This window comes from Bubalus bubalis, chromosome 3 (assembly GCF_019923935.1).
Source record: "Bubalus bubalis isolate 160015118507 breed Murrah chromosome 3, NDDB_SH_1, whole genome shotgun sequence".
Classification (NCBI taxonomy): Eukaryota; Metazoa; Chordata; class Mammalia; order Artiodactyla; family Bovidae; genus Bubalus; species Bubalus bubalis.
Window position 1 is genome coordinate 33,588,612 of NC_059159.1, and position 121,896 is coordinate 33,710,507.

At 40.5% G+C, this 121,896-nt stretch overlaps 3 protein-coding genes and 1 long non-coding RNA gene across 6 annotated transcripts in view; 3 read left to right on the top strand and 1 right to left on the bottom strand.

Moving 5' to 3' along the window:
* LOC102405376 (myosin-1) overlaps positions 1-20,882 on the top strand; it is a 24,276-nt gene extending 3,394 nt beyond the window's left edge. Inside the window, exons 6-40 of the mRNA XM_025280549.3 lie at positions 560-587; positions 1,356-1,470; positions 1,557-1,649; positions 1,775-1,838; positions 2,489-2,587; positions 2,681-2,784; positions 2,937-3,075; positions 3,267-3,385; positions 3,476-3,625; positions 4,710-4,880; positions 5,661-5,970; positions 6,063-6,130; positions 7,203-7,290; positions 7,370-7,487; positions 7,786-7,909; positions 7,998-8,134; positions 8,230-8,485; positions 10,298-10,540; positions 10,633-10,809; positions 10,888-11,033; positions 11,278-11,368; positions 11,463-11,852; positions 12,449-12,575; positions 14,347-14,465; positions 14,628-14,824; positions 15,536-15,719; positions 15,997-16,162; positions 16,250-16,374; positions 16,774-17,082; positions 17,169-17,372; positions 17,694-17,819; positions 17,907-18,077; positions 18,349-18,453; positions 18,572-18,667; positions 20,624-20,882. Of these exons, the coding sequence (XP_025136334.1) occupies positions 560-587; positions 1,356-1,470; positions 1,557-1,649; positions 1,775-1,838; positions 2,489-2,587; positions 2,681-2,784; positions 2,937-3,075; positions 3,267-3,385; positions 3,476-3,625; positions 4,710-4,880; positions 5,661-5,970; positions 6,063-6,130; positions 7,203-7,290; positions 7,370-7,487; positions 7,786-7,909; positions 7,998-8,134; positions 8,230-8,485; positions 10,298-10,540; positions 10,633-10,809; positions 10,888-11,033; positions 11,278-11,368; positions 11,463-11,852; positions 12,449-12,575; positions 14,347-14,465; positions 14,628-14,824; positions 15,536-15,719; positions 15,997-16,162; positions 16,250-16,374; positions 16,774-17,082; positions 17,169-17,372; positions 17,694-17,819; positions 17,907-18,077; positions 18,349-18,453; positions 18,572-18,667; positions 20,624-20,776 (5,312 nt within the window). The 3' untranslated portion in view covers positions 20,777-20,882. The remainder of the gene's footprint in view (positions 1-559; positions 588-1,355; positions 1,471-1,556; positions 1,650-1,774; positions 1,839-2,488; positions 2,588-2,680; positions 2,785-2,936; positions 3,076-3,266; positions 3,386-3,475; positions 3,626-4,709; positions 4,881-5,660; positions 5,971-6,062; positions 6,131-7,202; positions 7,291-7,369; positions 7,488-7,785; positions 7,910-7,997; positions 8,135-8,229; positions 8,486-10,297; positions 10,541-10,632; positions 10,810-10,887; positions 11,034-11,277; positions 11,369-11,462; positions 11,853-12,448; positions 12,576-14,346; positions 14,466-14,627; positions 14,825-15,535; positions 15,720-15,996; positions 16,163-16,249; positions 16,375-16,773; positions 17,083-17,168; positions 17,373-17,693; positions 17,820-17,906; positions 18,078-18,348; positions 18,454-18,571; positions 18,668-20,623) is intronic.
* Positions 20,883-29,862: 8,980 nt separating this feature from the next.
* On the top strand, positions 29,863-52,808 carry LOC102405716 (myosin-4). 2 transcript variants are annotated; one of them, XM_044939276.1, is made up of 38 exons: positions 29,863-30,081; positions 30,181-30,324; positions 30,432-30,588; positions 31,347-31,374; positions 34,347-34,461; positions 34,548-34,640; positions 34,771-34,834; positions 35,464-35,562; positions 35,656-35,759; positions 35,912-36,050; positions 36,251-36,373; positions 36,435-36,610; positions 37,874-38,044; positions 38,825-39,131; positions 39,977-40,047; positions 40,644-40,731; positions 40,812-40,929; positions 41,242-41,365; positions 41,455-41,591; positions 41,712-41,967; positions 42,669-42,911; positions 43,226-43,402; positions 43,614-43,759; positions 44,009-44,099; positions 44,194-44,583; positions 45,086-45,212; positions 45,627-45,745; positions 45,872-46,068; positions 47,259-47,442; positions 47,529-47,694; positions 47,796-47,920; positions 48,184-48,492; positions 49,130-49,333; positions 50,591-50,716; positions 50,806-50,976; positions 51,052-51,156; positions 51,261-51,356; positions 52,641-52,808. In XM_044939276.1, exons 1-38 carry the CDS (start codon positions 29,878-29,880, stop codon positions 52,791-52,793), a joined length of 5,847 nt encoding a protein of 1,948 aa, XP_044795211.1. In that variant the 5' UTR covers positions 29,863-29,877; the 3' UTR covers positions 52,794-52,808. The 2 variants fall into 2 exon arrangements, with proteins under 2 accessions (XP_044795211.1, XP_025136337.2); XM_025280552.2 differs by having other exon boundaries at positions 36,251-36,369; positions 36,461-36,610.
* Positions 36,549-116,576, bottom strand: LOC123332641. The gene is made up of 3 exons (XR_006640803.1): positions 116,383-116,576; positions 94,103-94,208; positions 36,549-36,680 (listed from the first exon to the last, which is right to left on the bottom strand). It is a non-coding gene; the product is annotated as an uncharacterized LOC123332641 (long non-coding RNA).
* On the top strand, positions 80,183-109,396 carry LOC102406036 (myosin-8). Of its 2 annotated transcripts, none has more exons than XM_025280551.3 (40): positions 80,183-80,280; positions 80,536-80,578; positions 82,093-82,327; positions 82,999-83,142; positions 83,228-83,384; positions 85,512-85,539; positions 85,639-85,747; positions 85,840-85,932; positions 86,063-86,126; positions 87,038-87,136; positions 87,228-87,331; positions 87,487-87,625; positions 88,706-88,824; positions 88,902-89,051; positions 90,207-90,377; positions 91,244-91,553; positions 91,660-91,727; positions 93,316-93,403; positions 93,490-93,607; positions 93,958-94,081; positions 94,179-94,315; positions 96,078-96,333; positions 97,986-98,228; positions 98,319-98,495; positions 98,573-98,718; positions 98,802-98,892; positions 99,260-99,649; positions 100,306-100,432; positions 100,763-100,881; positions 101,006-101,202; positions 102,346-102,529; positions 102,616-102,781; positions 102,868-102,992; positions 104,214-104,522; positions 105,155-105,358; positions 106,515-106,640; positions 106,722-106,892; positions 107,074-107,178; positions 107,698-107,793; positions 109,117-109,396. In XM_025280551.3, the coding sequence occupies exons 3-40, from the start codon at positions 82,118-82,120 to the stop codon at positions 109,264-109,266; spliced, it is 5,814 nt and encodes a 1,937-aa protein (XP_025136336.3). In that variant the 5' UTR covers positions 80,183-80,280; positions 80,536-80,578; positions 82,093-82,117; the 3' UTR covers positions 109,267-109,396. The 2 variants fall into 2 exon arrangements, with proteins under 2 accessions (XP_025136336.3, XP_044795208.2); XM_044939273.2 differs by having other exon boundaries at positions 80,209-80,280; positions 82,089-82,327.
* Positions 116,577-121,896: the final 5,320 nt, after the last annotated feature.

A 121,896-nucleotide genomic window follows, 5' to 3' on the forward strand; every position in this document is an offset into this window, starting at 1 on the left:
TTATTCCGATTAAGGCATCCTCTCTGATCCGTCTTGGACCCAATGGCCTGCTCTGGGAAGCCTGATCAGAGTTAGGGTTGCAGTCTGGGATCTTGAGACAGATAGATGTGTGTATGTGTGTGTGTGTGTCTGTGTGAGATTGATCCATAGAAACTAAATCTCAGTCTCTTGGCCTAATTAACACTATTTGGAACTATGAAATACAGTCCACATCCTTAGTGTACTGTGCATTTCTCAGTTATATGCATTTGTCCATGAAGAGCAGGCCATTGGAGCCTAGAGATAACAACGAACAGCTGTGCCTCTGCAAAGACCTGCTCTTTCCTTCAAACCAGGACACACTTTCTGTGGAGTTCAAGGAGTTTAAAACGTGACAACATTTTAATGTTTCTCTTCCCCAACTTGAGAGATATAACAACATCGCATGTACCTTTATAATAATATACTGAAAAATTCTCCTGAATATGACATTTACACTCAATGCCCTCAGTGTTTCCCTGTAGGAAGTTCTGTGTAAGTAGCTGGTAGATAATCTGATTGTCCACTGTTTTTCTTCTAGATCGGGAGAATCAGTCTATCTTGATCACGTATGTATTATTATTCTGACACTCCAATTTTATTTTCACTGGGAAAATGACTAATCAAAGGAATAAATTAGTTCATGCTCCCGTATTAAAGCAATGGCAAATCAGCCAGGAACTAAATACCGTTATTGTTTATTATAGGGTTCGGATTGCATCCGAATGTAAAATAGCAATGTCCCAAATTACATCATTTGCTAGACCAACCTTAAAAGTCCCAGAGCTTTCCAGGGATTAGATGTAAAACACTATGTCCACACGTGGCCAGAACCCAGTACTGGACAGCAAGCATACATACCTTCTAAAGGCTGGACACTTTGTGAATAGTACCAGTGGTTCATTTTCAAGGCTTACTGGAGGAATGTCTAGTCCTTCAAAGACCTAACTTGGGAGTATCTTTAGTCTAAGGAAGCAAAAGAATGCATGCATTGCTTCAGAGAGTTTTTACTAATCGTTTCATTTACTACATAATGGTTGAGTTAGTTGCTTCTCAGACTCCTCAAGCCCTGGCCTCAGCACATAGAAGAGAGTCTGACACATTTTAAGCACTCAAGAAACAAGTGCTGCGTGATTAATGATTGAATGTCTCAGCTTTTCATCAATGCAAAGCAACAGAAATAATACGAGCTAAACACGGGCTGAAGAGAAAAACCTAGGGGGCTCTGACAAAGACATATAAAGACGGGCACATTGGCTAGTCAAGGGTAATAAAGGAAGCAGTTTCACTTGTCATAGAGCTTAAATTCTCACATATATTTGATAACTGTCTGACAGCGGAGAATCCGGGGCAGGAAAGACTGTGAACACGAAGCGTGTCATCCAGTACTTTGCAACAATTGCAGTCACTGGGGAGAAGAAGAAGGAGGAACCAACTTCAGGCAAAATGCAGGTGGGTCTGGTTGCCAGGTCAGCGTGTGGGCTGTCAGGTGAGAAACTCCTAAGCCCCAGATGTGAGCACTGCTCTTGCCTTGGCAGGGGACTCTGGAGGATCAGATCATCAGTGCCAACCCCCTGCTGGAGGCTTTTGGCAACGCCAAGACCGTGAGGAATGACAACTCCTCTCGCTTTGTGAGTCTCTGGTCACGGAAGGGTGTTCTTTTAGATGCCAGAGAGGGCTGTCTGTGTTATTATTTCAATCTCTTTTACTGTGTGCTTCCAGTTTTATATATACCATCATCTTTTTCACTTGCAAGGGTAAATTCATCAGGATCCACTTCGGTACCACAGGGAAACTGGCTTCTGCTGACATTGAAACATGTGAGTAACAGGACCTCCTAAACAGCATCCAGAGTGACAGTGATGGATTGGAGGAACATCTTACAGCTCATACTGGGCCTGGAGCCTGTGCAACACCACTCACTGCCAAACACACCCCTCGGAAATGCCAGTCTAACTAGATCCAACGGTGTGCTTCACCCACTTCAGTCAGGGGCTGCAGAAACTGCCAGGAGTTGCTGGGCTTGTCAGAAGAATTCCAGCCTCACAAGACATTTCAAACTTTTCCAAGAAAAGACTAAGATTAGGGGTGCATTAGTTGGGTTTAGTGTATGAGATTTCTTCCTTAGTGTGAGCTTGATAAATGTTGCTCTTAGTAATAACCCCTCTGTTATAAAGTGAGCAGAGATGCTGAGGAGGAACAGGTTATCAAGAATCAATTATACCCAAAATGTCAAGGATCCTCTGCATGAGAGGTGAATATGTCTTGAGCCCAGAGAACATGAGTTTCCTTCAAGAGGTGGTAAGAGTAACCACAGTGGTAGAGACAAAATTACGTGGTACCTCATGGGACCATTCAGCTGAAATCACAAGGGGCCAATGAAATTTTTAGTTCATGACCCCAAGAACCAAAGTCACTCCCAGAACTTTATCAGTTTTCCCTCTAATCCCGTATCCACTTGCCATTGCAGATCTTCTGGAGAAGTCTAGAGTCACTTTCCAGCTGAAGGCAGAAAGAAGCTACCATATTTTTTATCAGATCATGTCTAACAAGAAGCCAGAGCTAATTGGTATGCAAGACCTTAAATGTATTAAGTTAAAAGCTAACATCTTTATTAGTCCCTTCTAATGCAAAACATACACCCTAAATTCTATGTACCCAGAAATGCTCCTAATCACCACCAACCCATATGACTACGCCTACGTGAGTCAAGGGGAGATCACAGTCCCTAGCATCGATGACCAAGAAGAGTTGATGGCCACAGATGTAAGTTTCACATGCAGTTTTTAAAACGAATCAGTATATATGGGAATGACAGTGAGAACCCTGCTGTAGGTGTGGTTCAGGACACAGTATAAAGTCTCCTAAATAAGTTAGTGTCTTATGTCCTAATTCTGTCCTCTCATCTCTCGTGGCAGAGTGCCATTGAAATCCTGGGCTTCACTTCTGATGAAAGAGTGTCCATCTACAAGCTCACGGGGGCAGTAATGCATTATGGGAACCTAAAATTCAAGCAAAAGCAGCGTGAGGAGCAAGCAGAACCAGATGGCACTGAAGGTACCAATGAACCCCCAACTGGGTTGAATGAGAGAATATAGGCAACTCCAAGCTCATGTCTCCTTTACACGTGAGCAACTGATAAACACACAAATCAAACTCCACATAGCAGTGATTCCCTCCTTACTCTGCCCCTAGGTGTTGTGGGGCCACAGTAAGTCATGATGGATGTCTGAATTGTGTCTCTGCAGTTGCTGACAAGGCTGCCTACCTCCAGGGTCTGAACTCTGCTGATCTGCTCAAAGCCCTCTGCTACCCCAGGGTCAAGGTTGGCAATGAGTTTGTCACCAAAGGCCAGACTGTAGAGCAGGTAAGTGCACAACCTCTGTGAATCACATCCTTCCCAGGCCTTCACATCATGCCTTTATTAATGGCAATGATCATTACTTTGTCCATGAAGGTATATAATGCAGTGGGTGCTCTTGCCAAAGCCGTCTATGATAAGATGTTCCTGTGGATGGTCGCCCGCATCAACCAGCAGCTGGACACCAAGCAGCCCAGGCAATACTTCATCGGGGTCTTGGACATTGCTGGCTTTGAGATCTTTGATGTGAGTAAGCAGAAACTTAGCAGGAGGAAAACTTACAAATCTTGCTGCCACAGTAAATGTTTAAAAAGATCCATGAAAATAACTACACTACAAACTGAACCGACACATGAAAGGAGATCAAAAGTCCATGAACGGACATCAGCTTTGGTATGAGACAGATCTGGGCTCAAACTGCACCTCTGTGAACTTAGATAATGAAAATGGTATTGACCCCAAACAGGGTAAATTCACCTAGGACCTGTATAGAAAGCTCCAGATAACACACTTATTTCTGTAAATCTTTTGCCATTGTAAGATTTCTGGATTTAAAGACCTAAGCACTGTCCCCCAGCACATAGTTTAGCATTTAGTAAATGATAAAGAACGTGATAAGGGTGACAATGGCAGAAAAGATGGCCATGGGGAAGATAATGACAAATTCAAAGCAGATTCTCACCTGCCCTCCATGGCCAGTAGAGGGGATGGAAATGGCATGGTAAAGAAGCTCAAATTCATTTGCCTGAGACAGAATACCTCCCATACAGTTTACCCAAGTATTCTCCCCAACAACAGTGTCTCAGTGTCTGATCCAGAGGTCTGATTTCCACACCTTTCTCTATGAGTGCATTCATGGACACTGGATGAGATTTTCTGGGTTTAGGAACAAAAGTATTTCCAGAAATCCTCAACCCAACATGGGAAGAAAGGAATAATCTGGTACCAAGCAATAATATGAAGAGTAATCCACAAGCTTTCAAATAAGAGTGCTAAGGACAGTGCAAACCTGCAACCTCTTTCCCATTTCCCTCTTACTTCACCCCCTAGAAATCTGTTTCCTGTCTGTAAGGATATGCTTAATCTGGACATTTCATGTAAATGACATCATACATTACGTAGAGCTTTGAACCCGGCTTCCTTCACTCAGCCTAGTGTTTGCAAGGTTCACCCGTGTCTTAGAACCTCTTTGGCTTCTGTGTATGGGGACATCGCTCTGAGTCAGGTTGTGTTTTCATGCAGGGAGCAGTTAGGCTATGTCAGAAGAGTCCTTTCAAAGAGAAGCTGTTATCACAAGAAGAATGTTCACTTGTATTTTCTACTTATTTAGTTCAACAGCCTGGAGCAGCTGTGCATCAACTTCACCAATGAGAAACTACAACAGTTTTTCAACCACCACATGTTCGTGCTGGAGCAGGAGGAGTACAAGAGAGAAGGCATCGAGTGGACGTTCATCGACTTCGGGATGGACCTGGCCGCCTGCATCGAGCTCATCGAGAAGGTTCGCCTCCCTTTCTCAGACCACAGGTCACACTGCTGACCCGTATTTAGAGGAAAATCACAAATCTCACTGCACACTCTGGTAAAAGGTTTCTATTGGTAACTAAGATCAGGGAAGGTCCTTTGGCCAACTCTGAGGTAGATGATCTGATGAAAGGAGACTGAGTCTTTTCTAGAGTCCAGAACTCTACCCTTCCTCATAGTCTGATGACAAGTCTGATTCTTAAACCATCTTTCCTTATTAAAGAGCTCTGAGGAGAGCATGATTCACTTATTTCTCTGTCAGTTTTGGAGCCATTCCTGCTGGCATTTGAAGGTGGAGTTCCTAGTACTTGAAAGCAGGGGCTCTCAGTTGTGCCAAAGACCCCACAGGTACTGAGTAAACCTGCACATTCCCCTAGGCTCGCTCCCAGAAACATTTTGGGGGAACGGTGGCGTAGAGCCTCGGGATCTGCATTTTTACCAGGTGTTTCTGACACAACCCATTTGCAAGTCACACTTGGAGAAACATTGCTCCAAGGCTTTGGGGCAAAGACACAAACTCCACCGGAGGTCCTTCCTTGTTCATCTTACTCTCCATCATATCCCAGAGCCCAACACATGCCTGGGTGTTGATAGACACCCAAGTAATCCTTGCCATTTAACAACTTCTGACCAAAGAAATGAGTTTTCACTAACTGTAAAGAATGATACGATGTATTTACTCAAGTAGGATCAGAATGCTACCCATTATTTCTGCAGGCAGACAATTCAAGTGGCATGTTGCTTTTCATTCTCTCAGCCTATGGGCATCTTCTCCATCCTGGAAGAGGAGTGCATGTTCCCCAAGGCCACAGACACCTCCTTCAAGAACAAGCTTTATGAACAGCATCTTGGAAAGTCCAACAACTTCCAGAAACCCAAACCTACCAAGGGCAAGGCTGAGGCCCACTTCTCCCTCATTCACTATGCGGGCACCGTGGACTACAACATTACAGGCTGGCTGGACAAGAACAAGGACCCCCTGAATGAGACGGTGGTTGGGCTGTACCAGAAGTCTTCAGTGAAGACTCTGGCTTTACTGTTCTCTGGCCCAACATCTGGTGAAGCAGGTAATTACCAACAGAATTCATGTCTACTTAAGGTATAAAATGAGACAAAGCAAGCCTGTACTATGAGTGCCTGTGGTTTATCTTCCCCTCAGAGGGCGGTGGTGGAAAGAAAGGCAAGAAGAAGGGTTCTTCTTTCCAGACCGTGTCTGCTCTTTTCAGGGTATGGACCTCATTTTCTCTCTCTCATTAGATTCAGGAAATTCCATCTGAATTTACTGTGTGGGGAAGGGGAAGTAGTCTTGCAAGTATTCTAGAACTGAATGTAACTTAAGGAACCAGGGCAGCAGAGGTAGTGGTGCTGAGTCTCTCAGGAAGGTTTGGGGCAACTTGGAAGAGACAGTCAGCAGGTAGGAAATACAGGTGCCAGAAGGTCGGACTCAGTATAAGATGGTAACACTCAATATTGGGGCTGGGAAATATAGTCATTTGACACATAAAAGGTTCTTCTTGGAAAAGCAAATCAGGAGATTTTCTTGAGTTTCTGGGGGCATCTAACTGAGGTAGAGGCTTAGGTGCATCTTGGCACAGAACTAAAATGAGTGGATTTTGAAAGGTGAGGGTAGAAAAATAGTGGCAGGACTTGGAGGCTGTTCTAAAAGAAGAGAATAAGAAATCAGAGAAGGTGTGCTAAGAAACACCTCTTAAGGAAAATTTATTTATCTTTTAAGAATTCTATCTATAATAACTGAAGTTCCAGTTATTCTGAAAACTCAGGATTTCCATAGGGTGAATGATTTCTCACACTTGGTAATATGGCTGTCCATTTTCTGCCAATTCCCAGAAGCAGGCATTATAAGAGCCCTTTCTATGAAACCAGCAGGAGGGCACAGCTATGTAATTATAAAGAATAAACTTGTGCTAGAGAAGCAGATACAATTGAAAAGTTGGGAAAAGAAAGAAAGGGGTGAGTTGGAGGAAGACTCTGAATTTGTAAATCAGACTCCGAACCTCGGTAAACCATAATGGGTTGAGTATTTCCATATGTTAATATGCCATAAATTTACACAATAAACTAGGAAATTCAACAGGAATGAACAACCACTTCAACAGCAAGTTTCTAATGCACAAAGATAGGGAAAATAGAGCTATTTTCAGAGACAACCCTTGGCAAATTCAATCTAGATACTATTCACTGGAATTAAACAAATGTCATGGATGGTGACAATTATGTCTATAAATATGAATGTATAAAAATGCTGCATTTTTAACCAGATATGCATATGGGTCCACAGGAGAACCTGAATAAGCTGATGACCAACCTGAGGAGCACTCACCCCCACTTTGTACGCTGCATCATCCCCAATGAAACCAAAACTCCTGGTAAGGCACATCTGATACCCAGACAAGCTCCAGCATGACTTCTCAGGAGATTATTCTATGGAAAACATCTTTTTTTTAGGGGCCATGGAGCACGAGCTGGTCCTGCACCAGCTGAGGTGTAACGGCGTGCTGGAGGGCATCCGCATCTGCAGGAAGGGCTTCCCCAGCAGAATCCTGTACGCAGACTTCAAACAAAGGTCAGACTTTCTCACTGTGAATTATTTTACAAGGTTCTTGTTATTGAATTTTTCAATGAAATAAGCCTATCCTTTATACCTTCTATTAAAACTGGAAAAAGCAACAAATTTAACAAATTCCATATTGATATACCAAAAGTTTGACACCCTTTGAATATACAAAGAATAGATAGAGAGGTAGATATGATTACTTGGTTATGTGTTAGACTACTCAACCTTTCAACTGTTTCTGTAGTAAGGCAGGAAGAGTTCTTGTTGGTGACAATAGCTATATCACTTATTTGTTTGGCTCAAACAGATACAAGGTATTAAATGCAAGTGCGATCCCTGAAGGACAATTCATTGACAGCAAGAAGGCTTCTGAGAAGCTCCTTGCATCCATTGACGTTGATCACACCCAGTATAAATTTGGTCACACCAAGGTAATGGTCTCTAAGGCCCACCTGGCACTATGTCTGTCCCTTTGGAGTCTGTGTCAAGTTTTTGATCTGCAACTCTGGCCATACACAGGTCTTTTTCAAAGCTGGTCTTCTGGGGCTCCTAGAGGAGATGCGAGATGAAAAGCTAGCCCAGCTGATTACCCGAACCCAGGCCAGGTGCAGAGGGTTCTTGGCAAGAGTGGAGTACCAGAAGATGGTGGAGAGGAGGTACTATATGGGAAACTTTCTAACCCCATCAGCCTATGCCCTGTAATTCCGTTTCCTGTTATACCTGACTTTGAACATTTCTGCTTCTATCACAGAGAGTCCATCTTCTGCATCCAGTACAATATCCGTGCTTTCATGAACGTCAAGCACTGGCCTTGGATGAAGCTGTATTTCAAGATCAAGCCCCTCCTCAAGAGTGCAGAGACAGAGAAGGAGATGGCCAACATGAAGGAAGAATTTGAGAAGACCAAAGAAGAGCTGGCTAAGTCAGAGGCGAAAAGGAAAGAACTTGAAGAGAAAATGGTGACTCTGACGCAAGAGAAAAACGACCTGCAGCTCCAGGTTCAGTCTGTGAGTGTCAGAAGCCATTGTCTACTATCTGATGCTAAAATTCCAATTCAGCAGCTACTAGGGGAGAGTCTAGATGGCACCTTATTGAGGGACTGATCACCAGTCTTTCCTAATTCCCATCCTCAAAGTGTTCCATAAAATTTCATATGCACTATTATGAACAGCTCTGTTGGAGGATTCTGTGCTGTTGAGAAGAGAATAATAAAAGTGATTTTCCTTTGCCCCTGGTGTTTTTCCTAGCAGAATACGGGCAGGAAATAAAGTGATCTTTGTTCCCTAAGATTCTCCCCACTGAAAAATGCAAATAAGAACAGTGAAGAAAGAACAATATAGACAGTAAAGAGGGTGGAGACTTTATGATGAAAATGTACCAACTGGAAACCAATATTGTGAATTTTTAAATCTATGGCCTCCTGGCAACTTCCCTCTCAACTATCTCTTTAGGAATCCTCCAGTACCTGAAAATATAAGATCATTGCCAGACAATGGCAGCACTTTCTATAAATAGTGTCAATTAGGCAAAGCATGAGTTGATGCTCTTGTTCTGATGTCCTAAGAAATCTCCAGAGGCTTGGGAAGAGATATTTGATGAACATCGCTGTCTATCCCATTTCTGTGACTCAAATGACAAGAAAATTTCAGCTGCTACCAATAAAATCAACAACAGAAATATTAAAAGTTACTCTCTAGTTCTCTGAATTCAGAAGGGAATCTACATTGCTTCTAGGGAGTGCACACATTTTAGACACATAACTAGAAAAAATAAAAATGAATTACAAATACTTGGGTTGGCACTGTGACTTCCCTTGTGGTTTATGGAGTTCAAGATTTTTCAAACTGAGGACGGATTTATCATACCTTCAAAAATCAAGGGATAACTACATGGGAATTAATTCCTCTCAGTATAATATGCTCCAACCTTTTCCTTTTTTTTCATTTACTAAACCTTTCTGGAAAACAATACTAAATAAAGACAGCTAACTGAAATTATGGGAATCAGGTTTGGGCTTCCCTGGTGGCTCAGATGGTAAAGAATCTGACTGCAAACACGGGGAGTTATCATGTAGGGGAGTAAAAAAATTTCATTGACCCTTTTAGGGTTCCTTGGCTCGGTCTGAAAATTAAACTCACAAAGATAGATTGATAGGAGAAAAACATACAAACTTTATTTAATTTTTATGTATATATGTAAGCCTTCATAAGAGAATGAAGACTCAAAGAAGTGACCAGAGCACGAAGCTTTAATACCTTGAGACAAAGAAATGATAAATACGTGAAGAACTGACAAGACAAGGGGGCCTGGACTGGGGTAGTAAGTGATGAAGAAACAGAAAGATAAGAGTTAGTTTAACAAGATTTGTTTATACAGCCTTCTCAGCTCTTGTAATAAGAATGCCTTCTTTCCTCCCAGTACAGAGAGGGAACCTTCCACGTAGAAGGTTAATGGCTTGTTTCAGGGAAAAGGGGCAAGAGGAATAGTTCAGAGTGGTCTTCCTGTTTCTGCTTTTTTCTCAAACTCCTTTAGCTTAAGATATTCATTGTGCCAAGGTACCATATTTTGGGACAGTGTATCCTGAAACTCATCATTAATAAGTTTATTTTATTATAATTTCACCAAGAATTGTAACTTAAATTCCTTTTAAAAAATCTCCAGTGCCTTAAATACCCAATAAATATTTCCTAAATGATGGAAAACTAATAAAAATTAACCTAAAGCTTTAAAGTACAATTTATTTATTTGGTTTCAATTCTTAATAAAATCTGAAAAGGTCCACAGAACAAGACCTAAAAGTGTCTACCATCCCTTCTCAGGAAGCTGATGCCTTGGCTGATGCAGAGGAAAGATGTGACCAGCTGATTAAAACCAAAATCCATCTGGAGGCTAAGATCAAGGAGGTGACTGAGAGAGCCGAGGATGAGGAAGAGATCAATGCTGAGCTGACGGCCAAGAAGAGGAAACTGGAGGACGAATGTTCAGAACTAAAGAAAGATATAGATGACCTTGAGCTGACACTGGCCAAGGTTGAGAAGGAGAAACACGCCACAGAGAATAAGGTATGAAATATACTTCTATACTGCATATAGAGACTCTGCCATCTAATTAGGCTGCTTTACAGCAGAGATCATCTCTTTCTTAATCTTTCTAGGTGAAAAACCTCACAGAAGAGATGGCAGGTCTGGATGAAACCATTGCCAAGCTGACCAAGGAAAAGAAGGCCCTCCAGGAGGCCCACCAGCAGACCCTGGATGACCTGCAGGCAGAAGAGGACAAAGTCAACACTCTGACCAAAGCTAAGACCAAGCTAGAGCAGCAAGTGGATGACGTAAGTCTAGGACTGTCAAGGAAATTTTCTTTGAAAGTAAGCTAAGCAATTCTTTGACTCAACATTATTTACATTCAGCTTGAGGGGTCCTTGGAGCAAGAAAAGAAACTTCGCATGGACCTAGAGAGAGCCAAGAGGAAACTGGAGGGTGATCTAAAACTGGCCCAAGAATCCACAATGGATATAGAAAATGATAAGCAGCAACTGGATGAGAAACTCAAAAAGTAAGTATGAGAGAATACAATTGTAACCCACTCATTGTCTGGATCTCAAAAATATTACTTCACAGCACACAGAAAAAAAAATAACACTTTGACTTTTGATTTAAAGAAAATGGTACATTTCTGATTTGTAAAACACCCACTTAGCACTTCCTCAACACCAGCCATACAAAAATGTTCAGTTACACAAAGAAAAGAAGACTGGCAAGAGGACACGGCGTGCGCTAACATGCTGCTCTCCTAACAGGAAGGAGTTTGAAATGAGCAATCTGCAAAGCAAGATTGAAGATGAACAGGCCCTCGCGATGCAGCTGCAGAAGAAGATCAAGGAGTTACAGGTAAGTCCGTGGTTTCTGTCAGTCTCATCCATCATGACAAAATTACCAATTAGCTTAAAAAAGGAGCTCACAATGAGCTTCTCCCCACCTCCAGGCCCGCATCGAGGAGCTGGAGGAGGAGATCGAGGCTGAGCGGGCCTCCCGCGCCAAAGCAGAGAAGCAGCGCTCAGACCTCTCCCGGGAACTGGAGGAGATCAGCGAGCGGCTGGAAGAAGCCGGCGGGGCCACTTCCGCCCAGATTGAGATGAACAAGAAGCGGGAGGCCGAGTTCCAGAAGATGCGCAGGGACCTGGAGGAGGCCACCCTGCAGCACGAGGCCACGGCTGCTGCTCTTCGCAAGAAGCACGCGGACAGTGTGGCTGAGCTAGGGGAGCAGATTGACAACCTGCAGAGGGTCAAGCAGAAGCTGGAGAAGGAGAAGAGCGAGATGAAGATGGAGATCGACGACCTGGCCAGCAACATGGAGACTGTCTCCAAAGCCAAGGTACAATCATGATTTAAGTCTTAAAAGAAATTTCTGTGGGACAGGTGAGAGCAAGCCTTTCAGAAATTATCAACTGGCAGGATGAGACTATGACAGGAGGCTAGTGGCAGGAGGGGCTAACCCCAGTGTGATGGGGCCGAGTGTTCCCTCTTACACGAGATTAGCTGTACCCCAAGACTGTGCATCCTGAAAACTCAAGTTCTTTCCAATAAAAAAATACAATTCAATGGTATATTTTGAAAATTTAAAAACACCTCACTTTGAATAGGCTCTTTGTTTTCCCCTTAAGCACAAATACATAATTTGTTTCTCAAAAAAATTTCATGAGCTGAATCATTGACTATCACTATTCTCATATCACAGATAAGCCAACTGAGTAAAGGTTTTGAGTCACAAGGCAATTTCATGGCAGTAGGTTTAGACTGTTACATTTTGACTCTTTCCATCACAGTCTAAGGCCTCAGTTGGTTTTGTTTGTAAAGATAGCTTATTCTCGAAGGAAATGAGTAGAGCAGCTCCTATGGAATCCTGGGATTCCTGCAGATTTCCATGATCCAAATACTTGAGATGATGCCATCTACCACTTTTGAATGCAGGGAAACCTCGAAAAGATGTGCCGCGCTCTAGAGGATCAACTGAGTGAACTTAAGGCAAAAGAGGATGAGCAGCAGCGGCTTATCAACGACCTAACGACGCAGAGAGCGCGTCTGCAGACAGAATCAGGTGGGCATCTACCAGTCCTGACTTTGAATGACCAGTTTACCTGGGATTCTCAACTGGCTAATAAACCCTGCACTGAGTTACTTGAGCTCATGGGAGGTGCTGCTAATATGAACACCTTAGCTACCACCGGCTTGGACATGTATTCACCAATGCAATGGACATGAACTTGGACAAACTTTGGGAGATTGTGAGGGACAGGGAGGCCTGGCACGCTGCAATCCACGGGGTCACAAAGAGTCAGACATAACTGAACAACAACAGTATTTACTTTCACTTTTTAAAATGCTTCCACACGTTAATTACTTTTTTACCCTCATTAGTCTGTGTAATGTTATCCCCATTTTAATGATGTCAGATTACGGTTGCAGAGAAATGACCTGTCCAAGAATGCTTACTCCAGTCTTTTCCCTGAAGTCTTGACAATTTCTGCTAACACCACATTTAAGTAGGGAACTATTCAGGACCATGATCTAACCAGGAGCTTGCAAGTGAGATTCAAAGAGTTCTGATTATCCAAACTGGAGAGTCTCTGCATTTACTCCTCCCTGTACGTACCAACTTGTCCAACTTTCTTCCAAAGTTCTGCCTCCCCAAATGAGAGGTAACAGGTGGAAATTGCTTTATGGGTCATTTGAACCAGTAAAGCAATGGGTAGATCAAATTGTTGGAGAACCAGTTTTACTCTTTCATATTCATTCAAATAGTGTTCTTTGTAGAACAAAACTCAAGTAAGGCTTGTTATTACTGTTATATAGGTGGTAAGTACATTTCATGAAAAGAAAAAATTGTCTTCTCAAAGAATCAAAATGCCCCTTGTAGTTTCTTTTCCTCATTACATGTTTGTTCCTAGTAATCCAGTGGTATGAAAAAAATTGGAAGTTGTGATTCTTATTAAATGTTAAACAGATAAGGCTTCCAGGTTATCTGTTCAAAAATGGTGCTGAAAGGGTTTTCCCTCTTTTTAACATAATACATTTGACCCTTGAACAACATGGGTTTGAAGAGTGTGGGTCCACTTATACGTGAATCATTTCCAATAAAAATGCACTATAATACTAGATTATCCACAGTTGGTTGAGTCCATGGGTGTGGACAGAGAGGGCTGACTGTAAAGTTATATCTGGATTTCTAACTGCTGAAAGGGTTGAAATCCCTTGGTTGTTCAAGGGTCAACTGTATAGTATATTTTCAAATTATGGTGCTTAAAGAATGGAAGACAAACTTAAATGACACTTAGTTTAGGAACTGATTTGTTATCCACAAACCAACTCATTCTTGGGGTGGAAGGACACTTGACTGTCTTGATATAAAAATTCTTCCAGGATTTCTCTTTGAACATCAGTTCAAAGGGTGCTGCTCAAAGTCTCCTATTTTCCACAGAATAAATTCTGTTTCAGTCAAGTTTCAGTGGAAGGTAAACTAGTACAACACCGTTGGCGTAGACAAAAAACATTGGAATGCTTTTTGTTAGTCTGATTTATATTTCTTTTCACATATTTCTTCATCTATTTCTACTGTGATCAAACAATTTTAAATATCTCCTGAAATCTTTTCTGTTGTTCAGAAGAGTGTAATCTGCCTTAAGGTCTTCCCTACTTCTCATTTTCACATGGATGTGCTCACCAGGGTTGAAGTAGAAATTCGTGGTTTGCTGTAATCCACACTCTGCATCATGTTTCAACCCCAGCTCCCTTTCCCCTGCTCCAGTTTGTAACTTGGGAGTTTTAATTTCCACAGTAAGGTTGAGTTTTCTGTTTCTTGGTCTTTACAGGTGAATTCTCACGCCAGCTAGATGAAAAGGACGCACTCGTTTCTCAGCTCTCAAGGGGCAAACAAGCATTCACACAACAGATTGAAGAACTGAAAAGGCAGCTGGAAGAGGAGATAAAGGTTAGCCCTACTTATTACTGTTGTTGTTTCTGTCATTGTACTTGCTTTTAAGGTTGTTTTCTGCTTACTTCTACAGATTTTCTTCTTGTGGCCTACAGGAGCTTAGGGACTAAACATCACTTTAAAGATGATAGATTAAGTCACCAATTGCTATGTTCTCAGGCCAAGAGTGCCCTGGCCCATGCCCTGCAGTCAGCCCGTCATGACTGTGACCTGCTGCGGGAACAGTATGAGGAGGAGCAGGAGGGCAAGGCCGAGCTGCAGAGGGCAATGTCCAAGGCCAACAGCGAGGTGGCCCAGTGGAGGACCAAGTACGAAACAGATGCCATCCAGCGCACGGAGGAGCTGGAGGAGGCCAAGTATGTTCTAGACTTACTTAAAATGGAAATAGAGATAACAATCAAAGTGCCCTTATATTAAGTTCCATATGAACAAATGTCCATTGCTCCCCAAACAAAAACTTAGGAATAGATCATACATGATATAAACTTAAGCAAGTAAAACAAATACTCTAGGTTATCTGGGGAAAGAAATTAAGTTAGAGGGTAGAAGGAAGAAGGACATGAGCAACAGGAAGCTGAAAGATTATTTTTTAAAAAGGAAACTTTTGATGTCATCTTATATAGAGTAAGAGTCAATTATACTGTCCTGAGCTTCTCCTCCTTCTTAGCCACTAATGAAAAAATTGATCCAAAGTGATAGGTATGTAAGAGAAAAAAACATCTGGCTTTAAACCACAGGTCCTCCTTTTGAGATGTAAAAGTACAGCTACTTGTAGAAGGAAAAAGAAATCTATTATTAAAGACTAAAAAGTAGACATTAAATTCTGCAATAAGAAAGAAAACATTCTTATATAAAGATTTAAATGCAATCAAAAGTTCAAGACTGAACTTAACAGGGAGAATCTTATTCTACAGAAAGTTTAAGGAAGGGACCTGCTTATTCAAGAGAAAACTTAAGCAGAGATCTAGTCATTTATCCTGTGAATAATGTACAGCCAGACAGGAATGATAATGTTTTAGTGGATGCCTTAGAAGAGTATCTGTGTGAGCCTTTATTTCACATTTTAGGAAGAAGCTTGCCCAGCGTCTGCAGGATGCTGAGGAACATGTAGAAGCTGCGAACGCCAAATGTGCCTCCCTTGAGAAGACCAAGCAGCGGCTCCAGAATGAGGTTGAGGACCTCATGATTGACGTGGAGAGGACAAATGCTGCCTGTGCAGCCCTGGACAAAAAGCAAAGGAACTTTGACAAGGTAACTTCTGCACCAATTTCTGCCTCAGCATTCACGTGTGGCTGAGGACAGCTAGTCACCTTCCGTGTGCCTATTCAAACCGTCCACGGGCTGTGCTCAGCAGCTCCTGCCATAAGTAGGTGGGGAGGAGGGGGCACTCCTGTGGTTTCTACTTTTCTCATTCATAAGTATTTTTCAGTCCCCAACCATCTCAACTCTGTTTGAAAGCTGCCAGAAAAAATGGTTTCATCCCATCCAACTTTCTCCACCAATTTCCTGACCATTCCTTGCCCCTCAGATCCTATCAGAATGGAAACAGAAGTATGAAGAGACTCATGCTGAACTTGAAGCCTCCCAGAAGGAGTCTCGCTCCCTTAGCACAGAGCTGTTCAAGATCAAGAATGCCTATGAGGAGTCCTTAGACCAACTGGAAACCTTGAAGCGGGAAAATAAGAACTTGCAACGTGAGTACACTTTACCTTTTCTCCAACAAGGAATTTGAAAGAATGTTTTCCTCAGTGAATGAATTTTTTAATTTTTTTCACCAACAGAGGAGATCTCTGACCTCACGGAGCAGATCGCAGAAGGAGGGAAACGTATCCATGAACTGGAGAAAGTAAAGAAGCAAGTGGAACAAGAGAAGTCTGAAATTCAGGCTGCTTTAGAGGAGGCAGAGGTACACATTTTACTGTAGACTCTAAAACCATTTTGAAAGCAACTGAGATCGAATACATGCAATAACAGGTGAATCAAGATAAAAGAAAAATAATTTTCACTCTGTAATAATAAATATGAGGATGGAAAATTGACCATGCATACAACAAACATAACTGGAAATCAGTAAGTATGTGGTAGACACTGAGAAGACAAAGATGAGGTCAGGGCCCTGAACTCAAGGGCATGAGCTAGCTGGGAAGATAGAATTATACAAAACCAACAACTCCACATCGCAGAAATTTCTGTAACAGTGGAATAAAGATGCATTATGGTAGCACAAAGGTAGGAGCTAATTCCTATCTCCAGAATACTAAACACTTCCACTCCCTGCTAATGTCACCCCCTTGCTGTTGTTAAGGCATCTCTTGAACACGAAGAGGGAAAGATCCTGCGTATCCAGCTGGAGCTGAACCAGGTCAAGTCTGAAATTGACAGGAAAATTGCTGAAAAGGATGAGGAAATTGACCAGCTGAAGAGGAACCATGTTAGAGTCGTGGAGTCCATGCAGAGCATGTTGGATGCTGAGATCAGGAGCAGGAATGATGCCATCAGGCTCAAGAAGAAGATGGAAGGAGACCTCAATGAAATGGAGATCCAGCTGAACCATGCCAACCGCATGGCTGCTGAGGCCCTGAAGAACTACAGGAACACCCAAGCCATCCTCAAGGTAAATGGGTTCAGGAGATGGTCCCAGTACAGGTGGGTGACTGCAGCCCTGAGAACAAGGTGTCTCAATGATCGTTCATTCCACAGGATACCCAGATCCACCTGGATGATGCTCTGCGGAGCCAGGAGGACCTGAAGGAGCAGCTGGCCATGGTGGAGCGCAGAGCCAACCTGCTGCAGGCTGAGATTGAGGAGCTGAGGGCCACCCTGGAGCAGACGGAGAGGAGCAGGAAGATCGCAGAGCAGGAGCTCCTGGATGCCAGTGAGCGCGTCCAGCTCCTGCACACCCAGGTGGGCATAACAGAACAGCAAAAGATACTGGAAATGAAAATCTTGCTCAAATCTTCATATTATTTAAAAATTTATTCACAGTGTTATATGGGGGCTTAAAGTTTAAAATATGTAATATTTTTTAATTAACATTTTTATTAATATGAACTATGACATTCAGAGTTGACTGTCTTGTAAAAATATATTGTCAACTCAGATAATTTATGGAACAAGAAGGGATACTAATTAGTTATCTTAATTAATTAGCTTGTGGGTTCATTAGAACATTGGACTGATTTTGCTCTCATGTATTAATATTTCTAAATTTGGTATTTTAACCAGAACACCAGCCTGATCAACACCAAGAAGAAGCTAGAGACAGACATCACGCAAATCCAGGGAGAGATGGAGGACATTATCCAGGAAGCTCGCAACGCTGAAGAGAAAGCCAAGAAGGCCATCACTGATGTGAGCAGAGGGCCACCCTGGGTGCTCAAGCTAGAATCTTGATGGGCTGTCAGCTCTCTCAACTGGTTTTGTTTTACTGTTAATCAGGCAGCCATGATGGCTGAGGAGCTGAAGAAGGAGCAGGACACCAGTGCCCACCTGGAGCGGATGAAGAAGAACCTGGAGCAGACGGTGAAGGACCTGCAGCACCGTCTGGATGAGGCTGAGCAGCTGGCCCTGAAGGGCGGGAAGAAGCAGATCCAGAAGCTGGAGGCCAGGGTGGGTCTTCTGATCAGCCTATTCCCATCTCATTCTAATCTAATGCGCGATTTTTTTTTTTAGAACCTCCCACTGTTAGATGATGTGGGGCATACAAAGATTCAGAAGAGATATTCTTTGTAAGAGCTTATAAAGGGGGTGACTAGACTAGGACATCGTATACTACATATAAAGCAGAGTAAAAGCAGCATTATGGTTCATCTGAAGAAGGAGAAATCCACTGAGTGAATGGACCAGAGTAAACATCTCTAAAATACTCATCTTCTTGCAGGTACGTGAACTGGAAGGAGAAGTTGAGAGTGAACAGAAACGCAATGTTGAAACTGTCAAGGGTTTACGCAAACACGAGAGAAGAGTGAAGGAGCTCACTTACCAGGTAAGGAAAATATCCTGTCTTTGTTTTCCCCTCGGCTACAAGGGATCAAAAACCAAATAAACAACAAAATGGGATGGTATCTGTGCTTTCAAGAAACTCACTCTTGGAAATATTTCAGACTGAGGAGGACCGCAAGAACATTCTCAGGCTCCAGGATTTGGTGGATAAACTACAAGCAAAGGTGAAATCTTACAAGAGACAAGCTGAGGAAGCGGTGAGTTCAGACCCCCTCGGGGTGATGGGGCTGCCTCCTGTTCTCAGATACATCCAAGCCAATTTAGTTCAAGGGGTGAAAGAAATAAGGGTAAAATAAGGAAGGATCAATGAAAGATGATTCAATGAAGATGTGAAGAATGAACAGAAACCAACCACTTGACAAGATAGTGGAGAGTGTTCTAGGAAGGAGGAACAGAAATGCAAATCTGTTGAGTGGGAAAGAGCCTGGTCTGAGAGGTGGAAAGAATAGGGGAACAGCAATAGAGACCCCACCCCCCCCCTCCGCAGGGGGTGGGTCATGGGGTCTTCTAGGCAATGATAAGAAGTCTGGTTTTTATTTGAGGTACAGTGGAACACTGGGGAAGCCACAGCAGGGTTTAAGCTGGTTTGGTCATGCCTTGATTTATATTTTTTAAAAAAGAATTCTGACTACTATTGGAGAATGGATAGTGAGACAACACTATTAGGTATAAGAAGACGTTTTAGGAGGATTTTCAAGTGGTCCAGTGGTTTGTGGAGAAAACAGAAGTAGAGAGATTCAAGATATATTTTGGAGGTCAAAACTAGAAGATATACTAATAGGTTTTGCTTGGAAAGACAGAGAAAGGAAAACAAAGATAATTAATCAGATTTATGATTTGAGTAACTAGGTACATGACATAAATTTACTAAAATGAGAAACTAAGGAAGGAACATATGTAGGCCAAGAAGGAAACAGGAATTCTGTTTTGGAAACATTGTTTGAGATACCATTATATATACACAGTGAAGGTGTCAAGTAAGCCTTTAAATATCAAGTCTCAGAAGGTCTTGGTTATATTCCAACCACTAGATCCTCAGCACTCCACCTCATCTCATTTCTTCAGCCTGTGAATTATCTGAAATAATAATAAAAATATGAATTTCCAAGGTATAGAAGTATAAATAGATACATACCTAAATATCTCAAATTGGTTCCTCTGACCATCTCTGGTTTTGTTTTTCCCCTGATCTAAGGTCTGAGAGAGACAGAACATTTCTCTGGCTCCTACTCTTTCATTTATAAGAGGACCATCTGGGGTTTTTCTCAAGTTCTATTTTTTAATGACTCCAAGTTTTCTAAACGTTCTAAATTGGAAAGCCTTACTTTGGACAGTTCTTAATGAGCCTTTAAAAAAAGAATGACTACTAGAGACTAAACTAGAACTGGCCTTCTCAGATTTACTGCTATGTGTTCAAATATTCATATAATCAGGGAACACGTAGACTGTTTTGGCAAACAACTTCCTGTTTAATTTTTAAACTGCATTAAGTGGCAATAATTTATACTCAAGTGACAATAATAATTTATGGGGCTTCCCTGGTGGCTCAGTGGTAAAGAATCCACCTGCAATGCAGGAGTCACAGGAGATGAAGGTTTGATCCCTGGGTCAGGAAGATCTCTTGGAGAAGGGCATGGCAACCCACTCTAGTATTCTTGTCTGGAGAATCCCATGGACAGAGGAGCCTGGCAGGCTACAGTCCATAGGGTCGCAGAGTTGGACATGACTGAAGTGACTTAGCATGACAATAATTTATAGTCAAGAGTACTAGCTTGGTATAGTACAAATTGTATACATGTATTTTTAAAAGGTCTGGTTCCATTCTCAGAATTCTGGGAGGTAAGTGGAAAGAATAAGAGTCTGGAAAGCTGGCATATTTAGCAGTAGTTCTAAGATGTTTAGATGTTATAAAAAGAGAACTTTTAGTTAGAACAACTTGGAGACAAATGTCACCTGTCCTTCCTTGCTACCCATGACTTCAGAAGCATGAGAGAAGTTAATTTTTTTTTTAATGCAAGAGCATTTCTCTAAGCTAAAAAAAGGTGTACTAGAGTGAACTGTTTTTAAGTAATAAGAAATTCAAGACCCACTGATCTAAGAAACTAGAAATTTTGAACTTTCCCCCTCTTAAATGCATTTCCATTTATTCTCAGGAGGAACAATCCAATGTCAACCTCTCCAAATTCCGCAAGCTCCAGCACGAGCTGGAAGAGGCTGAGGAACGGGCTGACATTGCCGAGTCCCAGGTCAACAAGCTGCGGGTGAAGAGCCGGGAGGTTCACACAAAAATCATCAGTGAAGAGTAACTCACCCAAATGCTAAAAAGTGACCAAAGAAATGCACAAAATGTGAAAATCTTTGTCACTCTGTTTTGTACTTATGATTTTTGCAGATAAAAAATTTATCTGCAAAGAACTTGTGAGTCTCTTTTTTACACTGTGTCAGTTTATCTTTTGGTGCCACAAGAAACAAAACATATTACTTATAACTTATGGAGAAGTATTTAGTCACCAAAAATAAAACATGGAACGAGCAGCCAAGCCAGTCCCTGTTAGGAAGAGCCCTAAACACCCCATGGCCCTGTGGGAAGAGCAGGTGAAGCCTAGAGGCAGATCTCAGACATACAAAACAAGAGTATGCAGAGCTGAGTGTAAATCGCAGCCGGCAAAGCATCAGCTAGTTATCAGGAGAAAAGGATTTCTCTTCGTGAATTTACTGACCTTCTTCATAAAATGGTAGGAAATCCTTGATCCTAAGACTGAGAACAAATAAAACAGCAATTACCTACATACAAGAAAAAAGTTGAAAAAAAATTGGAATAGACACGCAAAAGTATTTAAAATGCAAACTTTATATCCACTAAGTTGGGACTAGGACCCCTTGAGAGGGAAATACGTTTTATAGATTTTCTGAAATTGTTAGTTTTTTTGCTACCTACAGATGTTCTGTTGTTTGTTTTACTGAGTCTTCTCACTTGTTAAGAATGAATATATTTTCAGTAGTTCTGTCTCTTTGGAAATTTCTGTGCTTTTTATAAGGCTTTCTCCTAGTACTTCTACTAGCAACAGAAGGTCAATTGATATTTCCAAAAAGTCAGTTCCCTACCGTCATTATTTGATCTTTCGTTCCCACACTGTGCCTCTCTACAGTGCACGGCAATTACTATCACTACTCTAACTGGTATTACTGCTACAGATTTACATGTGCAGAGGCCAGCATGGGCCTTCCCCTTATTTTTCACAGGCAGGGAGCAGGTTAAACAGCATTATCTTGTCTATTAGGAATATATACAACAAAGGTCTTACAAGAACATTACACACCTATTTAAAAGGAACAATACAAAATTAAATGTTTTTAATTACATTATCTAGTAGGTTAAGTTATCCAACTGCACCCTCTGGATCTCAGCTCCTGGGGACGATTCCCGCTGGGGTATTACACACCTCCATCTGCTTTCTACCAATCATTAGAGACAACTGTTTAATGCTACACCTCGAGTTGTACTTTAAAATACTTAATAAAGCAGTTTTTAACAGTCCTTAATATATTATTCAATTCTCTGCTAGTGGTTACAACCTAATATTCCAATCTCACATTGCCATTTCATTTGGCTACTGACTTAATGAGAAAACTGAATAGGAAAATGGACAAATGTTAAGCAGAGACACTGGAAAGAGAGGCAGGCTCTGACAATGGCAGCCAGTCTTAGTGGGACCTCACTGAATACTGACTCTCCTGGAAAACATGAGATTCCTCATGCCTCTTGGAACATGCTCCACCTCTCGGCTTGAACTAAGATCTGCTACCCACCAAGATCAGTGCTTCTCCGGAAGCTCTTGTAAGAGCTGACCATTATTCCCTAATGCCTTAAGAATGCCTTAGTCCTAAGCTAGAAATGATAACCCCCTTGACCCCCACTGCTGTTTATCCTCTTACAGAAAGCTCTTCCTTGAGAATCATGCTATCCCTTTATTCAGCATACCTATTGATGACACCTAATGACTTCTCATTCATTGAAGATTTTGGCACCTCTCCTCTCTCCATGCAATTTGCACTACATTCCTGGTAGATGTCAGTGCCCACATGGATGGTTCGTCCAATACACTGACTCCTGCCTCCATTCCATCTCTTCCACAGCCTTACTCTAGAAAATGCCTAACCTTCTAAGTCACCAAATCAAGCATCTCTCTCCTGATTTTCTAGCTTGCTTGTTGGACTATTCTCAACATAACAATTCTTCAACTCCATTGACATCTCCAATATTTTGACTTTTTGTTTCTTCCATATCCATCAGCCCCTATTTCATCTTTATTTCTCCCCCAACTAAGCAAATATTCATAATTTGGCTTTTTGTCTATTCTACTGACAGAGTCCTAAACGTCCTTGCCATCTCCTATCCCCTGTCACACTTGAGAGCCAAGACACTAATGAATCAAACAACTCATTACTCCACACTTCAGAGAAACTCCCAATCACTTACCCCAGTGAGCCTTCAGTGCGGGAGTTACGTAGTCAGCTTGATCACTCTTATTTCTCTCTACTTCAAATCTTCCCACTCTCCTCAAATTTCCATTTCCCTCTTTGCCTGACAAAATGATCTCACATCCTGATTAAAAGAAAAAAGAAACTGGATGTCAGCAGATGTAAAAGGCCACCCATTTTTACTGCAAAACTGCTTCTAATGTGGAGGTCTCTCCACCAATTCAGGGCCCTCTCCTCTGCCTGGCTCTGAGTCTCATCCCTTCCCCCTACTTAGAATATTTCTACGATGGACTATCCTTTTCTTTCAGTTTTATTTCCAATCTCTCCCACTCTACTATATCCTTCCTTAAACTCTCCCTTGACTCTATTTTTTTCTCCAGCTATTGAGTCATTTCTCTGCTTTTCTTGACACAGATTCTCAAAAGTGTTATATATACAAACGGACTCTACTTCCTCACCTTCCACCTACTCCTTGCTTTAGACTTTTTAAGAACTGCATGATCAATCTATCTACAACTGGGCAAAGCTGTGACTTTTAGGTAGAGAATCCCCAATAGCTCTACCTGTATCAGATCAGATCAGTTGCTCAGTCGTGTCCTACTCTTTGCGACCCCATGAATCGCAGCACGCCAGGCCTCCCTGTCCATCACCAACTCCCGGAGTTCACTCAGACTCACGTCCATCGAGTCAGTGATGCCATCCAGCCATCTCATCCTCTGTCGTCCCCTTCTCCTCCTGCCCCCAATCCCTCCCAGCATCAGAGTCTTTTCCAATGAGTCAACTCTTCACATGAGGTGGCCAAAGTACTGGAGTTTCAGCTTTAGCATCATTCCTTCCAAAGAAATCCCAGGGCTGATCTCCTTCAGAATGGACTGGTTGGATCTCCTTGCAGTCCAAGGGACTCTCAAGAGTCTTCTCCAATACCACAGTTCAAAAGCATCAATTCTTCGGTGCTCAGCCTTCTTCACAGTCCAACTCTCACATCCATACATGACTACTGGAAAAACCACAGCCTTGACTAGACGAACCTTTGTTGGCAAAGTAATGTCTCTGCTTTTGAATATGCTATCTATGCTGGTCATAACTTTCCTTCCAAGGACTAAGCGTCTTTTAATTTCATGGCTGCAGTCACCATCTGTAGTGATTTTGGAGCCCAGAAAAATAAAGTCTGCCACTGTTTCCACTGTTTCCCCATCTATTTCCCATGAAGTAGTGGGACCAGATGCCATGATCTTCGTTTTCTGAATGTTGAGCTTTAAGCCAACTTTTTCACTCTCCACTTTCACTTTCATCAAGAGGCTTTTGAGTTCCTCTTCACTTTCTGCCATAAGGGTGGTGTCATCTGCATATCTGAGGTTATTGATATTTCTCCCGGCAATCTGGATTCCAGCTTGTGTTTCTTCCAGTCCAGCGTTTCTCATGATGTACTCTGCATATAAGTTAAATAAGCAGGGTGACAATATACAGCCTTGACGAACTCCTTTTCCTATTTGGAACCAGTCTGTTGTTCCATGTCCAGTTCTAACTGTTGCTTCCTGACCTGCATACAGATTTCTCAAGAGGCAGATCAGGTGGTCTGGTATTCCCATCTCTTTCAGAATTTTCCACAGTTGATTGTGATCCACACAGTCAAAGGCTTTGGCATAGTCAATAAAGCAGAAATAGATGTTTTTCTGGAACTCTCTTGCTTTTTCCATGATCCAGCGGATGTTGGCAATTTGATCTCTGGTTCCTCTGCCTTTTCTAAAACCAGCTTGAACATCAGGAAGTTCACAGTTCACATATTGCTGAAGCCTGGCTTGGAGAATTTTGAGCATTACTTTACTAGCGTGTGAGATGAGTGCAACTGTGCAGTAGTTTGAGCATTCTTTGGCATTGCCTTTCTTTGGGATTGGAATGAAAACTGACCTTTTCCAGTCCTGTGGCCACTGCTGAGTTTTCCAAATCTGCTGGCATATTGAGTGCAGCACTTTCACAGCATCATCTTTCAGGATTTGGAATAGCTCAACTGGAATTCCATCACCTCCACTAGCTTTGTTCGTAGTGATGCTTTCTAAGGCCCACTTGACTTCACATTCCAGGATGTCTGGCTCTAGGTCAGTGATCACACCATCGTGATTATCTGGGTCATGAAGATCTTTTTTGTACAGTTCTTCTGTGTATTCTTGCCACCTCTTCTTAATATCTTCTGTTTCTGTTAGGTCCATACCATTTCTGTCCTTTATCAAGCTCATCTTTGCATGAAATGTTCCTGTATAACTCAGCCTATATGTCTTGGTCTCATCCATAGTTTCTTCTTTCATCTTTGAGTTCCAAAACTAGTGCACGTGTTTGATAACATTTATGTCTATCATTTAGATATTAAGGTCAAGAAAAAGTAAAAATAAATAAGTTGTGAAAATCTTAAATTTGAGAAAAAAATCAAAAGATGTCTCTTCTTTCTGGCTTCAAGACTAACATTTTGGGTAAGTCACTAGACTTCTGTGAATCATTTCCATGGAGACTGGGGGAGGGGAGGCGGGGAACAGACTGACCAACTCTTCCACAGTAGTGTATCAAGGAAATAAAACCTGTAAAATATTCAATCTGCAAATGTATGAAAAAGAAATTCTAAGTTAATAGGACATTTGAAAACAGTAATCACACATGGGTCATTTAAGCTAGCAGATGATAGCCAAAAATATCAAATCAGATCTCAGTCACACCGAGTAGATAGGTTTCCTGTCATGTTCAGCAGCAGCTGTCTATGGCAAAACCACCAAAACCCAATTTACATGTACTATGGGCATATGTGACAGCCCACTCATGTTCTCAATTCAGAGAGAGACAGTCTTATGGATACCATAGCTTTCCTCCCACCTTCAATAAAAATGTGTACTACCCACCTCATTTGAGCAACAAATAGTCATGAGGATTTTCCTGTTAACTAGGAATGTGTATTAGGTCTCCTTCCATTATTCAGTGGAAACATACATGGAGTATCACATGGCATCTTGTTGTTTCCTCAGTGAAAACATGTGAAGTGAAGACAGCTATGTCCTCCAGAAAAGGAACAAAAGTGTTTATATCCACTCTAAATTCTATATGACTCCCCCACTGGTCTGTCACTACTGTCTACTCTGAGAATCTGCCTAAACTTTCTCCCTCATGTTTAGGTGCTCAGACTTGAAAAGAATCCATCACTAGTGTTTCCAAGATCTGGACCTGGGCTGGAAATTTTCTGCTTCAATATCCATCACTCACTGCTTCCAATCATACTGTCAGATATAAAATTCATCCCAGCTCCTTAATGGCTCTAAAGGCTAACAAATCCATTAGTTCTAAACTCCTCATGTCAAGCTCATTCTGTTGGACCAGTTTTATAGGAGAATAGTGGGAACCTGGCTTTGAATGCTGTGATGAGTGATGCAACAGCAAAGCTGGAGAAATAGCCTTAGAAGCACTGAATCCCCATCCCTATCAAATGCCTATAAAGAACCCTAGATCATCCTCTGTCAAATTTTTTATAGGTGTCAAGAAATATTTCTAATTATATCCATTCACAGCCACAGTCAGTGAATATTGTGCAAAGAGATTGCCAAAAAAGGTTTTGCCAAGTAGGTTCCCAGATGGGACAGCTGAGGTGGCTGCTGTGTTTGCGAAACGGTCTCTATAAAAGTGGAGCTGGGATGCCTCCATCCTGTCCTTCCTCAAAAGCCTTTAAGGTATGTATACGTGGAAGAGCACTTGGCTAGTCTTACACTCCTGATAAAAATGATTATTCACTTAAGGGAGATGGCTAATATTTCCCAAATTTTAATTTCTCTCTCCGACACTCCTAAGTTGACATCGTACACAATATAGTTACTAATGTTTTGTGATTAAGTGGAAAAAAATGAAAGAATCTGCATTCTCTTGTTTGTCTTTCAACAGTAGTTTCTGCTTTGAGCCTGCTACCTTCTGCATCTGGTAACACAAGAGGTAAGAGTAATTTATTATTACACTCTAAAGAATAAAGAGATTTCTATATTGCTATGTCTTAAGGAGCTACCAGTTAATTTCCTAGTTTAGTATTGGGAATAGGATACAAGAAGTAGTTCTTCTTTAAAACTGGTTTCTCATAAAATTCTGGTTTTTCAGGCCACTTACCCACACAAAATCTAGTAATTCTTCTCTTTGACATGTGAGAACTTCAGAAAGAATGCAAGGATCACATCTAATATTTAATATGAACTATTACTGCAACTTAACCTCTGAGGATATTATCAGGAGGGATAAAATCAACAACGTGCAACTATAGAAGTCAAAATTCCCAGGTGCCAATCCAGGCTTTGCACCAACTCTAGTTGCCTGGGTCAAGCCAGTTGGCTTTGTGTATCTTAAAATACAGCATGTTGCAGTGGAATTAGCACTGAACCTGGACTTAAGACAACAGGGCTCACATCCTAACACCACCAGTCACACCTTTGGAACACTGCATGACTCTTCACCTTTCTGGGCCTCGGTTTCCTCATCAGTAAAATAAGGAAGCTGAATCCTACATGACTACTCAGGGGCCTCCAGCTCTTATAAACTATGATCTAAGTCAGTGGTTCCAAGGACTTCTCCATGGAACTGAAACATTTAACGGATCTCCCTCACTCCATGTATTGGAACGTGTACTTTTACTACTACACTAGAAATATAAAATATACATAATGATAAAAACATACTATATATTTAATAACTATTTTGAATGAGTTTATATTAAATATAGCAGCTATATTAGATATATTCATTAAAAGAAGAGAAAACATAGTTTGGGAATGTTGCTTGTTTGAACTTGAGACCATTATCACTGTGTGGGTGGATTCAAGGACCTTGGGGATCCTTGGGGGTTTCTGACCCTCATGTTGGGAAATGATTTATCTCAGACTGAAATGAGAAGCATTCTTTCTGAGTTCTGTGGATACACTGCATCGTAGTAATCTCTGCAAAGTAGATTGTTGTTAATTCAAAACTGCCTGGTGTGAAAACAAACACAGAAACAAAAAAAGCTTTTCTCCTTGCAAGAGAAAGCCCTAGCATTAAATGTTCCAGTATCTGAAAATACGTCTAAATTTCAGAATTGTCAAGAGACTATTAGAGGTACAAATTAGATAGATTTCAGAGATACAGTACATGGCAAACACCCAAACTTTCTTAGTCGAGGGAAGTTTAATCCTAATGATTAAGGATCAAGACTTCTTCTGGAAAGCCTACAAAATGTTGAGGCTGTTGCTGTCTTTGCTGTTGGCAACCAACACATGGCTTTCCACCTTCTTTAACTCTGGTCACTCATCTGGGCTAAAGGACTTATTTTCTCATAATTAATTTTTGAGTGAGAAAAAAAGTTCACTTTGGCTTGAAACTTTATACTGGCTATCCATTTCAGAAGAGAGATTTAGAGGACTGAAGGAAAGTTATGACCAACATAGATAGCATATTCAAAAGCAGAGACATTACTTTGCCAACAAAGGTCCATCTAGTCGAGGCTATGGTTTTTCCAGTGGTCATGTATGGATGTGAAAGTTGGACTGTGAAGAAATCTGAGCACCAAAGAACTGATGCTTTTGAACTGTGGTATTGGAGAAGACTCTTGAGAGTCCCTTGGACTGCAAGGAGATCTAACCAGCCATTCTAAAGGAGATCAGTCCTGGGTATTCTTTGGAAGGAATGATGCTAAAGCTGAAACTCCAGTACTTTGGCCACCTCATGTGAAGAGTTGACTCATTGGAAAAGACTCTGATGCTGGGAGGGATTGAGGGCAGGAGGAGAAGGTGACAACAGAGGATGAGATGGCTGGATGGCATCCATGTCCATCAAGTCCACCGACTCGATGGACATGAGTTTGGGTGAACTCCAGGAGTTGATGATGGACAGGGAGGCCTGGTGTGCTGCATTTCATGGGGTCGCAAAGAGTTGGACACGACTGAGCGACTGAACTGAACTGATATTTTTTTAAAAGAAAGAGAAATGGGAAGATAAAGATATAGATATATACCTAAAATAATAAGAATCAGATAAAAGCAACTGGTATGCTGAAATCTAGCTTTAAAAAATCATAGACCAAAGATATACAATCACTATGAAATTTTACTAAGAATTCAGATGTTTTAATTCAAGAGTCTTTTAAAGTTATCTTATGTTTAGATAAACCACTGACTTCCACAAATTTTAAAGACAGATTATAGAAAAAGACTTTTATATGACTTAGGACAAAATCATTTGTTGCATTTTCAGCTTTCACTGTACTTATCCTTTTACTTACCTAATACCTTTGAATTAATCAAGAGTATATTTGTGTTTATCAGACGTTTTCAACCTGGAATTTTGTTCAAATAACAGATTTACCTTTTCATACATCCAATTTTAATAATTTTCACATTCAATTAATAAATCTAGTTTTAATAATTTGAGGCAGGAGGAAAATTTCCCTGAGTAGTTGAGTTTTTAAAATAAGTTCATTTAGATGGTAAAGCCATTAGAAATAGTTATTTTCCATTTCTTTTAAAATCACAATGTCAAAAAAAAGGGGAGGGGGCAGGGGGTTTGGAAAAGGAAACAACAACAACAAAAAAAAAAGGAGAAGAAGAAAAATTCTGAACACATTGGAGAGGTTGCTGGTTGAAACGTCAATTACTCCACATTTGTCAAGGATGGATAATAATGCAGAGGATAGAATAGAGGCTTAAATATCACAAATACTAAGCTATCAAGATAAGACTTTCAAATCAGTGATCTGCTCTACCAGCACACTGGCATAATACACAGAAGTCCTCAAGTCAGAGTGAGGAGTAAGCACAGCCACTGAAGCATACTGACCAAAAAGCAATGGGAAGAGACCCACCTGCACCCTGGTTCACCGTCCAGCTCTGTCTCTCCATCTAGGTATCTACTGTTCTGCTGCCACCAGTAACCTGCAGCCATGAGTTCAGACCAGGAAATGGCTATTTTTGGGGAGGCTGCTCCTTACCTCCGAAAGTCTGAAAAGGAGCGCATTGAGGCCCAGAATAAGCCTTTTGATGCCAAGACCTCAGTCTTCGTGGCGGACGCTAAGGAGTCCTTCGTGAAAGCGACCGTGCAGAGCAGGGAAGGGGGGAAGGTGACGGCCAAGACTGAAGCTGGGGCGGTGAGTAGAGCATCTGGAGGGGATGCGATGGGGCCCCACCGCCAGTTAGGAGAGCCGACACTTCTTTACCGACCTGGCTCCTCTTGTTTGACCTGACAGACAGTAACTGTGAAAGAAGACCAAGTCTTCCCCATGAACCCTCCCAAATATGACAAGATCGAGGACATGGCCATGATGACCCACCTGCATGAGCCTGCTGTGCTGTACAACCTCAAAGAGCGTTATGCAGCCTGGATGATCTACGTGAGTTTGTTCTCATGGACTCTGTTCACACAGGTGGTTAATATTTTGAAAAACAGTATTAATGTCCTCATGAAACAATTATATTCCTTTTTTCCTTTGTGGTGCAGACTTACTCAGGCCTCTTCTGTGTCACCGTCAACCCCTACAAGTGGCTGCCCGTGTACAATGCAGAGGTGGTCACGGCCTACCGAGGCAAAAAGCGCCAGGAGGCCCCGCCCCACATCTTCTCCATCTCTGACAACGCCTATCAGTTCATGCTGACTGGTGAGTTGGATGTTTTCCATGTGCATCTTTTTAGGAGATGAGACTCTAGGAGAGAGAGACTAACCATAGGAGAAAGAGACTCTACCCATCTCAACACACTCTTTGAGGTGGTCCCCGAAATGCCATTGCCCTTTGCCCGGAACCAACCAAAACATACTCCAGATTATAAGGTGTATCTGGAATTAGAGCGGTCATACTATGAATCTTCCTGGAATGCTGTCTCAGCTAGACCATTCTAAGGCACAACGGCACCTTGGGGAAAGGACTGAGAGATTTCCTCTTCAGAGAGAGCAGAATATCAAAATGAGCCTTTAGTTTTCCCTGAAAATACGACTAAGGCTATGATTACTTCCAAAGCTACCACCTTTACTATACTGACTCCTTCTCCCACACTAAAAATATCTCTAATGCCTTTTTTTTTTTCATTACTTCTTGTACTTACAATAAACATGCTACTAACTTGTCATCTAAATCCACCTGAAAACCCAAGTCCACTTGGTGTACATTTAGTGTGGTGTATAAAAAGAGAAAGTCTGCTGCTTCCTTGCAGTGTTCTGTTTGAGCGGTGGTCTGTAAGCTGATGTGATGAGGGGAGCCTCAGGGAGCAGGAGAGAGGGGAGCTGGAAAAGGTGCTGGGCCTGGGGACCACCAAGCCCTCAGGATTGCTGAAAAACACTAGCTTCATACCATTTTATTAATTTACCATTTACAAATATATTTAAAAATGGTATTTACTGCCTATAATTTCTCTTTTATAGACCGAGAGAATCAGTCAATCCTGATCACGTAAGTAGACATGATGCCTTGTTTTCATGACTGAAATAGCTGCTGGTTTTAGGAACTCTACTGACTTAGCTTTTTTTTTTTTATCTTTATTTATTTTATACAACTGTAAAAATTATATATTATACATAGCATGCCTGCTCAGTCCGTGGGATTTCCCAGGCAAGAATACTGGAATGAGTTGCCATTTCTTACTTCAGGGCAAATATTTATTTTCATTAAAAAATTTTAATGTACAAATACATCTTTGTGTATTCAAATTAAACTATTTTTTGTAGCTTCTTCCTTTTGTTTCACAGTTATTAAGTCCTTTCTCATTCCAATGGCTCAATAATAGTTAACTTTGTCATTCATATTTGTTTTTCATAATTTTTTTTTATTTTTTATTTTTTTACCATACAATATTGTATTGGTTTTGCCAATCAACATGAATCTGCCACGGGTGTACACATGTTCCCCATCCCGAACCCCCCTCCCACCTCCTTCCCCATACCATCCCTCTGGGTCATCCCAGTGCATCAGCCCCGAGCATCCCATATCATGCATCAAACCTGATCTGGCGATTCATTTCACATATGATATTATATATGTTTCAATGCCATTCTCCCAAATCATCCCACCCTCGCCCTCTCCCACAGAGTCCAAAAGACTGTTCTATACATCTGTGTCTCTTTTGCTGTCTCGCATACAGGGTTATCATTACCATTTTTCTAAATTCCATATATATGTGTTAGTATACTGTATTGGTGTTTTTCTTTCTGGTTTACTTCACTTTGTATACTTCCCTGGTGGCTCAGATGGTAAAGCGTCTGTCTACAATGCGGGAGACCCAGGTTTGATCCCTGGGTTGGGAAGATCCCTTGGAGAAGGAAATGGCAATCCACTCCAGGACTATTGCCAGGAAAATCCCATGGACAGAGGAGCCTGGTGGGCTACAGTCCATGGGGTCACAAAGAGACACGACTGGGCAACTTCTCTTTCACCTTTTACACTTTGTATAATAGGCTCCAGTTTCATCCACCTCATTAGAACTGATTCAAATGTATTCTTTTTAATGGCTGAGTAATACTCCATTGTGTATATGTACCACAGCTTTCTTATCCATTCATCTTCTGATGGACATCTAGGTTGCTTCCATGTCCTGGCTATTATAAACAGTGCTGTGATGAACATTGGGGTACCCGTGTCTCTTTCAATTCTGGTTTCCTTGGTGTGTATGCCCAGCAGTGGGATTGCTGGGTCATAAGGCAGTTCTATTTCCAGTTTTTAAGGAATCTCCACACTGTTCTCCATAGTGGCTGTACTAGTTTGCATTCCCACCAGCAGTGTAAGAGGGTTCCCTTTTCTCCACACCCTCTCCAGCATTTATTGCTTGTAGACTTTTGGATTGCAGCCATTCTGACTGGTGTGAAATGGTACCTCATAGTGGTTTTGATTTGCATTTCTCTGATAATGAGTGATGTTGAGCATCTTTTCATGTGTTTGTTAGCCATCTGTATGTCTTCTTTGGAGAAATGTCTGTTTAGTTCTTTGGCCCATTTTTTGATTGGGTCATTTATTTTTCTGGAATTGAACTGCAGGAGTTGCTTGGATATTTTTGAGATTAATTCTTTGTCAGTTGCTTCATTTGCTATTATTTTCTCCCATTCTGAAGGCTGTCTTTTCAACTTGCTTATAGTTTCCTTTGTTGTACAGAAGCTTTTATTTTAATTAGGTCCCATTTGTTTATTTTTGCTTTTATTTCCAATATTCTGGGAGGTGGGTCATAGAGGATCCTGCTGTGATTTATGTTGGAGAATGTTTTGCCTATGTTCTCCTCTAGAAGTTTTATAGTTTCTGGTCTTACATTTATATCTTTAATGCATTTTGAGTTTATTTTTGTGTGTAGTGTTAGAAAGTGTTCTATTTTCATTCTTTTTTTTTAATTTTATTTTATTTTTAAACTTTACAAATTTGTATTAGTTTTGCCAAGACCCATTTTCCCAGCTGCTGCTGCTAAGTCACTTCAGTCGTGTGTGACCCCATAGACGGCAGCCCACCATGCTTCCCCGCCCCGGGGATTCTCCAGGCAAGAACACTGGAGTGGGTTGCCATTTCCTTCTCCAATGCATGAAAGTGAAAAGTGAAAGGGAAATTGCTCAGTCGTGTCTGACTCTTCACGACTCCATGGACTGTAGCCCACCAGGCTCCTCCATCCACGGGATTTGCCAGGCAAGAGTACTGGAATGGGGTCCCATCACCTTCTCCATTTTCCCAGCACCACTTGTTAAAGAGATTGTCTTTTCTCCATTGTATTTTATTGCCTCCTTTGTCAAAGATAAGGTGTTCATAGGTGTGTGGATTTATCTCTGGGCTTTCTATTTTGTTCCATTGATCTATATTTCTGTCTTTGTGCCAATACCATACTGTCTTGATCCTCTACATAGAAAACCCTAAAGACTCCACCAGAAAATTACTAGAGCTAATCAATGAATATAGTAAAGTTGCAGGATATAAAATCAACACACAGAAATCCCTTGCATTCCTATACACTAGTAATGAGAAAATAGAAAGAGAAATTAAGGAAACAATTCCATTCACCATTGCAATGAAAAGAATAAAATACTTAGGAATATATCTACCTAAAGAAACTAAAGACCTATATATAGAAAACTATAAAACACTGGTGAAGGAAATCAAAGAGGACACTAATAGATGGAGAAATATACCATGTTCATGGATCGGAAGAATCAGTATAGTGAAAATGAGTATACTACCCAAAGCAATCTATAGATTCAATGCAATCCCTATCAAGCTACCAACAGTCATTTTTCACAGAGCTAGAACAAAGTATGGAAATACAAAAACCTCGAATAGCCAAAGCAATGTTGAGAAAGAAGAATGGAACTGGAGGAATCAACCTGCCTGATTCAGGCTCTACTACAAAGCCACAGTCATCAAGAGAGTATGATACTGATTTGGTTTTTATCTGACAGCGGAGAATCCGGGGCAGGAAAGACTGTGAACACGAAACGTGTCATCCAGTACTTTGCAACAATTGCAGTCACTGGGGAGAAGAAGAAGGAGGAACCAACTTCAGGCAAAATGCAGGTGGGTCTGGTTGCCAGGTCAGCATGTGGGCTGTCAGGTGAGAAACTCCCAAGCCCCAGATGTGAGCACTGCTCTTGCCTTGGCAGGGGACTCTGGAGGATCAGATCATCAGTGCCAACCCCCTGCTGGAGGCTTTTGGCAACGCCAAGACCGTGAGGAATGACAATTCCTCTCGCTTTGTGAGTCTCTGGGTCACAGAAGGGTTTTCTCGGGTCTTAAATGCCCTCAAAGGCATCTCTCAGTCATTATTTCAATCTCTTCTTACTCATGTGCTGTTTTGTATGTAACATCATCTTTTTCACTTGCAAGGGTAAATTCATTAGGATCCACTTTGGTACCACGGGGAAACTGGCTTCTGCTGATATTGAAACATGTGAGTAACAGGACCTTCTAAACAGAATCCAGAATGACAGTGATAGACTGGAGGAACATCTTACAGCTCCTGCTGGGCCTAAGAGCCTGTGCAACACCAAACATGCCCTTGGGAAATGCCAGTCTAACCAGAGCCAAAGGTGTACTTCACCCACTTCAGTCAGGAGCTAACTCTGCTATAGAAACTTCGAGGAATTGTTGGGCTTGTCAGAAGAATTTCAGCCTCACAAGACATTTCAAATTTTTCTAAGAAAAAAGTAAGACTAGGGGTACATTAGTTGGGTTTAGTGTATGAATTTTCTTCCTTAGTGTGAGCTTGATAAATGTTGCTCTTAGTAACTATTATTAAGTGAGCAGAGATGCTGAGGAGGAACAGGTTATCAAGAATCAATTATCAAGGATCCTATGCATGAGAAATCAATGTGTCTTCAGACAGACAACTTTAGTTTCCTTCAAGAGGAGTAAGAGTAACCACAGTGGTAGAGACAAAATTACATGGTACCTCATGGGACCATTCAGCTGAAATCACAAGGGGCCAATGAAATTTTTAGTTCATGACCCCAAGAACCAAAGTCACTCCCAGAACTTTATCAGTTTTCCCTCTAATCCCATGTCCACTTGCCATTGCAGATCTTCTGGAGAAGTCTAGAGTCACTTTCCAGCTGAAGGCAGAAAGAAGCTACCATATTTTTTATCAGATCATGTCTAACAAGAAGCCAGAGCTAATTGGTATGAAAAAGCTTAAATATGTTAAGTTAAAAGCTAACATCTTTATTAGTCCCTTCTAACATTAAACATACACCCTAAATTCTACGTACCCAGAAATGCTCCTAATCACCACCAACCCATATGACTACGCCTTCGTGAGTCAAGGGGAGATCACAGTCCCTAGCATCGATGACCAAGAAGAGTTGATGGCCACAGATGTAAGTTTCACATGCAGTTTTTAAAACGAATTGGTATATATGGGAATGACAGTGACAACCCTGCTGTAGGTGTGGTTCAGGACACAGAACAAAGTCTCCTAAGTAAGTTAGTGTCTTATGTCCTAATTCTGTCCTCTCATCTCTCATGGCAGAGTGCCATTGAAATCCTGGGCTTCACTTCTGATGAAAGAGTGTCCATCTACAAGCTCACGGGGGCAGTAATGCATTATGGGAACCTAAAATTCAAGCAAAAGCAGCGTGAGGAGCAAGCAGAACCAGATGGCACTGAAGGTACCAAATGAACCCCCAAGTGGGCTGAATGAGAGGAAATAGGCAAGTAAACCGACTCAAGCTCATGTCTCGTGTACACCTGAGCATCTGATGGACGCACAAATCAAACCCCACATAGCAGTGATTCCCTCCTTACTCTGCCCCTAGGTGTTGTGGGGCCACAGTAGGTCATGATGGATGTCTGAATTGTGTCTCTGCAGTTGCTGACAAGGCTGCCTACCTCCAGAGTCTGAACTCTGCTGATCTGCTCAAAGCCCTCTGCTACCCTAGAGTCAAGGTTGGCAATGAGTTTGTCACCAAAGGCCAGACTGTGCAGCAGGTAAGTGCACAACCTTCGTGCATCACACATTTTTTCAGGCCTTCAATTCATGTCTTTAATAAGAGCAATAATCATTACTCTGTCCATGAAGGTATACAATGCAGTGGGCGCTCTGGCCAAAGCCGTCTATGAGAAGATGTTCCTGTGGATGGTAACCCGCATCAACCAGCAGCTGGACACTAAGCAGCCCAGGCAGTACTTCATCGGGGTCTTGGACATTGCTGGCTTTGAGATCTTTGATGTGAGTTAGCAGAAACTTTGCAGGAGAAAAGCTTACCAATCTTGCTTCAGCAGTCATTACTAGAAAGAGTCTATATAAAAAAAAAAACAACCAGTTAACACCATAACACCTTAAACTGACACATGAAAGACAATCAAAAAGTCCATGAAAGGGCATCAACTTTGGGTTCAAACTCCACCTCTGTCATTTCCTACCTGTGAACTTGGATAATGGAAATGGTATTGACCCCAAACAGGGTAAATTCAACTAAGACCTGTATAGAAAGCTCATAGCACCCCAGATAATGGATCTACTTCTGTGAATCATTTGCCATTACAAGATTTCTGGATTTAAAGACCTAAGCGCCATCCCCCAGCACATAGTTAGCACTTTCATAGTTAGCAGAGATGGCTGTGTGGAAGACAAGGACAAATTCAAAGCACAATTCTGAAATTCCTACCTGCCCTCCATGGCCAGTAGACGGGATGGAAATGGCACGGTAAAGAAACTCAAATTCATCTGCCTGAGACAGAATACCTCCCATACAGTTTACCCAAGTATTCTCCCCAACAACAGTGTCTCAGTGTCTGATCCAGAGGTCTCATTTCCACACCTTTCTCTATGAGTGCACTCATGGACACTGGATGAGATTTTCTGGGTTTAGGAACAAAAGCATTTCCAGAAATCCTCAACCCAATATGGGAAGGGAGGAATAATCTTGTTCCAAGCAACAATATGAAGAGTAATTCACATGTTTTCAAATGAGAGCTAAGGACAGTGTAAGCCGGCAACCTTTTTGAGAGTTTTCAATAACAGTTTTTTACTGAGATATAATTCACATCTCATGCAGTTCATCTCATTCCGTTAAAGTACTGAATTCAGTGGATTCTGATACATTTACAGATGTGTGCAATAGATTCTAGGACATTTTCATCCACCCAGTGGGCAACTGCTCCCCCTAAGCAGTTAGTTCCCATCTCCCTCTTACCCCATCCCCTGGAAATCTGCTTTCTGCCTGTATGGATGTGCCTATTCTGGACATTTCATGTAAATGACATCATACACTACGTAGAACTTTGAACCCGGCTTCCTTCGCTCAGCCTAGTGTTTGCAAGGTTCACCCGTGTCTTAGAACCTCTTTGGCTTCTGTGTATGGGGACATGGCTCTGAGTCAGGTTGTGTTTTCATGCAGGGAGCAGTTAGGCTAACTATGTCAGAAGAGTCCTTTCAAAGAGAAGCTGTTATCACAAGAAGAATGTTCACTTGTATTTTCTACTTATTTAGTTCAACAGCCTGGAGCAGCTGTGCATCAACTTCACCAATGAGAAACTGCAACAGTTTTTCAACCACCACATGTTCGTGCTGGAGCAGGAGGAGTACAAGAGAGAAGGCATCGAGTGGACGTTCATCGACTTCGGGATGGACCTGGCCGCCTGCATCGAGCTCATCGAGAAGGTTCGCCTCCCTTTCTCAGACCACAGGTCACAATGCTGACCCGTATTTAGAGGAAAATCACAAATCTCACTGCACACTCTGGTAAAAGGTTTCTATTGGTAACTAAGATCAGGGAAGGTCCTTTGGCCAACTCTGAGGTAGATGATCTGATGAAAGGAGACTGAGTCTTTTCTAGAGTCCAGAACTCTACCCTTCCTCATAGTCTGATGACAAGTCTGATTCTTAAACCATCTTTCCTTATTAAAGAGCTCTGAGGAGAGCATGATTCACTTATTTCTCTGTCAGTTTTGGAGCCATTCCTGCTGGCATTTGAAGGTGGAGTTCCTAGTACTTGAAAGCAGGGGCTCTCAGTTGTGCCAAAGACCCCACAGGTACTGAGTAAACCTGCACATTCCCCTAGGCTCGCTCCCAGAAACATTTTGGGGGAATGGTGGCGTAGAGCCTCGGGATCTGCATTTTTACCAGGTGTTTCTGACACAACCCATTTGCAAGTCACACTTGGAGAAACATTGCTCCAAGGCTTTGGGGCAAAGACACAAACTCCACCGGAGGTCCTTCCTTGTTCATCTTACTCTCCATCATATCCCAGAGCCCAGCACACACCTGGGTGTTGATAGGCACCCAAGTAATCCTTGCCATTTAACAACTTCTGACCAAAGAAATGAGTTTTCACTAACTGTAAAGAATGATACGATGTATTTACTCAAGTAGGATCAGAATGCTACCCATTATTTCTGCAGGCAGACAATTCAAGTGGCATGTTGCTTTTCATTCTCTCAGCCTATGGGCATCTTCTCCATCCTGGAAGAGGAGTGCATGTTCCCCAAGGCCACAGACACCTCCTTCAAGAACAAGCTTTATGAACAGCATCTTGGAAAGTCCAACAACTTCCAGAAGCCCAAACCTGCCAAAGGCAAGGCTGAGGCCCACTTCTCCCTGGTGCACTATGCGGGCACCGTGGACTACAACATTGCCGGCTGGCTGGACAAGAACAAGGACCCCCTGAATGAGACAGTGGTCGGGCTGTACCAGAAGTCCGCAATGAAGACTCTGGCTTTCCTCTTCACTGGAGGTCCAAGTGCTGAAGGTTATTTTTAAGATCAATTATATATCCTTAAGAGTCTCAAAACAGAAATACATTGCTTATCAGAGACAGATACAACAAAATCTACCATTGAAAATACTGGCCAATGTGGAGCTAATAGAAAGAGGTATATTTAATAAGCATGGTATCATTCTAAGATCACAGACTTTCAAAGCTACAGTTGACACTATGCATCCTTTGTCTATAGCCTCATTTCACCAATGAGGAAACAGAGACTCCAAGAGGTTAAGGGAATTACTCAGGATCATAGAGCTCATTTATACCATTTTAACAATATTGGGTTTTTCAAGGATTCAGCTAAGCTAGAAATGAGGACATCTTTTGCCAGCCCACCAATGCTTAAAAAATTGAAGTTCGATTCTCCTAAATCCCAAATGTGCAAGTAACAGGACAAAGGTACAGGCAAATAGGAAATAGGACTTCCTTGCAGGTTACCAGAGGTTCACCACCTGGGACCAAGCATGCAACTTTGCCTTCCCTCCTGGAATTGTGTGCACTAAAGAGGCATTACTACTCTGTCTCCTGGGCACTTCCTTCAGGGGACAGACTTGGCCGGTTTGGAGTAGCTGTGTCCCATCCCTTCCCCACATATATTCTTTTCACCTACAAGTTTTTTTGTTTGTTTGTTTTTGTTGCTGTTGTTCTAAATGCCTATTACATGAACCAACACATATTTTCTAATTCTAAAGTTGAAAGGGGAGAGACATGGAAAGAATAGGAATGACACAAGTGAATGAGTGCAAATTTAAATTCTCAAGGGAATTTTGGCAGCCATGATGTCTATGGATAATTGCAAATAATTTTAATTTTTCCATTTCATTTTTCAGAGGGTGGCGGTGGAAAGAAAGGTAGCAAGAAGAAGGGTTCTTCTTTCCAGACCGTGTCAGCTCTTTTCAGGGTACAGTATATTCATGAATTCCAAAGGATTACTTTTGTAAAAAATAATATTAACATAACTTAAAAAAATTATTTTAAAGAAATATATGGTGAAACTGAGGTAGTGACATACTAAAAAAAAAAACAAAAAAAAAAAAAAAACAAAAAAAAAACTGGAAAATTCCTTAAGGAAAAATTTAGCAAAAAGACCCATGGTGTGTCTCTTCTTCACGTAAACTTTTAGGATAAATTAATCATTTACCCCTTAAGCCCAATATCTATAAGCCCTGCTAGTAAGTAAATTTCACATGAAATCAAACCCTCTTTAAAGCAGATGTAGTCAGTTACATCTACTTCATATGACTGAAGTCTCAATACAAATTTTCTCTGATTGGCAGTGCTTGAGGAAAATAAACTGAAGTTGGCTGATTTTTTGTAATCCATTATTTCCTCTCTATAATCCATACATATGATTTCTCATGGTCATTATGACTTGTTCTTCATTGAGACAGCTCATTAAAAGGTGAAATGGGGGCAAATTCACTAAGGATCATCGATAGGAACTCGCTTGTTGATGCAACTAGAAATTATTTTGAAACTTTTAACATGGTTCCACAGGAGAATCTGAATAAGCTGATGACCAACCTGAGGAGCACTCACCCCCACTTTGTACGCTGCATCATCCCCAATGAAACTAAAACTCCTGGTAAGGCACTTCTGATACCCAGACAAGCTCCAGTGTGACTTCTCAGGAGACTATTATATGGAGAACATGTCTTTTTTTAGGGGCCATGGAGCACGAGCTGGTCCTGCACCAGCTGAGGTGTAACGGGGTGCTGGAGGGCATCCGCATCTGCAGGAAGGGCTTCCCCAGCAGAATCCTGTATGCAGACTTCAAACAGAGGTTTGTGTCTCTTTATTTTTCCCTTTCAGTGTGTTAGTCTATATAAAAGTTGCCACAAAGCTCATTTGTAAGACTTTTCCTTGAAAAATGAGCTCCAGCCATTTTAAAGGTGATTGTAAAAGAAAGAAGCCTTGGTTTATATAGTCATTAAGTTTTTCATCCTATCTTCTCAAGTTTTACAAAAGGCACTGATGGTTTTAATGGAATTTTTTTCTCCAAAACTCAAATTAATTTTTTCAATGGTAGCTACCAAGACTTTCATTTTTTTTTTCAGTGAAAACCCACATTTTTATATTCTTTTTATTCTGACAGATATAAAGTTCTAAATGCAAGTGCTATCCCAGAGGGTCAGTTCATCGACAGCAAGAAGGCTTCTGAGAAACTTTTAGGGTCTATTGACATTGACCACACCCAGTACAAATTTGGTCACACCAAGGTACCAGCAACCCTAATTTCTATCATAATTCACCCCCTCTGGGCTTTCTTATGAGCAGAAGTAACATATTTAACTTGTTCTTTGGCAAGGTTTTCTTTAAGGCTGGCCTGCTGGGAATTCTAGAGGAAATGCGAGATGAAAAGCTGGCTCAGCTCATCACACGCACTCAGGCCATTTGCAGAGGGTTCTTGATGAGAGTGGAGTTCAGGAAGATGATGGAGAGAAGGTGAGGAAACAAGTACAAGTCTCACTTCTCCACATTTTCATAGCTTAATCCAGTCATTATTTTTGTTGAGAGATGTTAACTTGCCACATTCTTCTTCACTTGCCACTTTTCTTCCAACAGAGAATCTATCTTCTGCATCCAGTACAATGTCCGTGCTTTCATGAACGTCAAGCACTGGCCCTGGATGAAGCTGTATTTCAAGATCAAGCCCCTCCTCAAGAGTGCAGAGACAGAGAAGGAGATGGCCAACATGAAGGAAGAATTTGAGAAGACCAAAGAAGAGCTGGCTAAGTCAGAGGCGAAAAGGAAAGAACTTGAAGAGAAAATGGTGACTCTGATGCAAGAGAAAAACGACTTACAACTCCAAGTTCAATCTGTGAGTATGAGACATTGCACAATTCAGCTACATAGCAACCAATCACTGACTGGATATGAGGCTTTTTTAAACTGAAGATTTATAAATAAATGGTTTCCACTGAAGCATTTGTTGCAATTGTTTACCCTTCAAAAATTCAAAACTCAGACCTAAAAAAGAGTAGATGCCAAGTCACAAATTATGCCCTCTACGTTCAATGCACATTCATGCATAGTTTGGCCATCAGTAAGCAAAGTCACACACAAAAAAAATCCATAAAAATTTTCCTTTCTTTCGAGAACCTTCCCTTGCATTATAATGTTCTCCTCTTAATAAATGTTTTTGTGCATAAAATGAAAGTTATGTTGCTTTTACCAGGACAGAAAAAAGGCTAAATTAATCCCCCCTCAAATGTGAGAAAACTGATCCCTAGAATGAATAAGTAACTTTTCCAAAGTAGCCAAGGAGCAGATTTTGCCAAAAGGCCAATTTTACTGATTTGACCTTCCACACATGGATATTTGGAGGAAATTCACTATTATATTTATTTAATCAGTAGGTTGCAATTACTAACATTTTGTGCATTTGATTAAGTTGACAAGTTAGTTGGCATATGTGTTGACCATTCTGACTGAGTCATTGAAGTTTGCTCCTTTTAACCCATTGTTGTGTATTTGCAGATACAGTTTAAACAAATGAATATGTTTCCTTTCTCCCTCTAGGAAGCAGATGGCTTGGCTGATGCAGAGGAAAGGTGTGACCAGTTGATTAAAACCAAAATCCAACTTGAGGCAAAAATCAAAGAGCTAACTGAGAGAGCAGAGGATGAGGAAGAGATCAATGCTGAGCTGACAGCCAAGAAGAGGAAACTGGAGGATGAATGTTCGGAACTGAAGAAAGACATAGATGACCTTGAGCTGACACTGGCCAAGGTTGAGAAGGAGAAACATGCCACAGAGAACAAGGTACAAATCATGACCCATTTTAAAGTGTTTACAAGTGCAAGCTTGTTACTGATATATTTTAACTGCATATTTAATCCTGAAATTATTGAATATGAAAAGATAATATTGTTATAATTATGTCATCTCTTTAGTCTTCATCATTTTTATCCATTTACCTAGACCTTTATCGCCCATATTTTTCAGCTACATAGGCCTGGGTTAACTTCCAATTTCCATTTTTCATCTCAGGTTGACATTATTCTAAAATATTACTGTGTTTCTCATCAAGACAACAGAATGTCATTAATATTCCTGTAATTTGTTTAACTCTAAAGGTGAAAAACCTCACAGAAGAGATGGCAGGCCTTGATGAAACCATCGCCAAGCTGACCAAGGAGAAGAAGGCCCTTCAGGAGGCCCACCAGCAGACCCTGGATGACTTGCAGGCAGAAGAAGACAAAGTCAACACCCTGACCAAAGCTAAAACCAAGCTAGAACAGCAAGTGGATGATGTAAGTGTGAAAAACACAGTGTTTCCTCTTAAGGTGAGATAAACAATTGTGACAGGCAACCATCAGTGATGCTCATAAGCCTTTAATTGCTTTTTTGGAAATAATTAAAGCTTTCATGCTATTTGCTGTATCTTTTAAAATTCTCCTGTGCCTTTGAAAGCTACGTTCAGTGCTTAAGAACTGAAACAAATAAAATGCATTATAAACTTAGCTTGAAGGATCCCTGGAACAAGAGAAGAAACTGCGCATGGACTTAGAGAGAGCCAAGAGGAAACTGGAGGGTGACCTAAAATTGGCCCAAGAATCCACAATGGATATAGAAAATGATAAGCAGCAACTGGATGAGAAACTTAAAAAGTGAGTATGAGAGAATACATTTGTAAGCTTCTCACTATCTAGATTTTGAAAATATTACTTCACGGCACACAGAAGAAAAAAAAAATAACATCTTTGACTTTTGATTTAATGAAAATGGTACATTTCTGACTTGTAAAACACCCACTTAGCACTTCCTCATCACCAGCCATACAAAAATGTTCAGTTACACAAAGAAAAGAAGACTGGCAAGAAGACAGGGCGTGAGCTAACATGCTGCTCTCCTAACAGGAAGGAGTTTGAAATGAGCAATCTGCAAAGCAAGATTGAAGATGAACAGGCCCTCGCGATGCAGCTGCAGAAGAAGATCAAGGAGTTACAGGTAAGTCCGTGGTTTCTGTCAGTCTCATCCATCATGACAAAATTACCAATTAGCTTTAAAAAGGAGCTCACAATGAGCTTCTCCCCACCTCCAGGCCCGCATCGAGGAGCTGGAGGAGGAGATCGAGGCCGAGCGGGCCTCCCGCGCCAAAGCAGAGAAGCAGCGCTCAGACCTCTCCCGGGAACTGGAGGAGATCAGCGAGCGGCTGGAAGAAGCCGGCGGGGCCACTTCCGCCCAGATTGAGAGGAACAAGAAGCGGGAGGCCGAGTTCCAGAAGATGCGCAGGGACCTGGAGGAGGCCACCCTGCAGCACGAGGCCACGGCTGCTGCTCTTCGCAAGAAGCACGCGGACAGTGTGGCTGAGCTGGGGGAGCAGATTGACAACCTGCAGAGGGTCAAGCAGAAGCTGGAGAAGGAGAAGAGCGAGATGAAGATGGAGATCGACGACCTGGCCAGCAACATGGAGACTGTCTCCAAAGCCAAGGTATGTACTAACCTGTCCCATTTCATCTTATTTTCCATGACTCAAAATGATTGAGTTTCTATATGATCTAATCTAACTGTACAAGCCTTAGATGTTATTTCAAACTTTAAAATTTTTATTAATAGATATTACTATATTGAAGTGAATTATTTTAATCTTCCTATCTCATTCGTAGAAAAATCACTTTAAAATTTGTCATTATTACCACGAAAGGATGAAAATACAGAAAAAAAAAACTTATGTCAAAACCATATTCTCCATGATGCAGAATTTAAATGACATTCTAGTTTTCCAAAAGATAATAATCTAACTTTTACAATAGTTCATTTATTCATTTAGCCAAAATGAGGTGCCTCTGACTTTGCATCCAAGGCACTGTGCAGAGCTTTGCAGTAGATAGGAAGGTAAAAAAAACTCAGCCCCTTTGAGCAAAGAGTTACAGCTCCCCAGACTTAGAAAGAGAAGCATGTTATCTTTCCCTGTTTTCTACTTCCCACCACAGGGAAACCTCGAGAAAATGTGCCGTACACTAGAGGACCAACTGAGTGAAGTGAAAAGTAAGGAAGAGGAGCACCAGCGCCTAATCAATGAACTATCAGCCCAGAAGGCACATCTACACACCGAGTCAGGTCAGTGAACGAGGAGGGCCTGGAGTGCAGGGTACACCTATCAAAAAGGAATCATTTCTTTGGCCATGTACACCCCTTTATCATTGATATGTTATTCCTCCATCTTTTTACTGTGAGACAGGTTGATTACAAGTTATAATCAGAAAAAAATTTAATCTCAATGGGCTGAAGAGTTTTTTTTTTTTTTTTTTTTGCCTCAGCATTACTCAAAACACCCCCCTCAACCTTAAAATACCAAAGAAAACTCCCACACTTTTTGAAGAAAAGAGCAAGAAATAAACTTCTCAATAGCATCCAAGTTCTTGAGTTACTCTCCCTGTCATATGAAATAACAGAGTTCTGGTGTTATTTCATTCATTAAGCTATTCTTCACCTAGACAACAGAACTAAATCACCACATTCTGTCTCTCACAGGTGAATTTTCACGACAGCTAGAAGAGAAAGATGCTCTGGTGTCTCAGCTATCCCGAGGCAAACAAGCATTTACACAACAGATTGAGGAATTAAAGAGACAGCTAGAAGAGGAGACTAAGGTGAGAATTCTCCAGCTGATACCTTCAGTCACTTGAACTCTGCAGCATGTCACCCTATCCAACTCTACACTGAGAATATCAGTGATCAGAACATAAACTTATAGAGCACACTTTCTGTTGGTCCAGGCCAAGAGTGCACTGGCCCACGCCCTGCAGTCAGCCCGCCACGACTGTGACCTGCTGCGGGAACAGTACGAGGAGGAGCAGGAAGCCAAGGCCGAGCTGCAGAGGGCAATGTCCAAGGCCAACAGTGAGGTGGCCCAGTGGAGGACCAAATACGAGACGGACGCCATCCAGCGCACGGAGGAGCTGGAGGAGGCCAAGTATGAGCTCTTAGCAAAGCGGGTGGAAAGAAATAGACATTTTAAAATAGTGAAGCAAAAATAAAAGAAAGAGACTATTCCATGGAGATAGGGGAAGGATTTCAGCCTATTTATGAGTGGTGGACTCCACCATATTCTCCTTCTGTCAGCCCAGAGTATGTCCACTAGAGAACAGGCCAAGACCAGAGCCCTCACCCTATTCTGGTCTGTTACAAAAGCAGCTTAAATTTCTTTCCACCAAAATGAATTAATAACTATCAGCATATCCTTTATGAATTAAGAAGAATTCATTTTCTTTAATATAAGGAAAAACAGAGGCACTGAGACTACCTAGTACATTATTATGAATATTATAATTAACAGCAATCCGTTTATCCTTACCTGGAGTACTATTAGTTCAGAATAAGACGATCATACTTTCCCATCATTTAACTAACAACCAGTACCAATGAACTTACTAATTACACACGCTGTGGAATAAAACTCATGGGAGGTACACATGGAAGGAAAATAACCAATACATTCTAGTGAAGGAAGTTTTCTCAAGTTTGATTTATCTCAGCAGTTGTCAGAATTAAACAGAATGAGAGAGTTTGATGAGCTTTTGCAGAGGAAGCATCCTGGTTATGAGTGTGGGCTGAAAGAGAGCAATAAGACTTTGGAGAAATGTAATAAGGGAATAATATTTATTCTCTCAAGGGACCAAACCTATTAGACTATTGATTAATTGTATGACATTGACAGTGTCGCTCTGGGCCACAGTTTCCTCATTTGTAAAGAAGACAAGACTAGAAAATGGTTGAGGATCCTATTCAAAGTTAAAAGTCTTTAATGCCAGGCTTCCTCTTCATGGCTGTCCCTTCTTCCTCACCCTCACATCCTCACATTGCTTGCTCCACTCAAGTGCTTTCTCAGAATCTCCATACCCCCTCCACCATTACCACCAGCAAACACACCAAAATGACCTCATACATTGTTGACTATCTCCAAGATAAAAAAGAATTCACTAGGGAAAACAGAACTGCAGAAGAGATAAAACAGGTGCTGAGAAGGTATTTTAGAAAACTGTAACAACTCATGGGCAAAGGAGCAAAAAGTCTTGGGGAAAATATGCTAGTCAGCAGCTTGATAACGTTCATGGCGGTAACTCTGACTCTGCTCTTGGTCATTCACACTGACCAACTTCTCAGGAAGAAGCTGGCCCAGCGTCTGCAGGATGCTGAGGAACACGTAGAAGCAGTGAACGCCAAATGCGCCTCCCTTGAGAAGACCAAGCAGAGGCTCCAGAATGAGGTTGAGGACCTCATGCTCGACGTGGAGAGGTCCAATGCTGCCTGCGCAGCTCTTGATAAGAAGCAGAGGAACTTTGACAAGGTGGCTCAGCCTATATAAACTCCACCCATGTTTTATTAATACTTAGTCTCCCTTTCTCCATCAGCTGACAATTTATTGTTTTTCAGGTCCTATCAGAATGGAAACAGAAGTATGAGGAAACTCAGGCTGAGCTTGAGGCCTCCCAGAAGGAGTCCCGCTCTCTCAGCACTGAGCTGTTCAAAGTCAAGAATGCCTATGAGGAGTCCCTGGACCAACTTGAAACCCTAAAGAGAGAAAACAAGAACTTACAGCGTGAGTCTTTGTAACCTTTCACTTTCAAAAATGGTAGACAGGTATCTTTTCAATTTTTCATCTTTCTCAACTGAACTTTGTGTTTTATTATTAAACTACAGAGGAGATTTCTGACCTGACCGAGCAAATTGCAGAGGGAGGAAAGCATATCCATGAACTGGAGAAAGTAAAGAAACAAATAGAACAAGAGAAGGGTGAACTACAGGCTGCTCTAGAGGAAGCAGAGGTACATGTTTTGTTTGCTCACCTATCCATTATACATAAATTGAAAAATTAATAGCCACTGAGATCTATCACGCTGCAAACTTTCAGGGGATAACTCATGTTATTCAGTAAGAAATATTGAATTGTACTTTAGGAATATAGAACTAAAAGGTTAACTAAGCTGTATTGGAGTTTGTGAGTTTTTCTAATGCCTTCTTGAAGAAATCATCATAAGGTACACCCCAAAACACTCCTTAGATAATTTAAATGTTTCTTTTTCTAAAGGCATCTCTTGAGCATGAAGAAGGCAAAATCCTTCGCATCCAACTTGAGTTAAATCAGGTGAAATCAGAGATCGACCGGAAAATTGCTGAAAAAGATGAAGAAATTGATCAGCTAAAGAGGAACCATCTCAGAGTTGTGGAGTCAATGCAGAGCACCCTAGATGCTGAGATCAGGAGCAGGAATGATGCCCTGAGGATCAAGAAGAAGATGGAGGGAGACCTCAATGAAATGGAAATCCAGCTGAACCATGCCAACCGCCAAGCTACTGAGGCAATAAAGAATCTTAGAAACACACAAGGAGTACTGAAGGTACATTGGGATAAACAAACATGGTGTTATACAGTCTGGGAGCAATTGTGTGACTCAAATTTTAATATTTCAGGAGGACTATATGCCATAAGTCATCGAATAGTACAGTAATTCATTGAAGTTTTGCTGCACACAGTTGAAAAACAGCTTAATTCTTAAAAGCCCAGGGCAGAATTTACTTTGTCATCTGAAAAGAAGACAAAGTGATGAGGGGTGACAAGACAGAGGTAGTGATGAATGATTTTAGCTACATACCACTGCACAAATCACTTCACTTATGTGGACTGCATGTGTTTAATGTATAAATAGAAACATAATATGTATATCTCTATTTATTTAACTTTCATAAAATAAGGCCATTTTATTAGCTCATCTCTAAGGATACTTTCCTAATGCAAAATTGTATAGCTTTATTCATGGCATTTTCTTTAATGACTCAGGATCTAAAATAATATAACATCACGTTCTTGGGTAGAACTGCCACCCAAGCTACAAAGAATTTGTCTTTAAAGAGACTTGAGGATTTTTCCTGTCCAATCACGCACTCAGTTGTCAAGATCAATGTGTGTACGTGACCCTAAAGTTGCATTTGCTTTAACTGGAGCATGTGTAAGAGTCCTTTGCTCCATCTGCGCAGGACACTCAGCTCCACTTGGATGATGCCATCAGAGGCCAGGACGACCTTAAGGAGCAGCTGGCCATGGTTGAGCGCAGAGCCAACCTGATGCAGGCTGAGATTGAAGAGCTGAGGGCATCGCTGGAACAGACAGAGAGGAGCAGGCGAGTGGCAGAGCAAGAGCTTTTGGACGCCAGTGAGCGTGTGCAGCTCCTGCACACACAGGTGAGGTTTGGGACTGTGGTTGAGCAAATGCACTCCCTGAAGCTGAAGACGATTGCAGAGGATAAGCTTGTTCAACAGTAAGGAGGAACCTTGGCTAGGGTCCCTCCCAGGAGTTCAGAAAATGTACAGCAGTAAATATGCACTGGGGTCCAGCAGATTCACAAATACACTTATAGGCTGGCTTAATCATGTTAATTTGAAATAATTTACTGTTCTAGAAACTTCTGTTTAAAAAAAGCACAAAAGACCCTCTATTAATAATCATATTTACAACATCGGTAACCCATCTTATCTTGTAACTCTAAGCTGCAAAGAGATAAATCAGATGCAAGAAGGCCACAGTACCTCCAGTCAGCATTTGTTGTTTATACTGGATTTATGAAATCAGTGGTGGTTATATCCTCACAATGGCTAATAAGCAGCACTTAATATTCATGTAATAAATGTCATGGAAAGACATTCACAATATAATAAGTTTAAAAAGCAATTTAATCATATAGAAAGCATTATCCTTTCTTTTAAAAATACCCAGAAAACATCCAGAAGTGTAAGCAAAGGTTTTATCAACAGTTATCTCTGGGTAGTAAGAATATAGTAATTATTCTTTGTCTCTTTTTTGCTAATTTATATGTCAACTATTTTTTTTTACAATAAGCATATATTATTGTATACTTTTCTAAAGTTGTGATATATGGAAATAGCCGTCAGGAAAAGTTAAAACCACATACTACAAAATAATTTTAAAATCAAGTTAAAATGCAGCATTTTTGTTACTCATCATTAGTATCCTTGAATTGACTGCCTATTTCAAATACTGTCAACTTTCTAAAAATGTAAGAGATCCTTGGTTCATTTTTGTACCAATAATGATGCTATTTATCCATATAGAGCCAACAAATGTGAATAAACAACTAAAAATTAATCATCCATTATTCATCACGAGCTATGTGATGTCACCTGCAGCACGTCACAGTTTTCCCTGGGGCGGTGGTCGTGCTTTATACTTACAGCAGCCACTGATAGTAGTTGAATATGCTTGGTATCCAAAATTAATTTCATCTGGAAGAATCTAAAAGAATTTTTATTAATATACATAGGTATGTAGAAAGAAGAGAAGTGAAACTCAGAGTCGACCTTTGATTTGGTTTTTATTCTGAATATTTATGATCAATAATTTTATGCCTAGTAAAAATAACAATGTAAATAGGTATAATACAATTAAATGATCTTGTCTTCTTTTTTACTAATTTGAAACAGAACACTAGCCTGATCAACACCAAGAAGAAGCTAGAGACAGACATCACTCAAATCCAGGGAGAGATGGAGGACATTGTCCAGGAAGCTCGCAACGCAGAAGAGAAAGCCAAGAAGGCCATCACTGATGTGAGCAGAGGGCCACACTGGGTCATCAAGCTAGAATCTTGATGGGCTGTCTCACCTTTCTCAACTAGTTTTATTTTACTGCTAATTAGGCGGCCATGATGGCTGAGGAGCTGAAGAAGGAGCAGGACACCAGTGCCCACCTGGAGCGGATGAAGAAGAACTTGGAGCAGACGGTGAAGGACCTGCAGCACCGTCTGGATGAGGCTGAGCAGCTGGCCCTGAAGGGCGGGAAGAAGCAGATCCAGAAACTAGAAGCCAGGGTGGGGCTCCCAACCCATTCAACTCCCATGCTGCTAGTTACAGCCAAGTGGCTAACCATCTTTGTACTCTTACAGGTGAGGGAGCTCGAAAATGAGGTTGAAAATGAACAGAAGCGCAATGCTGAGGCTGTCAAAGGTCTTCGGAAACATGAGAGAAGAGTGAAGGAACTCACTTACCAGGTGACAAGCTTTTCCATGTAATTCAGGCCTACTGCTTTCAAGAAAATAAAAATAAATTGTTTTCAAATTATGACACTATCTACTTGCTACCTCTTTCATTGCAGACTGAGGAGGACCGCAAGAATGTTCTCAGGCTGCAGGACTTGGTGGACAAGTTACAAAGCAAAGTTAAGGCCTACAAGAGACAAGCTGAAGAGGCTGTGAGTACCTCTACAGCGAGAGAAAAAGGTTCAGGAGCAGGGCCAGGTTTTGTGGAGACAAAAGGTCAAAGAATTTAAGAGGCTTTTTTTTAAGGCAAAGAACACAGAATTGGGAATATGAAAGTGGGTTTGAAAAATGAATATTTAGAAGGAAAAAAACCATAACACTAATTACCAGAGCCTTGGAGATTCAGGTTCATTTCTTCTGAGGTCTCCTTAAGCAGTTTTCCAGACATGATAGTATAGAAACGTTTCTTGGTTATAACTCACTTCCCTCCCTATCTAAAACACTCAGCAACAACGAGTACTCACAGAGGTGTGCAAATGAGGGCTCTGAATCTAAGCCTTATTTAAGTTTATGATGAATCCACCTCAGAATATTTCTTTTTCATTTGGTTGCAGTTCTCTTTCTCATGGGCTTACCAGGCGGCTCAGTAGTAAAGAAACCGCCTGCCAATGCAGGAGACTCTGGTTCAATCCCTGGGTCAGAAAGATCCCCTGGAAAAGGAAATGGCAACTTACTCCAGTATTCTTGCCTGGGAAATCCCATGGACAGAGGAGCCCGGTGGGCTACAGTCCATGGGGTCACAAAGAGTCGGACACAACTTAGCGACTGAGCACTTAATGCACACTTTCTCATACTATTAATTCTAAAATCCTTCCTGAAGGTTCTCTGCATCCAATACTACCACGGTACCCTGCTGCTAAGTCGCCTCAGTCGTGTCCAACTCTGTGCGACCCATAGACGGCAGCCCACCAGGCTCTGCTGTCCCTGGGATTCTCCAGGCAAGAACACTGGAGTGGGTTGCCATTTCCTTCTCCAATGCATGAAAGTGAAAAGTGAAAGTGAAGTCACTCAGTCGTGTCCGACTCTTCGCAACCCCATGGACTGCAGCCTACCAGGCTCCTCTGTCCATGGGATTTTCCAGGCAAGAGTACTGGAGTGAGTTGCCATTGCCTTCTCCACCTACTTTTAAGAATTTGTTTTACAGAAACAAGGTTGATTCAAATTCCTGCTACTTTGATCTCCCTGTTGTCACTGTAGCATCTTAAGTTTGCCAAGAAGAGAGTTAAATAAGAGATAAAGAATAGGGAGTTGTAAGCCCAAACAACACAGAGGCGAATGTGTGGGATGCCCTGTCCCAAACAGGTATATTACCAAAGAACAGAACCTTCTGCTTCTTACTTATGAAGCAAATCCTGTAGCTGCTCCTAGTAAGAAAGGCAATAAGAATCAGGAAATGTCACATTTTCTTGTTCTCTCAAATGCATTTCTTTTCTCAGGAGGAACAATCCAATGTCAGTCTTGCCAAATTTCGCAAACTCCAGCACGAGCTGGAGGAGGCTGAGGAACGGGCTGACATTGCCGAGTCCCAGGTCAACAAGCTGCGGGTGAAGAGCCGGGAGGTTCACACAAAAGTCATAAGTGAAGAGTAATTCATTCTAATGTGAAAAGGTGACCAAAGAAATGCACAAAATGTGAAATTCTTTGTCACTGTCAAATGTAATTTTAATATCAAGGAAATAAATCAGTAGAGAATTTTGCAATCTAAAAATATGTGTGTCTCTTAATTACAAGCTCAACAGTGCTATTAGAACTAAGTCATTCGTTCAACATTTGTTATGCTCCTACTGTGTGCAGTCAGAGACAATGACAAAAAATGAATGCGGTCAGTGAACCAACTTTAATAGAAGGCAAATGAAATGAAGCGAAGGTGTTTAATGGACCCTCAATTCCATTCAACCATTTTTACTGAGTACCAAGAATGTGTCTGTACAGAAATGGGCACCATGGATATGACCACTGTGTCCCTGCTCTTGAACCTCAAGCCAGCAAGTCATGGCAATTCAGATTCTGGTACAGTATGCATACTCTGCAAGAAGCATGAAAACAAAATGTGGTAACAATAGAGAATGAGATGCGAACCTGGGGAATCCAGGAAGGCATCTCAGAGGAGACGGAGTTAGCTCCTAAAAGATGAGTAGATAGCTATCATGTGAAAGAGAAAAGGAGATGAGCATTCTAAGAAGAGAAAACAGCATGAGATCTCAGAATAGTTGAAGCAGAGGCTCCATGAGCAAAGAGCATCTGAGAAGGCCAGAGACGGAAGCTGAGATCTGACTGTGAGGGGCATGGCCCCACACACAGGCCTGAGGAATTAGGACAAGCATCTAACTGGTCACACTTCATGTGGAGGAGAGTTGATGTAATTCTGGTAGTAGTGTGGAGGATGGAGGGGAATAGGAAAGAAGAGAGCCTGGAAAGACTGTGGAGCTTTTTACATGAGATAGACTGCAGATGACAGTGACAGAAATGAACAAGAATGCAGCATGAAAGCAAGGCTCCAACACTGCTATAAAGAAAGGCCTGGGAGAGCATGAGAAAGGTGGAGTTTCACACCACTCAAACCTCACAGTCACTTTGTAGTAACAGATTTTATTTCCTTCCGAGGGAAAAGCTTTTCCTTGGAACCACCTATCTCTCCAAGAAGAAGGACAGAACTTTTAAGATAAATCTTCCTTTTGACCTAATTTCTACACACACTCCTGCTTACCAAGAAACCTAAATTTTCTCAGTACCATACATATTTCAAACAGGAACTAGAAAAAATTTCTTAATATCAAAAAGAATGTGACTGAAATTTTATCACAGCCATTGCCAGAGTACTTTTTAAAAATACTTCTTAAAGCTTACAATTTGGTTTCACTCTGTAGACATTTAAAAACAAGCTAGTCGAACCCCAATTTACTCTTTTACAGGGCATCCCTCTCTCGTGAGGAAGCTACTGTGAGAAGTCTCCTTTCCCCAGTGTGGGAATCCTAATTAGCAATAAGGAACCTGCTTCATGAGAAGAGAATTTGAAAGCAGTAGAACATAATTATAAGGAATATTTTACCTAGGTCATGATGAAGACTAATGAAATATTCTGCCTGGAGTAGGCGTTTATTATCAAATTTTAATTAAATTCTGTAGAGTGAACCTATTGACCTCAAAAGCACTGGGCAATTGCTTTATTATCCTGTCTCCTAACTATTTAAATAATTGCTTATGTAGAGAGTTGAGAGTGGATTTCATTATCTAGGGGTCAATTACTCTGGGGTCCTTGATTAAATAAGGCAGCAAGGATTTAGCTAGTTAGTATTCTTCTTCATAGATTAAGTGATTTATAGATTTATATCCTTATGTCTTACAATAAAACCACACATGATCATATATAAATACTTATAATGCTCTTTGTATTTTCTTTAACTGATATGAGGGACCATTGAGATTTGGGAACTGTTTCTAAATTATTGATACCAGATACAAGAATCCAAACAGGATGCTAGCAAGGAGAAAGCAAAAGGCTGTCTCCATGATTAATGTTAAATCAGGAAAAATGGAGGCAGTTTAAGTCCAATTCCTTCCTGATAAGTGTCGCTTAGACTTACTAGGATGGAAAGAATCTGAGACTGGAAGAAGACTGTGAAATGTTACAAAGGGCAAGGGATGTTTTCTCTAACTTACAGATGAATCTATTTAAAATGTATGCAGGCAGAACTAAGCAGAGATGGCCATGCCCTAGTGTTTTTGTGTCTAGCCAGGCACCATTATACTAAAACATCTCCTAAAAATTTGTACAAAGGCCAGTTTCTTTACTCTCTATGCTCTTAGGACCATGACAACTGAAAGCAAAATCTGGGGCCATTAACATACTGATACTTGAAAAGATCATGAATGTTTTTCCCTCAACTCAATTCATAAGTCTGCACATAAGCAACAGACACCAAAATCAGAAGAAATCTCAAGAGCCCTCTACTCCAAAACAGTACTTCCCCTTCTCTCAATCCTCTGTCTACATATCCTACTCTTAGAGACTGAACCCTTGGCTTCTTCAAGGATGTTCACTTTAATCTCTAATTAAATTGAGAATATACTAATCTCAACTAATAACTCTAGCTAGAATTATTGTCTAACCAACTAAAAAGCATAGAAAGAGGTCTCTCAAGATGTGCCTGAAGGAAGGCAAGCTGGAGAAAGGGAAAGGCAATAAGAAAACGTGTCCACAGAGGCCATTTACTAACAATTTTGCTGAGGGCTTCCTTGGAGCATTAAGACTGCCAGCATCCTTCCTTGGGAGCCAAGAGATTACTTGAACCTTTTCTTTAGTGCTGCTCAAATGTAGCATGCATCAGAGTCATCTAGAGGTCCTGTTAAAATGCAGGGTTGGGGGTCTCACTTCCAGAGTTCCTAATTCAGTAGGTCCATGTTGGGACCCAAGAATTTGTATTTTTAACAACGCCCCAAGTGATGTTAATGCTGCTGCTAGTTCAGTGACTACATTCTGAAAACCATGGCTCTAAATTATGACCAAATACTTCACAAAGAAATTACATATGATGTACAGTTGCCCCACATATACACCTATCAATTCAGCCCAACCTCTCTGGGCCTCAGTTTCTTCATCTATAAAATGAAAAGGCTGAGCTGAAACAATCACTAAAATACCATGTAAATGCCTTTGAGCTCATGTTGGAAAGCACTGTCATTATAATTATATAAAATAATTATATCTTACATCTATAGACTCTTTTATTTGCAAAACATTTTCACTTACAATTTATCAGTCACTAAACATTCACAATGATGTGAGACAGACAGAATCCTTTTGGAAACTGAGATACAAAGAGGACGATGGTTTGCCATAGTTGCATAATTAACAGGTAATAGAGTGAGACCTAGACCAGTATCTTCTAATTCAATCCTGGAAGAAGTGAGGAACCCAGCCTAACCTGATCAGTGAGAGGTGCTGATGACAACCTTCCCCTAGAAACAAGGTCAGTAATCTGCATTTCATGAGAGGAAAGGAAGAGCAAGTATTCTTCACCTGGACATCCATATAGCTCACACCTTCATAGCTGCAGGATTCAGATCTATTACACCTTCTTAGAGAGGCCTTCCCCAGCTACTCAGTATCAAAAGACAACCCCTTCTCCCTGCCCTACCAATTATACTTCTAACTCCTTGGGTTTACTTTAAATGTCTTCATGTACCGCATCACTCCTTGATTTTTTAAAATTTATTTATTTATTTTAATTGGAGGCTAATTACTTTACAATATTGTAGTGGTTTTTGCCATACATTGACATGAATCAGCCATGAGTGTACATGTGTCCCCCTTCCTAAATCCCCCTCCCATCTCCCTCCCTATCCCATTCCTTAGGGTTGTCCCAGTGCACCGGCTTTGAGTGCCCTGTTTCACGCATCGAACTCGGACTGGTGATCTGTTTCACATATGGTAATATACATGTTCCAATGCTATTCTCTCAAATCATCTCACCCTCGCCTTCTCCCACAGAGTGCAAAAGTCTGTTCTTTATATCTGTGTATCTTTTGCTGTCTTGCATATAGGGTCATCGTTACCATCTTTCTAAATTCCATATAGATGCATTAATATACTATATTGGTATTTTTCTTTCTGACTTACTTCACTCTGTATAATAGGCTCCAGTTTCATCCACCTCATTAGAACTCATTCAAATGCATCCTTTTTAATAGCTGAGTAATATTCCAATGTGTATATGTACCACAGCTTTCTTATCCATTTGTCTGCTGATGGACATCTAGGTTGCTTCCGTGTCCTGCTGCTGCTAAGTCACTTCAGTCATGTCCGACTCTGTGCGACCCCATAGATGGCAGCCCACCAGGCTTCCCCGTCCCTGGGATTCTCCAGGCAAGAACACTGGAGTGAGTTGCCATTTCCTTCTCCAATGCATGAAAGTGAAAAGTGAAAGCGAAGTCACTCAGTCATGTCCGACTCTGTGCAACCCCATGGACTGCCGCCTACTCCGTCCATGGGATTTTCCAGGCAAGAGTAGTGGAGTAGGGTGCCATTGCCTTCTCCGTGTCCTAGCTATTGTAAACAGTGCTGTGATGAACACTGGAGTACATGTGTCTCTTTCAATTCTGGTTTCCTCAGTGTGTATACCCAGCAGTGGGATTGCTGGGTTGTATGGCAGTTCTATTTCCAGTTTTTTAAGGAATCTCCACGCTGTTCTCCATAGTGGCTGTGCTAGTTTGCATTCCCACCCAGAGTGTAAGAGGGTTCTCTTTTCTCCACACCCTCTCCAGCATTTATTGTTTGTAGACTTTTTGATAGCAGCCATTCTCACCAGCGTGAGATGGTACCTCATTGTGGTTTTGATTTGCATTTAGCTGATAGTGAGTGATGTTGAGCATCTTTTCATGTGTTTGTTAGCCATCTGTATGTCTTTGGAGAAACGTCTGCTTAGCTCTTTGGCCCACTTTTTGATTGGGTCATTTATTTTTCTGGTATTGAGCTGCAGGAGTTGGCTAAATATTTTTGAAATTAATTATTTGTCAGTTGCTTTATTTGCTATTATTTTCTCCCATTCTGAAGGCTGTCTTTTCACCTTGCTTATAGCTTCCTTCATTATGCAAAAGCTTTTAAGTTTAATTTGGTCCCATTTGTTTATTTTTTATTTATTTCCATTACTCTGGGAGGTGGGTCATAGAGGATCTTGCTGTGATTTATGTCAGATAGTGTTTTGCCTATGTTTTCCTCTAGGAGTTTTATAGTTTCTGGTCTTACATTTAGATCTTTAATCCATTTTGAGCTTGTTTTCGTGTATGGTGTTAGAAAGTGTTCTAGTTTCATTCTTTTACAGGTGATTGACCAGTTTTCCCAGAACCACTTGTTAAAGAGATTGTCTTTTCTCCATTGTATATTCTTGCCTCCTTTGTCATAGATAAGGTGTCCATAAGTGTGTGGACTTATCTCTGAGCTTTCTATTTTGTTCCATTGATCTATATTTCTGTCTCTTCACCAGTACCATACTGTCTTGATGACTGCAGCTTTGTAGTATAGTCTGAAGTCAGACAGGTTGATTCCTCCAGTTCCATTCTTCTTTCTCAAGTTGTTTTGGCTATTCGAGGTTTTTTTGTATTTCCACACAAATTGTGAAATTATTTGTTCTAGTTCTGTGAAAAATACTGTTGGTAGCTTGATAAGGATTGCATTGAATCTACAAATTGCTTTGGGTAGTATACTCATTTTCACTATATTGATTCTTCTGATCCATGAACATGGTATATTTCTCCATCTGTTGTGTCATCTTTGATTTCTTTCATCAGTGTTTTATAGTTTTCTATATATAGGTCTTTTGTTTCTTTACAGGTGAATTCTACCAAAAATTTAGAGAAGAACTAACACCTATCCTACTCAAACTCTTCCAGAAAATTTCAGAGGAAGGTAAACTGCCAAACTCATTGTATGAGGCCACCATCACCCTAATACCAAAACCAGACAAAGATGCCACAAAAAAATAAAACTACAGGCCAATATCACTGATGAACACAGATTCAAAAATCCTCAACAAAATTCTAGCAAACAGAATCCAACAACATATTAAAAAGATACATCATGACCAAGTGGGCTTTATCCCAGGGATTCAAGGATTCTTCAATATTTGCAAATCAATCAAAGTGATACACCACATTAACAAATTGAAAGATAAAAACCACATGGTTATCTCAATAGATGCAGAGATAGCCTTTGACAAAATTCAATATCCATTTATGATAAAAACCCTCCAGAAAGCAGGCATAGAAGGAACAACATACCTCAACATAATAAAAGCCATATATGACAAACCCACAGCAAACATTATCCTCAATGGTGAAATATTGAAAGCACTTCCCCTAAAGTCAGGAACAAGACAAGGGTGCCCACTCCCACCACTACTATTCAACATAGTTTTGGAAGTTTTAGCTACATCAACCAGAGAAGAAAAAGAAATAAAAGGAATACAGATTGGAAAAGAAGTAAAACTCTCATTGTTTGCAGATGACATGAGTCTCTACATAGAAAACCCTAAAGACACCACCAGAAAATTATTAATCAATGAATATAGTAAAGTTGCAGCATATAAAATTAATACACAGAAATCCCTTGCATTTCCATACACTAACAATGAGAAAACAGAGAAATTAAAGAAACGGGGGGAGGAGCCAAGATGGCGGAGGAGTAGGACGGGGAGAACACTTTCTCCCCCACAAATTCATCAAAAGAGCATTTAAACATCGAGTAAATTCCACAAAACAACTTCTGAATGCCGGCAGAGGACATCAGGCACCCAGAAAAGCAGCCCAACTCTTCGAAAGGAGGTAGGAAAAAATATAAAAGACAAAAAAAGAGACAAAAGAGGGAGGGACAGAGTTCCATCCCGGGAAGGGAGTCTTAAAAAGAGAGAAGTTTCCAAACACCAGGAAACCCTCTCACTGCCGAATCTGTGCCGAGCTTTGGAAGCACAGAGGGCAACATAAAAGGGAGGGGAAAAAAAAAAAAAAAAAAACAATTAAAAATCGCAGATTGTGAGCCAGAGAAGCAGCGCAGACGCCTGCACACGGCATTAGCAAGCGGGGGCTGGGCAGGGAAGTGCAGCGTGGGCTGTGTCCCTTAGAGTAAGAATCCGGCCAAATGTCCTGAGCGCTATCTGGGCGAAATAATCTGGGCTAGCAAACCAGACTGTGGGATATCTACCACGCGAAAAGCCAGCCCTAACCTAAGACACCGCCAGGCCCACGCACAGAACAAAGGACTGAACAGAGATAGCCGGCTGCAGACCTTCCCCCTCCAGTGACAGGCAGCCAGAGCCGGAAGGGGGCAATCGCAGCCCCAGAGAGACACTATCTATAAAACTGTAAGCAGGCTTCTTTGCTAACTAAAACTTCTTGGGGGTCTGGATGGTCAACAGCTGCCTGAGAAGGTGCGCCGGTTTTACACCCAGATAACCGAGTGGCGGGGAAGCGATAAGTCGCAGCATTGGAGCCCACCAAACACCTCATCACCTGAGCTGCTCAGATCTGGGAAGAACACAAAACGCAGGCCCAACCGAGTCTGCACCTCTGAGGACTACCCGAGTGCCTGAACCTGAGCGGCTTGAACCTGGGAGCTCAGCCCAGGGCCGGCCTCTGATTGTTCCCGGCGCAACAACCTAGAGCCCGAGCAGCGTGGGCAGGGAGGCTACACGCACCGTGAGCGGGGGCAGACCCAGTGTGGCTGAGGCACTGCGAGCGCACGCCAGTGTTATTTGTTTGCAGCATCCCTCCCTCCCTCCCCACAGCGCGGCTGAACAAGTGAGCCTAAATTTAAAAAAAAAAAAAAAAAAGTGTCCTCAACCATCCCCTTTGTGTCAAGGCGGGAACCAGACACTGAAGAGACCAGCAAACAGAAGAAGCTATAACAGAGGGAAACGCCTTGGAAGCTACAGGCCATAGATTAAAACCCTGTGGTTACTACGGATTACATAGGAAGGGGCCTATAGATCTTGAGAAATATAAGTCGGACTAAGGAACTGCCAAAAATGAACTGAACCCACAATACTCACAACAAAACCAGAGAAAGACCTAGATATATTTTTACTATTTTTACGATCAATCTTTCTTTTTTTTTTTTAATTTAAAAAAAATTTTTTTAAATCCTATATTGTCCTTTAATTTTCACTTTTATAACTATTACTTTGCAAAAAAAAAAAAGACCCTATTTTTTTTTTCTTCTTCAGCAAACTTCATATATATATTTTATAATTTTTTGACCATGTTTTTTTTTTTTTTTTTTTTTTGTTTTTTTTTTCTTTTTTCTTTTTCTTCTTTTCTTTAACATTGTATTTTTGAAATTCCAAACTCTACTCTAGATTTTTAATTTTAGCCTTTTGGTATATGTTATCAATTTTGTACCTATAGTTTTTTTCATAATTTCTGTGACTTTTTTTTTCCTCTGTTTCTTTCTCTTCTTCTTTTATATAACATCGTATATCTGCAATTCCAAACTCTACTCAAGATTTTTAATTTATGCTTTTTGGTATTTGATATCAATTTTGTACCTGTATTTTCTTTATAATTTTTGCGACATTGTTTTTGTTGGTTTGTTTGTTTTCTCTCTTTATTTTTCTTCTTCTTTTTTTTTTTTTTCATGTAGTATTTTTGAAATTCCAAACTCTACTCTAGATTTTTAATTTTTGCTTTTTGGTATTAGTTATCAATTTTGTACCTGTAGTTTCTTTATAATTTTCACGACCTTGTTTGTTTTTCTTTGTTCGTTTTTTCTCTCTTTCTTTTCCTTCTTCTTTTCATTAACATCGCATTTTTGAAATTCCAAACTCTACTCTAGATTTTTAATTTTTGCTTTTATGTATTTGTTACCAATTTTGTACCTTTAAGAACCCAATCTTCAGGACCCATTTTTCACTAGAGAACGAGATTACTGGCTTGACTGCTCTCTCTCCCTTTGGACTCTCCATTTTCTCCACCAGGTCACCTGTATCTCCTCCCTAACCCCTCTCTACTCTACCCAACTCTGTGAATTTCTGTGTGTTCCAGACGGTGGAGAACACTTAGGGAACTGATTACTGGCTGGATCTGTCTCCCTCCTTTTCATTTCCCCCTTTTATCCTTCTGGCCACCTCTGTCTCCTGCCTCCTTCTTCTCTTCTCTGTATAACTCCGTGAACATCTCTGAGCGGTCCAGTTGTGGAGTGCACATAAGGAAGTGACTACTGGCTAGCCCACTCTCTCCACTATTGATTCCACCTCATCTCATTTGGGTCACCTCTAACTCCCTCCTCCCTCTTCTCTTCTCCATGTAACGCTGTGAACCTCTCTGAGTGACCCTCACAGTAGAGAAACTTCTCATCTTTAATGTAGATGTTTTATCAGTGGTGCTGTATAGAAGGAGAAGTTTTTGAAACTACTGTAAAAATAAGACCGATAACTGGAAGTAGGAGGCTTAAGTCCAAACCTTGACTCCAGGGAACTCCTGACTCCAAGGAACATTAATTGACAGGAGCTCATCCAACGCCTCCATACCGACACTGAAACCAAGCACCACACAAGGGCCAACAAGTTCCAGGGCAAGACATACCAAGCAAATTCTCCAGCAACAAAGGAACACAGCCCTGAGCTTCAAGATACAGGCTGCCCAAAGTCACCCCAAAACCATAGACATCTCATAACTCATTACTGGACATTTCATTACACTCCAGAGAGAAGAAATACAGCTCCATCCACCAGAACATCAACACAAGCTTCCCTAACCAGGAAACCTTGACAAGCCACCTGTACAAACCCACACACAGCGAGGAAACGCCACAATAAAGAGAACTCCACAAACTGCCAGAATACAGAAAGGACACCCCAAACTCAGCAATTTAAACAAGATGAAGAGACAGAGGAATAGCCAGCAGATAAAGGAACAGGATAAATGCCCACCAAACCAAACAAAAGAGGAAGAGATAGGGAATCTACCTGATAAAGAATTCCGAATAATGATAGTGAAATTGATCCAAAATCTTGAAATTAAAATGGAATCACAGATAAATAGCCTGGAGGCAAGGATTGAGAAGATGCAAGAAAGGTTTAACAAGGACTTAGAAGAAATAAAAAAGAGTCAATATATAATGAATAATGCAATAAGTGAAATTAAAAACACTCTGGAGGCAACAAATAGTAGAATAACAGAGGCAGAAGATAGGATTAGTGAATTAGAAGATAGAATGGTAGAAATAAATGAATCAGAGAGGACAAAAGAAAAACGAATTAAAAGAAATGAGGACAATCTCAGAGACCTCCAGGACAATATTAAACGCTACAACATTCGAATCATAGGGGTCCCAGAAGAAGAAGACAAAAAGAAAGACCACGAGAAAATACTTGAGGAGATAATAGTTGAAAACTTCCCTAAAATGGGGAAGGAAATAATCACCCAAGTCCAAGAAACCCAGAGAGTCCCAAACAGGATAAACCCAAGGCGAAACACCCCAAGACACATATTAATCAAATTAACAAAGATCAAACACAAAGAACAAATATTAAAAGCAGCAAGGGAAAAACAACAAATAACACACAAGGGAATACCCATAAGGATAACAGCTGATCTTTCAATAGAAACTCTTCAAGCCAGGAGGGAATGGCAAAACATACTTAAAATGATGAAAGAAAATAACCTACAGCCCAGATTATTGTACCCAGCAAGGATCTCATTCAAGTATGAAGGAGAAATCAAAAGCTTTTCAGACAAGCAAAAGCTGAGAGAATTCTGCACCACCAAACCAGCTCTCCAACAAATACTAAAGGATATTCTCTAGACAGGAAACACAAAAATGGTGTATAAATTCGAACCCAAAACAATAAAGTAAATGGCAACGGGGTCATACTTATCAGTAATCACCTTAAACGTAAATGGGTTGAATGCCCCAACCAAAAGACAAAGACTGGCTGAATGGATACAAAAACAAGACCCCTACATATGTTGTCTACAAGAGACCCACCTCAAAACAGGGGACACATACAGACTGAAAGTGAAGGGCTGGAAAAAGATTTTCCATGCAAATAGGGACCATAAGAAAGCAGGAGTAGCAATACTCATATCAGATAAAATAGACTTTAAAACAAAGACTGTGAAAAGAGACAAAGATGGTCACTACATAATGATCAAAGGATCAATCCAAGAAGAAGATATAACAATTATAAATATATATGCACCCAACCCAGGAGCACCGCAGTATGTAAGACAAATGCTAACAAGTATGAAAGAAGAAATTAACAATAACACAATAATAGTGGGAGACTTTAATACCCCACTCACACCTATGGATAGATCAACTAAACAGAAAATTAACAAGAAAACACAAACTTTAAATGATACAATAGACCAGTTAGACCTAATTGATATCTATAGGACATTTCATCCCAAAACAATGAATTTCACCTTCTTCTCAAGCGCACATGGAACCTTCTCCAGGATAGATCACATCCTGGGCCATAAAGCTAGCCTTGGTAAATTCAAAAAAATAGAAATCATTCCAAGCATCTTTTCTGACCACAATGCAGTAAGATTAGATCTCAATTACAGGAGAAAAACTATTAAAAAATCCAACATATGGAGGCTGAACAACACGCTGCTGAATAACCAACAAATCGCAGAAGAAATCAAAAAAGAAATCAAAATTTGCATAGAAACGAATGAAAATGAAAACACAACAACCCAAAACCTGTGGGACACGGTAAAAGCAGTCCTAAGGGGAAAGTTCATAGCAATACAGGCACACCTCAAGAAACAAGAAAAAAGTCAAATAAATAACCTAACTCTACACCTAAAGCAACTAGAAAAGGAAGAAATGAAGAACCCCAGGGTTAGTAGAAGGAAAGAAATCTTAAAAATTAGAGCAGAAATAAATGCAAAAGAAACAAAAGAGATCATAGCAAAAATCAACAAAACCAAAAGCTGGTTCTTTGAAAGGATAAATAAAATTGACAAACCATTAGCCAGACTCATCAAGAAACAAAGGGAGAAAAATCAAATCAATAAAATTAGAAATGAAAATGGAGAGATCACAACAGACAACACAGAAATACAAAGGATCATAAGAGACTACTATCAACAATTATATGCCAATAAAATGGACAACGTGGAAGAAATGGACAAATTCTTAGAAAAGTACAACTTTCCAAAACTCAACCAGGAAGAAATAGAAAATCTTAACAGACCCATCACAAGCACGGAAATTGAAACTGTAATCAAAAATCTTCCAGCAAACAAAAGCCCAGGTCCAGACGGCTTCACAGCTGAATTCTACCAAAAATTTAGAGAAGAGCTAACACCTATCCTGCTCAAACTCTTCCAGAAAATTGCAGAGGATGGTAAACTTCCAAACTCATTCTATGAGGCCACCATCAGCCTAATACCAAAACCTGACAAAGATCCCACAAAAAAAGAAAACTACAGGCCAATATCACTGATGAACATAGATGCAAAAATCCTTAACAAAATTCTAGCAATCAGAATCCAACAACACATTAAAAAGATCATACACCATGACCAAGTGGGCTTTATCCCAGGGATGCAAGGATTCTTCAATATCTGCAAATCAATCAATGTAATACACCACATTAACAAATTGAAAAATAAAAACCATATGATTATCTCAATAGATGCAGAGAAAGCCTTTGACAAAATTCAACATCCATTTATGATCAAAACTCTCCAGAAAGCAGGAATAGAAGGAACATACCTCAACATAATAAAAGCTATATATGACAAACCCACAGCAAACATTATCCTCAATGGTGAAAAATTGAAAGCATTTCCTCTAAAGTCAGGAACAAGACAAGGGTGCCCACTTTCACCATTCCTATTCAACATAGTTTTGGAAGTTTTGGCCACAGAAATCAGAGCAGAAAAAGAAATAAAAGGAATCCAAATTGGAAAAGAAGAAGTAAAGCTCTCACTGTTTGCAGATGACATGATCCTCTACATAGAAAACCCTAAAGACTCCACCAGAAAATTACTAGAACTAGTCAATGACTATAGTAAAGTTGCAGGATATAAAATCAACACACAGAAATCCCTTGCATTCCTATACACTAATAATGAGAAAACAGAAAGAGAAATTAAGGAAACAATTCCATTCACCATTGCAACGGAAAGAATAAAATACTTAGGAATATATCTACCTAAAGAAACTAAAGACCTATATATAGAAAACTATAAAACACTGGTGAAAGAAATCAAAGAGGACACTAACAGATGGAGAAATATACCATGTTCATGGATTGGAAGAATCAATATAGTGAAAATGAGTATACTACCCAAAGCAATCTATAGATTCAATGCAATCCCTATCAAGCTACCAACAGCATTCTTCACAGAGCTCGAACAAATAATTTCACAATTTGTATGGAAAAACAAAAAACCTCGAATAGCCAAAGCGATCTTGAGAAAGAAGAATGGAACTGGAGGAATCAACCTACCTGACTTCAGGCTCTACTACAAAGCCAGAGTCATCAAGACAGTATGGTACTGGCACAAAGACAGAAATATAGATCAATGGAACAAAATAGAAAGTCCAGAGATAAATCCACACACATATGGACACCTTATCTTTGACAAAGGAGGCAAGAATATACAATGGATTAAAGACAATCTCTTTAAAAAGTGGTGCTGGGAAATCTGGTCAACCACTTGTAAAAGAATGAAACTAGAACACTTTCTAACACCATACACAAAAATAAACTCAAAATGGATTAAAGATCTAAACGTAAGACCAGAAACTATAAAGCTCCTAGAGGAGAACATAGGCAAAACACTCTCTGACATACACCACAGCAGGATCCTCTATGACCCACCTCCCAGAATATTGGAAATAAAAGCAAAAATAAACAAATGGGACCTAATTAACCTTAAAAGCTTCTGCATATCAAAGGAAACTATTAGCAAGGTGAAAAGACAGCCTTCAGAATGGGAGAAGATAATAGCAAATGAAACAACTGACAAACAACTAATCTCCAGAGTATACAAGCAACTCCTACAGCTCAACTCCAGAAAAATAAATGACCCAATCAAAAAATGGGCCAAAGAACTAAATAGACATTTCTCCAAAGAAGACATACAGATGGCTCACAAACACATGAAAAGATGCTCAACATCACTCATTATCAGAGAAATGCAAATCAAAACCACTATGAGGTACCATTTCACACCAGTCAGAATGGCTGCGATCCAAAAGTCTACAAGTAATAAATGCTGGAGAGGGTGTGGAGAAAAGGGAACCCTCTTACACTGTTGGTGGGAATGCAAACTAGTACAGCCACTATGGAGAACAGTGTGGAGATTCCTTAAAAAACTGGAAATAGACCTGCCTTATGGTCCAGCAATCCCGCTGCTGGGCATACACACTGAGGAAACCAGAAGGGAAAGAGACACGTGTACCCCAATGTTCATCACAGCACTGTTTATAATAGCCAGGACATGGAAGCAACCTAGATGTCCATCAGCAGATGAATGGATAAGAAAGCTGTGGTACATATACACAATGGAGTATTATTCAGCCATTAAAAAGAATACATTTGAATCAGTTCTAATGAGGTGGATGAAACTGGAGCCTATTATACAGAGTGAAGTAAGCCAGAAAGAAAAACACCAATACAGTATACTAACGCATATATATGGAATTTAGAAAGATGGTAACAATAACCCTGTGTATGAGACAGCAAAAGAGACACTGATGTATAGAACAGTCTTATGGACTCTGTGGGAGAGGGAGAGGGTGGGAAGATTTGGGAGAATGGCATTTAAACATGTAAATATCATGTATGAAACGAGTTGCCAGTCCAGGTTCGATGCATGATACTGGATGCTTGGGGCTGGTGCACTGGGACGACCCAGAGGGATGGAATGGGGAGGGAGGAGGGAGGAGGGTTCAGGATGGGGAACACATGTATACCTGTGGCGGATTCATTTTGATATTTGGCAAAACTAATACAGTTATGTAAAGTTTAAAAATAAAATAAAAAAATAAAAAATAAAAAAAAATAAAGAAACGATTCCATTCACCATTGCAATGAAAAGAATAAAATACTTAGGAATAAATCACCCCTTGATTTTTAACTTACTCATTAATATCTCTCTCCCTCAGCTAAAATAAAAGCTCCACAAGGGCAGGACTTTGTTTTGTTCACTGTTGAATGTCTGATGACTTGAACACTGCCTGGCATGTAACAAGTACTCAAGAAATATTTGTGGGATGAATAATACTCCAGTAATAATTTAATGTGTGCCATGCACAATGTTAGGGATTTTACATGCATTATCCCAAAATAAATCTCAAACCAGATGATATTTTAACTCCACTTTCTCAGTATTCAATAGAAATTAAACAAAAAAAATCAGTAAAGATATTTCTGTCTCCAGGAAGATGAAGTGGACCTGCTTTCCCCTATTCTTCCCACTAATAACAGCTAAAACCCCCTGGACATTAGACATAAAACTAACCTAAGAAATTCTGAAAGTGGAGAGAAGAAGATAGACCAGCTAGGTAAGTTCTCCAGGTTTTCTTTTTGCCTAATATGCCCCAGACTTGAAACTGAAGAAGCAGACAACTCAGAAACACAAATGGGTGCAGACCAAGAAAGCCCCAACAAGAATCTTTTCTCTCTAATCCAAGTACAAAGTAATGGGCAGCCTATCAACAGAAAAACTTTTAGATAACTGATCCAATCCAATCAAAAAAAAAAAAAAAAAAACTATGACTGTATCCCACCACCAGCAAAAGTCACGGAGAAAATCTATTCTTTCACCCCATGAGGCTGTAATGTGGTGCCCCACCACCACTAGGGAGGTGTCAGGAGAGACCAAATAGGAAGAAAAGACTTTCATGCCTGCTAGCCAGTATTGGGACCCCACAAATGTGGTCAATAGATGGGATACTTGACTCTCAGCCATCAGGTAACTCTTGTCCTTCTCACTGTCAAAGGAGGCCTAATGGGAAGTCAGCATTTTCACAACTGTGCAGTGGTAATGAGGCTGCTGCCCCCCAACTGTGGAGCCAGAGACAACCACCTGGAAGACATCCATCTGCATCCAGGATTAATAAGGAGACTTCCCTGTCAAGTGTTAACAGAAAGAAACCTGGATTTGTACCTTCACCTGGCAGTAACAAGGTGGTACCACTTAACAGAACAATGTCACAGAAAGTTAGATGAAAGCTTTAAATAAGATCCAGAATTACAGAACATAATATAAAAATGTCTAGGCTTCAGTCAAAGACCACTCATTATTCAAGAAGATCTCATACTGAATAAAAAAAGGATAAATGACTAGAAAAAGTCAAAATCAAGATGATAAGAGATGTTACAATTACCTGACAAAGATTTTAAAGCATCTACAATAAAAATGCAATTATGAACATGCTTGAAACAAATGTAAAACTATAAAGCCTCAGCAAAGAAACAGAAGATCTGAAATCTAAAATGGAAATTTTAGAAGTGAAAAATACAATAGCAAATTTTAAAAATGCAATGAACAGGCTCGATGGAAAAATGGAAGGGACAGAGGACAGAATCAGTGAACTGGAATATGGAACAGAAATGATCCAGCCTGAACAAGTGAAAGAAAATGAACAGGAAAATGTACTGAGCCTAAGGGTTCCATGGCTCCATAACAAACAAATCTAACATTCATGTTATCAGAGTCCTGAAATGAAGAGAAGGAACAGAGTGAAAAAGTACTCAAAGAAATAATGGCTGAACAGTTGAAAAGTTCTAAACTTGTCAAGAGACATAACCTACAGATTCAATAAGGAGTTTATTCAAGTAGGATAAACTCAAATCCACAGCAAGTTCTATCATAAATGTCTGAATCCTAAAGGCAAAGAAAAATATCTTGGAAGCAGTCAGGCATACCATTTAATCAACAACCAAAGACAAAACAAAAAACAACAACCTGATTAAAAAACCAGCAGAGGAGTTAATTAGACATTTTTCCGAAGAAGATGTATAGATGGCCAAGAGGCACATGAAAAGACGTTCAATATTACTGATTACAGGAAAATGCAAATCAAAACCACAATGAGATATCACCTCAAGCCTGTTAGAATGGCTTTATCAAAAAAAGAAAGAAAGAAAGAAATAACAAATGTTGGCAAAGATGTGAAGAAAAGAGAACCATCATGAACTGCTAATGGGAATGTAAATTGGTTATAGCCTCTGTGGAAAGCAGTACAGAGATTCCTCAGGAAATTAAGACTAGAACTCCCATTTGATCCAACTATCCCACTTCTGGATATTTATTCAGAGAGTATGAAAACATTAAAAAGATATATGCACTCCTATGTTCATTCTCAGCATTATTACAACAGTCAAGACATAAAAACAACCTAGGTGCTCACTGATGGATGAATGGATAAAGAAGATGTATACAGAATAGAATACTACTTGGCCATAAAAAGGTGAATTCTTGTCATAAACAACAACATGGGTGGACCTTGAGGGTATTATGCTAAATGAAATGAATCATATGGAAAAAAGACAAATACCGTATGATTTCACTCATATGTGGGATAAACAAACAAACAAAAGCAAACACATAGATAGAGAACAAAGCAGAACAGTGGTTACCAGAGGAGAAAGGAGTTGGGGGAGGGAAAAATGGGTAAAGGGGGGCCAACTATATGGTGATTAGGTAGAAACTAAACTTCTGGTGATGAGCACATTGCAGTGCATACAGGAACTGAAATGAAAACATGAAATGTACACATAAAATTTACCATATACTTCCAAAACAAAGATATGTGAAAGTCCAATAATCAGATTTAAATATGTTCAATATCACTGGTCTAAAGGATACTGATTAAAATCACAAGAAGCTTCTACTATACATCCATAAGAATGGCTAAAATTATAAAGACTGACAATGACAAGTGTTGGCAAGGATGCTGGACAACTACATTTTTCATGTATACTAGTAAGGACGTAAAATGGTTCAATTGCGTTTTTTAACTGTCTGACCATTTCTTATAAATTAAGTACATACCTTTACACCTTTTGACATAGCTATTCTACTCCTTAGATTGAACAAATGAAATAAAAGATATGCCCACAAAAGGAAAGATATGGTTTGGCAAGAGAATAGATGAAAAAATATGGTATATCCTCACAACAGACTGCTACTCACCAATAAAAAGAAATAGAAGAGCATAGATAATCTAAACAACATTCCTCTTTGGCACGAGTCATGAAAAGACAGGAGTTACTTCATTTTCTTGACGATGAGATAACTAGAGTCTCATATCGGAAAAGATAGAAATGCCTCAACCGGCTGTAATTCCTCTGCTTCTCTTCAATCAAGAGAAAAAATAGAAAAATCCTCAGGGCAAAGAGAACCTTAGGAATTGTAAGCTAATTCTTGGCAAGGACTCAGAGTAGAAGGACCATTAGATACAGTAACTTAATGCTGGCTCTGGGCTTAATTGTAAGCAGATACCAGTGAGAAGAGCAAGGACAATGGATATAAGCCAGACCTTGGAAGAACTTTTGCTCCAAGTTAAAAGAAAGGAGTTGTCACACAAGAATTGTGTAAGAGATATCTGCATTGGAGAAGGGTTGGAATACACCAATAAACAAGTTTTAGCAAAATACAGCTCAGTTTTCTTATACATTGCCATCAAAACTCTTTACATGCTTGTTTCAGATCAGATCAGATCAGTCACTCAGTCGTGTCCGACTCTTTGCGACCCCATGAATTGCAGCACGCCAGGCCTCCCTGTCCATCACCAACTCCCGGAGTTCACTGAGACTCATCATTTTAAATAAGGTTTTCCATTTCCAGGGTTGCATCTCAAAGAAAACAAGTGGAAAATGCATTATGTTGATCCCTATCTCAGATTAAAGTGAGTGTTAGGTTTCAGCTACTCACCACATAATCAGAGCATCACTACTTAACAGGTGGCCACTTAATTAATCACAGACAAAGTAACTGAAGGGACATTTGTTTCTAAAGTTTTGCTATTAGAAGAAATGTTAGAGGCACAGCCTAGGCACACCTCTTGTCCCCCAACCCCTACCCCATGCTTCTATAGGAAAAGAGTAGGATGGCAATTATTGCAATTTTAAATTTCAAAAGATGGAACAAATTGCCCTGGAATTTTACACCCTTATCCATAGCATATGAGAGCATCCACTCCCCCACATCACCATTTGCTACTATCAATTTTGATGACATATTTACGATCATTTAAAAAATCAAAATGGAGTAAGGAGAACCTTTGTTGGCAAAGTAATGTCTCTGCTTTTGAATATGCTATCTAGGTTGGTCATAACTTTCCTTCCAAGGAGTAAGCATCTTTTAATTTCATGGCTGCAGTCACCGTCTGTAGTGATTTTGGAGCCCAGAAAAATAAAGTCTGACACTGTTTCCACTGTTTACCCATCTATTTCCCATGAAGTGGTGGGACCAGATGCCATGATCTTCGTTTTCTGAATGTTGAGCTTTAAGCCAACTTTTTCACTCTCCTCTTTCACTTTCATCAAGAGGCTTTTTAGTTCCTCTTCACTTTCTGCCATAAGGGTGGTGTCATCTGCATATCTGAGGTTATTGATATTTCTCCCAGCAATCTTGATTCCAGCTTGTGTTTCTTCCAGTCCAGCATTTCTCATGATGTACTCTGCATATAAGTGGTCATGTATGGATATGAGAGTTGGACTGTGAAGAAAGCTGAGCACCGAAGAATTGATGCTTTTGAACTGTGGTGTTGGAGAAGACTTCTGAGAGTCCCTTGGACTGCAAGGAGATCCAACCAGTCCATTCTGAAGGAGATCAGCCCTGGGATTTCTTTGGAAGGAATGATGCTAAAGCTGAAACTCCAGTACTTTGGCCACCTCATGTGAAAAGTTGACTCATTGGAAAAGACTCTGATGCTGGGAGGGATTGGGGGCAGGAGGAGAAGGGGATGACAGAGGATGAGATGGCTGGATGGCATCACTGACTCGATGGAAGTGAGTCTCAGTGAACTCCGGGAGTTGGTGATGGACAGGGAGGCCTGGCGTGCTGCAATTCATGGGGTCGCAAAGAGTCGGACATGACTGAGTGACTGATCTGATCTGATCTGATCTGACCTGATGGTTCAGGCATCCAAAATGGAGCTAGATGGACATTTTACATGTGGTTTAAGACATATTCCTACATGAAAACTTGAATTTTCTCTGAAATGTATCAAACTCAAGGACGCTAACAATCATTTTCAAAACATTAAAACTCTACAAACTTAGTTTTAAAGTACTCTCCCCACCATATAATCATTACAGACCCCCAAAATCCTTGCTTAACAAGCACCTTCACTTTTTACCTGTTCCAATCCCACTTCCTGACAGTTTATGCAGCCTTGTGGAGTTTTGTCTATATAAATCTCTCCCATTTTGTAGTCTCAGTTCAGTTCAGTTGCTCAGTCATGTCCAACTCTTTGCAACCCCATGAACCTCAGCACACCAGGCCTCCCTGTCCGTCACCAAATCCCGGAGTCCACCCAAACCCATATCCATTGAGTCGATGATGCCATCCAACCATCTCATCCTCTGTTGTCCCCTTCTCCTCCTGCCCTCAATCTTTCCCAGCATCAGGGTCTTTTCAAATGAGTCAGCTCTTCACATCAGGTGGCCAAAGTACTGGAGTTTCAGCTTCAGCATCAGTCCTTCCAATGAACACCCAGAACTGATCTCCTTTAGGATGGACTGGTTGGATCTCCTTGCAGTCCAAGGGACTCTCAGAAGTCTTCTCCAACACCACAGTTCAAAAGCATCAATTCTTCTGTGCTCAGCTTTCTTTATAACCCAACTCTCACATCCATATATGACCACTGGAAAAACCATAGCCTTGACTAGACGGACCTTTGTTGACAAAGTAATGTCTCTGCTTTTTACTATGCTGTCTAGATTGGTCATAACTTTCCTTCCAAGGAGTAAACGTCTTTTAATTTCATGGCTGCGATCACCATCTGCAGTGATTTTGGAGCCCAGAAAAATAAAGTTAGCCACTGTTTCCACTGTTTCCCCATCTATTTGCCATGAAGTGATGGTCTAGCAGAACACAATTCAAGTGCTTCTTGTCCTAATAAAGAATAAAGCCCAAATAAATGCATCTTTATTCCAATCAAGTCTCCATTTCTGAAATTTTAGTTCAGTTTTTGGTTTTGGTTTTGTTCAACATGATGGGTGAAATATACCAGTTGTTATTTGATCTTGAATATCCTGAACTTTGAGTATTTTCAAGTTTATTGGCCACTTGCATTGCCTCTTCCATTAACTGTCTGTCTGTATCTTTTGGCTACTTTTTCTATTTACTCGTATCTCCATTTCTTCTTGATTTTTTTTTTTACAGTTTTGCTTTGTTTTAATGCTTAAGATTTCAATTCATCTAGCATTTATTTTTATAAATGGTGTCAGGCAAGGACCTAATTGTCCTTTCTCTCCCTGCCCCCAAGTGATCTGAAGAGCTATCTTTTGATATACTAAATTTCTGTACACGCCAGAAACCATTTTTGGACTACTAATAGTAGTTCTATTAATCTACTCATCTTCACCTACACTAACTTCACACTATTTCCATCACTACATTTCTAAAATATGTTTGATGTCAGGTAGGGTGAGCTTGACCTACATACAGCATATTAAAAAGCAGAGACATCACTTTGCTGACAAAGGTTGGTATATTCAAAGTTATGATTTTCTCAGTAGTCATGTAGGATGTGAGAGTTGGACCATAAGGAAAGCTGAACGCCAAATAATTGATGCTTTTGAACTGTGGTGCTGAAGACTCTTGAGAGTCCCTTGGACAGCAAGGAGATCCAACCAGTCAATCCTAAAGGAAATCAGTCCTGAATATTCATTGGAAGGACAGATGCTGAAGCTCCAATACTTTGGCCACCTGATGCGAAGAACTGATTTAATAGAAAAGACTCTGATACCGGGAAAGGTTGAAGGTGGGAGAAGGGGACGACAGAGGATGAGATGGTTGAATGGCATCACTGGCCCAATGGATATGAGTTTGAGCAAGCTCCAGGAGTTGGTGATGGACAGGGAAGCCTGGCATACTGCAGTCCATGGGGTTGCAAAGAGTTGGACACAACTGAGTGACTGAACTGAACTCAAGGGTGGGCTTGTTACTTTGTTGTCAGTAAAAATTTATTATTCCTGGAAACTCGCATTCTTTTACTACAAACTGTGGTGTTGGAGAAGACTCTTGAGAGTCCCTTGGACTGCAAGGAGATCCAACCAGTCCATCCTAAAGGAGATCAGTCCTGGGTGTTCATTGGAAGGACTGATGCTGAAGCTGAAACTCCAATACTGTGGCCACCTGATGTGAAGAGCTGACTCATTTGAAAAGACCCTGATGCTGGGAAAGATTGAGGGCAGGAGGAGAAGGGGACGACAGAGGATGAGATGGTTGGATGGCATCATCGACTCAATGGACATGGGTTTGGGTGGACTCCAGGAGTTGGTGACGGACAGGGAGGCCTGGTGTGCTGAGGTTCAAGGGGTCGCAAAGAGTCAGACACAACTGAGAGACTGAACTGAACTGAATATTGCAATTTGCTGTTGAATGACAGCTCTATCCTTCATCTATTACTTCCAAATCTGTTCCCTTTCCATGGAGAAACATTACCGTAATCTCAGGAAATTTAGTTTTCATTGTCTTGGGGTAGAATAAATTAAGTGATTCCTAAACATCTACAGTTATTTATATTTCACCAGCAGCAAGCACATTCAAGTCTACAATTCCCCACACACCCCCCACATACCCCCGCCTCTTTTCTTTTCCAAGAGCTACTGGCTTAGTTTAGGTTCTCAACTCTTCCCTAAAATAGCACAACAACTGCTTAAGTAGGTTATCTCTGTTGCACTTCTCCAATCCATCTTCCATGATGCTACCATAACTGTGTTTAAAATGCAAACCTTAAAACATCAGTTCCTTGTTTAAAAGACTCCAGTGATATCCTGTGACCTATGGTAATAGGGTCCTATCTTTTACATGGTTTTCAACAGAGTGATAATAGCCAATATTTATCAAATACTTTCTACACTGCCAGTTACTATGGTAGCTGCTTTACAAATATTTCTCACTGATCCTGTGAGGATTAACTATATTTCTCATTAATCCTGTGAGGTGGTGGAAAATTATTATAATTGTCCTTTAACAGATGAACAAACTAAAGCCTACGGATATTAGATGGCTTGCGTAAAATCATATGAAATAACATCTGGCTAGTTACATGGATATTTAAGACACTGAGTGAGTAAGTGAGTGAGTGAAAGTCACTCAGTCGTGTCTGACTCTTTGCAACCCCATGGACAATAAAATCCATGGAGTTCTCCAGGCCAGAATACTGGAGTGGGTAGCCATTCCTTCTCCAGAGGATCTTCCCAACCCAGGGACTGAACCCAGGTCTCCCACATTGAAGGCGGATTCTTTACCAGCTGAGCCACAAGGGAAGCCCTTATACTGTGTACACCATAAAATACATGCCAGTTTGCAGCCTCTAAAACTTACCTATTAAAAGAAGTTCATATAATGAATTTTTAAAGTAGTTACTTGATTTTTTAAGCTAGATATAAAAAGATAGTCCATATACATGCTACCCAAAAGTAAAAGCAACACAGTATAGCGAAATATTAGCAAAAAAAGAACTCAAAGCAAACTACTACTAAAAGCAGCAGGGATAGTTCATATTTCATTTTAAAAAGATACAATCTACCAAAAAGATAAAACTATCATAAATTTCTATGGAGTTAGCAACTAACTTTGAATTACATAAACAAAAATCTGAATAATCTGAGAATAACCAGAGTGGACTCTTAACTTACATCTATTAGAAAAATCACAGATCACGTAGACAAAACTGAAAACAGATGATTTGAAAAACACAAATAATAAGCTGAATGATAAAATTTAAAAAAAATTTTGTAGCCAACAATGAGAGAACATAAATGCTTTTCAAACATCTAACACATACATTTTCAATGGAGGTGATATCAGTCCTTAAGAAGTAAAAATTAGTTCTTAGGAGAGCAAAAAAATCTTAGGCATTATAATAGTTTGTGCCTCGCTATGGCCCCCAGAAAAAAAAGCTCAACCCTATCTGAAAAAACCTTATTGCTTAATCTTTTTCATTATGGAGAAATTAATTTAAGTTTAAATTTAAATCCATTTAATTAAAATCTTATGCTGAGTATTAATTCCTTAAAGAGAAATTAAACTTAATGAATTTAATTTGATTAATGTCTCTCTTCAGTGGGCAAGTTATTGAAAATAAGGTTAAAATACACTGACCTAAAAAATTTATAAAAACTGAGCCATATGGGGGAAAAGACTATATCTAAATTTGTTTATACATACATAAAATACCTCTTAAGGACACACAGGAATCTGATAACTGTTGTTGACTCTGGGGAGGGAGGGAAACACAATAGCTTTCTCACACTATTATAGTCTCAATTTTAAAACAAGAAAAATAATAAAAACATGATCTATGAAAGAAAATACTGATAAACTGGACTGCATCAAAATTTAAAACTTTTGCTATTCAAAAGGCACCATTAAGAAAATGAAAAGACAAGCCACAGACTGCAAGAAAATATTTGTTAATCATATATCTGATAAAGGACTTATATCAAAACATATATCTATATATGTGGGTATAAAGACTCTAACAAATTATACGAAAATTATCCAATTTTTTTAAATGAACTAAACAATTGGATAGACTCTTCACCTAGATAAAACATATAAATGGTAAATAAGCACATAAAAAGTAACCAAAATCATTAATTCATTAAGGAAATACAAATTAAAACCACATTAAGATACCACTCTACACTCACTAGGATATATAGCAAGGGCTGGTTGCTCAGTCGTGTCTGACTCTTTGCAACCCCAGGACTATAACCTGTCAGGCTCCTCTGTCCATGGACTTCTCCACGCAAAAATACTGGAATAGATAGCCATTCCCTTCTCCAAGGGATCTTATCAACTCAGGGATCGAATCCAGGTTTCCCGCATTGCAGGCAGATTCTTTACTCACTAGAATGGCTTTAACAAAAAAGGACAATACAAGTGTAGGTGAGAATGTGAAAAAACCTGGAAGCCTCATCTTATTGGTGGAAATGTAAAATGGCACAGCCATTGTCAGAAAGAATTTGGCAATTTCTTAAGAAGTTGCTGCTAAGTCACTTCAGTCGTGTCCGACTCTGTGCGACCCCATAGACGGCAGCCCACAGGCTCCACTGTCCCTGGGATTCTCCAGGCAAGAACGCTGGAGTGGGTTGCCATTTCCTTCTCCAATGCATGAAAGTGAAAAGTGAAAGTGAAGTCGCTCAGTCGTGTCCGACTCTTCGCGACCCCATGGACTGCAGCCTACCAGGCTCCTCTGTCCATGGGATTTTCCAGGCAAGAGTACTGGAGTGGGTTGCCATTGCCTTAGCCATATACAATCTAGCAACTCAACTCCTAGTTATCTCCCCAAGAGAAATGAAAACAAATGTCCACATGATGACTTGTATGGAATATTATCAACAGCACTTTGCATAACAGCCAAAAGTAGAAACAATTCAAATATCCATCAGTTTGAATGGATAAACAAAATATGGCACTACATCATAGACTACTAATTAGCAACAAAAATGAATAATCTGTTGATATATTCAACAGCATGGAGGAACTCAAAAAGCATATTAAGGAAAAGAAGCCAGACATGAAAGACTACACACTAGAGGATTCCATTTGTATGAAGTTTCTAGAAAAGGCAAAACTACAGAGACAAAAAGCATATCAGTTTTTGCCTAGGAGTTCTGATCTGGATGCTACCTGAACTGTTTTATTACATATACACACAAACACAAATACAGACACACGAGGTCCCTCATTCCTATTTTATCTACTAAGAAGTAAACTGCATGTGTACACACGCACAAGAGAAAGAACCAGCAGCTGAAAGAGAATCCTCCCCCGCAAAGCCCAAATTTATACATCTGGAAATTAAAAAAAAGAAAACCACACTTAAGATAAATTGAGAGCTGAAATGGAAATAGAAACTTTAAAATGACAATCGTACAAGGGTACTATAATACATATCAACCCCTGGGATTCAGCCAAAGTAGTAACCAAAGAAAATTTTATAACCATAAATAACATGCAAGATCATAAGAAAGAATGAAAATAAATGAAGTAAGCTTTCAGTTCAAGATGCTAGATACACACAAATAAACCTAAAGAACTAAAAGAATGAAGAAGATTAAAAGCAGAAAATAATAAAATAGAAGAAAACTTATTTGGTAAGTCTAAATTAAAAAGAGCAAACACAAAGACAAAACTTTGGCAAATATGATTTAAAATAAAAAGAACAAAATCAAAATACGTTAAAAAAATAAAAAGGAATAGATGACTACACAAGAGTTTTTTTAACCATAAAAAGATATGCACAAAAAAATGTCCAAAAAATCTATAAAAACTCACATGTAATGGGCAATCTTCTAGGAAAATATAAATCTTCCAACTGGGGGAAAAAAGGTAGAAACTGCATCCTATCTATGGTAGTGGTTACAAGAAACAGTGCACATGAAAAACTCATAGAACAAAAGAAGTGAATTTTATTGTAAGTTTAAAATTTTTTAAAAACAGTAGCAAAAAAACTCATATAACTGTCACTTAGAAAGCGTGGATTTTGCTATATATAAAGTATACTTCAATATCCCTAACCATTAAAAAAAGGAGATTCTAATTTTAAAAGAATGTTAATATAATTTGTTTAAAGAATAAGAGTGTAAATTTCATTGGTGGTATGAAAATTACCTATGATATAATTTTTTAAGTAAAATGTAAAGCAAATATGTGCTATATATGTGTATACAGTATGATCAAACTTATACGTCTATAACTTATCTTACTTCTGCATAATGAGATTACAGACGTTTTTTTCTCTTTGCTTATCTGTATTTTTACTACAAAGAATACATATTATTCTCTAATAAATAATATTTTTTTCAGTGTTGGGTGGATGAGCACTGACTTAATGGTAGGGACTCAGTACAGAATCTTCTCTCACCTTGGCCTTGCTGCCCAAGCCCAGACTCCAAGGGTGAGCCTTGGCAGTGACCCAAGGTAGTGAAGGAGGTGGGGGTTCCTATGGTAACAAAGAAGGAAAACGTGGTTAGGCCCCTAAAAGCAATGCTCGCTGAGGCTGTGATCATTGGGTTACCACAGGCATGTGTGAGAGTTTGCCAAATCAAATATAGCTCTTAGGAACTTACTTTGAGGCCCCACCAGGCACTGTCGAAGATTACCTTCCCAGCACACTAGAAAGCATTCTCTGCCGGCAGATTGGTCCCTGTCACATTATTTATAGGAGATTGGTTCACATACTCAAAATGATATGAATACTTCTAATTATATCCAAACATGACAAATGTCAGAACAAATTATTCTGAGGGTTCACGCTGCCAAATGTCTTGCCCTAACAAAGAGGAGCAAGCTGCAGGATCAGCACACCAGCTCCTATATAAGCACGATGAGCCCTCCTGCTACATCTCCACCAAGGACCCAGAGGTAAGTGAATGGGGGCCTTGGGACCTGCAGGGCTCCAGGGGACAGAAACAGCTTACCTCGCAGCCCATCTCTGAGCATGAAATTGTTCCTCCCAGCTCTGACTTTTATTTTCATAAAGCCATGGCAGGTTTTAATTCTGTAACTACCGTACTGGAATTTATTTAATTCTGTAATTTAGACCAGGCAAGTTTTAATTCTGTAACTATCTTACTGGACTTTCAGAGCTTCACTAAAAAGAAACTCGTTGCTTTACAGTTTTAGATGCTCCTGAACCTGCATCTTCATCTGGAATCCAGAGGTAAGACTCCGCTTTATTCATTTATTGATGGCAGCAGGGATGTGGCCTAACAAAGCTGGGGACAGCGCTTCATTGTACACCATTTCCTTACATTGTGCAGTTATGTAAATATGTTGTGCTTCCAAATGTCTGCTTACAAATGCTGGGAAATCACTTCTTCCAAATGTCTTATTCTCAGAGACCACCCTCATCTGAGTTCCAGGATTAAAGGACCATTTGGGAAAGAATGAATTTTAACAGTGAGTTCTCAGCTGCACTTAACAACTGTCAGGGGCAATGGACTACTCCATGCCAACCTCCTTCTACTGACAAGCGTTGAAAACTTGGGTGTTTTACTAGTATTTTTTAAATACCTGTAAAAATTCTTAATCTAAAACATGTAAACAGAAATGAACATCTTCTTAAAACCATAGTATTTTACATGATTCACTGTAGTTTTTAGAAAGATTTGTTACTGTTTGTTTAAAAAAAAAAAATCACAAGAATTACACCCACAGAGTGCTATCTATCACACTTTAAAATAGGAGAGATTCTGGCCCTTCCCCCAAGTAATTCACTGCCTGAGAGTAAAGAAAAGACCCAATCAAAGTAATGAGCCGATGCTGAGACATATCTATCAACAGAGGACAATGGCTCAATGCATGTGATAAACTCTTACATTTTTGTCTTTTCTTTTTCTGGATGAAGAGAAAAGAAGCCTGTGGAATTTATGTAGGATAAAACACCTTCATGCCGAAGCTCTCATTCCCCTGTGCTTAGATCTGTTAACTGACAGTTCAAATCCTTCATGCCAAAAGGAGAATGTTAAAAGAGATTTTGAAATTAAGGCAATGCTAAGTCTCTTGGTAACAAGCCAAATGATATATTTAAAAAAAAAAAAAACACCCTAGAGTGATAACGATTTCTTATGAAGCTAATGACCCACCAAGAGATGTTTAATATAAAGTGGGTGTTAAAAAGAATTATTTGGCTTACAAGAGAAAAAAAAAAAAAAAAACAGGCCGTCTAAAAGGCAAAAATGTTTTTGGTGGCTTGGAAGATACCAACTTTCATTTGCACAAGACAAACTTTCCCTCCCAACTCTATGATCATCCCAGCAAATGGCAGATGCAAACATTATGCATCTGAGGATTAAAGAATGACAGTTGCTATAAAACAATCCATCAACAACAGTCTTAGCATAGATATTATTAGAGTTTAGAGATTAAAACAGGCAAGGATTCCATTCTCACTCAGCTGTAGGTGCCCTAGCCCTGAGGATCAAGACATGCCATCTGGGAAGGAAATTTTCAAAGCCCTAAAAATGAAGCCTCAGATTGCAGTCTCATTCCAAACCAGCCCTGTGCTAGTGTTATTAATACTTAATAGAATGCTGGTCAACACAGGTTGGAAGAACAATTACAGTCCAGGCTGGGGATGGAACCTCAATATTTCTGCCATTTCAAATTTTTTTCTCACATGTATATAACTTCTTGTTTCTCTTTTCCCTCTCTCCCATTCTTTCCCCAAGGCAGAATTCTCTCTAAATAAATTGCAACCATGAGTGCGAGTTCAGACGCTGAGATGGCTGTTTTTGGCGAAGCCGCTCCCTACCTTCGAAAATCAGAAAAGGAGCGGATTGAAGCCCAAAACAAGCCCTTTGATGCTAAAACATCAGTCTTTGTGGCAGAGCCCAAGGAATCCTATGTGAAGAGCATCATACAAAGCAAGGAAGGGGGGAAAGTAACTGTAAAGACAGAACGTGGAGCAGTAAGTAAAAACATAAGGAGAAAATCCTTCCCGTTTTATTTCTCCATCTCCTCACTTCAAGTTGAAGCCTTCCTTGCTCACAATTTCCAAGTCTATTGCCAATCCAGACACCCTTCCAGTCCATTAACAGACATCAAATTTGGAAGGTAAAAGAAATTCTCACTTCTCCCTTTCCCAACCACCAAAAGAACTTTAAGCCCCTAGTCAGCCTCCAGCATTTCCCTTCAATCACTCACTTCCCAGTCTAAATCTCCAAACCTGGGAGAAATAAAAACTAGTTTCTATCAAAAGAATTATGATCTACTTAGGTAAATAATGTATTAATCTTTCCATTACTTCTTCCCAAATTGAAGTTTCTTAAATGGCAAGGAGAAATAAAAAATTAAACCCATTGAAGTAAAATGATATAAACTGATAAACCTGGGACATGAAAATGTGGGAGGAAAAAAGTAGATTTTAAAGAGTAGGATGTATTCTAGCTCATCACAGGAAACAGATTTTTTTTTTTTACCATCAAACTCTAAGATGAATACATTTTTGTGCTTTTACTTAAAGGACACTGAATAATATAATGGAAAGTGCCCACAATCGTAGTCTTATAACCAAAGCAGATACACATAAATCCTACCTCCAACCATTAATACAAACTTGACTCTCACTTTACTTGCCAGACTCTCACTGTCAGAGAAGACCAAGTCTTCCCCATGAACCCTCCCAAATATGATAAGATCGAGGACATGGCCATGATGACCCACCTGCACGAGCCCGGAGTGCTGTACAACCTCAAAGAGCGTTATGCAGCCTGGATGATCTACGTGAGCACCCTTCAACCTCTCTTTATTTCATCTATCTCTCCAAGTAGAATCAAATCCCACATGTTGAGTGTTCTGATTTTCTCAGACCTACTCGGGCCTCTTCTGTGTCACCGTCAACCCCTACAAGTGGCTGCCGGTGTACAACCCCGAGGTGGTGACTGCGTACCGGGGCAAAAAGCGCCAGGAGGCCCCGCCCCACATCTTCTCCATCTCTGACAACGCCTATCAGTTCATGCTGACTGGTGAGTGAGTGATGCATCTATTTACAGAAATGTGGAAGCGGAATCTTGAATGAACAGGTAGACTTTGGGCTTTGATTACAATAATACATTGCAGCCACACAGGGCTTCACTGTTTTCAAGAAACTTTCAGCGCTGTAACATCACATAATCTTCCCCGCAGCCACTCTACAGGTGAGTAAAATGAAGCTAGTCACTGAGTTCACTGACCTGCCCAAGCTAACCCAGCTAGAAACTGGAAGCCTAGCTGAAACAATGAGCAGACCTACATATATGTTGCTTTTCCATATTTTTTAATTTCTGATTTGGAGAGGGAAAAAAGTTCAAATATGCTTTTTTAGTATATTCACATCCACAGCAATCAAGGAAAATACTTACCAGCCATAGCTGGAAAGCGTTGTGAATTCCTTTACCTGTAATAGATACAGCTAACACTGCCAGCGTTTTAGATAGATACAACATGAGTAAAGAAAGAACTGTGACTTCCCTCCCAAAGATTTTGAAGCATTTTCCTACTACAATGAAAGAAAATAGAAATCCATCTTTCTTTGAAAACATTTTTTAAAAGTTTATATCAAAGTCTGTTGCTCCTGTCTTATCAAAACATAAACAAACAGCTTTGATACAAATCGCAGGCCCAAATATAGCATTAAAATCTTTTATCGGCATACACCAAATGTATTGCCTTTGGAAATATTCCAAATTCCTGAGTTTCCTGTTGTTCCATGAGATATTAGAAACTGGGGAAGATTTTGTTCCATTTTGGTTTCTTTTTTGTTTGTTTTGTTGCACTGTTTTTAAATTGTCTTTTAAAGGAGAAGAGAAAGGGATAAAATACGAATCTTGCATTACAAACTGGCCAGCAATTCTATAAGGATTTCATGCTAGTAAACTGTCTTTAGTTGTCAACAGAACCTAGCTACCTTCCAGAAATTATCCAAATTCAGGCTCATTCCAGAGGTTTTAACACGCAGCAGTTGCATTTACAGTGGTATGTATACCACCACCTCTACCAAGGTCCCCACTCCCCCAGCTTTCGGGGCTGCTCCAAATTCAAGATTACTTATCCCCAAACATGATTTTGATATAAAACCATGCAAAACTGTAGCATGTGACCAGGTTAGAGACTTAAACATTGTTTTCTTATCTATGTTCCCACTAGCTGTGACATGATCTTTCATGGTTTTTATTCTATTGGAAAAAGAAATCAATCTGAATATGTTTCAAAATCTGTCTCTACTTCCCTAAACAGAGTTTTAAAGTTCTCTGAAGTCTATATGCACATCTAAATAGCATCCATCTTGTATCTATTTCTCTGAATAGGTTTTTTTTAGATTTGAGAATGCTCTAGAATCTCAGTACAGAATTAAAAATTTAACAAATCAGAAAATTGGTATAAATCCAACATATCAGTCATATAGAGTGACAGTTTTTGCATTACCTAGAAAATGTGTATAAAAGAGAGAAATAAAAGGAAATGAACAGCGACAGTTATTAATACAATTCCAGATCTCTTCCTTTTTTAGTATTACCAGCAGTCAAGTTAATATCAAGAACTGGGAGGAGGCCAAACAGCTGAAAAACATATAAACCAGAAGTCAAGAAGACCAAAATATCTTAACAAGTGATGTAACTATCAGAAAAATCACTTATTCCTCCCTGGGTTCCTTTCTTTATCTGTTAAATGAAACTTCAGAATTCTGATTCTTACTGAAATAGCTACAGATGAAAGTATGTGATACCTGGAATTTTCTTTAAAATAACTGAGCTTGGGATGGGAGTATAGATTATATAAAATTGGCCATATAGTAACTACTGAAACGCTGTATACATAGGTACATAAGAGCTTTTAACAGTATTGTCTCTACCTTTGTATAGGTTTGAAATTGCCCATAAGTTTTTAAATTAATAAAATACCAGAAGAAACAGATGATTCTTTGCCTCTCATTTTCACAAACTTTACTCCAAGAAGCAAGTACTGTCTGGGAGCTACACCCAAAGCCAAAATCACAGGCAATATCTTCAAAATGTTTAAAAGAATAAACTGTATTTAATCTGAACAGAGTCAATAATCTTCATAGTGAATGTGCACTATTTTTAAAAATGATGGTCTTGATTTCTCTTTCACAGATCGTGAGAACCAGTCCATCCTGATCACGTATGTGATTTTTCCTTCTTCTCTGATTGGTGGTGATTGTCTTAGATGTTGACAATGTGAACTGTAGTTCTGATCTCTTCTCTGGTTTTTATTTGACAGCGGAGAATCTGGGGCAGGAAAGACTGTGAACACAAAGCGTGTCATCCAGTACTTTGCAACAATTGCAGTCACTGGGGAGAAGAAGAAGGAGGAACCTGGCAAAATGCAGGTGGGTCTGATGGGCATGCGAGAATCATGATGGGCAGGGCGCTCAGGAAGCCACGGACTTCCTTGTGTTTCTGCTCTTGTGTTTCTCTGCAGGGGACTCTGGAGGATCAGATCATCAGTGCCAATCCCCTGCTGGAGGCCTTTGGCAACGCCAAGACCGTGAGGAATGACAATTCCTCTCGCTTTGTGAGTCTCTGGGTCACAGAAGGGTTTTCTCGGGCCTTAAATGCCCATAAAGGCATGTCTCAGTCGTTATTTCAGTCTCTTCTTATTCATGTGCTCTTTTGTATGTAACATTGTCTTTTTCACTTGCAAGGGTAAATTCATCAGGATCCACTTCGGGACTACAGGGAAACTGGCTTCTGCTGATATTGAAACATGTGAGTAACACAACCATTGAAACTCAAACAGATAAACCAGGGATGTCATTTGCAGGGATACTATCAACACGTGGTGAGCACTGAGCCTACCGCCAGTGCTGCTCGTGAGCTAATGCCGTAATTCTCCACAATCTCTGTGTGCTCTGCTTACCTCAGTGTCAGACTGATGGCTCTGCAGCACATTCTGAAATTCCAGTCTCAGAAGCAACTATGCCATTTTTTCCAGGACAAAGAGTAGGGCTATTCATGGGTTCCTATATGTTATCTACAGGTTTACAACACATTTCTGTGATTTGCTCTTTTATTTTTGCAGAAGGATTCACATTTATTGGTTCAAATAGAGTATCTAACATTTGCTAAACATGCATTTCACACTAACTGGCCACATTTCCACAGGTAGTCAAATTCTCAGAAAAGGGCCCATCCCTTGGCAGATGGCAGGGTCAGAAGTAACAGGGGGCCAGGGTAGCGGAGCCTGCCAACTATCACTTGGTCGTGCGGGACTGATGGAGCCTGTTTGGCAGGCATTCTGTTATTTGCTCTTAATCTGAGCTTTGGCAGATGTTTCCAAGGTAATCCCTCACCAACGAATCTAAGGTGAGCTGAGGAAGGAGGGGATATTAAAGATCAATTATAAGACAAAGGTCACAAGTCATCCATATGAAAAGCTGATTTGTTACTAGAGCATGCATACTTCACTCTTTGCTTTTAAATGGTGAGAACCTTGGGTAATTGCCATATGTATTTGTAATTCTTACATACAGTACCAACAGGATCAATCATCAAGTTGAAATCTCAATGAAGCCTATTGTAATATCCCCAATTTTAGCCAAAGACATTGTGGTTCATTTACTGTCTCAGCAGCATTGATATCTTTTTCTAATTCCATGTCTATTTCCCCCTCTTTCCAGATCTTCTAGAAAAGTCTAGAGTTACTTTCCAGTTGAAGGCAGAAAGAAGCTACCATATTTTTTATCAGATCACTTCCAATAAGAAGCCAGATCTGATTGGTAAGAATGAACCTAAATTCACAGACAAAAGTTAATATTTTTGTTAACTACTTTTAATGTGAAACATACACCCTGAACTCTGTGTACCCAGAAATGCTCCTGATCACCACCAACCCATATGATTACGCCTTTGTCAGTCAAGGGGAGATCACAGTCCCTAGCATTGATGACCAAGAAGAGCTGATGGCCACTGATGTAAGACATACACTCACTTTTTAAAGAATCTATTATGCATGGGAATGAGAATAGCAACCATACTGTAAGTGTGGTTACCTTAGAATATAGTGTAAATTCACCAAATATGTTAATATCTTCTGCCCTAACCTTTGTCCTGTCATTTCTCCTGACAGAGCGCCATAGACATTCTGGGCTTTACTCCTGAGGAGAAAGTGTCCATCTACAAGCTCACGGGGGCAGTAATGCATTATGGGAACATGAAATTCAAGCAAAAGCAGCGTGAGGAGCAAGCAGAGCCAGATGGCACTGAAGGTACCAAATGAACCCCCAACTGGGTTTAAGACAGAAAATACGACAAGAAAAAATAAAAAGCTCTTCTAAACTTACATCTCCTTTGCAACTAAATTTCTGAAGGGCATGCACACATTACACATATTGCACTCTGTCCTCGCCCCCTTTTCCTCTTAGCATCTCCACATCTCCGTCATTTCTACACACACCAAAAAGTGAAAATGAACCCTAATGGCCACTTATAAGTATGTATTTAGAAAGCACAAGCTGGGGCCAGATGAGAGAGAATAAGACAGAACCATATGCTTACTTTGCCTTAGAAATAACAAGAAGGTACACAGGATAACTTGGCATATGGATGTGTTTCAGCACCAACTGGATAAACCTAGCAGGGGGGTACAATGTCTGCCCAAACACAGAGCTGGGGTGGAGGATATCCCTAGACATCTGTGCACGTGTGTGTGTAGTCTACATGTAAACCTACAATCTAGGCACCAAGTAAGATAAAAAGAAACTGAGAAAGAAAAGTCATATACTCTGTGGAAGGAATATGGAAATTACAGAAACCACCATGGAAGCTACAGTTATCTGCTCCTTTGAAGCCTTTCCTGACCATCCCAGTTAGACATTCTCTCTCCCTCATTTACATCATAATCATTGGCAACATTTCAGAAGGGGACAAGGTAGGAATCATCCATTGAAATTTAGTTCCCACATTTTCAGATAAAGAAACTGGTCATTGATGGTAAGTTGGGAAGAGCAAAATTGAGATAAGGTGTATTCATGTCACCTTTCAACCATACCTAAGAGCAGGGACTCTGGCTTTTTCTTACGTAAAGTTATTTCCATTAACATCGGACTTACATTTGATTTTGCTAAATGACTCAAAAGCTGCTTGCAACAAATCATCAAAGGCCAGTGTAACTGATTGATCATTTATTAGCAAGTACATGCTCTAATGTACAGAAAGCCTTGCCTGACCTTCTATAGGATTATTTAAAGTTTTTTATTTAAATAATAATGAAAATGGATTGGAGGAAAATGGAAAGACTAAAGAAACATCTGCCATTAAACAACATTTCTTGAACTGTGTCTCTGCAGTGGCTGACAAGGCTGCCTATCTCCAGAGTCTTAACTCTGCTGACCTGCTCAAAGCTCTCTGCTACCCCAGGGTCAAGGTCGGCAATGAGTATGTCACCAAAGGCCAGACTGTGCAGCAGGTAAGTGCACAACCTGAATGAGTCACACACTTCCCAGGCCTTTAATACAGCCAACAAACATTACTCTGTCCACGAAGGTGTACAATGCAGTGGGCGCTCTGGCCAAAGCCGTCTATGAGAAGATGTTCCTGTGGATGGTCACCCGCATCAACCAGCAGCTGGACACCAAGCAGCCCAGGCAGTACTTCATCGGGGTCTTGGACATTGCTGGCTTTGAGATCTTTGATGTGAGTTATCTTCAGATTAATAAAAAGTGGGAGAAAGACAATCTGGGTTTTGATATATTGGGTATTCCCCAGTGGCTCAGTGATAAAGAATTCGCCTGAAATGCAGGAGATGTGGGTTCAATCCATGGGTCAGGAAGATCCCCTGGAGGAGGGCATGGCAACCCACTCCAGTATTCTTGCTTGGAAAATCCCATGCACAGAGGAGCCTGGCGGGTTATGGTCCATGAGGTCACAAAGAGTTGGACATGAGTGAAGTGACTGAGCAGCAGCAGCATGCTGAGTATTATTCATTTACATTTGTAGTGTCTACATCGCTTTCTCCAACATAGTACCTAGGACAAAATATCTAGGAGGTAACAGGATAAGAGCAGTAGTAATAATAATGGCCACACTTTATCGAGAAGTCTGTATTTCTGGCACTCTACTAAGTACTTCAAATTGTTACCTCATTTAATCTTCACAATAACCCAAGAAGGAGTAACTAACATACTTCTAATTAAATGTGGAGGAACAGATGGGTCATTAGCTTCATCATCTATAAAAATGAAGGTGTCTATAAAGTAACGAAGATTACTATAAAGACTTCATCAGATCTTCAATGCTAGACCACACAAGGTCCCTACTTTCACAGATGTGACAATGAGAATTTACCAAAATGTTTGATATGAAGAGAAATTAACCTATTAATTTCACTTTGTACATCAAATAAAGGTCTTAAGAAAAGCTTTCCTTAATAAAGTGACAGCCAAAAGTGAAAATGTGAACTTCACCTTGAATTAGAGAGTGGGGTGGTAAAAAGGTGAGGCTTTGCAATAAATTACTTTCACCCTTAAATCTGAACCCATTACTCACTGGATTGTACTTTTGTTGTACTTTTAATGCACATTATTGCCCAGGCAATCTTAGAAGGGGAAGGAGGTCGATTCTACCAGAACTCTTGCTGTGTGGCTGACAGCTTTAAACAATGCCCAGAAATCACAAAAAGGGTTCATGTCAAAAATGATCCTTTCTTTCCTGGGATTTCTGAATAAACAATAATTAGTTCATAATTTTATTTCATTACTGAATTCCACATATTTTCAATAAAAGATTTTTCAGTAATGAATTCTACCACTTTAAAAATCCATTTAACATTGGAAATTTGCTTTTGTGCAGTTCAACAGCCTGGAACAGCTGTGCATCAACTTCACCAATGAGAAACTGCAACAGTTTTTCAACCACCACATGTTCGTGCTGGAGCAGGAGGAGTACAAGAAGGAAGGCATCGAGTGGGAGTTCATCGACTTCGGGATGGACCTGGCTGCCTGCATCGAGCTCATTGAGAAGGTCTGTTTGTCTTCTAAAGGAAATCTGAACTGTAAGGATAACTTTTCCAAGTGTCTTAAGCAACTTCAGAAAGTATTACAGTAATCTTAAATAGACTGATATCAGAACAAGTTAGAGAATTACATTAGAAATTATTTCCTCTTTTCAGCTTTTACAGAAGGACCAGAGAGTTTAGTTTCATTTTGTCCTGAGCAGATTTGTTCTAACACTGACTCAAACCCAATTTGAAAGCAGCACCTCTACTGAGATGGTCTACTTCACCAGAGAAACTACCTCATTTGTTTTAAATCACCATTGTGACCCAAGACATCAGCAATAGAAATAACTATTTTTTAAGTCAAAATTAATGCAGAGGTAACACAGCTAGAGCTTATATGAAAGATAATCTGTTTGGAAGTCAAGAAGTCAAATTGCTTATGCTTGTTCATAATCTATCTTTAAGGAGATTAAGTACACAAAATGTCCTATATAAAGCTTGGGTTATTTATACTATTGCATATAAAGTAAACATCATTCTAAGTCACTAAGTCCTTTTCATAGAAAAATAAAACTTTGACAATACATTAATTCACCAAGTAGGTGAGTTAATGTGATAAATACAGACATTTTAATGTCACCTCCACATGCTATGCTAACATCTGGAGTTTGTATCTAGCTATTTTTTTACTTAAAAATAATGCTATGGATCGAATGTGAGAAAGAATGGTGGCAAGTCATTCTAGTGATAACAAAAGGACTTTGAGCTTGATCCTAGTTTACTTTTTAAGTATATTTAATTAGGAGTGCTCATAATTCAATCAAATGACAGCCACTATACCTTTTGAGACAAGATAGACTGACACCAACGTCTGCTTTTCTGAATTCAGCCACTGGGCATCTTCTCCATCCTGGAAGAGGAGTGCATGTTCCCCAAGGCCACAGACACCTCCTTCAAGAACAAGCTGTATGACCAGCACCTGGGCAAGTCTGCCAACTTCCAGAAGCCCAAGGTGGTCAAGGGCAAAGCTGAGGCCCACTTCTCCCTGATTCACTACGCGGGCACCGTGGACTACAACATTGCCGGCTGGCTGGACAAGAACAAGGACCCCCTGAACGACACAGTGGTTGGGCTGTACCAGAAGTCCTCCATGAAGACTCTGGCCAGTCTCTTTTCCACATATGCTAGTGCTGAAGCTGGTACTTTCTGTGCCCCTGATTTAAATTAACCTATCCCCACAGGAAAGTTTACATACCATTCCAGCCTCTGGGATACATTCATTAATGGGTTTTCTTTTTATCTTAGACAGCGGTGCAAAGAAAGGTGCTAAGAAGAAGGGCTCTTCTTTCCAGACTGTGTCAGCCCTTTTCAGGGTAAAGTACAAATTTAATTCAAAAAATCTATTCAGTCTCTATGACTTATTATAATTATAGGATTTAGAATAAATTAGGAGGGAATGGAATGTTAATAGGAATTACTTCAAATATTTCCTCTTGTTCAGGGTACAGCAAAAGCAATACTTCTGTAGGGCCGAATGTTTTACCCACTACTCCTTATTATGCTCATCTCATGTATTCAGGAATTCCAAAAATGCCTTTAGGAGTTTTCTGGTTCTATAATAAGGCTGATTTTTGAGGAAGCACAGCTGAACTTCAAAGGTCTCCCTGAGGAAAGCCGTATCTTTGTTCCACTAATATTGCCCTTTGAGAACGTTCCTGAGTCCCTCTTTGAGAATAAGCCTGAGACACATCCTTTAGGACATCTTTCCACCAAAATGGATCTTTGTCTTTTGAGGTGGATTTAATTTTCTGTGATAGCTGAAAATTACCTAAAGCCAAACCTAGTGATTTAAATGGATGATTAAGATAGAAAAATACCTGTAAAGAATTAAATAACAGTAATAATAACATTATTACAAATAATGTGATTCTCTTGGATGGCTTAAAAACTGGCTCTTCTAAAAGGAGACATATGGAGCATCTGATCTAATGGCTGCTTTGTCAGGATTTCTTTGAACTTCTATAGCTAAGTCTCATTCCTTTTAAAACTAAAATGCAGATACAACATATAACCTAAACAAGAAAATGGCCCTGTTCTTTTCTCACTACCAATTTGCACTATCTCCCCAAACACACTCTTACACATATTTTCAGGATTAGAAACTCACATTACTAATTTTATATTCTAATAGTTAACTGAGATATAAAAAATAAAGCAACTCTGCCTTCTCAAAGAATATACCTAAGAAATACTGAAAAATATCTACATGCAGGTTTTCTACAGTTGAGTAAATCACCACTGTCTATCATAATCAGTTATTCTGTTTCTGGAATAACTGCCCCATATGCTTCAGACTGTGAATCATCCTCAGGTATCCGAGATCCACCTACAGAAGGTCATATAGTCTCATGATTTTAGACTCTTCAAAAAACCTAAAAGGTTACAGGTCCCAGGGAATGATAAACTCAAGAAAGGAATCAAGCACTGGGACAGTGACTGACATAGGTCACCACTATAAACTAGTACTGTGAGAATTATTAGCACTGAGAGAGGCAAGAGAGACCTTAGAGGTGATCTCAACCATTTTCAGATGAGACCTAGAGAGACAAAAGGGATTTCAAGCAGCTCGTTAGTGGCAAAGCAAGACGGTAGTCTTTTATTTTCTGATTCTTGCTCAAGAACACTTAATGTGCCTCAGTGCCACTTGAATTGGCAGTTTGTTTACAGGACAGATCCTAGGTGTCATAAATGAATACCACAGAGAGCTATATTTCTCCGTAGCACTCTGGCCTTTCAGGTATTTGGCAGGCTGCAACTCTTGAGACTCTTAAAACACAGAGCAACTGAAGCCTCATAGACTTAATAGTTAAGAGAGTGCCTAGGTTCATTTCATATAATTGCAAAAAAAAAACAACCTGAAATAGAACTTTCTCATCAAGTCCCTTCTCCCTGGTTTTCTAGGAAAATTTAAATAAATTGATGACCAATCTGAGGAGCACACACCCCCACTTCGTACGCTGTATCATTCCCAATGAAACCAAAACTCCCGGTAAGATCTAAGAGCACAAAATAATCAAACAGGCGCAAGTGCGACAGTTGAACTGCCCAGCAGTATGCACTCTGATCTCTTTCTAGGGGCCATGGAGCATGAGCTGGTCCTGCACCAGCTGAGGTGTAACGGGGTGCTGGAGGGCATCCGCATCTGCAGGAAGGGCTTCCCCAGCAGAATCCTCTATGGGGACTTTAAACAAAGGCCAGTCACTCCTTGTTGTATTTCACTAAATGCTGTGCTTGTTTAATCATTATTACTGTTGTCCTCTGTTCATTGTGTTCTATGTCCCCTGTTTAGTGGGTATTATGAAGTAAGTCAAATAATACAGTCTTGTGGTGGTAGAACAGAATACAGGCTAGAGGAGGTGGCATTTCTTACAAATAGGAGGGAAGCATGCATTGGCTCGTGGAAAAATATTGGATTCACCAATATGGACAATTGGATTTTCTATTTTGCTTTCTCTCTTTTTACTGATGTTTCTTTTTGGTGTCATTTGATTTTCATATATGTTCACATCTTCCTAACCATTCATTCTTTCTTCAATGAAACAGATACAAAGTTTTAAATGCAAGTGCTATTCCAGATGGACAGTTCATTGACAGCAAGAAGGCTTCTGAGAAACTTCTTGCCTCCATCGATATTGATCACACCCAGTACAAGTTTGGACACACAAAGGTACAGCCGCTATTTACTTACAGCTGATCCAAGCACCGTCTGCCACGTCTGTCTCTCCTGTAGTCTGGGGATGATGTGTGACTTTCCCTCTCTCCAGGTTTTCTTCAAAGCTGGCCTGCTGGGTCTTCTGGAAGAAATGAGAGATGAAAAGTTGGCCCAGATTATAACAAGAACTCAAGCTGTCTGTAGGGGATTCCTAATGAGGGTAGAATACCAGAAAATGCTGCAAAGGAGGTAACAACTATGCAGAGTATCAGGACTATGCGGTCCCTCCGGGACTCCACTACATCAGTCTTGCTCATTCATTAACTCTTCCATTTTTCAGTTCATATGCACTTCTCACCCAGCTTAGAACCCACTCCTACAACACATCAGACTTTGCCCAAGCCCTCACATTTGGACTCCCATCAAAACTCTCTCCTCCCTCATTGTCTCCCTTCCATTCCTCTCACACACAGCTGCAGCAAGCACTGTTCTCATCATGCCATATTCAGTTGCAGTTCCCCACGGTCTCCCCTGTCAAATCCAAGTTGCCTCTGTGTCTGCCAAGGCCCTCTCTATTCCCCACCTCATCAATCATCTCCAACTGCCTTGTCTTTTCCAGCCAGCCTAAACAGTTTGCTTGTCTCTTATATTCTCATGTTTGCACAAGCCCTCTCTTCTTGGCCTAATTTACTCACTCACCAGCTCACAACTTCCATTTCCTCTTCCCCTAATTAACCTCATCCAGCTCCACTGACCTAGCACTACTGCATTGCCTGTCCTTACACACACGTTTTGCATTCAGTCTGCTCATGCACACTTATTTATTTCTGCTTAATAAATAAATTTATTTCTGCTACTTATTTATTTCCAAGTCTTTCCATGTGTCAACATTATGGTGTATGCCTTCTTGGTTATGGTTCTCATAAATTGGACCTGTAGAAATAGAATTTCCATTTTAATAAGCTTGAAGAGGCAAACACACTGTTCAAAGGCAGTCAAACTTTGCCAGTTTACTGCTACAGTGTGCAGAAGGGATATCTTTTATTACTATTTTTAAAATGTTATTTAAATAAAACAAATTTTGGAGCTCAATACAAGCTAAATGCTCTGTAGACAACAATCTAGTTGAGCAGGTAAGAATGAGGCATTTGAAAGGATTTGAGATAAGCCAGTATATCATTTGAAGAAGCTAACAAAAGAAGTTCACAGAGCAGATAATTCAGGGGTAATTAAATAAGAGGAGAGGCTTCAAGGAATACATGATAAATCACAAGCTCAATGTAGGTTCAGTTCAGTCACTCAGTCGTGTCCGACTCTTTGTGACCCCATGAACTGCAGCATGCCAGGCCTCCCTGTCCATCACCAACTCCCAGAGTCTACCCAAACCCATGTCCATTGAGTTGGTGATGCCATCCAATCATCTCATCCTCTGTTGACCCCTTCTCCTCCTGCCCTCAATCTTTCCCAGCATCAGGGTCTTTTCAAATGAGTCAGCTCTTCGCATCAGGTGGCCAAAGTATTGGAGTTTCAGCTCCAGCATCAGTCCTTCCAATGTGGAGCAATTCAAAAAGCAAGCCATGCCCTTTCACGGTTCTCATCAGTGTGCCCACAGCCAAGCTGCATGATCCGCTTACAACTGCCATACCCACTCCCAAATCACTAACACTGTGATTTCTCAGATGTTCTTAAAATGGTGCGTGTTGCTCATATATACAAAGTATCCCTCCTCTAAAGTCAGCTTCTTTGCTAGTGTGACAGGGTCTTGGGAACACAGAATTGTTAAGTATAAGCAGTGCACATTAGCCAACAGGTCATACTGAGGACCACTCTAAGCAGGAGTGGGTGGAAGTGTGTGTTTATGTCCCCTGCATATAAAATATACAGAATCTGGCATATCATTTATATGTGGGGCAGTCATTAAAAGGGGAGTTTATATGTTTAAAAAAAAAATAACAACAACAACGTTGTCTCTAATGGATCAGCCTACACTGATCCTTTCCTGTCATTTCAGAGAAGCCCTTTTCTGCATCCAGTATAATGTACGAGCCTTCATGAACGTCAAGCACTGGCCTTGGATGAAACTTTTTTTCAAGATCAAGCCCCTCCTCAAGAGTGCGGAGACAGAGAAGGAGATGGCCACAATGAAGGAAGAGTTTCAGAAAACCAAGGATGAACTGGCCAAATCAGAGGCCAAAAGGAAGGAATTGGAGGAAAAAATGGTGACTCTCTTGAAAGAGAAAAATGACCTACAGCTCCAGGTTCAATCTGTGAGTACCCTCTGTGCTGAATGCACCATGTCAGTGACTTCAATTGCACCAGTTTCTTGACTTCACAAACACTTGGGTTTACAAATGGCCTTTTCTTGAAAAAGAATATTTCCAATTGCTTTTTTCACTATTTCACTTAACTTTCAACATTCCTGTGAAGAAGGAAAGAACTACTTCCAAATTGCAAATGGGAAATTGAAGAATTTATTTAACAATGTCACAAATTTAACAGCCATGAAGGAAGCAGTTTAAAGGCAAGCCCTCAAATCTCAGTCATTTTTCTGAGAAAATGACTGCTTTAATGCTTCAACCCAGCCTTAAAAGTGGAGCCCTATTTTCTGAATACACATGTATAAGATTGCATTTAAACTCAAAAAAGACAGTCATTCTTATTTCTCTCGGTATCTCTTTTTCCCAACCCCCAGGATTTAGCCCAACAAACTGACTGGCAGTTATTTGAACTGAACTGCCAGGGTAAAAGGTAGAGCTAGTGAACCCTGTGATTCTTCCTTTGATACAGATCCCAAGTTCTTAAGGTCTCTCCTCTGTTTATTGATTCAAGAAGAAGCTGAAATCAAAGTGGGACAGGCTTGGCATCAACACTCTGGCCAATTACAGTCTCCCATTTCCTTAGTCCAAGTCAAGCAAGCCCAACAATGTCATGAAGAAATCCATAAAAAGGATAGCTTTCTTAAAAATTTTAAGCTATTTTCAACTTTTCCTATTGATAAATTAACTTGTATGAGAGTTACATTTTCCTTAAAGCACAGTATCACAGCCTCTTCATTTTAACCTCTCTTCATAGGTATTATCATTAGTCAGTGAGTAAATATGTACTGAGTGTATCACTTGAAAGCAAAGGAACCCTGAAAAGTCCCCATTATCATTCATTCAAGCATTTTAAAAACCTAAGATATAAACAAACACTGAGAAGTTAAAGAAATTCCCCAGATCAGAGTAATCTAATAAGTCAGTGGCTGAACTGATTTTTATGAGTCCTTTAGTCATTTATAAAAACCTTATTGAGTTATATAGTTTCTCAAAATTACAAGTTCTTACATACTCTAAAATTCCTTTTGAGACTAATTCTTAAAATGGAAAAGGAAACATTGGACAATTATAGAACTGTTATGGCCTATCAGGGAGGTTTTGAGTGTATAAAAATGTTTCGTGGAAATATATTCATAGCATAAAAAATATGTTCTTTTTCTTTTTTAAATTCAATCTAGTAACTAGAGAATGACCAAAGCCAAAATGAACCAATCTAAGTCGAAATCTTTGAATATTATAGCTGAAATGCTCTTAACAATCATCTATTCCAACCCTCTTAATTACATGAGATAACTGAGTATAAGAGGAATAAGGCAAATTTGAGACAAGAACTCAGGCTTTGGTCCTCCCACTCTTCTATACATTACTTTTTAAAACAGTCAATTGCTTCAATTCAGCCATTTTTCAGACTAATTTGTTTCTAAATCTATAGTCCCGGATCTAATTAGCTACATTTCTCCAAACAATGGAATAATGTTCAATTAACTTATACTCATACTGAAAAATTCATTAGCATTCAGTAAACACTTCTCATTTCATGCAAAGAACAAGTTCAAAATGAGTAACAAATTCTCTAATTAGTTCAATGAATCTCCCTTCAGGAAGCTGATGCCTTGGCTGATGCAGAGGAAAGGTGTGAGCAACTGATTAAGAACAAAATCCAGCTGGAGGCTAAGATCAAGGAGGTGACTGAGAGAGCTGAAGATGAGGAAGAGATGAATGCTGAGCTGACGGCCAAGAAGAGGAAACTGGAAGACGAATGTGCAGAACTAAAGAAAGACATAGATGACCTTGAGCTGACACTGGCCAAGGTTGAGAAGGAGAAACATGCCACAGAGAACAAGGTATGAATCATACTGCCCTATACCATGCAGAGACTGCCATCCATCTAAGCTGCTCCACTGCAGAGGTCACTTCTCTTTTAACTCTTCTAGGTTAAAAACCTTACAGAAGAGATGGCCGGCTTGGACGAAGTCATAGCTAAGCTGACCAAGGAGAAGAAGGCTCTCCAGGAAGCCCATCAGCAGACCCTGGATGACCTGCAGGCAGAAGAGGACAAAGTCAACACCCTGAACAAAGCTAAAGCCAAGCTAGAGCAGCAAGTGGATGATGTAAGTGTGTTTTTAATATCCATTTGGAAGTTTTTTAAATTTCCTTTAATTTTTAATGAAATTTACTTTTGCATTAGCTTGAAGGGTCTCTGGAACAAGAAAAGAAACTTCGAATGGATCTAGAAAGAGCCAAGAGGAAACTGGAGGGTGACCTGAAATTGGCCCAAGAATCCATGGTAGATATAGAAAACGACAAACAGCAACTTGACGAGAAACTTAAAAAGTAGGAACTCCCGAAAAAAATTCTATGTGACACCATATTTCAATTTGTAGGAGTACTAATATGTCTTGTTCTTCTGTCTAAAGGAAAGAATTTGAAATCAGCAATCTGCTAAGCAAAATTGAAGATGAGCAAGCAGTAGAAATTCAACTACAGAAGAAGATCAAAGAATTGCAGGTGAGTCATCTCACCTCCTGGAGAAGGCAATGGCACCCCACTCCAGTACTCTTGTCTGGAAAATCCCATGGATAGAGGAGCCTGGTAGGCTGCAGTCCATGGGGTTGCTAAGAGTGGGATATGACTGAGTGACTTCACTTTCACTTTTCACTTTCATGCATTGGAGAAGGAAATGGCAACCCACTCCAGTGTTCTTGCCTGGAGACTCCTAGGGACGGGGGAACCTGGTGGGCTGCCGTCTATGGGGTCGCACAGAGTCAGACACAACTGAAGTGACTTAGCAGCAGCATCTCACCTCCATTTGTTTCTTCACCCCAAAAACCTGAAATTGAGATGAAATCACGTTAATATGCTATGTCACCGCCAGGCCCGCATCGAGGAGCTGGAGGAGGAGATCGAGGCCGAGCGGGCCTCCCGTGCCAAAGCAGAGAAGCTACGCTCAGACCTCTCCCGGGAACTGGAGGAGATCAGCGAGCGGCTGGAAGAAGCAGGCGGGGCCACTTCCGCCCAGATTGAGATGAACAAGAAGCGGGAGGCCGAGTTCCAGAAGATGCGCAGGGACCTGGAGGAGGCCACGCTGCAGCACGAGGCCACGGCGGCTGCTCTTCGCAAGAAGCACGCGGACAGTGTGGCTGAGCTAGGGGAGCAGATTGACAACCTGCAGAGGGTCAAGCAGAAGCTGGAGAAGGAGAAGAGCGAGATGAAGATGGAGATCGATGACCTCAGCAGTAACGCGGAGACTGTTGCCAAAGCCAAGGTACCTGATACTCCCTTTATTTTTATTTTCCCAAAACTATCTTTAAATGAGGGTAATTATTAATGATAATCTGTAAGAACCCTCACTGTTCTCTGGCATTAAACATTGTTTATGGCACTGATCTAAAATTTTCTATTCTAATACATTCCATTCTATTTAGTTTTGTAAAATGCTGGATATGCTGCCCTGGTGGCTCAGTGGTAAAGAATCCTCCTGCCAATGCAAGAGATGCGGGTTCAATCCCTGGGTCAGGAAGATCTCCTGGAGAAGGAAATTGCAATCCACTCCAGTATTCCTGCCTGGAAAATCCAATGGACAGAGGAGCCTGGCGGTCTACAGTCTATGGGGTCATAAAAGAGTCAGACACAACTGAGCGACTAAAGCAACAAATGATTATTTCACAACCTTCTTTAAATGTCAGCATCAAGTACCACTGGGATAAATGAATAAGCTCCAACAATGACCACTTTAGGGACATGATGCACCCATCATGCTTGAAACCTAACATGTTCCATAGAGTTGGCCATGTTTCTAGTCACACTTGACATAGCTTTATGTTGACATAGTTTCACTCTAAAAATATTTTAAGAATCAAGTATTAATTTTATTTTTTACTGCATTCAGTATCTCATCTTTCATGGCTACGTGTCCTGTAGGGAAACCTTGAAAAGATGTGCCGCACTCTAGAAGATCAAGTGAGTGAACTTAAGACAAAAGAGGAGGAGCAACAGCGGCTGATCAATGACCTGACAGCTCAGAGAGCGCGTCTGCAGACGGAAGCCGGTAGAGATTTCCCTCAGTCCCACAACTAGGTCCTAGAAAAAAGCAATTCTGGGGGTTCTGAGTTAATAGCAATACTCCCATATTACAGGGGGGTAAACAAACTACCAGAATTTGCCGACAAGGTTGGGAATAAAAAAGCAAGAAATAATCAGCAGACTAGTTTATTCGTTACACTCCAATAGCAATGCTGCTTTTTAATCTCTACTTCTAGCCAATTCTGTAACAATATTTAAAGTATATGTCTGTCAATTTTTTGTATAAAATATATACAAACCTTTAGGCTTATTTTTTTATGCCCTTAGCAAATTCCTTTACTTCTATAATTCTTAGGTGAATATTCCCGACAACTGGATGAGAAAGATGCTTTGGTCTCTCAGCTTTCAAGGACCAAGCAAGCATCTACTCAGCAGATTGAGGAACTGAAACGTCAGCTAGAGGAAGAAACTAAAGTGAGTTTCACCAAAGATCTTGGCTAATCAAATCTAAACATGTTCAGTTAGATTCTACTTTAAGTGTATAAATTAAATATCACTGAAGAAATGATTTCAAGTCAGTGAACTCATACTTCCGCAGGCCAAGAATGCCCTGGCCCACGCCCTGCAGTCCTCCCGGCACGACTGTGACCTGCTGCGGGAACAGTACGAGGAGGAGCAGGAGGGCAAGGCCGAGCTGCAGAGGGCGCTGTCCAAGGCCAACAGCGAGGTGGCCCAGTGGAGGACCAAGTACGAGACGGACGCCATCCAGCGCACGGAGGAGCTGGAGGAGGCCAAGTGTGTAATGTGAACTCTGGAAGAGGAAAATGACTGGTTTCCTAGCTGAGCAACTCCCAGAAAGATCTGTGATGAGGATAATAACATAACAATAGCACAGGCTAAGGTTTACTGAGTGTATACCATGTCTCCAATACTAATATATATTACATATTAACATTTAAATGCTTTCATAGCAATATTACATTGCATTGTTATCTGTATCCCTATTTTACAGATGAGGAAATTGAGACTGTGAGAGTTAACCAACTAACACAAGAGCATATGATTAATAAATAGTACAGCTGGGATTAGAATCAGACATTCTGATGCCAGAGACCACCTTCTTAAGTACTGAGGCACAAAGACAGATCTCTTAAAACTCATAATGGGGGCCACCCAAACTGTGCATAATGTCCAGGGTCAGTCTGAATAAAGTAAAGCCTTAGTCTGTGTACAGACTAAAGGAGATCTTCAGTAAATCTTGTAGAGCATCAGGGATAAGGGTTTTTGCATATGTTGGGCTTGTATATTTGGCACACAATTGGGAATAAAGCAAGAATGTAGACAATTCAGAAGTGGGGGGGGAGGTGGTGGTGGCAGGGAAACCCTGCCTTTGCTTAGACTGCATGAATTGTCCTGATTTATTCCTTTCTTTTCCTGGTGAGACTCTCCAAATATACATGATTAAAAGAAACTGGCTATTTTTCTAGGATAAAAGTATATAAAATAAAATGGAAAGTCTGAGAAAGGAAAAGAATATGCCCAGTATATCTGTGCCCAACAGTCAGTCTCAAATCCTTTTTGGAATGGGGTGAGATATACATCAATCAATAGAATTACCCTTGCTAATCATTCTCCCTACCATACTCAATCAGAAGCCCGCAAGTCCTCAAACCATATGCAGTAAGATACGTACAACATCAGCCCCAACAATGGCCTCTAAGAATTGAAAAACAAAAAACTTGAGTTCAACCATTCACCACTTTGGACCTTTTCATAGTTTATCCATCTAGAAAGCAGTTCTGGCTACCACAGTTTTGAAAGCCATGCTACTTGATGTCTATTTCATAGCTCAGAATTAGGATTGTGAAAGGAGGCTGAAAGCTTAGCACTTACCCCTGTTCCTGACCTTTCCCCTTAACTGCCTGGCTAACTTCTCAGGAAGAAGCTGGCCCAGCGTCTGCAGGATGCTGAGGAACACGTAGAAGCAGTGAACGCCAAATGCGCCTCCCTTGAGAAGACCAAGCAGAGGCTCCAGAATGAGGTTGAGGACCTCATGCTCGACGTGGAGAGGTCCAATGCTGCCTGCGCAGCTCTCGATAAGAAGCAGAGGAACTTTGACAAGGTGGCTCAGCCTATATAAACTCCACCCATGTTTTATTAATACTTAGTCTCCCTTTCTCCATCAGCTGACAATTTACTGCTTTTCAGGTCCTATCAGAATGGAAACAGAAGTATGAGGAAACTCAGGCTGAGCTTGAGGCCTCCCAGAAGGAGTCCCGCTCTCTCAGCACTGAGCTGTTCAAAGTCAAGAATGCCTATGAGGAGTCCCTGGACCAACTTGAAACCCTAAAGAGAGAAAACAAGAACTTGCAGCGTGAGTGCACTTGAAATTCTCTGTCCCATGTGGCCTTGGCAGGACCTCTCCATTTCTGACCTCTTCTCCCTTCTGTTCACCCACAGAGGAGATTTCTGACCTCACTGAGCAGATTGCTGAGGGAGGGAAGCAAATCCATGAACTGGAAAAAATAAAGAAGCAAGTGGAACAAGAGAAATGTGAAATTCAGGCTGCTTTAGAGGAAGCAGAGGTACATATTATGATCTCGGGCAATGGTACTATGAAAGGGACCCATTATTACAGAACTGGTGAAAATTTGAACTCATATAACCTTGATGAAGGGCAATTTGATGACAGTTATCAAAAGTCTTAAAAATGGAATACTATGACCTATTGGTTCCATTTCTAAGAATCTATCCCCTAAGACTGTCCTAAATGGAGGCAAAGTTTCAACACAAGATATCCAATCCAAAAATAAAGTGATGCAAGCTATGGAACATCCATATGATGAAATTTTCTACAGCCGTTTAAATGTAATTAATACAGGGAAATATTTATGGTAGAGGATAATTTTTAAAGCAAGACATATATCTGCATATACAATTTTATCATGTGTAAATGGACATGGGTTTGGGTGGACTCCAGGAGTTGGTGATGGACAGGGAAGTCTGGCATGCTGCGGTTCATGGAGTCGCAAAGAGTCGGACATGACTGGGCGACTGAACTGAACTGAATTATGTATATATACAGGGAAAAAAACTAGAAGAAAATGCACCACATTAAAATTGTGCCTCTGAGTGGAGGCACGATAGGAAGGTTTTCTCTATTTTTATAAATTATGCCCACATGATGCAGTGAACATATATTTTGTAATCAGAAATATATATATATATGTTTTAAAACTGAGAATTTCTACAATAGGAATTAGTATAGCACTTTATTTTTTTTAATTATTTTTTTTAATTTTATTTTATTTTTAAACTTTACATAACTGTATTAGTTTTGCCAAATATCAAAATGAATCCGCCACAGGTATACATGTGTTCCCCATCCTGAACCCTCCTCCCTCCTCCCTCCCCATTCCATCCCTCTGGGTCGTCCCAGTGCACCAGCCCCAGGCATCCTGGATCGTGCATCGAACCTGGACTGGCAACTCATTTCATACATGATATTTTACATGTTTCAATGCCATTCTCCCAAATCTTCCCACCCTCTCCCTCTCTCACAGAGTCCATAAGACTGTTCTATACTTCAGTGTCTCTTTATACTTTACAAAGCACCCTTATTACAGAGCTTCCCTCTAAAATCGACGACTAAATAAACAGAAGGATGATTTACCTAGCAGAGTCCTAGAGCTGTTGTATTGTACTTTGTAAAATTAGACAAACTGATATTAGTAAGGGTTTGGCTCACAAGGGAATATCCTCCAAATAGTCATTTTCCATTATTAATTGATCATTGTTTTGTTAAGGCATCTCTTGAACATGAAGAGGGAAAGATCCTGCGTATCCAGCTGGAGTTGAACCAGGTCAAGTCTGAAGTGGACAGGAAACTTGCTGAAAAAGATGAGGAAATCGAACAGCTGAAGAGGAACCACATTAGAGTAGTGGAGACCATGCAAAGCACGCTGGATGCTGAGATCAGGAGCAGGAATGATGCCCTGAGAGTCAAGAAGAAGATGGAGGGAGATCTCAATGAGATGGAAATCCAGCTGAACCATGCCAATCGCTTGGCTGCAGAGAGCTTGAGGAACTACAGGAACACCCAAGGGATCCTGAAGGTAGATGGGTCCACTGTACAGCCCAGATGAGTGAGGGATGTGACCTGTCTCCCATTCATCACAGCAGCTCGTTAAACCATCCATTTTTTTCCCTTTAACAAATTATAGCAATTCATAGTATGAGGGAGCTAAATTAAGTACACATAGAATATATTTTTAAAGAAATATTATGTAAAAAGGAAAAAAACCCAGAAGCCCAGAGATATGATATGAGAGAAATGAGAAGAGTTCGGCACCAATAGGCCTGGGATTGAGTCTCAGTTTTGTCACTAACTGCCTGATTTTAGGCAAGTTATTATTTAACCTTTCAGAACTTCTATTTCTTCCACAAAATAAGAATGAAACTACCACCTTGTAGGGTTACTTTTGAGGATCAAGTGAGAAAAAAGATGTCAAGTGATGGGTAGAGCATATAGAAAGTGCTCCATAAATGATCCTAGCATGTGAAAAATAACCAGTTGATGGCATAAAACACAACAAGAATCCCTAGCTGGTAACATCACCATTTTCATGCTCATTCAAATGACAGGCCTGTCATTTCCTGTGCCTGGTACCAGCCCATTCTTTCAGTTCATCTCCTAGGATGTTCACACCTTCTTTAGAGTGTCTAAGGCCTTTTATTAACCTAACAGGATACCCAGCTCCACCTGGATGATGCTCTCCGTGGCCAGGAGGACCTGAAGGAGCAGCTGGCGATCGTGGAGCGCAGAGCCAACCTGCTGCAGGCTGAGATCGAGGAGCTGAGGGCCACCCTGGAGCAGACGGAGAGGAGCAGGAAGATCGCGGAGCAGGAGCTCCTGGATGCCAGTGAGCGCGTCCAGCTCCTGCACACCCAGGTGACACCCTCATATCAAACAAATACTGTATACTGTGATGCTGCTGCTTCCGTTTAGTCACTAAGTCATGTCCAGCTCTTTGTGACCCCATGGACTGTAGCCCACCAGGTTCCTCTGTGCATGGGATTCTCCAGGCAAGAATACTGGAGTGGGTAGCCATTTTCTTCTCCAGAGGATCTTCCCAACCCAGGGATTGAACGTGCATCTCCTGCTTTGGCCTGTGGATTCTTCACCACTGAGCCACCAGGGAAGCCCCACTCCATTTTTATAAATATGTGTATATTTAGAAGGATGGAGGAGATGCTTTAAAATATTAATTGCAATTATCTTGAAGTGATGAGATTATAGGTGATCTTTTGGTGTCTGTTTTTCTTTTTTAGATTTTCTACCAAAAAAGGGATAGGGGTATTACTTTTTTATTTAAAATTAGGGCTTGAGTCCTTAGATTATTTTGAAAACCATGATATGGAATAAGCTTAAATAAAGATTATCCACTGACTACACAATCTAAAATGCTCCATTTAATGTTTCTCATCAGAAGCATGTCAGCATTCAGCCACCACAGTGCTTACAGTCCCTTTGCCTTGCACAACATTCAGCATCGCTGACCTGCCCAGGCATTAAATACCCTAGTCATTTTGACAACCAAAAATATCCACCCCTAAAAGTTTCTAAATACCCACTGAGGTGGTATTGCTTCCCTTAGAGAACCACAGGGCAAAATTTTAAGAAAATGTTTTCAGAAGTACTCTTCTGAATTACTATTCAATATTCCCAAAGGGAGCAAAACATTCAAGTTAACAGAAAATAGATTCCTTCTAATAGAAGAACTCTCAGTGCCAGGCTCTCACAAAAAGAAGCAATTCTTTTCAAACGTTTCAGGGATAGAATACTAGTGATGTCTGTTTGACATATAATTAAAAGAGCAATTAACTAATATAGGCATTTTTGGACCTCACACATCCTCACACACAAATCAGATGGGCGATCGGGGGACAGGACAAACCTTGCAAATGATTAACATTTTGCATGGAACAAACATTTAGTTTAGTGAAATCTTGCTATTAGGTCCCCTGTTTGAGTCAACAAGTAAGACATCAATAAAATCCCAAGTGTTCAGACTACTAGTCTTACAAATTTCCACTACTTTTAACAGAACACCAGCCTGATCAACACGAAGAAGAAACTGGAAAATGATGTTTCACAACTCCAGAGTGAAGTGGAAGAAGTAATTCAAGAATCACGCAATGCAGAAGAGAAGGCCAAGAAGGCAATCACTGATGTGAGCAAATGAGCACTTGTTTAATGATACTGTGTTACCTGCTATTACCAGGATTATTGTATTGTTTTATTTACTAATTAGGCGGCCATGATGGCTGAGGAGCTGAAGAAGGAGCAGGACACCAGCGCCCACCTGGAGCGGATGAAGAAGAACCTGGAGCAGACGGTGAAGGACCTGCAGCACCGCCTGGACGAGGCTGAGCAGCTGGCCCTGAAGGGCGGGAAGAAGCAGATCCAGAAACTGGAGGCCAGGGTGGGTCTCTCAATCTCTGAATCTAGGAAGGGAAAAAGTCACTCCCCCACCCTTCTCTCTTCTTGTATATTGATTCCCATCCTTACCCTGGGGCTGAGGACATCCACCCAGTATCACAGTAGGTCATGAGTCAATTAATATCCCCCAAGACTGACTATATAATTATCTTTCTTGATTGTAGGTACGTGAACTTGAAGGAGAGGTTGAAAGTGAGCAGAAGCGTAATGCTGAGGCTATTAAAGGCTTACGGAAACATGAGAGAAGAGTAAAGGAACTCACCTACCAGGTAAGGGGAATAGCTTTCTAGAATATCCAGACTTCCTGCCCAAAGAAAACCTACTGACTGTGTGATACTCAAAAAAAGCTACACATTAACTTGATATATGTAAGGGGCAAATGACACAATCACCTATCATGGGCACTCTCCTAAGCCACAAAAATCAGGAATACCTTTAAAAATAGCATAAATGAAGAAAGAATATAGGTTTCAAGGCCAGGTCAACTGGTATTGCCCTCTCTTACTTTTTAAACTCTGATAGGTTACCTAACACTAATCACATGTAAATTCTACTCACCAGAGCAGGGAGATAAGGATTAAAGAATTACATAACTCTCTAACATAGTGCCTGCACATGGTACACTTATCAAGCGTGGCTACTGTTAATACTATGAAGGAAGCCTCAGGGTCGACCACATTTACCTCAGGCCCACCTGCCATCATATCAAAGTGATTTATGTCACCACCTATAGTAGGTTTATTTTATTGGATTGAATGCAGACCTTTTTTTTTTTTTTAAACTTCCAGACTGAGGAAGATCGCAAGAATGTACTCAGGTTGCAGGACCTGGTAGATAAATTACAAGCGAAGGTGAAATCATACAAGAGACAAGCTGAGGAGGCTGTAAGTATCTTTAAGCCCTTAAGGGAAGAATAAAACTTCTGTGGTATTAAGAGAATGTGTTAATTAGAAAGAGACACAGATGTAAAGAACAGACTTTTGGACTCTGTGGGAGAAGGCAAGGGTGGGATGATTTGAGAGAATAGCACTGAAACATGTATATAATCATATGTGAAACAGATCGCCAGTCCAGGTTCGATGCATGAGACAGGGTGCTCAGGGGTGGTGCACTGGGATGATGCTGAGGGATGGGATGGGGAGGGTGGTGGAGGGGGGTTCAGGATGGGGAACACATGTACACCCATGGCTGATTCATGTGAATGTATGGCAAAACCCACAATATTGTAAAGTAATTAGCCTCCAATTAATATAAATTAATTAAAAACAAATAAAACCCAGGATTTATGACAAAAAAGAGACAAGTAAGAATATATCATTCTTAAGAGATGATATAAATTTGAATTTACTCCCAAATTCTAATTATGGAATAAGATTTCAAGAGGAGATATTTTTATTATTAAGCAATTTGTAGGGGCTGGGGGAAAAAAAGAAAATTCCAAATAACCCACCTTACTTGATAGCTGCAAAGAATCTCCAGTAGAAAATCTAACACCATGATAAATATTCCTCTCCCTCCAAAAATGGGAAGAATCAAGTATTCCCAAAAGCCAAATAGAAATCTTTTACCCCAACTGACTCCTTCACTCACTAACCAGTGTCATCAGCAGAGGCTTATCCCTGCACACTTGCTATAGCAAATTGGGCTGTGTTGGAAGTTCTTCCAGCTTAATCTTTCCTGGTTGTTCCCCGTTCTTCCAGACACAACGTAGTCGGTAGGAGATAAGAAAAGCGCACACAAAAGGGAGCGACAGAACAGAAAGAAGTCCAGCCAACGGAGGGCATTACTTTCTTCCTAGCCCAATTTTTCTCCCATCTCTGTATACCAGAGTCAAAACATACGGCCAAAAAAAAAAAAAAAATTAAGTGGAATTTTCCCAAAGTTAATAATTTGATCTTACATTTACTTTCTAATCTCTGTGACCATAGATGGTTTCTTCCTCCTTTCCACACAACCCATACATGGTAAACTGATTTCACGTATACATGGGCTGGGCGCAATGAGCCTGTCTCTTCCGTTTCAAAACTCTTCCTTCTTTCATTCTTTATAGTAAAAAAAGTAATTGAAGCTACAAGTTCGGTCTGGATTTGAAGTCAAATATGACAAACAGACCATAAGAAAGAAGTATCTGAGTTGAGGAAATAATCCTGTTTCGAGACAAGTGCAATAAGAACCACGAAGTCTAATTCTCACAACTTTATTCTTAGGAGGAGCAATCCAACACTAATCTCGCCAAACTCCGCAAGCTCCAGCACGAGCTGGAGGAGGCCGAGGAACGGGCTGACATTGCCGAGTCCCAGGTCAACAAGCTGCGGGTGAAGAGCCGGGAGGTTCACACAAAAGTCAGTGCAGAGTGAACGCACCTGCCTGGTGCTGCCAAGGGCCTGAAGAAATGCACAAAATGTGCTATTCTGGGTCACTTGCTTTGTGGTTTTTTTTTCTCTTAATGTTGAATAAATAAAAACCATAGTGAACTGATAAATTGAACCAGAGTGCCATTTTTTTATTTCCAGAATTCCTTATTCTCAAACACAGTTCTCACCTAGCTGTTATCTTTTAAACAGTATATATGCCTTTCTGGAACATTCAGTGTTTGTACCTTTCTCACCACCCAGCATCCCCTTTCCCATCTCCACCTCCACCACACACACAATTATCTTTTGCTGGACTTGATTCTATTAAATCTCTCGAGATTGTTACACATTACTATGTAAAACACTCCCTGAGGCTACTCCTTCAGACAGGACCCATTTGTGCACCCACTCCATACATCTACTGTGTGCGGGGCCCTGCTCTCAGTTCTTGGTAACTGCCATGAACAAAGCATAGTTCTCGCCCTCTAGGAGCTTATATTCTATAAGGAGAGAAAGGCGATGAACAAATAGGAAGCTGTGTAATGTGTCAGATAAGTGCTGATGAGAAATAATAATAATAAGAGGGAAGCAGTTAGTGTTTTGTAAAGAGGAGTTGAGGAAGGCATCTTTAATAAGAACACATTTGAGCACAGACCTAAGGGAAGCAAGAGTATTCCAGGCAGAGGAACAAAAGAATATGCAAAGGTCTGAAGCAGAGGCAGCTTGGCAGGTTCCAGGGACAGGAAAGCAGCCAGCAGAGCTAGAGGAGAATCAGCAAGACAGGTACAGCATAAGAGAGGAAACCTGGGAGCCCAGAGAGAATGCAGGGCCTGAGGGCCCCCTGAGGACGTGTGTCTTTACTCAGAGTGAGAAGGGAAATTTTGGGAGGGTTTTGAGCAGAGGAGTGATATTAACATACCTTTGAAAGAATCACTCTGACTGCTGTGTTGAGAGTAGACTGAAGGGGGCAGAGGTAGAAACTGGGGAGACTAGTTAGGAGCCTACTGCAAAATAAAATATTAAAAAATGACAGTGGCTGAGACTAGAAAGATAGCACCAGGAGATGTTGTGAAGCACATGATTCTAGATGTACTGTGTAGTGTACATTGGATTTTCTGACAGATCGGATAGATGAATGGGTCAGAGAGAATGAGACAGAACTTCTGAATAAAGGAAGAATATTCATTACTTTGTCAACAAAGGTCCGTCTAGTCAAGGCTATGGCTTTTCCAGCGGTCATGTATGGATGTGAGAGTTGGACTACAAAGAAAGCTGAGCGCCAAAGAATTGATGCTTTTTAACTGTGGTGTTGGAGAAGACTCTTGAGAGTCCCTTGGACTGCAAGGAGATCCAACCAGTCAATCCTAAAGGAAATCAGTCCTGAATATTCATTGGAAATAAAGCAGAAACTCCAATATTTTGGCCACCTGATGTGAAGAACTGACTCGTTGGAAAAGACCCTGATGCTGGGAAAGATTGAAGGCAGGAGGAGAAGGGGATGACAGAGGATGAGATGGTTGGGTGGCATCACCAACTCGGTGGACATGAGTTTGAGTAAGCTCCAGGAGTTGGTGATGGACAGGAAGGCCTGGCGTGCTGCAAAGATGGGGTTGCAAAGATTCAGACATGACTGAGTGACTGAACTGAAGACAAGAAAGATTTAGTCCAGGATAAACATGAGGTGTTTGGTCTCTAGAAAACAAGGAGGAAATAAAACAAAAATGCAATCTAGACAAAAATTGTACCTATGCATGCCTGTCCTTCTCCATCTTCTACCATCCACTCTCCCCTGCCTCCCAACCCTATCAGCCCACACCTTTACAGTACAAAATGAACAGGCCACAATTTCATAAATGTCTAAAATTAATACAACAATTTAAAACCAGAAAAATTTTTAAATACTCTCCTAAATAAAACTTTGGATCAAAGAAGGAACCAAAAGTAGAATCATAAAAACTTTGAAAAGTAAACATAAGAGTAAATCTTTGTGACCTTGGTTTACACAAAGATTTCTTAGATGCCAACACAAAAACACAGCCATGAAAGAAAAAAAAATGATATTCTGGATTTCATCAAATTTTCTGCACCTTGAAAATCTCTATTAAGGAGAATGAAAAGAAAGCCACCAACTGAGAAAAAGTATCTGAAAATCATATTCCTGATAAAGGACTTGTGTCCAGAATATATAAAGAAATCTATCTTCACTAAAAAGAAATCACCCAATTTTTAAAGAACCAATATAAGACAAACATTTCACCAAAGAAAATATACAGAGAGCAAACGGGCATATGAAAAATGCCCAACATCATCAGTCATCAGGAGAATAATAATTAAAACATAATGAGATATCACGGACACACCTATTACAATGGCTGAAAATCCAAGTGTTAACCGAGAGGGGGAGGAACTGGACTTCTCACACCTGCTAGTGATCATGTAAAACAGCACAATCACTTTGGAAAACAGTTTGCCAGTCTCTTAAGAAGTTAAGAAATTATCCATTTGTTCCCATCATTCCACTTTGATGTATTTACTCAAGAGAAATGAAAACCTATGTCCACACAAAAACATGAACACAAATATTCACAGCATATTTATCTGTAACAGCCCCAAACTGAAAACAATCCAAATGAGCATCAACAGGTGAACGGGCAAACAGATCATGGTAAATTCATATAATGTAATACTTGTTGTTTAGTAGCTAAGTTATGTCTGACTCTGTGACCCCATGGACTGTAGCACACTAGGCTCTTCTCTCCATGGGATTTCCTAGGCAAGAATACCGAAGTGGGTTGCCACTTCCTTCCTGTTCTAAAGAACAGGTGGGGTTCTTTACCACTGAGCTACCAGGGAAGATTAAAATAAACTATTAACAAACACACACACCCCACACACAAATGGATAGATTTCAAAATAATTTTGCTGAGTGAAAGTAGTCAGACCACAAAGTGTAGACTCCATTACTCCATTCATACAAAATTCTAGAAGCTAAAAATGAAACTATAGTGGTTGAAAGCTGACCAATACAGAGATAGGGATAGGGAGGTGGGATTTATGGGAGGTACAGAAGGGCAGTAGGACATATTGCAAAGGCCCAGGAGAAAACTTTGGAGGATAAGGCACACGTCCATCATCTTGATTCAGATGATGGTGTCACAGTGTACACATATGTCAAGACTCTTTATTATTTTTTTCCTCAATGAAAATAGAAAAGTATTTTATTTTTTTTATTTTTATTTATTTATTTTTTAAATTTTATTTTATTTAACTTTACAATATTGTATTGGTTTTGCCGTATATCAAAATGAATCTGCCACAGGTATACATGTGTTCCCCATCCTGAACCCTCCTCCCTCCTCCCTCCCCATACCATCCCTCTGGGTCGTCCCAATGCACCAGCCCCAAGCATCCAGTATCGTGGATCGAACCTGGACTGGTGACTCGTTTCATATATGATATTATACATGTTTCAATGCCATTCTCCCAAATCATCCCACCCTCTCCCTCTCCCATAGAGTCCAAAAGACTGTTCTATACATCAGTGTCTCTTTTGCTGTCTCCTATACAGGGTTATTGTTACCATCTTTCTAAATTCCATATATATGCATTAGTATACTGTATTGGTGTTTTTCTTTCTGGCTTACTTCACTCTGTATCAATTATATACCCATAAGGTGTTTAAAATTTTTCACTGTGGGGGAATTCCCTAGCAATCCAGTGCTTAGAACTCCACTCTCTCACTGCCGAGGGCTCCGGTTTAATCCCTAGTCAGGGAACTAAACTCCCATAACATGTGGGGTAGGGGTGGAGGGGAGCAAAAGAAGGAAATTTCATTGGGGAAATACCGCAACAACAGTGCTTTGCAAAAATAATAATTAGGACACTGTATGTCTAAAGCCAGAGTTAAAATTTTGGATAGGAATCGCATGTATTTACCAGTTTGGGGAAAACTGACTTATTTACTATGTTGATTCTGCCAATTCATGAATAAGTTATGTTTTTCCATTTATCTATTTGATTTCTTTCTTTCTTGGTTTATAGTTTCCAGTACACAAGTCCTGTACATGTTTTGTTAGATTTACATCTAAATGTTTCTTTTACTTTTTGTTTTTAAGCAATTGTAAATGGTATTGTACTTCCAATTTGAGGGCTCACATGCTTATTGCTAGCTTAAAGAAATAAAACTGACATTTGTGTGTGTATCTTATATCTGGAAACCCTACTGAACTCACTTCATAGTTCTGAGTTTGGGGGGAAGGGAGTTCCTTGGGATTTTCTACATAGACAGTCACGTGCCTCAGAAATCACTTAAAGTGAATCTAAATTAAAACTAAGTCCAAAATTACACAGTGAGGAAAAAGTCTGATTGGGGTTTTATCTTAAAATCAAGACAAGACTTCACTGGTGGCCCAAAAGATAAGAATCTGCCTGCCAATGCAGGGGACTTGGGTTCCGTCTATGGTCTGGGAAGATTACACATGCCTCGGAGCAACTAAGCCTATACGCCACAACTACTGAAGCCCACGAGCCTAGAGCCTCTGCAACAAGAGAAGCCATCGTGGTGAGAAGGCCAAGCAAAGCAATGGGGACCCAGTGAAACCAAAAATAAATAGTGAAAATCAAGTCAAAAATATTGAAATAAATTTATTTGCTCTTGTACGTCACAGGATTTACACTGTAACTGCATCTCTGCTAACTCTTAGAACAAAGAATGAATCAGTGTTGGAGTTGGGAGGAAAACGGACCTAGTTCCCACAATCTTGTATGATAGGGCACCCTTTATGTTTGATTTTTGCAGTACATCATAAAGAACATCTTTTGCAGCAGCAGCAACAACAAGAAAAGTGTGATGCCTTCATTGCCTTCCTAATCCTTTGATCCTAAACTTACTCTCTCCTGAAACACTTATTGGATCATCATCTTTGTCCATTTTCAGATCTTTAATCATTAACTAGTTCAATGCTGCTGCAACACACTGGAATTGTTTTGCAAAATTCAAGCAGATTTCTAATCCCACTTTCATCAACTTCAGGAAATTCTGCAAGTTTTGCAGTATTTGTCATTTTATTTTGCAATCATGCTTCACTGACTGTTGTATGTTTCCAACACCTGATGATCAGCATGATCACATACCACAATAAGGAATAAGAAATCTGACTCTATATTAAATGTTTCTTTTACTTTAACATTTTGTATTCTATAGCTTTTGCTACAAGATAAGAATGTTTCCTGTAGCTTGAATATAGCCCACTCTCAAGGCTCTGACCTTTAAGGGTATAACCTTTTTCCATTTGTATAGAGATAAAAAGTTGCAAAACAGAGAATAACATTTATCTTTTGGAGGTTCACAGGAACATCATGACCTGACCTACATAGACAGCTGCAAGAACAAAGGAGTCCAACACCAAGAAGTTTGCACCAACCAACCACACACTCCCTTCCCTTTTAGCATAACAGAAGCCTGAATTCTAACTCAGGTAAGATTGTTCTTGGCGGTACTAGTCCACCACCTTCTCAGTTTGCTAACTTTCTGAATCAAGTCACTATTCAGTGCCCCAACAACTGTCTCTCAATTTATGGGCCTGTCATGTGGCAAGTAATATGACCTTGGACTTGGGACAATCATTAGTGAATACGTTTGGGTTTTTTATGCAATATCATTACGGTGGAGACAGTAATGACAGGCACTGCACTATAGCAAACCTGAAAACATCCATAGCCTTTGCTCGGGAAGTCTATTTTATGAATTTCATAAAGATATACATAAACACATGTGCACAAGTTTACTAGAATACTATGACGTAGAACAAGAGTTAATATCATGATAAGCATTTCCATAATCTAATAAGCTGTAAAGGCATAACACAAAACCATGCTTACAGGCTGATATCCCAACTGTGTATTTGTTTAAAAACATGTTTTTTTAATTAAAAAATGTTTATGTGTTTACAAACATAGGGGGAAAACGTATAAAAGGACTTACACCCAATTTAGGTAGAGATTACCTCTATGTTAAAATCTAGGAGTGATTTAAATTTTTCTTTCAGTATGTTTGATTATATTTTCCCTTTTTTCTACAATGTGTACCTTAGTTTTGAAATTGTTTTAAAAGTTCTTTAAAAAAATACAATAAATAAAAGGAACTTGCTTCTTAAGATGTCTTCATATCCACTTCTCATCAAAGACATGGGTATAACTGACAAGAGAAAGGTGAAGAGGACTGGGTCATTTGATGGATGAGACCATTAACACAACTGCTAAAAGCTGCTGCCTTTCATCCACACTCTCGCTAGGGATTAACATTCCAGGGCTAACACAGCAGCTGTCGGTGAGCAAACTTAAATTCTACCTCCTGGCTGTGACAGAGGTTTGGGTGCATGTTACACACACCAGTGTCCCCAGGCACCTTCACTGCGGACTTAAGTGGGTCACATTTTCCTAAGTAGGAAGCAGAAGAATCAGCTGTGGGCAGATGGAAAGAACCTAACTTAATGGTGGAATTTACCAGCCTGATTCCTCCCTCCTGGCTCCAAGCCCCACCAAGATGCTGCTTCCGGAGCCCACAGAGAGAAAAAGAAAACCTCTTCGCTGATGAAGAAGAAAAATATCCTCCTTGGGGAACACACCCCAAACATGACTTTTCTTAAATTACAGTAGCCTGACCTTCACAAGAGGTCAGGCTACTTTCTCAGCTCCTCACAAAATCTATAGCTTACAGCTCTCGCTTAGGGAAACTGAGGCACAACACAGTGGGAGCCCTCAAATTATAAAAAATATCATTAAAAGCATGGATGGGAAAGGTGGTACCTTCTGAGAAACAGACTCAAAATTTTTTTCTAGCATATTCAGAAAAGTAATTCAATTGATACCCACAATATTTAATACCCCAAAATGGATTTAGCTTATCCTAGGTATATGGATAAGCAATGTAATAACATGCCTATAAATGCGCTGAAAAGCTTCAAATGGAATTTGACGACTTGAAAATTTTCAAGAATTTCCTTGAGGCCCAGTCACCAAGATCCGGCCCTCCTCTTTCCACACACAGTTACTCTCTGGAATCTCAGAGAGAATGATGAAGGCCTTCCTCTCTCACACACTCGCAAACACAACACTCACCAGTCGAGCTCCACCACAGGTTCCAGGCTGGTTCCAACAATGGCGGCATTGCTTCGGCCTTTCCAAAAGACGTCATGGAATGCGAAGTCAAGTGGGCCTGAGGAAGCATCACTACAAACAAAACTAGAGGTGATGGAATTCCCGTTGAGCTATTTCAAATCCTAAAAGATGGTTGGATGGCATCACCAACTCAATGGACAGGAGTTTCAGTAAACTCCGGGAGTTAGTGATGGACAGAGAGGCCTGGCATGCTGCAGTCCATGGGGTCCCAAAGAGTCAGACATGAATGAGTGACTGAACTGAACTTTGGCCTTTCCTTCCTCCCAGGATGCCCTGGGCGCACTCCTCACAAAATGCCCTTGCGCGCACTGGAAATGAATTCCTCACTTCTGTGGGAAATTGAAACCTGATTTCTTCCCAGTCGTTATTGGGGGCTTCTCTCCAAGTCCAGGGCTACTGATTTTTTCATGTGTTTTCAATGTTGTGTTCCACTACCCCTAACTAGCTCTTAAGCTTTCTGAGAGAACCAACTGCTAATCCCTGATGCCTGGAGCAGTGTCTTTATAAGCCATTTGTTAAATGAAGAGCAGGTGTTAAATTGTTGTTTGAAAGAATGAAGCAAAGCCGAGTAGGAAAAGAGCAGATTAGAAAGAATGAAGAGACAGAGCCAAAGCAAAAACAACACCCAGTTGTGGATGAGACTGGTGATGGCGGCAAGGTCCAAGGCTGTAAAGAGCAATATTGCATAGGAACCTGGAATGTTAGGTCCATGAATCAAAGCAAATGGAGTGAACATCGACATTTTAGGAATCAGCAAACTAAAATGGACTAGAATTTAACTCAGATGACCATTATATCTACTACTGTGGGCAAGAATCCCTTAGAAGAAATGGAGCACCCCTCACACTCAACAAAAGAGTCTGAAATGCATTGCTGCTAAGTCGCTTCAGTCATGTCTGACTCTGTGCAACCCCATAAACAGCAGCCCATCAGGCTTCACTGTCCCTGGGATTCTCCAGGCAAGAACACTGGAGTGGGTTGCCATTTCCTTCTCCAATGCATGAAAGAGAAAAGTGAAAGTGAAGTCGCTCAGTCGTGTCTGACTCTTAGCGACCCCATGGACTGCAGCCTACCAGGCTCCTCCATCCATGGGATTTTCCAGGCAAGAGTACTGGAGTGGGGTGCCTTTGCCTAGTACTTGGATGCAATCTCAAAAACGACAGAATTATCTCTGTTAGTTTCCAAGGCAAACCATTCAATATCACGGTAATCCAAGTCTATGCCCCAACCAGTAATGCTGAAGAAGCTGAAGTTGAACAGTTCTGTGAAAACCTACAAGACTTTCTAGAACTAACACTCCAAAAAGATGTCCTTTTCATTATAGGGGACTGGAATGCAAAAGTAGGAAGTCAAGAAACACCTGGAGTAACAGGCAAATTTGGCCTTGGACTATAGAATGAATCAGGGCAAAGGCTAATAGAGTTCTGTCAAGAGAACGCACTGGTCATAGCAAATACCCTCTTCCAACAACATAAGAGAAGACTCTACACATGGACATCACCAGACAGTCAACACTGAAATCAGATTGATTATATTCTTTGCAGCCAAAGATGGAGAAGCTCTATAGAGTCAGCAAAAACAAAACTGGAAGTTGACTGTGGCTCAGATCATGAACTCCTTATTGCCAAATTCAGACCTAAATTGAAGAAAGTAGGGGAAACGACTAGACCATTCAGGTATGATCTAAATCAAATCCCTTACGATTTTACAGTGGAAGTGAAAAATAGATTTAAGGGACTAGATCTGATAGACAGAGTGCCTGATGAACTATGGATGGAGGTTCATGACACTGTACAGGAGACAGGGATCAAGACCATTCCCAAGAAAAAGAAATGCAAAAAAGCAAAAATGGCTGTCTGAGGAGGCCTTACAAATAGCTGTGAAAAGAAGAGAAGCTAAAGGCAAAGAAGAAAAGGAAAGATATACCCATTTGAATGCAAAGTTCCAAAGAATAGCAAGGAGAGATAAGAAAGCCTTCCTGCGTGATCAATGCAAAGAAATACAGGAAAACAACAGAATGGGAAAGACTAGAGATTCCTCCAAGAAAATTAGAGATAGCAAGGGAACATTTCATGCAAAAATGGGCTCAATAAAGGACAGAAATCGTATGGACCTAACAGAAGCAGAAGATATTAAGAAGAGGTGGCAAGAATACACAGAAGAACTGTACAAAAAAGATCTTTGTGACCCAGATAATCACGATGGTTTGATCACTGACCTAGAGCCAGACACCCTGGAATGTGAAGTCAAGTGGGCCTTAGGAAGCATCACTATGAACAAAGGTAGTGGAGGTGATGGAATTCCAGCTGAGCTATTCCAAATCCTGAAAGATGATGCTGTGAAAGTGCTGCACTCAATATGCCAGCAAATTTGGAAATCTCAGCAGTGGCCACAGGACTGGAAAAGGTCAGTTTTCATTCCAATCCCAAAGAAAGGCAACGCCAAAGAATGCTCAAACTACCACACAATTACACTCATCTCACATGCTAGTAAAGTAATGCTCAAAATTCTCCAATCCAGGCTTCAACAGTACGTGAACCATGAACTTCCAGATGTTCAAGCTGGTTTTAGAAAAGGCAGAAGAACCACAGATCAAATTGCCAACATCCATTGGATCACCAAAAAAGCAAGAGATTTCCAGAAAAACATCTACTTCTGCTTTCTTGACTATGCCAAAGCCTTTGACTGTGTGGATCACAACAAACCGTGGAAAATTCTGAAGGAGATGGGAATACCAGACCATCTGACCTGTCTCTTGAGAAATCTGTATGCAGGTCAGGAAGCAACAGTTAGAACTAGACATAGAACAACAGACTGATTCCAAATAGGGACAGGAGTACATAAAGGCTGTATGTTGTCACCCTGCTTATTTAACTTATATGCAGAGCACATCATGAGAAATACTGGGCTGGTTAAAGCACAAGATGGAATCAAGATTGTTAGGAGAAACATCAATAACCTCAGATGTGCAGATAACAGCACCCTTATGGCAGAAAGCAAAGAAGAACTAAACAGCCTCTTGATGAAAGTGAAAGAGGAGAGTGAAAAAGTTGGCTTAAAACTCAACATTCAGAAAACTAAGATCATGGCATCTGGTTCCATCACTTCATGGAAAATAGACACAGCAACCCTGACAGACTATTTTTGGGGGCTCCAAAATCACTGCAGATGGTGATTGCAGCCATGAAATTAAAAGACGCTTGCTTCTTGGAAGAAAAGATATGACCAACCTAGACAGCTTATTAAAAAGCAGAGACATTACTTTGCCAACAAAGATCCATCTAGTCAAAGCTCTGATTTTTCCAGTAGTCATGTGTGGATGTGAGTTGGACTATAAAGAAAGTTGAGTGCCGAAGAATTGATGCTTTTGAACTGTGGTGTTGGAGAAGACTCTTGAGAGTCCCTTGGCCTGCAAGGAGATCCAACCAGTCCATCCTAAAGGAAATCAGTCCTGAATGTTCACTGGAAGGACTGGTGCTGAAGCTGAAACTCCAATCCTTTGGCCACCTAATGCAAAGAACTGACTCATTCGAAAAGACCTTGATGCTGGGAAAGATTGAGGGGAGGAGGGGAAGGGGACGACAGAGGATGAGACGGTTGGATGGCATCACCGACTCAATGGGCATGGGTTTGGGTGGACTCTGGGAGTTGGTTATGGACAGGGAGGCCTGGCGTGCTGCAGTCCATGGGGTCGCAAAGAGTCAGACACAAATGAGCGACTGAACTGAACTGAACTGGGAGGGCCAGCCCTTAACAGAGAATAAGGAAGAACGCATGGGTGCATGCTTAATCACTCAGTTGTGTGCCATTCTTTATCACTGCATGGACTGTAGCCCTCCATGCTCGCTATCCATGGGATCTTCCAGGCAAGATACCTGAGTGGGTTGCCATTTCCTTCTTCAGGAGATCTTCCTGACCCAGGGATTGAACCTACATCTCCTGCATTGGCAGGTGGATTCTTTACCACTAAGGCACTTAGGAAGCCCTATAGGAAGAATAAAGCTAGCTTTATAATAACAGCTGGCATGTAAAACCCTATATCCTTAGCTGCATTTACAAGACTTTAACTATCTGGCCCGTGGCCACTTCTGCCACTTCATTCCTTACTGCAGTATTCCTGGCTCCTTTCATTCCTTCCCCACTGGCCTTTACTCTGTTCCTGTGCAGCCAAGCTCTCCTTCCAAAGAGCTTGCGTTTGTTTCCTCTGCCTGAAATACTGTGCCTGGTTGATAGTCTCCTGGCTTGCTCCTTCAATAAGTGTCTGCTGAAATATCACATCTTCAGAGAAACCCTCCCTGATTGATCTATTTAGACACCACACAGCCACTGTTTCCTTATCCTAATTTTTCTTTCCCTCAGAGAATTTATCACTAATTGACACTTGATATCTGTTGTCCCCACATACACACACTCGAATAGAATTTCCAGGAGGGCAAATTTTGCCTGTTCTGTCCTCTAGCACTTAAAATCTTCTCAGCGTGTGGTAAGTCCTCAGTGGTTGTTTGATGAATAAACAATTGAATGAGTGTGTTATACTTTTAAAATTATCAGTTCCACATGTGATTTTTATCACTATCCTGGCTTGGTGAGAGATCTCAGCTGGTTCCACTCAACCTCATCTTTACTATCATACCTTCAACAACCTTTTGGGTAGGGTGATAAATTTATCTGAGTTTGCCAAGGACTGTCCTGATTTTAAAACTGAAAGTCTCAGGAATCTCTTCAAATCCAAGCAAATTAGGGAAAAGGGTCACCCTGTTTGGAGGTATCCAGGCTTCATCTTCCTTCTTTTGATTTATTGTTGTTTGTGGTGTTGAGAGGCAAGGGGTAACTTAAGAATGTTCTGAGGGGATTCCTTGGTGGTCCAGTGGCTGGGATTCTGCACTTCCACTGAAGGGGATGTGGGTTTGAACCTTGGTCAGGTAACTAAGATCCTGCATGCTGCACAGAAGAGCAAAAAAAAAAAAAAAAGATGTTTTGTGCCATATGAACAAGAAATTGGGTGAGATGGGAAGACTGGATGAATAAAAGTCCAGCTGTGGTCAGCTGGTGAGCCTCACCAAACAACAACAAAAAAGACATGAGAGAACAACATAGAAGACATGGTCCTGACTTCCAGAGCTGACTGGCACTGCCAGTGGTTGGTACATTCTCTAGAGAAAGCTCCTGGCTTCTGAGTCTCAGGCTTGCCTGTTGACATGGTCTCACCCACTCTGTGTCACTTTCAAAAAGGAGTCTATGATGCATTCATTAACTCAGTTGTCACAAGAAGCCCATGAGTTAGGTATTATTATTAGCCCCATTTTACAGATAAAGAAACTGAGGCCCAGAAAAGCAGAATAAGTTTTGCCTTATTGCCCAAATTCACACAGTTTAAAACGTGAAGTCTAGATGTGAACCCCAGGATTCTGACTCTCAAAGTCCACTCTAAGTGACTAAATTATCATGGAGATT

Excerpts from the sequence above, each read along its gene's own strand:
- LOC102405716 (XM_044939276.1), top strand. The coding sequence starts at position 29,878 with ATGAGTTCAGACCAGGAAATGGCTATTTTTGGGGAGGCTGCTCCTTAC. Across the intron at positions 38,045-38,824 it reads GCATCGAGCTCATCGAGAAG|CCTATGGGCATCTTCTCCAT; the intron begins GTTCGCCTCCCT and ends TCATTCTCTCAG. Across the intron at positions 47,921-48,183 it reads CTGCTCTAGAGGAAGCAGAG|GCATCTCTTGAGCATGAAGA; the intron begins GTACATGTTTTG and ends CTTTTTCTAAAG.
- LOC102406036 (XM_025280551.3), top strand. The coding sequence starts at position 82,118 with ATGAGTGCGAGTTCAGACGCTGAGATGGCTGTTTTTGGCGAAGCCGCT. Across the intron at positions 86,127-87,037 it reads TTCTGCTGATATTGAAACAT|ATCTTCTAGAAAAGTCTAGA; the intron begins GTGAGTAACACA and ends CCCTCTTTCCAG. Across the intron at positions 100,433-100,762 it reads GCGTCTGCAGACGGAAGCCG|GTGAATATTCCCGACAACTG; the intron begins GTAGAGATTTCC and ends TATAATTCTTAG.